Source organism: Rhinolophus sinicus, linkage group LG09 (assembly GCF_036562045.2).
Source record: "Rhinolophus sinicus isolate RSC01 linkage group LG09, ASM3656204v1, whole genome shotgun sequence".
Classification (NCBI taxonomy): Eukaryota; Metazoa; Chordata; class Mammalia; order Chiroptera; family Rhinolophidae; genus Rhinolophus; species Rhinolophus sinicus.
Genome location: NC_133758.1, coordinates 82,029,582 through 82,173,760, shown reverse-complemented (window position 1 = coordinate 82,173,760; position 144,179 = coordinate 82,029,582). Strand labels below are relative to the sequence as shown.

The following is a 144,179-nucleotide window of genomic DNA, read 5'->3' as shown; positions in this document are numbered from 1 at the left end:
ACTTACCCTAAATGCTCACTGAAGCTATTCTTGAATTTGGAATGGCCCCTTACTATCTTCTTTGCCCACTCAAATCCTACCTACCTTCCTTCTTTTCTGAATATTTGTATCTTCTCTAAACTACATACATCAACCCTAACTTATAAACTAACTTGGACATTGTGTTTCCTTTTCATGTTAATCACATATCACCATAGTATTTCCATGGAAATTTAACAAATGTAGAATAAATATAGATTAAGAAAAGCTCCATAACTTATTTTTTAGAGAAAGAAGACTGTCAAATAAAAAATAATAGATAACATCATCTATTAATTGGGAAGTTGGGAAGTACAGTTAGGAAGTGTAGAGAGAAACATAGGGAAGTGTTATGGATTAAATGTGTCCCTGAAAAATTTCTATGCTGAAATCCTAACCCCCTCAATATACCTCAAGATGTGATCTTATTTGGAGATGGGGTCTTTACAGAGGTAATCAAGTTACAAAGAGGTCATTGGGGTGCGCCTTAGTCCATGACTAGTTTCCTTATAAAAAGGGTAAATTTGGAAACAACTACACACCAAGTGAAGATGAAAACAGAAATTGGGGTGATGCTTCTAAAAGTCAAGAACTCCAAAGACTACAATTGACATGGAACAGGTTCTCCCTTAAAGCACTCAGACTCAACTCTGTGGTCAGAAGTAATCTCTGACTTCTAGCTTCCACAACTGTGAGACAAGGAATTTGGTCAAGTACTCAGTTTATGCTACTTTGTTATGGTAGCCTTAGCAAACTAATATAGGAAATAAGAGAAGAAGGTTCTGGATAAATCAAGTAGAGAGGTGTCACTTTAATAACTGTTAGGCAATCTTGATACTTTCAACATGGATGGTCCTTGAGGGCATTATTCTAAGTGTAGTTAGAGAAAGACAAATACTATATGATCTCACTTATACGTGGAATTTAAAAAAACAAAACAAAAAATCAAGCTCTCAGATACAGAGAATAGACTGGTGGTTGCCAGAGGTGAGTGAAATGGGTGAAGAGGTCAAAAGGTACAAACTTCCAGTTACAAAATAAATAAGTCATGGGGATGTAATAGACAGCATGGTGACTATAGTTAACAATATTGTATTGCATATTTGCTAGTTGCTAAGAGACTACATCTGAAAAGTCCACGTCATGAGAAAAAAATTGTTTTGCAACTGTATAGTGACGGGTATTAACTACACTTCCTGTGGTGATCATTTCACAGTGTATACAAATATCTAATCATTATGTTGTACACCTGAAGCTGATATAGTGTTAAATGCAATTATAGCTCAATTAAAAAAAATGTTAGAAATTCGTGATTTACTATAAAATAGGTAGGATGAAAGCACTTGTTTCAAATATTCTTTAATAAAGTTACTAGTGAAGGGGGGGGATTGTACAGAAAAATTGGCTTAGATAGGATAATCGAAGTTGTTTACTGTTAATTGCACTCAGGTCTCTGTCTTTACCATGCCTATTACCCATTCCTCCCACCACTGCTATTTTTAACTCAGCTTTTAAGGAGAAACCTGTATGTTAAATTTTTGATGAATGTATTACAAATTTCAAATTATGACATTAGTGGTTCTTTAAAACAGGTGATTTTTTTTTTTTTGGTTCATATTTTTATAGGAAAGGCCATGTGTGCTTATTATATTCTTCTTACAATTTCTCTTGATCCCAAAGTAGTACCAGATCATAGAAAGATTTGTTTTTGAAACAGAAGCTCAACTATTATATAGTACTCTTATTTCCATTCCCACCCCTATTAGGATTTGGTTGACCAGGGATTTATTTTCTCTGTCATTTAATCATGTTTCAAACCCATCCTAAATCACAAAAGTTTTTACTCAATGTCTGCTCTTGATTTAAAATATTTTTAATCTCCCCTAATTTGTAGCAAACCATATACAAATAAAACTAAAGTTAAATTTTAGCTTTATAATCATATCCTTTTTCTTAATATAAGAAAATTATACCATGGTCTTCTTAAAACCTTTTATGCAGAAATACCAATAATAATGTTTGATAATAAATAAGAACATGAAGGCATTGTTCAGAAGATATTAGATATATTTCAGAAAAATATACTGAAATATGTGCCATGAACAAAAAAAAGCTTTTGTCCTTCACTTTCAACTTTCAGTGTACTCTGATTTTCCAAAATAAATAGAAAATCACCTGCCATATATTGCTCCAAAATTAGTTATAATATAAACTGCATATCCTGTTCTTCAAATTCCAAGTATTTCAAAGGACATGATTCAGATAATAACATTGCTTTATCTAGCTTAGTATCTGGATACCTTAGATTTAAACTTCCATAAGGCAAAAGTTTTAAAATGATAAAATATTTCAGACTTTCAAAAAGGTTTTTAAAAAACCTCAACACCCACCACCCAATTTAGAATAAATGACCAGGAGGCAATATAGTGTGTGTTTAAAAGAGATAATATACTTCCCTGCAGCCCCGCGCGGAGTGCGTGCTCTCCGCCCTGCCCAAGGTTCAGCAGTCACCACCACCCTTCAGAATGGCCAACTTGGGACCTGCCTACACCCCAAGCCAGGAGGCGCAGCAGAAGATAGAATTTGAGGTAGACATGGAGCAAATCCTGATCCAGTGGCTCACCGCCCAGTGCCGCAGGGATGTGGGCTCGCCCCAGCCTGGGCGTGAGAACTTCCAGAACTGAGTCAAGGATGGCACGGTGCCGTGTGAGCTTATTAACGGACTGTATCGTGAGGGGCAGGCCCCACTGAAGAAGACCCAGGTCTCCACCATGGCCTTCAAGCAGATGGAGCAGGTCTCTGTTCCTACGAGCAGCTGAGCACTACAGTATCACCACCACCACCATCTTCCAGACTGTGAACCTGTGGGAAGGAAAGAGCATGGCCTGTGTGCAGTGGACAATAATGAACTTGGGTGGGCTGGCAGTAGCCTGGGATGATGGGCTTTTCTCTGGGGAATCCCAACGGGTTTCCTATGAACTCCAAGGAGAACCCTTGGAACCTCTTGGACATGCTGCAAGAGGGCAAGAACGTGATTGGGTTGCAGGCAGGCACCAACCGTGGGGCATCTCAGGGAGGCATGACTGACTGCAGGATGCCATGCCAGACCCTCTGATCCGCCCCAGATCTGCCCCTGGCCTCCCTTGAAGATATATATATATGTATATATAAAAATATACACCTTGGGTATATATACCTCCAATATGTGTGTGTGTGTGTATGTGTGTGTTTGTATACATATAAATATATATATATATATATATATATATATATATATATATATATATATATATATTTAACATAAAATTATACGTGAGGGTGCCAGAAAAAAATGTACACTTTTTAAGAAAGGAAAAAACTGTATTAAAATTGTAATAATATATACCGATAACAAAAGATGAATACAAGTCATGTGTATACATTTTTTTTTGGCACCCTGGTATGCCTTGCCTATAGCTGTGGCTTCAGGGACTTACTTTATAGGGAGGGGCCTGTGGCGGCTGCTACCCCTGCCACAGCTGGACTGGGCTCACCACACATTGGAGGTAGCCTGACCTGGCTTGGAAGCCCTCTTGGCTACTCATTTTCCATTCCCCTCGTTGCAGCTAAGGGGTAAAGGGGAGGGAGGGCTGCCAACTGTGGGCTGGGGATAGAAGCATCTGAGTTAACTGATTTAATAAAGAATCTCTTTTTGAAGAAAGGAGAAAAACAAAAGGAAGATACTATACTCATATGTACATTCAGTACAGTGGCCAGCATGAAAACATTACCATGTTAGACATTATGACTACCAGCACAAACTATGTACTTAAATTTTGGGGGTTTGTTTCAGTTTTCTATTTCATAGGAGATACAGATTTAAACCAAATTTAAGATACTCTTAAGGATTTAAAAACATCCACTAAATTCAATTCAAAATTTTGTCTTTAAGCAAAATACTGCCATATTTTTGAAATAATAGTGTCTTTTGTGTAAAGGTTACAATTTGTATTGTTGCTAATTTTCATTTCCTTCTTTAAGCTATATTTTCTAAGTACACTTATGCTGTTGCTTTGAAACTTATTTTTAATGTACCCTAATGATATTAAAAACTTCAAGATGGAACTTTTGCTGAGTTTTATACCTGAACTTTGCAAACCCTGAAACTACTTGTACAATACTTGGTGTGTTCATGTTCATTTTTGGCAGGAAAAAAATCTGTAGCTTTCACGCTCAAAAGAATCTCTGACTTCCATCCTCCCAATTAAAAGAAAACATAACTTTACAAGAAAACGAATCGGACCAAACCTGAAATAAAACTGTTGACCCGATTTTTCCCATTATGAAGGCAGACTTTTCCCCTGATTATATAATACATATTTACCACTTAAAACATTCATTTTACATAAAGTTCATCTACTATGACAAATAAGAATAATATGGATATATATCACAAAAAGAACAATATAATAGCTTTCTGAAATTTTTTTATTCATATGTGAAACCTTCACAGTACAGATCCAACTTCACAGTACGATATATTTAACTTGAGTGTCTGGCAGTATAAACTTGTAATTTATCATATAAATGAATCTGACATAGTAAGCTCTGCAAGAACTACTGGTAACTACTGGGACTTGGTAATGCATAGTGTATGGATATCCTGGCTACACAGTAAGGTATAAGCATTCCAAAAATTATGTATTTTGAAAGGTAAAAATAAGAGTGTTGTTTAAGGACATACAGCTAGCATCTGAGATTATATTAAAATATTTATTTCAAAATAAATCTTAAAGCTTTCAAAATTCATTTTTTTATAAAATAAAAAAGATAATCCAGATTTTTTCCTTTTGTTTGTAATTTATCATATAAATGAATCTGACATAGTAAGCTCTGCAAGAACTACTGGTAACTACTGGGACTTGGTAATGCATAGTGTATGGATATCCTGGCTACACAGTAAGGTATAAGCATTCCAAAAATTATGTATTTTGAAAGGTAAAAATAAGAGTGTTGTTTAAGGACATACAGCTAGCATCTGAGATTATATTAAAATATTTATTTCAAAATAAATCTTAAAGCTTTCAAAATTCATTTTTTTATAAAATAAAAAAGATAATCCAGATTTTTTCCTTTTGTTTAAAATAAAAATCAACCTCTAGAAAAATGTACATAGAGCATACTTTAGGTAACTAGAATATACAAATAATGGAACATTTTAGTGAGTTACATAAACTGATTCAGTTGCAGTGGAGTAGTAACCTGGCCATTACGGACAGAGCAAATAAGATGCAATTCCTCTTCACCCTCAGAACATATCTGTTATCCTTTGACACAAGATTATGGTGTCAGAGCTTCAGAAATTCACCTGATACAACTGTCCTCACATAAATAAACTTGTTTATATTTAGGAAATAATAGAAGTGAAAAAAGAAAAAGACACTGAAGCCATAAGTATAAAACATACCCAAAGTGAAACATGGTCACTATGATCAGTGCAGATGTTCAAATTCCAAATACTTCCCCCACTCTTATTCCTAGTCCCCTGCAGTTTCTGTTACTGAGTGTGAGATCCAAGAGGGCAGCAGGGCCTATCTGTTCTCTTCAGCACTGTACATGCAGCGTCCCGCAGTGCCTGGTACAGGGGAGAGACTGAGTAAGGAGGAAAAAAGAACTACAAAAAAGCCAGTGATCTGGGGACTGAGATGAGAGGTGGGAGTGGGGAAAAGAAAACAGAACAAATAAAAGTGAAATAATGCTTGTAAAAAGTCACAATGTCATATCAGAAGAAATTTAAGTAGAACAATACTTATATTATTTTTATGTAATACTTATAGCCATATGAAACGGTTTCACTAAGCCTTAAATTCCAAAGCAATTCCTAATAAAAGTAGCATTGAAGAAAACATTAAAATCTCATTAACTTGCTACTATTTTGTGGAAAAATAAACTTGGAAAAGTTTTATATAATAAATTCATTTGGGTAAAGAGATATATAAATAAAAAAATTCTGCAAGAACATAGGAAATTTAACTGGTTATGTCTGGGAAGGCCTGGAGGGTCTAATGCAGAATGATGGGAACATTCCTTTTTACTTTATATGCTTATGCACTGTTTAATTTTTTACAATGAACATGTATATTTTATAATAAAAATCTTTAAATGTCCAATCTGTAAGTATTTTTTAAATGTAGGCAGAAATTTAGAAATTATAGTCTCTTAAGAATATATTGATGATTGATAATATTGTTTAAAGTTTGTACTTCCTATTCTCTCTTAGTAAAACATGAAAGTAAACAATGAAACAGACTAGGACATAAGGAAAAGACATACGAGTACATCTGTCTGCTCCAAAGCAAGAAAAAATACTCTTAAGAAAAATTTCTAAAAGCTGAATTCACAAACATTTATTGGCTGATTTCTGTTAAATATTATCAATGATCTTTATTATCATTGAACACATGTTCTAATTTAGGGTTTTAAGATTTTCTAAAAATGAAAACTATTATATATTTAGTAGAAACAGGTACATGACAGACTCAAAAACAAATAAAACCCAGTTGCTCATTCTCATAATATTCTAGAAATCCTTTTATATTAAAAAAAAAAAAAAAAAAATGACTTCACTAGAGACATTGTAAGTACAGGCATATCAGATGACTTTATTACAGGTGGATTAGCCACAAAATTATAAACTGTCAGTTTTTGTTCTTAGTTACTCTTTACTGTTGATAAAAAGTTTAACTACAAAATACCTTAAAAAGATATGGTTCTCAAATGATGGCATATATATTAGAAGGTTAGTAATAACTAACATTCTAAAAAGTACATGTTTATGAAAAAGCTTTCAAATGAACACATATCACTATCATTTTTAATAAACTTAAATTCTGTCCATTCTGGAACTAGTAAGAGCATTCTTTGATTGTGGCTCACTGTAAGATACTGTATGGGAAACCTGTAAATTAAGCAACTGTTTCTTATGATATGCATCATTTTCCTGGTCGGCGTGTTCATCCAGCGATTTCCTTATACAGTTCTTTAATTCGTCAATTCCTTCTCTGGTAATCGCAGAGATGGGGATGATATGTTGGAACTCCATTGTCCGAGCTGGTATCATGTTATTTTCAAATAAATGCAGAAAATCTGAAACAAAGAACATAATACTATGCTGATTTTCATTGTCTTTGAAAGTAAGTCAAAACTATATTAGAAGTTTGATTTGTGAACCAAAGAACTAAAACCTTAGAATTTTTAATTCCCTTTTTTTCATCTCTCTCTAATAAGCTCTCAGAACCCTTGGTTTTTACTAGGGACAATAGTAAGGTTCTTGGCACGTGATAGCTGCTTAGTAAATATCTGTTGGTAAAGATATTTTAAACCAAATTAAGTATAAATAAAAGAATCACAGAAGATGATTTACTTACAGAAGCAATAAATTTTGCTTTTTTGGGTGGGGGACATTCGATAAAGTGAGGCAACACAGATTCTCTGAAAGAAACTTTCTATAAACACAACGTCATTTGGGATATTCTAGCTTGCCTCAGTACACAGGCGGCCTTTAACTGCCCTACAGTATAGGCTTATCATCACTGATGCTAGGAGCCATACTAAAATTGAAAAAGGTGTTGGGAAGAGTTTAAGGGGGGTGAAGGGGGGAGGTTATTTCAGATGAGTCTAGTCTATCACTCCATAGGGGCAGATAGCTGTTATATCACTTCTTCCTCTCCCTGCCAACAACGCAATGGGAGGAGGGATGGCATACTGATATGAACGGGAAAGGCTGAGCTGAAAGAGAGTGGACAAGCCAATCTGGAGTTTGGTTTGAGATTCCTATGCCCCCAAAAAAGTCCAGAGAGGCTAACTCAGAAATTATCACTGAGGGGACTACTATATTCTGTTTTATGATGGTTCAAAATAGCCACAGGTACCTTTCTGGTACTCCTTTGAAAATTCCCTTTTCTGCAAAACCAACCAGCAAACAGATCTAATGATCTCTCAAAGCAAATGAGATTGAGGAATAAAGTCTACTTACTAATTCCAGGGAATATTTATATCACAAAAGTAACTTATTAACTCAAGGACAACTCCAATATGTAAATTACACCGGGGACAGATTTTTGAGGGGAGAAAGAATCTTCTGGTGTTGTCTGCTAGTCCTAATAATAATAATTTATTTTCCCCAATTTTTATCCCAAAGAGCAATTGTTACTATTTAAAAACATGTTAACTACTTGCCAACCACCCTATTTTTCCTCATTTGTGAAGAGGTCCTCTACTAGACTCAGAAAAATGAAAGCATCCTCAGTGTAGGACAGAGAGTGTTCTACGAGTTCAATCTTCAAGACAGTGGAGCGTCCTTACTTTAAGTTCCTTGTACAAAGTGGTCCATTTAGGAACAGATTTCAAATAAAAAAAATTCTTTTGGACTAACAGCATCTATTTTTCTGTGTTACACACATACACAGATACACGTACTCAAGTTCCTCTTGGGAAATTAGTACTCTTCACCTATAAAGCTGGCATTGCAAAGATACATACCTCTTTAGAACTATTAGCTCCGTTTTTAAATTCACGGTGTGCTAGGGGAATGAAGTTCTAGAACTTGTGAAATACATTAATGTGTAAGACTTCACAGGTAAATGCTGACTTTTTCCTCTTCTGACCCAAATCCCATTAACTCTTTAAGAACCCAGTTTAAGTTTTACTTCTTCATGAAGACTAATCTTTAGAGTTCAAATTATCTTTCTCTTCTTTTGTCTCCTCTCACTTACCGTCTATACCACATATTCTGAAATTTGGTAAGTACTACATTACAATGTTATTTAAATATTTTATAAGGTATGTGTCCTTTCTTCAAACATACATTTTAAAAGAGTAACAAATTCTAGGTATTTATTAAATTGGCATTAAATGAATAAATGGGTTTACCTTTAGGATTCTGGAGTTGGTTCATCAATACACGGAATTTATCTTGGGCATCTGGCAAGTCCATTTTATTAACTGCCAGGAGTGCAGGTTTTGTCTGAACTTCCTCTTTGTACAACTCCAACTCCTTTAAATCAAGAGAAAAACCAAATAATTTTATTAAAATATCTATACAGAATACTTGTTTCATGTCTGTCTTTACCTTGCAGAGGCCTGGATAATCTAGAGTACATTCACATCTCTGAAATGCAGTAAATCCCAATAACCACAAAATTAACTAACAAAGGCAACTCAGAAAATGCTTAATGGTTAAGTCATGTGCTAATATATTTTGGCTCACATGACATCCTAGAGAAGGTTGTGATTTGTGCCGAGAGCCAAATACAAATATCTGGACTTCTATTAAGATAAAATTCAGAACTGACTAGGAGTAAATCTTCATGATCATAAATTAAGCAATAGTTTCTTTAGTTATGATACCAAAAGCACAATCAAAATACAAAATAGACAAAAAGGACTTCATTAAAATTTAAAACTCTGTGCTTCAAAAGATATGAAGAAAGTAAAAAGACAACTGATAGGAGAAAATATTTGTAAATCACATATCTGGGAAGGGACTTGTATCCAAAATATAACAAACTATTATAACTCAACAATAAAAATACAAATAACCCAATTGAAAAATGGGCAAAGACTGAATAAGCATTTCTCCAAAGACATACAAAACGGCTAATAAACACGTGAAAAGATGCTAAACATCATTAATCACTAGAGAAATGCAAATCAAAACCATAATGAAATACCACTTCACTCCTACTAGGATGGCTGAAATAAAAAAATAGACAATAATAAGTATTGACATTAATGTGGAAAAATTGGTACTCTCATAGATTGCAGGTAGAACTGTAAATGTTGAACTGGTGCAGCCACTTTGGAAAACGGGTTGGCAGTTACTCAAAATATTTAACATAGAGATTCCATATTATCTAGCAATTCCATTCCTAGGTATATACCCAAGAGAAATGAAAACATGTCCATAACAAAACATGCACACAACTGTTCTCAGCAGTATGACTCATAAGAGGAAAAAGTGACAAAGGAAATAGGATATACAAAGACCTGGAGGCAAGACACATCGTGTTGTGTTAGGGAGAAATCACCGGGCTGGATACAGAATGTAAGAGGGGCAGAGGGAAACAGAGATGGACGGCTAAGTAGGAGCCCAACCTTGCCAGACCTCATTAACCATGTTCAGGTTAGACTAATCTAACAGTAATGGGTCACCAGCAAAGTGTTTTAAGCAGGAAACAAACGTCACTGTGGTTCTTTTACAAAGATCACTCTAGCTGCCATGTAAAAAATTGACTGCAGAGAAGTGAGACTGGAAGCAGGGAGTCCAGAAAAGAGAAACTTAAAACATTCTAATGAGAAAGGTTGATGACTATAACAGTGTGGATGAAGAAAAGATTGATTTCCGAGATATTTAGTACATAAAACTGACAGTGCTTGATATAGGTGAGAAAGATAGAATCAAGACCACCACCCGGTTTCCGGCTTACACACTCAGTAAAGTTCTGGAGGAGGCTGGAAAGTTAAAAAAAAAAAAAAGTTCAGTTCAGTTTTATACATATTAAGTTTGAGAAGTCAATAAGACAGACAATCAAAGATGTCCAAGAGGCAGCTGGTCTAAAGCACAGTCAAAAGATATGGGTCTCAGATACAGATTTGGCAGTCATCAGTATATTTACTGTAACTGAATGCTACTTAAAGAACAAACAGAAAAGAGCATAAAATGTACACTGAGAAATAGTCTAAGAAGTAGAAATAAAAGTTCAAGCAAGATGAAGTTTGAGAAGTATGTAACAGAAATTTGGAATTAAGGAGGGTTTCAAAAGGAGCAGGTTAATATTGAAGAACTTGAGACAGTAAGTTTAGATAATTCTTTAACATCAAAGCTTCAAAAAGTAGAGGTGAAATATATATTTATTCTAGTTATTATGTCCTATTTCATACAGGCCTATGTACCTACATATTAGACCAGATGCAGAACACAGTAAAACAGAAATAGAAAACCTACTTTTGTAAGCAGTATTATGGTTTCAAAGGCAGTTCTGTATTGCGTTTGGGAAGAAAGCTGAAACCCAGAAATATCAACCTAAAAAAAAAAAAAAAAGGAAAAGAGACAGCCTTTAATAGAAAACTAGCTATACATTTCTATGTTTTGAAATACTGGATTCTTTGAAGCTAAAAATAATGTCTCAATTTATACTCTATTTGTAATTTAGTAATTCAAAATAAAAAAATTGAAATGGCAAGATAATTATAATTATTCTGATAAAAATCACAACCATTAATAAAATGAGGAACTAGTATAGATAAGACAATTTATACTAATATGGACAATCTCATATACAGTTGACCCTTGAACAATACGAAGGCTAGAGGCACCAGCCCTTACCCCACCCTGCACAGTTGAAAATCACGTATAACTTTTGATTCCCTCAAAACTTAACTACAGTCTGTCGGTATCCATGGGGTATGAGTTCCAGGACCCCTGCAAGGGCACCGAAACCTGTGGATGCTCAAGTTCCCTACATAAAATGGTATAAATCAATGCACACAGTCAGCCCTCTGCACCTGCAAACTCTTAACACCATGGATCGAAAACAGAACAGGTGTTTATTGAAAAATATTTGTATATAAGTGGACCCACACAGTTCAAACCCGTGTTGTTTGAGTCAGCTGTATAACTCAAGCATTATAAATGAATACAAATCTTTTATTTTTTTTGAATTATGCCAATGGATTATATGAAAATACACTGATACAGCATCACTGTAAGACCATACTTTACATTAGGGTTCTCTCTTGGTTCTCATTCTATGGGTTTTGACAAATGTATGACATGACCACCATTATAATGTCATACAGAATAGTTTCACTGCCCTAAAAATCTATTGTGTTCTGCCTATTCATCGCTTCCTTCCTCTAATCCTTGGCAAGCACTGATTTTTTGCTCTTTCTATAGTTTTGCCTTTTCCAGAACGTCATATAGTTGGAATCATACAGTATGTAGCCTTTTCTGGTTGGCTTCTTTCACTTAGTAATATGCATTTAAGGCTCTTCCGTGTCTTTTCATAATTTGTAGCGCATTTCTTTTTAGTGCTGAATAATATTCCATTTCCTGGATGTATCATAGTTTATCCATTCACCTACTGAAGGACATATTGGTTGCTTCCAAGTTTTGGCAATTAGGAACAAACATCTGTGGGCACGTTTTTGTGTGGGCGTAAGTTTTCAACTCATTTGGGTAAACACCAGAGGATGACTGCTGATCATATATTACATATTTTTAAAATTTTGTCTCTTTCCTTTTATATTTGTTTTTATTCTCTCTTAATCAAAAGATATGTAGTTCTTCCTTATCAAGAAAAAATAAATTTTAAGAGCTACCTAAGGTCAGAATCCCGTTCAAGTAAAAAAACACTTTCTTAAAGAGAAAATTAGAACAAAATGACTTCCATGAACTTGAGAAAAATATTTTTAGGAAGCTAAAATCAATCATCAAATATTGAAGTAAAATAGGGACTTGCAATGAGAACAGAGATTAGGGAGACAATGAAATTATGATGTTGTAATGACAAACCGGATTTATACTTTCAAAGAAGAAGAAGTTACATTCTTATACAATATTTTACCATGACAGTGTTCAGCAGAATTGATTAGATCAGTTTTACTTATCAAAAACAAAATTCTGGTACTTTTCCTCCCCCCATCATTACAGAAACAGTCAAATATTATAAAGCCCAAGCACCAAAAGCAAGTATTTTCACTTTTAACCAATTGTCTTTAAAAAAAAAATACCCACCTGTTTGAAATCATTATACATAATCTTTCCAAGTTCAGGCTTTAGTGTTGTAACTGAGAGAAAAAACAACAACAATAAATTAAGGTTAAAATAAAGGCTGGCACTCTCAACACTGTCCTAGCATTAAGTTTAAAATAAACAGTATCTCTCTTCTATTAACACTTTAATTAACACTATGTTCTCATCTGTTGAAATGGAAGGTACAATTATCTTTGCTATTTACAATATGCTTGGAAAAGGACAAATATTAATTATTATAATCTGCACAGGTCTAATCTACTAGTGGGTCTATAAGTGGGTCTACTACACTTTACGAAGTATGGGAAGGGGGCAGAATTTAGGTTTCTATCACTGGGTCTGTGGGAGAAATGTGTCTGGTGCTTTCTTAGTCAGTTATTCTCAAGCCTCACCAATCCTACACTAGCCTCCTTCCTATGACTTTTTGCTTTTCTTCCTCTTTCCTTCTAAGAGTTCCCTGTATTATAACAATAAATACTGGCCATGTAATGTATCGTAGTTAGTACAAAATTAACTCTATCAGAGTGTAATTTTAGAATGGTTTAATTTTATTCCAAGTTAATGTCATTCTGTACCTTTTTGTTTAATGATGGCAGAGATCCTATAATATTCATTCACTACTCTTAGTCTAAGCTTCCACTAGCTCTCATCTTGCTGCTGCAATAGCCCACTAACTGTTCTTCCAAGATCCATATATGTGCCACACCCATTCATTTTCTGTATTATATGCAGACACCTTTCTAAAGCAAATCTAATCATTTTATCCCTTTCTAAAAAGGCTATCCACTGCTCTTAAGACATAAAGATTGAATATGGCCTACATGGTCTGTTGATAGTCTTTACCTACATCTCGCCTCATTTTGATTTCCTTTCCCTTACCACATGTTCTCTAGACACACAAATCCACTCCCTGCCATCACAGAGCCTCTGTGTATATGCTATTTCCTCTGAAAGACCTTTCACGTCCACTACTTGTCACTCATTAACTCATATTTACTCTTCAAATTTCAACACTTCCACAAAAAGTCTAAAGCAGTCGCCTACACTCTTTTCATAGAATGGTATTATATTCCCTTGTATTCATTAGTGAGATTTGTGCCTTCCCCCACGAGTTTGTAAGCTCAATAAAAGTCAGAACAGTATCCGATTCTATTTACCAATCTTTGTAACTCCAGAATCTATTGTAGTTCCCAGAAAAACATAATTGCTAAATGAGTGAAAGAATTCATCTCTCCCTTCCTAGGATTTATCATTGTGCTTGATAAAGGCTAGGTATTCATAAAATCATAACTAAACTAAATAAATGATTAAGGAGCAGAAAAATAAATGCAACAAAGTGTCTAACAAGTACTAGAAACTTTGCTGAGGGCTATAGAGGTTTCAAAGATTAATGGGAAATGCATATATATTCCGCCAAGAGTTTTCAAATTACGGCTACCCTTAGAGTTGTCATTTTATTCATACTCAAAGAAAAATCAGTCTTTAAAAATTCACCACCACACATCAAAATACAAAATTAATTATACTTACATGCATAATCTGCAATCGCAGGTTTTGCATGAGAAATCTGACTTAGCAAAGAGGATTTTCCAGCATTTGGGAATCTGAAATGAGAAAATAAATTTATATATTACAATAGGTATCAGTACTATTACTATTTGGTTATCTATCTCTGAATTCCTAACATTTCAGGAAGCAGACGTCTTGAATATTTTTGGGATTGAAAGTAGAGTATAAATTTAAAATAATTTTGAAAAACTTGAACAAAATATACTTATGGAAAAGGTAAAGATAAATTTATGTTGGACACTGAAATGTTTCAGTATTGTGAATAAATAATTCAAATTATGTAAAAAAAACACTTGTAAAGCATAGAAAAACAAAAGGAAATGAACAAAAATACTTGTAATCCACTATCTCTAGTCAAAAACTGATAAAATACTACATTTATTGTTTTATGGATTTAAAAAAAAATTTTATATCGACATTTTCAAACATATACCAAAGCAGAAAGGAACAATAAATTCCATTTAGCCATCATCTAGCTTCAACAAATATTATTCTCAAAACTTTTTAAAAAGTTGTCTTGTTTGAATATGGATTCCAATAAGGTCTGCATTACAACTGGTTGATGTGTCTCTTAGATTTCTTTTGGTAAAGGTTACCCCTCCATCTTGTTTCCCCCTTTGTAATTTTACTTTTTTTTTTAAACTGGTCATTTGTCCTGTGGAGTTTCTTTACCACAGTCTGGAGTTTTCTGTTGACCCCCATGATGTCATTTAACGCTCTTTTGCCCTGGATTTTCTAAAAATTGGTAGTTAGATATAAAGCCTTGATCAGATTCAATTTTGATTTTTTTTTTTCTGAACGACTATCCATAATTGGTTGGCCTCTTGTTCAAACTGAATTATATAAGGTGAATAACTTTCAAGGGGATACTGTAATTTACCTGACTAAATTCCTATTGTTAGGCATTTAGGTTGTCTTCAATTTGTTTACTATTATAAATAATGTTGCAAAAATATGCTACAGCTAGAAAGACATAGGCATACACCAGCATTAACAGTCACCTCTGAATGGTGGGATTAATAGACAATTACCTTATTCTTCTGTAAATGAGCATTTATTGTCTAACTTTTTTCTAAAAATTTATAAACACTGAAGTGACTATCTTTGAATCTTTATACATACCTTTAATCTTTTTCTTGAGTTAAATTTCTAGATAAGGAATATGGATTAAAATATATGGTAGTTTCAAAGGCTTTCATTTTACTGCTACATTTCCTTAAGGCCCACAACGCATGAAAAAGAGTACAAGGAATGGGGGAGGAGGGTCACTTAAGAGATGATTTCTTAAATTTCATTCAGATATTTTCATTAAATTTATCCAACAAATGGAAATATGATTGGTGCAGCCATTGCTCATTATGGAAAACAGTATGGAGTTTCCTCAAAAAATTAAAAACAGAACTACCATATGATCCAGCAATTCCACTTCTGGGTATTTATCTGAAGAAAACAAAAACACTAACTTGAAAAGATATATGCACCCCCAAGTTCACTGCAGCATTATGTACAATAGCCGAAATATGGAAACAATCTAAGCGTCCATTGATGGATGGATGGATAAAGAAAACGTGGTATATACACATATAATATACAATATATATATGATATATGTGTGTCTATAACATATAACACACAATAAAATATTACTCAGCCATAAAAAAGAAATATTGCCATTTGTGACAATAAGGATGGACCTTGAGAGCACTGTGCTAAGTGAAATTAAGTCAGACAAAAAAAGACAAATGCTATACGAGCTCATATGTGGAATCTAAACAAACAAACAATCAAACTAAAAGATACAGAGAACATATTGGGGGTTGCCAGTGGTGGAGGATGTGGCAGTGGGCAAAATGGGTGAAGGGGGTCAAATGATACAATCTTCCAGTTATAAATAAGTCATGAAGCATATAATGTACAGCATTGTGATTATAGCAAATAATACTGTATAATAATACTATATTGTCTATTTGAAATTTGCCAAGAGAACAAATCTTAAAAGTTCTCATCACAAGGAAAGAGATTTGTCAACTATGCATGGTGATAGATGTTAATTAGACTTACTGTGGTGATTATGTCATAATACATACAAATATTGAATCATTATGTTGTACACTTGAAACTGATATGTTATATGCCAATTATATCTCAATAAAAAATTTTATCCAACAAATATTTACTGAGCGTTGACTTGTATCATACCCAACCAACCAACGGCTGGGCAATATCATAGGCACCAGATATACAGCAATCAATGAGACAAATGTGATCTCCCACCTTCACAGAGCTGTCATTCAAATTTGAGAAAGCTCTTCTTCCAAAACTCTTTCAAACTCATTTGAAATAATGGTGTAATATTTTGTAAATATTAATTTAGAATTCTATAAAAATCTGTAAGCTCTTCATGGAGCTCATTTAACAATTTTTCTCATTAAAAATATTTCTGTAGGAATTTAGAATAAAATTATGTGAGATGCCTTACTGATCTATTTCCCTTGGAAATACAATATTTTCTTATATCCTGTTATACCCAGGCTCTTGGAACTTTTTGGAAAGTAAATTGCAATCATTTTCGTCTATGATGACCACTGGTTGCACTTGCTTCTTTCTTTCCAAGATCCTTATGTTTTCATAATAGTGATTAAACACAGGAAAATGCAAGCAACTACGTATTTCCAAAAAGATAAAAGTACGAGAAGAAAAGGATGCTCATGGTTGAAGAACAGATACTTGAGATTTTTCTTGAAAAGTACCTAACGAAAATTTTAGAGGTTGAAATCCAACCTATGCAAAGATCAGATCTAACAACAGCGGTACACGTGTATTCATTATATGACACCTTTCTTGTAAGGTTCAGTTCACTCCTGAAACCAGCTAAAAGGCTATCTGCTTATACTGGTATTCACATTAGTAACTTTTGAAGAACAGTTGCCTAATTTAAAAGCACTAGGACACATGTTAAACATTGTGCTTAGGAATCATGATGCTTTAATTATTGACTATAATTTCAAGCCCACTTCCGAAAAGCTCAGCATTTCACTGTATGTAGTCTCCAATAAGTTGGCACTCCAGTGATGATGGTGAGAGCAGCTGCCCTTCTTTCACTGGGCATTCGTAAATCCAAGGTATGTGCTGTGCTGCAAATGCAATCTCTTACACACCAACAACATTTTAACGTGGGAACTATCTCCATCTACTATTAAAGATGAAAAAATAAAAACTTAGGGAGACTGTATAACATATCCAAGACCAAGATCTGAGATTCTAACCCAAATAGTCTCACTTGAGTCCCCGGCCCTTACCCCATCTTTACTACTCAGCTTTGCTAGGCTCTTCTTAGTCTATAAAGGTATCTCTATGGAACTTGAAACCATTTTTCTACCAAATGAGAAATTGAATGGCTGGATTTTCAGTCTTACCCACAAAATTCTATTAAACCCATAATGTCTGAAAAATATACAATATTACAGAAGCTATGACTCATAACCCTCATAACTATGTTTCATTGAAAAAATTAAATGCAAGTGACAAGCCTGAATGCCAGAATCACATCTTCCCTGTTACAGATTCAGCAAAATGGGGCTTCTGTGAACTCTAAGCCACTGCTGGTTAAGACCTGGAAAGAGGTGAGAGATTCAGACTGTCGAGTCTGGTAAAGAAGCAGTGAAATTGCTGGAGAGGAAGATGAAAAGAGCTTTAAAAAAAGCTCTAGGAAGATAAGGTATGGAATGGCAGTTTGGCACTCAGTTTGGCAACAGTTTTCCCTACCTTTTCCTTAGGCCTCCATTTGACTACTGTGTAATGCTGTAGGGGGACGAGGCAGAGAAAGAGAGGGAGGCAGAGGAGAAATGCAAAGTTGAAGTTTTCCCTTCCTTTACCTACTCTATCTTGCTATCTCCCTCGTCAGTTGGGTAACAACACTGCAAATCCCATAGCTAAATAGTCTGATGAAAGAGTGGAGGCTGGTGGAAAGGACAACATTGTAAGGTCTGCAGTGCTGATGGACAGATCCTAAGCAGAGTGTACAGGATAGGGAAACACCCTTTCCCCGAAAATAAGACCTGGCTGGACAATTAGCTCTAATGCGTCTCTTGGAGCAAAAATTAATATAAGACCCGGTATTGTATTGTATTGTATTTGTATTGTATTTGTATTGTATTTGTATTGTATTGTATTGTATTGTATTACATAAGATCCAGTATTATATTATATTATATTAATTATATTATACCTGGTCTTATATTATAGTAAAATAAGACCGGGTCTTATATTAATTTTTGCTCCAAAAGATGCATTAGAGCTGATTGTCTGGCTAGGTCTTATTTTGGGGGAAACACAGCAATTATAGCAAGATTCCACTTTGGTGTTCAATAGTGTAAAAGTCGGATAGTTGATAGTGTCGATACTGGCTTTTAGCCATCTGATTAATGACACTTTAGTACCTCTATTAAGACTTGTAAGACTATCTTAATTATTTTTTCCCTTCTTTTATTTACTTCCATACACTTTTTAAAATGTGGATTGTTCGGATTTCTCATTTTATTCCCTAATATTTGGTAATGTTCTTTTACCTTCTTATACTAGTACATTTGATTGATTTTTTCTTTCTTTATTCATTTTCTAACATTTCACTGGCCTATTATATTGCTATCATCTTTGACAAATGAATAGTAAATATGAAACTCTATGTTGGTACTGTGAAAATAACCACATTTAAGAGCATATTCTCAAAGTACAAACAATGCACATATTTCATAAACTAGAAACAATGCCAGTCCCAAATTACCACTTACATTTATTTCCTATGCATGAACTATCTCTCTGAAACTAAAAAAAAAAAATAAAGATATGAATGATACTTACCCCACTAGGCCTACATCAGCTATAAGTTTTAGATCAAGGTGAATTACTCGTTTCTGGCCTTTCAATGGTAAGAAATTTGTAAATAATTTACCACCAAGGCCTCCTTCAGCTACCAAAATTCTGTCTTTCTCTTTATTGAGTTCTCCTTAAAAAGAGAGATAAAGATACTTAGAGCCAAGATTAGTAAGTGGAGCTAATTAATCACTAATGACATTTTTCTTTCAGAAATATATGCCAGAAGTTTCTATTAAAAGCTTGACAGTGGAAAAGCACTTTTGTAAGCAGCTGAAAAGAGACTAGTTATATGTTTTAAAACCAAGTAAATACTCTTATATTTTTAAAACAATCTTAAATGTAGCAGTTAATTTTGAACAACCTTTACATAATGTTTTTAAAAGTTCTTTTATAAATTAGCAGCTAAAACAGGAATGTTTAGAAACAATTCTGACACTCAAGAGGTACTATTCCCCACAGCTCCTAAACAACTTAGAAAATGTGCATTTTTCACAACCTTAGACTATGCAGTATACTTACCTATAATTTTACCATTTTCATCAGTTACTGAAATACCCACAGGTACAGGAATTTCACAATCTTTTCCTTTGGAGCCTTTCAGTGCACTAACCCTACAAAAACATAAGCTAAGTTAAAACAAGCAAAACCCACTAAATTAAAGATTATATCTCAAGCAAATATAATGGTATACAAAGAAGACTAGCAACCAACTCATCCAATATAGATGATAAATGGTCAAATATTAGAGGAAAACTAAAACTTTCCCTACTTATTTATTTGCATTTTAGACTATTGTATCCCGATAACAATAATATTCAGTAATGATTTAAGTTACCAAGTTAACCACTAAAAGTCATTTCAACTAATAATGAACTAATATATTGCATACCTAAAATGAAAAAATCATTACAACACCAACTAGAAAAAAGTGAAAAATCCACTGAAGAACAAACTTTTAAAAAACTGACCTCAATTACAGCAGGCTCATCTGGCTACTCTCAAACTGCTCGTGAGAGAGTAAATTGGTACAAATTTGTAACAAGTAATTCCACTTCTGGGAATTTATCCTAAAACAAAATAACTGAACAGCCACATAAACTACCATATACCCATGGATGTGTGTTGCATTGGGACTATAACAGTAAAAAAATCTACAATTACCTATACAGATGAACGACAAAATAAATAATGCTATTTCCAGTACTATAATACTATGCAGCCAACCTGAATAATCTTGTCACGGAAAAAAAGTTAAGTAAAAAGAGGAGGTTGCAAAATATTGTCCTCTCGTTTTTATACCCCCAAATTATATACATATACACATAATTACGTTTGTGTAAATACACAGAAACGTCTTAGAAAAGTCAAGAGTTAATAGTGGTTATCTCCAAGTGGAAGAATTATAGGTGGTTGACCTTTTTTTTAATCATTTTATTCCTGATCTCCCTGATTATGTCCCAATTCCCATGCCCACACACGTAGGCTCTCATTCATAAGATATGTCACAGTTATAATTTTACATTTTTCATGTATTTGATTAATATCTGCTCTCCTATTAGATTATAGTAAGTTCTAGGAGGGCAGGGAACATATTAGTTTAGATCATCATTTTATCCTAGATATCTAGTACAGTGATTGGCACATAGTAGATAATTAACATTAGTTGAATGAATGAATTGGATTGACAGAAATGGATGAATTTGAAACATATGAAAGATTTAAATAAAGTACTTCTCTTACTGGGATTGTGTGTTGTAATTTTTAGAATGTAGAGGCAAGACTTTCCATTCTTTTTTGTTACCGCTGATGAAACTTCTACTAAAATATCATGTTATTAAAAACATTTACACTTTTATTTCAGAAGAACTTTGGATAGTTTTTTAAATAATTGAAATGGTATCTGATAATTTTCTTAGTTGAACAACCATAAACAAATTTACTGGGAGATATTTTCATGATGAACAAAAGCAGTCTGATTTTTAGTAGACGTGATTAGATATCTGAAATTAAAATCTTACTTAGTTACCTACATTTTGGAAGTGGTGCTTGAATCATGTCTTGAAGGGGGAATAGGACTTTGCCAAACAATCAGTGTAGGGAAGGATGTGTTGCCAAACTGAATACACACACACTGGATTAGGAGGGAACATAACAGCTATTTCTAGCATAACACTGGGACAAGTGGGGTGGCATGGTGTGAAATAAAGACATTGTAGTCCAGATCATGAAGAGTCAGATATGCTAAGTTAGGAAGCCTAAAGATTATCTTAGAGTGATGGGGAACATTGAAGGATTTTATATAGGCAAGTGACATCAATAAATTGGTGTTTTAGAAAATCAGTCTAGGAATAACCGGATAAAGAATGTATTGGAGGTGATGACTGAGACTGGAAACAGGAGACCAAATTGGAGAATACTGCAGTATTTCAGCAATGATGGTGGTCGGAATGAAAGGCTGGCATTCCTGCGTTTTCTGCATTCCAGCCACACGGGCCTTCCTTTAAAGTCTTATACTGGTATCTGTCTTCTATCATTGGGCCTTTGTTCATGTTACCTTTTCTGTTATGCTTTTTCCTCCCCTTCACCCTGGTTGGCTCCTGTAATCCTTCAGATTTAAGCCTCTGCATTCTAAAAGTTGCAACACACAATCTCAGTAAGAAAAATGTTCTATTTAAATCTTTCTTAACATTTACACGTTATATACCATCTTTAATATACCACTAATCTGAACACAGAATAAGGCTGGAATTATAGCAACTTTACTTTTCAAAAGAAATAATAAAATTATCAAAATTTTTACTTTAGGATGTAAACTGCTATCATGTCCTGCCTGTAACAGCAAAATAATAAAATAACATTCTGAACTAAAAACTTTGATTACTAAATTCTAACAAATAGAGGCTCCCAAATTTTGTCCTATAAAATGGTTTCAGTCGGACTATTCATAAAACAAAAATGCTCAAAAAGAATTTAAGGGGTTTCTCTAAGGATTCCTTTCCCGGCATATTTTGGGCAGGGTACTTTGTTGTTGCTGGGAGTGTTCCTCACTCTGCATTACAGGGTGTTCAACATCCCAGCCGCCATCTTTTGCTTATCAAACCCATCACCCAAAGAAGCGCCAAATTCCATCCTCTAGTACGGTGACAAATAAATATACCAAAACACCACCTTGAGAAGGAGAAAGAAAAAAGCAACATCAAGTCTAACCTTTACATCAACACCTCCTAAGGAATAACCGAATGAGAGAGGCCTGAGGAATCATAGCCTACATTTTGGTAGAAGCTTTAAGAATTTTTTTGTTTCTTTTCTTTATAATTAAAGAAACAATTTTCTCATATTTTGAGGTCAACACAGTATGTTCCACAAAAAATGTTTGTACATTAACTAAAAATAAAGGAAAGGTTTTGCTGTCATAGAAAGAAAACCAAAACGGAAGCAAAAGGAAAACATACAAGAAATGTATCAGTGAAACAGGCTTTAAATTTTCAGCACTTCATATGAGATGCTGGCAGAACTATTGGCGGTGGGGGGCGAGATTTGAGATTTCAGAAAGGATTCCTAAGGATTGTCAAAGATAACTTAAGGAGAAAACTGAGAATTCAGACTATTTTCTGTTTCTAAAGGGTAAGTGCAAAAGAATATAAACAGACATTGGGAGAAGAAAAGGATAAAGTTTAAAAGCTCCAAAAGATTCTTAGTACCTATCTTTTTACTGGAGTTGAGACAAACGTAGATTTTTGCTCAGTTAAAAATACAGGATTTACTTCGAATTATTAATTAAATTTTTATTTTTTAACTTTTTTCTTCCGGGAGGGATTAATTTTATAAAATCAAAGTCATTCAGTAAATACTTACCGACTGTTTGCTCCTTCTCCAGCCACAAACCGTTTCTTAGGGTATTTGTCTTTAAGTTGTTTTAAAGTCATTTTGTTATGGGCTACAACCCAGACGTCACCACCTTTTCCACCTTCTCCACCTAAACGAGGGTAACCCATTCCACCACTTCCTCCTCTGGTGAAGAGTCTTAAGTTATCGATGAAGTTTCCATACTTAAAGAGAGAGAGAGAACGTTTGTATACCAAATGTGCTTAGCAATTTAGAACACCTTTCTAGTTCTTTGTTGCCACTAAAACTCCTTTAAAAAAATCAATAATGGTTTCCTGTATGCCAAATATAGTCTTTTCTTAGTTCATCTGTCTGACCTCCTCTTCCCACTTAACTTTCTTAAGATCCTTTTTTCCCAATTATCAATTGTTGTCCCACCTATCCTCAGGGTCTCTGACATTGGCCCACATTTCAATCCAGACTCCCCTGGGTGATCTCAGCCTGTACCAGTAACTATTACCTAGATGAGATATTCTCCATGTCCAGTCTGTTGGACATCTCCACCAGGATGTAAACTTAATAGTCTAAAGTAACTACGAACAATATTGGTATTTAACTTATATTTGAAACCCTTCAAATATGTAACTTGTTTGTAGGCACTGAAAGGATAATAGTCACCTCAAATGAATATGAATATGACAAAACCAAACTTTTTCCTTGGTAAATTCTGTTCCTCCAATGTTCTCTCAAATAATGGAACCACAGTTTAATATTCACTGAGGCTACATATGGGAATCTTTTACTACACCTGCTTTTTTCCCCAAACCCTCTCTTTCCTTTCTGGTAAAAATTGCCCTAGTATCTTGACTATTTCATTAACTCCTAACTGGTCTTCCATTGTTTAGTCATTCCTTTCTCAACACATCCTTCATCTTGCTGTCTGAGCTATTTTTATAAAAATGGATCTGATCTCTAACCATGTTTCTCCCTTATTCAAATTGTTTTTTTGTGTTTGCTATTTAATAAAGGCTAAAATTCTCAGCACTATATTCAAAGCTCTTAACCTACCTTCCCAGTTTTGTTTCCATTCGTTCTATCCCTTATCTCCTTTTCCTCTTTTGCTCTGTACTACATGTTATATATTCATGTCTCCATGCTACTCTGGGCATGCTTTCCCTCTACTTATGTCATTCATTCTTTTCTATCATAAACCCACCTGAACGTCGTATTTACTGACGTCTTTCTTAATTCCTTTAATCAACACGTACCATCCACTTTGCTGGACTCTCAGCAACTTGATTGTATCTCTACTATTACACTTTTTGAAGTCTTATACTGTACCTAGTGTTTACGTCTGTATCCCTCACTAAATCAAGAGCTTCTTGCAGGTAAAGATCCTAAGTATTAACCTCGCAGACTATCAAGACTCCTTACAGAGTAATTTCTTAAATTCATAATCTTCACATCTTTAGTCATTTAGGATAGTTGTAAGTACCAAAAAACATCTGGAAACTTTTTGCAAAATACATATACTCCACTGATCATTCTGATATAACCTGGAGGAGGGGATGAGGACAGGTCAACCCAGCACAGTTAGCTCCCTTGGCGATTCTGATGTAGTCTAGATCAGAGATTGCGGTGGATGGGTTCACAGCAAAGATTCAAAGCACAGATACCCATTTAAGTATGTGAATGTACTCATGAAACAGTGTTGTAAGGGAACTGGGTGGAAGGGATATATAAAAAAAGAACTTGAGAGCTAGCCAGAGTACTTTTCTCTGAGGGTAAAGAATTTATGCTTTGGTTCTTCAAGGCTAGATCAGAAATGCACAACCTGTTAGTGTTGCCTTACAGCTGCCAAACCATTTGTTCCCCGGAGCTCTTCTCAGGATTTCACAATGGCGTGCCTCAGCAAACTGAGGCCCGATGAGGAGATATCAGAAAAGCTCCTCTGAGGGGAAGTCTCAGCAAACTGAGACCCCATGGAATTATATCGGTCCCTCCCCTTCAATGTATTCCTTTGAGATGTGCATGTGTGTGAAGGCAAAGTCCAAGCTGGAACACAATGGGAACTTTCGGAGACAGCCAGCAGGCTACTAACACACAGATCTTGAGATTAGCAATCTTTTACCTCTTTAGAAGTTTACCAATAAAAACTACGTGTTGGCCCGATTCAGGGTTCAATCCCTGAGGCCGTTCCCCTTGGCCCTGTGGTTTCCATTCTATTCATGGCTACTGTCTTTTCTTAGCCCTGCACTGCCCTTCTCCCTCACCACAACCCTGTCGTGCTGGATGCGACATGTTAGATTGGCTATTATCAACAAGATAAGTAATAACAAGTGTTGGAGAGGTTGTGGAGAAAAAGGAACCCTCATACACCGCTGGTGGGAATGTAAACTGGTACAGCCACTATGGAAAACAGTATGGAGGTGCCTCAAAAAGTTAAGAATAGAGTTACCATATGACTCATATGATCCTTCTTCTGGGTATCTACATGAAATTTTTGAAAACATTTGTTCGTAAAGATACACGTTCCCCTATGTTCATTGCAGCATTATTCACAGTGACCAAGACATGGAAACAATCGAAATGTCCTTCGATAGATGATTGGATAAAGAAGATGTGGTATATATACACAATGGAATACTACTCAGCCATAAGAAAAGATGAAATAGTGCCATTTGTGACAACATGGAACTTGACAATATCATGCTAAGCAAAATAAGTCAGATGGAAAAAGTCAAAAACCACTATGATTTCACTCATATGTAGGATATAAAACTGAAAACAACAAACAAACAAAAACTCACAGACAGACAACATATGATGGTTATCAGAGGGAAAGGGAGGTGGGGGGAGGTAGAAAAGCGTAAAGGGGGTCACATATATGGTAACAGAAGATTTGACTTTGGGTGGTGAGCACACAATGCAATAAACACATGATGTATTATAGAACTATACACTTGAAACATAACTTTATTAACCAATGTCACCCCAATACATTTAATAACATTTTTAAAAAAAATGGAATTAAAGGCCTTGAAAATAACAAATGATTAATAAATACATGATGATTTGCTGTTTTTACTATTTTAAAAAAAGATGCATCACATGTAAGTGAAGAGATAGATTCCACTTGGAAATGACATTGATTGGAAGTAAGTTTTCATGACAGGAATATTACAAAAGTAGCCTTTAATAACTTATCCACATACAAAAAAAATGCAGTAGTTTCTTTTTTGGTTGAAGGATTAGCTACCTCACATACTTAAGCACTACCCTTCATAAGTCTCTTTTCCTCACTTTCTGGAAAACAGAGGGTGGGATAAAGTATACTTTCACTCAGATATTACTAACCATGCCTTTCCTCCAATAAAAAGAAATCTATTCTTAGAGTTCCGTTCAATATGTGACATTTTTTAAACTGCTCTAGATTGATCAGATTCAGAGAGTTAGAACGCACACTTAAAGGAATAGCTCAATCTCCTCATTAGTAATGGCCAAACTATGATGCCCACAGGTTTCAAAAACATTACTAGCAAGTCTCCTAAAGAGGATTTTAATTTGAAGCAAACTTATTTTTTTTTTTACAAAAACGATTCTAAAACCAACACTGCACAAAAACTGACCTAATTTCTTGCAATAAAGCAAGCCTGTTACGTATTTTCGTTTACTGATGAAAAGCTCTTAGAAACAATGCACTCAAGGGAAAAACACTCTATGGATATTACTTAAAAGAAGGGAAATGCACTGTTTGAGCCAAAAGACAAAGCCAAAAAAAAAACCTAACCCCACGTGTACCGTATTGCGAGTCTAAACGGCAGGCAGGCACCCCAGCTCTTCATCCCACGTGCACACGAGTCCCCAGAAGAATCTCAGACCCTGTCCCCAAACAACCGTCCTAACCATGCCAAGCAGACACACCCTTCTCACCCCTCACAAACCAACCCCGACTCCAGGAGAGATGGAGAGAAAACTATGGTAGAATAAAAGCAGGAAAGACGACGCCAAAAAGCGGGGAGGAAGGGACGGAGCACCACCGCCCTCGGGCGGGGCGAGGGGCACCTTCAGCCGGAAAGGCACCAGTCACAGACCTTTCGGAATAACACGCAACTGCAGTGCACCATGCCTGCGACCCGCCAGAACTCACTCCTGCGGAAGGTGAACAAACTGAAGTTCCGCGCGGCCTTTTTACGTCACCGCGGGCCGCCGACTTTGAGTTCCGCCTTCACGGTCCCTCGGGAACAGCCGCATGCGCCGTAGGGTGCGCTCGCCTGGGGACTGGCGCATGCGCCCTGCGGTGCACCCTGCAGGAAGAAGGAAAGTGTTCTGTTTAGGGGAAAGCAGCTTAAAACTGAGGAAATGTCGAGAGGCACTGTGGCAAGGGACAGTTAGGTGTAGAGAGTGTGCCTCAGGAATTAACATTATGAATGGGAACATTTTGAACTAAGCTACCAGGGAGGAATTTTTGTGCTAATTGAGGAAATCATAAGGTGCCTGGGTCTCTTCTCCCTGTAAAACAGTGGGGGAGAAAAAGAACTCCAACAAACAAAACTGAATGCATGAAAGCCCCGGAAATTCAGCAGGAAAAGGAGTTAGAGAAAGCTGTTAGTTCATTGACGAGCTGAGTGATCTCTAGGAAAAGCTTCCAGGAGACAGTGAATGTAAAACTTGTGACAAATGTCAGGATCTGAGATCTGTAAGAATCACATTGCATTCAATGGGGAAGGAAACTTGCAACTGTTTGTCAGACAGTAGTTTTGGAGTCGGGTAGCTAAGGGTCTTGATCTAACTTCCCTCAACCTGGGCAGGATCAGCCTAGAATGATCCGCCCGTCCCACCTCCTCTCCCCAGCCTTCCTGCAGTGAACAGTGCACAGCCATGTTAGGTGGCCCTGCACTACACAGCCAGTCTTTCTGTCTTTCTTTACCACCAGGATTGTTAATATCTAGAATCCTTTGCACGTTTTTATCCCTCGCTTGCACCAGTGATTATTTGGAAATTAACGATGTGGAAACCATCCCTCTCTGTCTTGATTCCTTTGCAGCTACTGAACCTCCCTCTTCCCCACCAGTCAAAGCTGTAATTGAAACTTAACCTGTAATGATTAATTAATCAGGACATAAAGTTGTTACTATGTAGATGTTGACTCTTGGTAACATTTGCTGCCATTTGGATGATTGTTTTTACTAGGTCTTCTTCTTATGTCAGAATTGTGTTAAGCCCAATCTATTTATTTTCTAAGATTTCTTACTAGTGAATATAAGCCCAAATTGTTTTCTTTCCTATAATATATACATGGGGAGATGATAACAGTAAATAAAACACAAATGAGAAGTTGATATAAAAACATCTCAGAACACCGAGGAATATTACGTAGTATAAACAAAAGAGAAAGCGTAATATTTTTCTTGAACAAAATATGGTCAGAGCCTGAGTATTGATTACAGCTCTGGCTACCAGGGAACAAAAGAAACATGAAATTGGAAATTGATTCCTTTAAAATGTGTGGCTAAAATGAACATGAGGTGAAATGACCCAAGATATTATCCAGACCTGGTGCACAAGTCATTATTGGAAGAAAATACTACTACTTCTGCCATTGAGAGGACAGAATGCCTTCCCCATTTTTGCTCAGAAAATTAAAGTATAGGCCAACCATTAAACTCATGGCACTAAAGAAACTTGCATAGAAATGATAGTCCCAAATGAGCCAGCCATTGGCATAACTCAGAATTTGATTTCAAAAAACATTTAGTATAAACTAGAGTTATTCTAATTAAAAACATTTTTAAACAAGCATTTTATTTTGTAATAAATTTAAATTTACAGGCCTAAACCAGATGGGAAAGAAGGTGGTTAAATGTGTAAATAAATAAGCCTGTATAAGTGAATGTTAAAATTTCTTTTTATGAGATAATAACTGTACTCGAATTCTCAAGAAGTTTCCTATACAACAAATAAATGAAAGTACATCACTACATTTAGAACCATAAACATATTTCTACTGTTTTATATTATTCATCCCACTTCTCTTTACTAAATAGTTTACCTCGGCATTTGCTGAGATTAACTTTCTGTTACTCTTCAGCATCTCTAATTTTTGTTATGAATAGTATAGATTAGCAAGCAGTAATCATTACAGAGGATTTACTAGTACTTATTAACAAAATGCTTCCTCTCTGCATTTCCTCTTCCAAAGCCACCCAAAGACACAATATTGAAAGAGTAGTTTGTTTTTAGTGTTTGTAACCTCCCTCTTCTTCATCCCCCCTCTTCCTTGTAATCACTTCTTGCTACAGGTACTAGTAAGTACCTTTCTGCCTTCCTCTCACAGGGCCTGTCAAAACTGGATCTCAGGCATCAATTTGATATCTGCATTTTAAAAGCTGACATGACTTTGCCAGTGTGTTAATTCTCTCATAGCATTTACTTTTAGTTTTTATCTCTAATTGTGGAATGAAAAAAAGGAGCTAGCTTCCAGTAAAAGAATGTCAAGCATTAGTGTGGGAGATCCTTCAGTGCAGGAACCATGTGGAAACAGAGGTAGCTTCTTGGTATCCTTAATATAACAGGACACCACAGCTTACCTTGCTTCTATAAGATTCATTCTAACCTTAATTATTTTATTGATTATATAACCTAATTGCCATCAGGCTTCACCAGTTTTCATATACAAAGAAAAGACTATGACCCAAAGCTCTTGTTCACTGTAATCCTTTATCCACAATGATCTCCAGAGGTGTTTTCTTCCCCTTAAACAACAGATTTGATCATATCACTGTATTCAAGATCCCCTTATGGTCTCAGCATGACTGCTGTACTTCCAGCCATTATATCCATATTCCAGTTAGGGACATCGTTGAAGTTGCTTTCTTGGAAATTCTATTCTTATATCTTCTTGTCACCTCAATCTTGAAAAGATAACTTTTTTTAAAAAATGCTGGATATATTTCTATCTGCAACTATTTAGCTATCTACATCTTATCCTTTTTTATATTTCCTAACAGGCTCCAACTGGATCAGGCCTTAGACTTTGTATATACTCTTTGAATATTTGTTAGTTAATTAATTTATTCTTAAGAAAGACAATAGCTAGATTGCTAACGCTTATGACATATGAATCACCTGATATGCATAGAGTTATTCTCACTCATTAGCCTTAAAATCCCCAAAAGTAATGCCAAATATTCTTTTAGCTTCATGCTATTCAAAATATTGTACTCAGAGAACCATTATAAATGGGGGTCTTACACTTTACAATTAAATCAAGTTCTAGATAAAGGTAAGTGGATTGAATAAATGAAAGCTACATACCAGCTAAGCTATTCATGTCTCTATATTAAAATATAGCATTTTCAAAGTGATGGCCTCAGGCCATGTAATTGTTGTCCTGAAATAAGACCTATGTGAAGAAAAAAAAAAAAAAAGTAAATTTATCTTACTGCTTTTCTTCCTAAGGATTTATGGTTTGTTCATTCATTCAATAACAATTACTGGGTTCCTAATTTGTCTCACACACTCAGCTACATGCTAGAACACTGCCATCATTTTTAGAATTACTAAGCAAGAATAATTAAGCAGAATAGTTGTGTTAATGAAGGAAAGAAGCAAATTTTAATATTTCTCCTATCCAAGTACTAACCAGGACTAACCCTGCTTAGCTTCTGAGATTAGGCACATGGATGATATGTCCATAGATGAATTTTAATATTTCTGATACCTGAATTTATACTGAGTGGAGAAAACTTATTCCTATAAAACATGATTTTCCTTTGTTCTTAATGTATCCTGTTTTCAATTAGAAGGATATCATGAAAGGTTACTTTCTTAGAAATATTTATAGAATTCCTAAGAATTAGCTGAATCATGTTTTTAAGACCCCCATTTGTCAATCATTTGTGGTAGAGGAATAAAAATATTTTAAGGGGCTATTGCTATACTATGAGTCATTGATTGCTCTCTTTTTTTATACTTCTTTTAATCATCTGCAAGTTTAAGAATGGCAGTGGAATTATCAGAAAGGTCTTTGATAATGATGCTTCCTGCTTGTGCAAAACAAGAGTGTATATACAGCAAGAAAGTCGGCAATGTACTCAGGATCTCATTTACCTGACCCATTTCCTTTGTTGCTTGTTACTGATACTTCCTAAAGCAGTAACCATTTCCAGTAAAATAGAATTCTTAGATAATTTCAATAATAATTCAAAATAAAGAAATGAATGTTTATATTAGCATATTCATGTATATGTTAAATCTTTATTACTACCACATCATAAATCAGCTAGAACATTCTCTAGAAAGAGATATCAGCAGACCACAGTCATTATGCCTCACCACTGCAGGGGTAGACAGCATGCTCTTTTAGCAGAGTTCTTGGAGGCCCCTGTACATCCAAATGAGCGTGAGGAAAGGGATCAGGCATCCCTTACTTCCTGCCCATTGGAGATGGAGGACATGAGAGGTCTAAGAATTTTGAGATCATTTCCTCTAAAAATCTGAATTTGGGCTGGCATCTTACTTTAGTCTGAAACATCTATTTCATCTTGATCACAAACAGCTATAACTTGTCATTCAATATCCTGAGATATTCCCTTTTGGGAAATATGAAATTTGGGACTGAAACTGAATTTGACTAAAATATAAACACATATTTTCTATTCTTTTTTGTTTCTCTGCATGATCGCAAACTTTTGTCATGTCTCTTCTTAGTTAATTAATAATTTAGTTATGGGCAGTTGACGAAGGTGTTAATATGAATTTTTTTCTATTTACAACTTTTCTATTATAATAACTGATATTTATTTGGGGATGATATTTCCCACCTCTTTTATCCTTTATTTCTCCTTCTGAAATATAAAGGAAATAATAATACTTCAAGTAAACCTCTATGGGAGATTGGACTCATATGCCATTAATTTCAAATTTGGACTTCTCTTTACCTACTGTGTAAGTTGTCTCTCTAATAGTTAGGAATGATCACATCTCTTCATTAAGTAAATCATCTCTCACACGAAACTTCATCTTAGAAAAAATTCTCATTATTAGACTCTTGCCATATAAGACTTCCCATAGAAAATTCTCTTATAAATGAAAGATAGTTTCTTTCTATCACAGAAAATTTGTATCTTATTAGCTGATGAAACACTGTTTTTCTTAAAAGAAGATGAGATCTATGATGTATGGAAATTACAGTTCACAGAGGAGAAAAACCAATAACTACATCAATTTTGTATTGCTTCCTTCTGAGATACTAAAGTGTTGCAACAAGAAAGCAAGGATTTCTTATCAAACATTACTGAGAGGTTATGTATACAAGGCTGTAGCAGAATTAGGTAGTACACAAAATTGAGTAATCTTGGCCCATTTTTCTTTTATGTGGGAACATAGGAATCACCATTGAGTCAAAGCTATGATCCACTCAGCTCCACATTTTACTAATAACAGTGGCTCAAGGTTATAAAAAAATGCTATGCTAGTGCTACTCGTAATGTCTGAGAATTTCTGGTAGAATTGTTGGGTGGGTGGAACCAGAAAGTTGAGTTCATTGAATTATTTTGTCCCATCTCATTCTGTAGGTCTTAAATACATCCAACCTCACTTCATGTCTTTTTTAATAGGGCCACAATTGGGGTCAAGGTGAGTTACTGCCATCTTTTTCATGGCATGTTTGGTCACAAGCATGACTGTGGCAATGTAGTGCTGTGTCAGTTCAGTTGGAACTATTGTTTCCAGAATTTCCTTCCCTTCAGTTGTTTCAATCTAGAGTTGGCCATTAGAGAAATATGCATGGGATTTGGAAGGGAGAAGCAGCAGCCATTATTCTCAGAAGGTTGGTGCAGGGTCCCAGGCACTGCCTGTGTACTTCACATGCATGAGTGCATGTGTGAGTGAGTGAGTGAGTGTGTGTGTGTGCACACACGTGTGTGCATGCATGTGTTTGCAGTTATGACATTCTGGCTCATCTTGTTCACGTGGAGCAGCACCCAGGCCCACAATTTCTCTTGCTCCCATGAAATCTTCTCCTCCTGCTTTTACAGTTCTTGGGCCAGTAGCATGTGTAGCAAGATGGTCAAAGAAACCAACTTTTTCTGCAGGTGGCCTGTATCCTTGGGGTTTCATATAATGAGTGACCAACATAGGTTCCATTTTGTCTTTGTGGCAGGAAAATGTGTCATTGCTATGCCCAGCTGTCCAGCTTTTCTTCCTGACTCTCTGACTTGCTTACTTACAATGACTTCAGACCCACCACCATATGGAGAGGCAACAGCTCACCACAGACGTCTTCATAGATCTCTTTGTGGTCCTTCATTATTGTTGGCTTTTCTCTAATCCTCTAACTATTCACATTCAGACCTTTATTTCCTCAGCTCCCCTCACAATTGTGTAAGTTCAAATACCTGTAATAAATCCCTTATCCCATACTACTCATAATGTTCTGTTTCTCTGATTGAACCCTATCTGATGTAATGACTGTGTATTGAAAGGATTAAAGAGTTACCCTTACTTATACCTCATTTGGAGCACTCAAAAAACCCAACGAAAAGTAGTTCCTTGGAAATGTCAAAGAAAGAGAAGACGTGTGCTTATCCTGGCAGGAGAGGCCAGGAAGAGTACAGTATAGTCCACACCAAAGAATGCCAAAGAATCTTAAACACTGCAAGGAAATTAAAAGGGAATCCAGATGCCTACCATGTATTACATATACTTATATTCTCAGTGAAGTAACGTTAAAAAGAGACCTCACTCTCAAAATGTGTCCTTTTCTTTGCATATATTTAAAATTCTTTAATAACAATTCAATCTGCACTCTCTTCTCTACTTTCAAATAATCATAATCACCATGCTTTCTGTAACTGTTCCCTTCAAGAAGCTGGTCCATCATTATGGACCCTCAAACATTACTCTGGCATCTCCACCCTTAAGTTTTCCGTGGTGTCGCTTGGCCCTCCATAATCCCCAGTTAGTCATACTTTATTTTTATTGGCTGTGTTTTTGATGATGTCCAACCCATTTTGGGTCTCTTAAGTGGTATAGATAACCTCCCCAAAAACTAGATATAGGGAGCTGAATGTACTATGTTATTCTGTGATTCTAGCTAAAAATTAGCAATAAGGTATAGGTTTAAAAACTTATTTCCTCTAATCTCTAAAGGACTACACATCAAGTTGCCTTCTATCTCTGTACCCAACAGAGTTTAGAGGAACCCAGTAATCATACACAACAGTTCAAGAAAGCTTCTGTATATCCATTAATTTCAGAATGCACAGGTGGGTCTAGATCCCAGTCACCCCTAACAAAATCCTCCAAGATAAAGCACACTATTCTTATTAGTGTAATAGAGATACGTTTATTAGTTAATTGTGTAACGAAGTCATAATTACTAATTTTTGAACACTCATACTCTCTGTTCTCATTGGACATTCCACTACACTAAATAGAAAGGATTCTTTCTTTCTGGCCCCTTTGGGCTATCATTTGGTCTCCAAAATTCAAGTATAAGTGTAAACAAATAAAATAAAACAAATGAAACAAGAAAGGCTAGGTGGAGCTACATAATCAAAAGCTACAAGAGAAAGAAAGAGAGGAGGTAGAGAGGAAAAGGCATATCCAAAGCTGTCAGAGAAGTCAGAGAGCTCAGACTAGAGAAGAGTTAAAGAGTTTCTGGGAATAGCTATGGTGTTGGAGAATACAAAGAGGAATGATGATGGACTGTGAAGGTTTTAAAGATGTGCTGTTTATTAAGAAATCCCACTCCCCTCTCCCTTGGCATTTCCTGTCAGAAAGAAGATCTACAATACTATAAATCACTTTTTGGTCACTGAATGTGTATCTAGTCTGGGTCACGTTGAGTACCAGATGATCTAATTCAACCTGAATAAAGGTTGTATTCACATGTTAGTTTTCCTTTTGACTTTGCAGAACAGTCCCTTATGCTTGGCATATTTTTCTGTTGCTGGACCTTGTTGTTTGGTATTTTGCATTCTTCTTCCTTCTCTCTGTGGTTCCTGGTATACAGTCTTCTCTTGTTCCTATAGCATGGACTGACACAGAAGGTGTACAGCGAGAGCTGTATCTCTCAGAGTACAGAGCTTCACTTACCAGAATCCTGATTGGTGCATTCTGTTTTCAGCCCTTACAGTCCTAAACACATTTAGCAGCATGTATGGCTCTAGAAGATTATTTTATTCCTATACAATATTTGTATTTTCTTAGACATTTCCTCAGATAATCCCATCTACTTTTCATTAGCTTTCTCCTTTTTAATTCAAAGAATTATGTTTAAACTACTTTTCATAAATGGGTGATTTACTGCCCTAAATTTTGTACCCCATCATGCTGATAATCTAGATCTCCAGTCTTCATTAAATATGGACATAAATATTTACTTGATTCATAGTGAACCTACCATTGAGTTAAATTTTCCAGTAGAAAGGACATTTCATGATTGTGGTAAATTTGGAGATGGGGCACCAAAATCCTCCTTCAAGGAAGGACTTGTTGGCTCACCTGTTGGGAGTGGTGTCAACAAACAGCCTTTTAGCTGTAGGCCTTTCAAAGATTGTCTCAAATGCAAGATGTCATTTTGCCCAAGGTCACACCCTTCCAGGGTTGATCTTCCACTGACTAACAGAGCAGAGGATGTAGGGACTTACCAGTCTGACCCAATATGGCAAACTCTGATGGACCACTTCAGCTTTAGCATTCCCAGTGAGGTTCGCTGAGTACTTCATTGGAGATGAATCATAGCTCAGCTTCTCTCTCTGTCCAACCCTGCTTCTTCCCCTCCATTCTGCAGGTATCGATCCCAAGACACTCCCTAATAAACATTCTGCCCTCAAAATGCAATCACAGAACCTGCTTCCTGGAGAAGCCAGCACATGACAATGAATCTTTAAAACTCAAAAAACATTCTACTAGTTGAAAAAGAAAGTAAGGCCTAAAGTTTTCTCCAAAATCTAGAAATTATTGCTAACTTCTGAGTACAACTAGCGGTTAAAAGATTATTAATGCAGATCTTTGCTTTCAAAACATCTATTTACTTTTACATTATACTGAATATTTTTCTTATACATAACATTTTTTTTTCTTTAAAAATTAAGCATTATAATCCTGTCACTGTTTATAGGTTTTATGGTATAGGACACAAATTTACAAGAAAGTTAATTGCAAATATCTCATATATTTGCTTTTATGTTAGTAATAGTTTCATTGTAGCCCATAATAATTTAAATTTGCTAGTGATTTGGATGGAGCATTAAATGCATAATCTATGAGAAAAGCATAGATAAAATTTTTAAATGCTTTAATGTGAATGAAATGTTTTGAGGATTTATTTTATTTTTAAATCACTCTTTTTCTTATTGCAAAACAATACAGGTTCAAAATATTACAAAGAAAATAAAAACACCCTAAACTCTATCATCCAGTAAAGTAATTGTTTGTTTTTGTGTATATTATTTTAGCTTTTGAAATAAACATTCATATTAGATTGTCTGTTTGAGTATGTGTATGCTAATTTCACAGTTTTTAGATACTCAGTAAGACATATCTTTTAGGAACTTCTATTTTCAGCAGTGTTCTAGCAATGTCCTTAAAAAGTTGTAACATAACATTTCTTTTACAATATTTCATAATGTAAAATTTTAATTAACACTGATAGGTGTCACTCTACTTAATTCAAACTAGTGATATTTATTATGGTTAAGGAAATTGCCCAATAACTTCTATCTTATTGCAACAACTCAACTCTCATGGTGGCAAATCCCAATTCCAATAAATTCCTCATTAACAAGAAAACACCTTCTTATATTCAATTTTCTTAACCTACAAAATGAGAGCCATAAAGGAGCTCTGGCATGAGTTGCTCTTGTCAGACAAGGATAAACTCTAAGTGAAAGACGAGGAACAAATACCTGAAGGCCTGGGAGAACAACCAAAAGTAAGCAGATTCTGGGGGACAGCTAAGCCCAGGCTAAAAGAATTAATCTGATATTTGAGCTGCTGACCAAAAAATAGTCCAGTGAAGTTAATTGCATACTAAACCGAAACAACCAACTAAAGAAAAAAACCTCACATTGTTTGGGAGGATCCACGGTCTTTGTAAAATAACATTTACAATGTCAAGGATACAACCTAAAATTACTTAATAAACCAAGATACATGAAAATGTCACTCATTTTTGAGAAAAAAGACAAATAGAAATCAACCTGGAGATGCAACAGGTGTTGGAATTAGCAGACAAAGATTTAAAGCAATTAGTATAACCAAAAGAAAATATGTATATCATAAATGAAACACAGGAAAACGAGCAGAGAAATAGAAACTATAAAAAAGAAACTAATGGAAATTCCAGACAAAACCACATCAACTCAGAATTCTACATTCAGTGAAAATCATCTTCCAAGAATGAAGGTGAAATAAAATACATTTGCAGATAAAGAAAAAAAAATGTTGACAGTGGCTGTGCATTATAAGAAATGCTAAATAAGTTCTTCAGACTGAGGAATATTTATAATGTATAATGTACATTGTACTATGGGTTTATAATGTATGTAGATGTAATGCATTTGATAGCTACAGCAAAAAGGATGGGAAAGTGAGTAAATGGATTCATACGTTGCAAGATTTCTACATTTTACATGAATTGAGTCAATATTAACCCTAAGCAGCCTACGAAAAGTTAAGGATATCTATTGTGATCCTTAAAGAAACCACTAAAATAATAGTGAAAGAGTTAATATAATGAAGATCCTGGAATATATGATGTTTATACACTTTCTATGTTTTAGCTAAACTAAAGATAAATATAAACTAAACCTAAGATAAACTTTTATTTCTTGTTTTTCTTAAAAAATGACAACAAAATATTTTGTACTAATGGTCCTTTTTGGCCCGAGTAAGGATTAATAATTTTTTTCACCTTCTTTCTTGAACTTTTTATTTTTCTCCTGTTTCAGAGACAGTATTTTGTTCATTTTGTGTTCCTGAAAAAAAAAAAAAAAAAAGAAAATGCCTTCTTTCCTTTCAATTAGTCAGCAGTCAAGGAGTGCTTGTTTTCTCTGCAGGGTACTTATTTGTTTTGACTTCATTTCCTGCTCTCTTTCTCCCCAAGGTCATTGAATCACACTTTGATAAATAGATTGTTATTAAAGTTTACTAGAGGCAGTTACAATGGTGGATGCTTTAAATTGATGTCTTTCATTATAACGAGTCAGAAAGTCAATGAACTGAAAAATTATTCTTTTTGTAGATATTCAGCATTAGTCAGTCAACATGGTCCTGCTGTGTGTGGCATGCTCTTCTGAATCCCATGGGGTGTGATGATGGCAGTATTTCCTGGAGAAATATGCTGTATAAAGGAAAAATGGCACAAGTATGACAGAACTGCAACTAAGTGATTGGAAGGTAGGAAGCATGGGGGCAAATGAATAGGGCAATGATCTGACTAAACCAGGAAATCTTCACAGCAAACACTGGAGTTCTGAAAGCCTGTGGAAAGCTGACAAAAGTTACCAAGTGGAGGGAATATCATGGATATGAAGGAGAAATCAGCTAAAATTATTTATTTAGTGTCCATTTTATAATATGCCAGTCACTAGAAAAACATGAAATAGATAGTATTTTTGTAAACTAATAGGGAAGATCACATGTTCCCATGGAAAAAAACGACATGTGTAGTAGTACATGCCAAGTACAAATACAAAAAGATGCCAAGTAATGTAGTGAAAATGAACACCTAATTACAGAAGTAAGGCTTCATTAAGTGGAAGGGTCTTTGAAATGAGGTCAGGACCTAAAGTGACAGAGAGAAAGGGAGAATGTTTATGATATAACTCAGAGATGAAGTCTGGTTCTTGTCTTATTCCATCTGACTTATTTCACTTAGCCTGATAGTCTCAAGCTCCATCCATGTTGTCACAAATGGCAATATTTCATCATTTTTTAGGGCTGAGTAGTATTCCATTGTATATGAATGGAAGATGTACCACATCTTCTTTATCCAGTCAAGGACACTTAGATTGTTTCCATGTCTTAGCTATTGTGAATAGTGCTGCAATGAACATAGAGGTGCATATATCTTTATGAATAAGTGTTTTCAAGTTTTGGGGCTGGATACCCAGAAGAGGATTGCTGGGTCACATGATAGCTCTATTCTTAATTTTTTGAGGAACCTCCATACTGTTTTCCATAGTGGTTGTACCAATTTAAATTCTCACCACCAGTGTACAAGGGTTCCCTTTACTTCACATCTTCTTCAACGCTTGTTATTTCTTGTCTTATTGATGGTAGCCATTCTAACAGGTGTGAGGTGGTATCTCATTGTAGCAAAAAGGTGCAGCAGCGAAATTCAGAAGCACAGAGCACATTTATAAATAAATCACTATAATAAATTCATGTTGAAGTTTAGACTTACCCAGTTGGTCTAGTTAACCAACCCATCTAATTTACCATTATATCCAAAACAAACCCTATCCTAACTAAGCTAATATGTTTTCCAAGTCATGCATTATTTTTATTAAAATCATCTTAAAGAAACAATCAACAAAACAAAAACACCACCAACTGAATGGGAGAAGAGATGCAAACGATACCTCCAATAAGGGTATAATATCCAAAATGTATCAAGAACTCAGACAACTGACTACGATTTGAAAGTTTTTCTCTGGATAGAACAGCACGGTGTGGAGGCTGGGTGAGTAGAGGGAGCAGATAGTTTGGTTATGTAGACAGACTTTTGCTGTGATGGATCTTCTCAAGGAGAGAAAGGAAGAATCAAGAAGGGATAGAGAGAGTAAGACCCTGAGGTTTCAAGATCCCCTTCCCCCCCAGGTGGACAAGAGAGGCGGGAGCAGTGGCAGAGGCAGGGGTGCGGGACGTGATTGCCTGCGGGTCTCGGGGCTGGGTGAGGGCGGGGACTCGGGAGCGCGGCCACCCACTCTCTGCCCCCTCACTTTGTCACAAGAAAAGGAGCGCGGTTCCGGCTGCGGGGCTGACTCCAGAGCCCCCGGCGGCCGCCACGGAACCCACAGCGCCGCCCTCGTAAATCGAGCGCCTCCCAGCACAGAGCGCGGAGCCGCAGAGACCCTTCGGCTGGTCGAGCTCAGGTGCGCTCGCAGCGGGTGGCTGAGCGCTGCTTCCCGCCTTTCACCTGCCCCTGGGTGAGTTCGGTTGGGCTGGGAGGACCGGTGGTGGTCCGAGCCCTCCTGAGACCGCTCGTTCCTCCCGGACAGGAGCAGCCGGCGTTCCCCGAGAGAGCGCAACGCACGCAGGACACAGCTCCAGCACGCGCACCTCGGCCACCTACGAAAGGTACTCCATTCCCGCGCGGGCTTCCTCTTCTGTATCCAGGTGACCCGACCCGGGAAGAGGGCATTGGTTGGGGAACGTCACCTCAAAGTTACGGGGAAAAATATTCTCTCGTCCTACCCAGTCCCTCCCTTTTAGATCTCCATAAAGTGGCCGCTGTCAGTTTGGAGAATGTGCATAATTTTCGACGATATGAAACGACCTGAATAACCTAAATTTAAATTAGTTTTTTTGATTTGTCTATCCTAACTTTTCGGGGAAGGTGGCCGATGGCAGTCAGTATACGGGGAAGGAGGTGAGTCCCGTCTACTGGATCCGTCTTCACCACTCCACTTCCCTACCCAGGCTGTCAAGTTTGTGTCAGGGGCGTTTCCAATGCCAGCCTTAAATAGTAGCTCTGTGGCAATTCAAAGACAGTTTTATTCCTTGTCTTCCACCTCCGTGCTTTAGGCCGATTTACTGAGCGATCAGTAAAAGGGAAACCTGTGTAAAGAGCCATTAGAAAATCCAAGATTTTTCTGAATGTCATTGGCCGTGCACCATGTCATTCATATTAGCCGTTATCACCTTTATTGTCTTCGTGCATCTTCATGTTAATCTTCTCCTTCCAGCTCCTGAACCTAAGAGAAACCAGGGATCTGCTATACGTCAAAGCTTAACAAAAAATTTCACTGAATAAAACTGAAAGTATCAGTAACTTTGAAACTTAAAACGGTGCTTGAGCTCCAGCACCACTTGGGTTAATAGACTGGTAACATCTCAATTAAAAAAAAAACACCCAAAACAGAAAAACTTTGTCTCATGGTTACATAGATAATGGGCTGCATTTTGATCCACTTAATTGCAATGTGTTGTGGTAAGAGTCTTGGCCAGGGTGATAGGAGCCCTGAAAACATGCTGAGCCAAATCACTGAGAATTTTTCCAGCCTGTAAAGGGAGAAGGTTGGAGCACATGCTTTTTAAAGTTTCTTCCAGCTCTAAAGGTTTATGATGAAATGAATCTATTGCAGCCTCATAAACATGTGTTGGATTTCAGTAGCTGCTGAAGACTTTATTAGAATATTGGCAAACAAGTTGCAATTGTGATATCCTTTCAAAGGAAGGTCTGAGAGTCAGCAACTTCGAGGTAAACCAACACAATAGACAAATTTGGCTGGATCGTAAACAAATCCATATTATTTATAATTTTTTAGGTTTAAACAGATCATTGAGTAATTGAATCATTTTCTTTTTAAGTTAAAAATACATCCCCTCATTTTTTATTTATTTTTATTTTTTTTTTTCTGTATAGAATATGGGCTTTGCCAGAAGATGGTTCTGTCTACCACTGGGGTGCATGATGCTGATCAACCTGATCAATGCAGATTTTGAATTTCAAAAGGGAGTGCTTGCCAGCGTCAGCCCAGGGATGACAGAAGACATGGATCTCCAGTGCTGGAACACTTGCTCTTTGTCACTGATAGATCTCAAGGAACTCAAGATAGCACACAATGTGGATGCTTTCTGGAATTTCATGTTGTTTTTGCAAAAATCCCAGCGGCCTAGACATTATAAAGTCTTCTTAAGCATAGCTCAGGATTTCTGGGACATGTATGTAGACTGTTTGCTTTCAAGATCTCATGGAATGGGCAGAAGACAGGTGATGCTTCCCAAATATAATTTTCCACAGAGGATAACAGGAGGTAATTTAAATGTGTACTCAAGAGAATAGCAGTTTAGTTTTCTTAAAAATTCAGTATTTAATCCTCTTGATTTTTCAAGTTTATCCAACAAGCTAGCAAACTCGTCCTATTTTTTCCTAATATGATTGGCTTTGGTTGTAGTTTTTACTGAGTTCATGTTATTTAGAAAACACGGGAGCTCTGATGTACAAACTCTTGATTCCATGTGATCTTGGAATATAGTACATTTTGGTAAATCATTAAAATTATCTTACTTTTTCCCATGAATAGTTCATAAGAAAGCCATTTAACACTGTAATTATTTTTGTTGAGGAAATTTTTAAACATTGGATATGTATTTAGGCTTTTGAAATTAATTTTTTCAAAAGGTTTGTTTAATTGGACGGAATATTAAGAGACATTAAAATAAATATGAACAATTTCTCCTCTGTAACTTTATAGGACTGGATTTTACAAAATGTGAGTTTTACATTTAAGAGAACATGGAAAATATCTTAAGCAAGATGACACCAATCTGAAAGTTTAACTCTGTTGGCATTTATGAGATCAAATATTTCCTGTAGTATTTATCAAAATTGTTAATTCTTTAATATTGACGAAGGTTGTATTTTTGTTGATGTGTAATTTCCTTATGACTATTGAATGATCATTCCTGTCTTTTCAGGTAATTTGCTAAAAGTTATTTATTTAAAAGGCATCTTTTAAGCATCTTTATTTTAAAGAAAACACCACTTAAAATGCAACATATTTTTTAATACAACAGTCAGTGGTATAAAATTGTCACCAATTTTATAAGGTATCTTATACATAACGCTGACTTGAAAACTGTACCAAAACTAATGCCAGTATTGTTCTAAAAAGTTATATTTAATCTTGATGTAGTGTACTGTGTGGCTTCTGATATGTGCAATTCATCACTGAGCCATCTTATATATTAAAATATTTTTCTGTGCATTAATGACTACATTTTTTGTGTTCTCATTTTTATTGTCTTCATTTTTAAAAAGGAGTAACAAACAGAAAGGCAATAAGAAACTTAATTTTAGTAAAGTACAGTTTGATAGAATTTTTGTCTTTAGGTATTAGCTCAGTTTTTTATATTTCCTTTTTATAGCTCACATCTTATTCTAAAAAAGGATATGAAGCTTTAAAGAAATATACCAAACAATAAGGTAAGATGAAGTAGATGAGGAAATTGGGATGATGCGAAATAAAGACAAGAAATTAATAATATGCAGTTTTAGTTTAGATTAATAGTTTAAAATGCATGTCATAAAAACCTCTATCTTTGATAAAGGGTAGTTGTAAATTTGGTCTGAGTTTTCTGCTTCTCAGGGTGAAGAGACGGACTCGTGAGCAGTTTCAAGATTCACAATGCGAATAAGAAAAACCAAACTTGTTTGGGAGAAGCCCAGGTTTTCCTAGGACTAAAAGCCAATAGATATCAGTCCCTTAGGGTTTCATAATGTCTACCATGATGTACAGCTCTGTTTTCAACTATCCTGACAATGACACATTCCCTTTAATGCAGGCTGATGCCAGCACACCCAAACTCAATCAAATATAAACAATTTTAAAAGCAGCAAAAAAACCCCAAAAAACTGAAAATGTATGCAACTGTCTGATGATTTGACTTGATCCAAGGATAAACTTTGAATTAAAGGGGTGGTGGCTTACATTCTTTGAGTATGGACCCCTTTGAAATTCTGATGAAGCTATAGATCCTTTGCAAGGTGTTGTATTATATACACATCATTTTGTGTATAATTTCAGGGGAGTCCAAGAACCCGAGGTTAAGAATCTCCAATATTAAAGAATAATAGATTGCAGAGCTTTCAGGTATCTTTTATAAACATTATTTCATATAAACGAGTTTTATATACTAATTGGTTGCAGATAATATGAGGTTATAAGTCTAATAAATTCCTAGGCTGAAAATATTTTATCTTGCCAATTAATGATGGATCTCTAAGCTCAGAAAATCAACTGGTTGGAGGGCTTATGTTCTCTTATTAAAATGACCAGACAGATACCCAAGACACCTAATTCATTTCCAGTCATCATTTTTCTCAGAAAACAGCTCTTTTACAATCTGTGGGCAAATGATTGAAGCTCAAAAGTTCAATGCCATAAAGCAAGACTACATAATTTTATCTAAAAATTGTCCAACCAGTTGTCACCAATCATAGTTGTCAGAAAAGTTTTGTTGCATCACTATGAAGTTTTTAGTGTTAATATAATTAATTATTAGCCGTCCAAAATAGGTTAATTACAAATGATTCCCTAGTTCTCTTAATTGAATTTACATGCTACATCATTATTACAAATTAAAAATAAGGACATTTGCCAAAAATGGCATTCTGGTTTTAAAGCAGTGATTCTGAAGCCTTTTTGATGGTCCTTAGGTATCATGTTCTGTTAAAATTACCCCCTGCGCCCTGTTTTTGGCCCAAATCATGTAATTTGTATATAGAAAAAAATATTTTCTTTTTTTTGGAAGTTTCATAAGAGTTTATTTGAGCCAAATTGATGATGTCTCAGGAAGCAAGATCTCAAATGCTCCTAAAATATATTTTCATTCATTCATTCATTTATTCAACAAAAATTCATTGAGCTTGGGGATACAATGTTGAATAATCCAGATACAATTCTTGACTCACAGAGCTGTCCTTCCAGTAGGACAAAGGTGAAGTAAGAAATATAACTAACTCAAAAACGGTTTTATGATATTAAAACACAAGTTCAAAAAAACAGAAATGTTGGCCAAAATGGGGCTGAGTGGGGAATGATATGTGTGGAGAGCAGGATGTAAGCTGACAAGGTCCTTGCAGCCTGTGAGGTCATTCCAAGGGACGCCTCGCCTCAGCATCCTCCCCCAGAAAGAACAAGATAGCACAATCACAGCCGCAGACATACAAGCTTGCAAATACACATAACAGAAAGTTCTACTAATACTTGCTTAAACAGACAATTGTTCCAGACAGTATAAAAACCGTGTGAAAAATAAAAACTGTGCCACTGCTCTGCCATCCGTGGACAGTGGACCTCCTGATCCCACCTTTCCTGTCTCTGTGTTTTTCTTAATCTCCCACCCTTCCCCCTCAGGCCTAGCCCTCCTGTCTGTGCTGGACACGGCAATATGTATTCTCTTTTGCCATATTCAAAATCATTTGACTAGATCAGTCAAAAGATCATTAAAAACGAAACAAAAACCCCACTAATTCTTGACTCAATTATGGAAAAGATTCAATCAGTTTTATAGCTTTGGGTTTACGCTGATCTCATATCGCTTAACTCATAACCAATTATTTTCCAGAGAACTTAAGGTTGAGGAAAAACAGGCAGCAAAACATCTAATATTGTTCCAAAATATTTCTTCGTAAGGTCAAACAATGGACAATAATTGAGTATCTATGTCTAAAGTTCTTCTGCTCTTCCTATAAAATGTCTCTATTTTTATTTTTTTACTTTCAGCTTTTTTTTTAAGCATAGTTTTAGGTTTTCAGAAAAGTTGCAAGGATAGTGCAGAATTCTTGTATTCTTCTCACCCATTTTTTTCCCATCTTACATCAGTATGGTGTATTTGTCATAACTGATACATTATAAACTTAAACTTCACATTTTATTTGGATTTCACTAGTTCTTCTTTAATGTCCTTTTCTGTTCCAGGATCCCATCCAGGACACCATGTTACATTGAGTTGTCATGTCCCCTTAGCTCTAAGATGTTTTTGATGACCTTGACAATTTTGAATATTGGTCAGGTATACCACAGAATGTCCCTCAATTTTGGTTTCCTGATGCTTTTCTCATGGTTTGGCTGGGGTTATAGGTTTTTTGGATGAAGACTATAAAGGTAAAATACTATTCTCAACACTTTATGTCAAGTGTACATGCTATCAATGCAACTTAGCACTGGTGATGTTTAACCTTGGCTAAGGTAGTGTTTGCCAGGTTTCTCTACTGGAAAGTTACTTCTCCTTTTTCTATTCTGTATTCTTTGGAAGTGAGTCATTAAGCATAACCAACACTTAATGGAATGAGGAGTTATGTTCCAACACCTTGAGGAGGGAATACCTACAAAAATTATCTGGAATTCTTTGTATGGGAGATTTGTCTCCCCTCCCTCCTTCCCTTCCTATTCTTTCATCATTTATTCATATTAGTATGGACTTTTGGACACTTATTTACACTTTGGGTTATAATCCAAGACTACAGTTTATTTCGTTGCTCAAATTGTTCCAGCTTTGGCCATTGGGAGCTTTATAGGATGTTCCAGACGCATCTTGTGTATTTCTGCCCCATCCCTAGAATCAGCCATTTCTCTAAGGAGTCCTGGTTTCTTTTATTGGAGATTATTAAAAATCAAGATCTGAGCACTGGGTCTATCTATAGAATTTTAACCTGATAGTACCAGGCCAGTTTCTGGATGTCAGAGGCTGCTTTTCTTTTTCAGAACGCATCCTTGACATTTTCCTTGACTGTAAACTAAATACAAACAATTTTGAAACATGGTTGCTAATGAAATTAATGTAAGCTTAGGCTGTGCTGGCAGAAAGTGTGTGAAAATGAGAGGGACTAGTTTCATTACACTTTCCTCCATGGGTCCTGATACACCTGGAAATCCTTGTTTTGGGTCAGCTGGTCACAGTAGAGAGAAATACTACCAAACTATAGCATTTCAATAGGGTTTGGCCAGATTCATAGTCTGGAGGGATTAAATAAGAATGATTAAAGAAACTGGATATTTGACTTAAAAAGACTTAGGGTGAACATCATAGTTTTTTCCTGTGATGCAAAGTGTTATCTTCTGTTCCAGAAGGCAGACTGAGGACCAGATGAACCAAAGTTATTCACCTAATTATTCATTGGTTTTCATCCCACATAGGCAATCACTGGATGACAAGAATTTAACCATGGAATGAGCTCCCTCATGTGGTAAAGATGTCATTACTGAAGAGTGCTGAAGCCACTTGCATCTGTGCTCAGTCAACTCCATCATTTTGATTCTTTTGACTTTCTTTTCATTTAGTTTATTAGCAAGTTTCAGTTTGAGAGCTTGAAATTTTGTCTCAACTGACTCATGGAAGGAAATATACTGTCCACCTTCGTCAGGCTGGATACAAGGTCTGACAATTAAATTGCTTTGAAGGGTGGACTAGGCACTGGCATTGATGCATATCTTCCCAAGGGGAGTACTTAGGAGGTGACCATAGTGATATTCAGCAATGAGGTATGTAGCACTTTTTCTAGGACGGGTTTGCAAACTTAATTGCCTGGCCTCGTAGGCTAGCCACTATATCCCCTAGGGCTCAGGAGTGCTGTGGGAGGGAGCACAGGATGTGAGGAGAGACAGGGAAACCATTAGAGTTAGTGAGTCAGACAAGTGGAACGATTCACTCACTCCCTGCTGGGTGGCTGGAACTGTAATACGCAAACTTAGGTGCCAACTGTCTACCCAAGTGCAAGGGTCTGGATTAAGAACGTTACTGCCCTCCACCCATCTACATTTCTACAGCCCTTAGATGGCTGCTAGGTAATAATAACCTGCCCTGTTTCACTTTCCTCTTCCTGATGGATAAGATCTACATGGTAGGAGAAAGGTCCACAGACATCACAAGAGTATTTTGATCAAAGTCATTCCTAATCAATCTGGAGCTATCAAGTTGTATAATATTACATACAAAAACTGACATTCGACCACCTGATATCGATTCTATTTCTACATATGCTTTAATAATGTCAGAGTATTTATGCCTCATCATTTTAAAGGAAGTCGATCACTGTTCTGAGGTAAATACATTTGAACATGTCTGGGTTTAGCATTACCTGTATAGTATTTTGTTGGCTGAAACTTTCCTTTGAGCTCAGGAAAAGTCTGCCTTTGCAAAGCTCAAGGGAAAAGCTGCCAGGAGCTGAGGCCACCATCACTTATTCAATAACTAATTTACTGAGGAACTGGTTACAATAACGAATGAAATGTGGTTTTTCACCTTGTCCTCAGGGAGCTTAGAGACTGAGAAAGGAGCGTATAGTCTAGAAAATGGGGCAATGACTCATTGCTGTTAGCCATTGATACTTCATCTTGATTCTGTATCTGAGATGTACCTAAAGTGTATCTGGTGCTTTTTGTGTGGGCATCTCATCATTCCGTGTTTCTACCCACATCCATTCTAGTGTCTCAGTAACTTCTCTCTACACAGAATCTTTGTGCTCAGGACTTCCTGTGAAGACGAGGAACAAATTACGCCTTCTCACAGCTCGATCTCATTATGGCTGGTGGTAATCGAGAAAGGGATTCAGGAGAGGACAGAGCTCACTAATACGCTGATGCATATGAGCTACTCCTGCGGGCCACAAGGAATTGAATGGGCAGCTGGGCCAGGGTGAGAGGCCGCTGGCCAAAGGTGAACTGGCAACTCATTCTAATTAGAACATTAACAACAACAACAGCGGCAATTTCTCCCTCCACTGCAGGTGTTACTATCCTCAGACAAGGATAATGGAAAATTCCCAGCGGAATGTGAGTTGGAGGAGGAGAAGAAGGAAGAAGGAAGTAGAAGGTGGGCCTCATGGGAGAATGGACCCTCTTTTACCTGATAATGAAAGTGGATTCTATGCGTGCCTTCCCAACTCTGCATTCAGTAGGATCATGCTGGGAGCTTGGAATTGGTCATAGTGGAGGGCACAGGGTCAAACACTACAAATCAGGGCTTTTTCCTCTTAAAGAGCTAGTTGTTATACATTTAGCAGTACATGGCTGAGTGTGCCCTATGGGCCTAGAATCTAGACAAATTTCAGTACATTTTTCTGTCTAAGAACACAAGTTCTTTTCTCTCCCAGCTCTGGACATGAACTCAACTTTTGGTTTCCAGGGTGGAGGAGAGGATTGATGAGGATGGAGACAGGCTATGGAAACCTCATCAGGCCATAGAGGGAACAGATACTACCCCACATCCAGCATTAAGGCATCTATCTCCTATTCTTTGGCCAGATACCTCACTACGAAAGAAGGGAAAACACTTCCCCATTCTCCCTTTCCCTTCCCCATTAAAGAAGAGAAGTAGCATAGAGTTTGCTTTGCATATTTATATATTAAAATAAAACCGTCTGTATTTTTAATTTTTCATTGTTTAGTTCATGACTAACATTTGCTTTCTATCACAGAGATAACTTATTGTACTTTGACCAATGTATTTGTTGCTAATGTTTTTGCTGCCCAGTATTTATATAGACTCATGATAACTATCCATCCGCATGCCGTGGATGGTGCTCGCCTGCTTCTGGTTCCACGAGTAGGCAGTACTCAGATCTGGCCAACGTCATGGTGAATGGCTCAGGAATGGGCCTGCAGCCACTCAGGGATCCCAAGACGCAGAGGCAGTTGCAGGACTGCTGAGAGACAGGCTCGCACTCCTTTCTACCGGATATCTCCCAGAATTTTATCCAGGAGCTGCTAGGGAAGAAGGTCCTACTTACAGAGTTTCAGTCTCTAGATCCAGCAACGTTGGTAGTCTTAATTATTCCCAGGTTGATAGCTACAGAGGCTATAAAAGTTTTTTTTTTTTTTTTGGGGTGGTGGTGGTGGTGTTAAATCAGTTGGAGTAGTTCCTATGCAACCAAAATGGTCTTAACAGATACAATATGTTTTATAATTTCAGTTGAGAGAATTAGCAATCTTTTCAAAGAAATATATGCTTTTCTGATGCTATATGTTGATATTTTCAATAAATTATATGTGCTTGCTTTTATTTTTATAGCGTTTTATTCTAAAATATTTGCTTTACATTTGTATATAACAATTTATTTAACTAAAAAAACTATAAGCAGAATTTATCTCAAAAAAGTCTCTAGAGCATTTTATTTAGGAGCACTCTTCTTTGGCTCGTCCGCAGTTGTCACTGCTTTCACCCTTTGTAAGGCTCCTCCTCGAATAGGCAGTTTTTTAAGGGCAATGTCTGTCTCAGCCAGAGGTCCTCCTGTTAAACGGGCAGGAGTGCTTTCCAGTGTTACTACCTGACCAGAGGGCACCTAAAAAAACAAAAGGCAAATATCTAAGTGTCCACTTACAATGATTTTCAATAAGAGAAAAACCCATTCATCTTTCCGCTTCCTTTGGAAAAGACACAAAGTGTACATATAAGTAACTAGGAGGCAGCATGGCATGATGGAAACCTAAGGGCTTTGGAGCCAGGCAAATGGATTTGGATTCTCCTTCTACTGCTTCTCAGCTTCGCAGTCAGGGCCAAATTATGTCTAGAAGACGACACCAGGACACTGGAATGTGGCATGCATCTATTGCCAGCCAAAGGAGGCACTGCACATCTTTTGCCAAAGAGATGTAGAAATATATTCTGACCCGTGTTTGTGGCAGTTTCTTGGGCATCCTGGAGGGCTGGGTCTAGACCAAACCAGCACTGGGTGAGGGTGGAGGTACCTTGGAGAGCAATATACCTTAACTATGTGAAATTTGAACAGTGAAAATAAAAAATATGAAACAAAACCCCATGGAAAGAACATTTTGAGGGCTAAATTCAGTATCTGCTAAGAAAAGCTATGAAGAAAAAATATCTTACCGTTGTGTTTAGGCCTTTAATAGCTGTCTGGTGAAATATTGCATTTGGTGGTCGCCCATTGTATCTAGAGGATTCTATAGCTTTGTCCTGAAGTCTTTTTGCTTTCTGAAGATTTTTAAATTAGAAAATAATATTGCTATTCAAGCATTAACTGTGGTACTTACAATGAAGCATACAAGTTACATTTAATTGTGTCTGGCTTATTATTTGACTATTTATTAGTACTGGAATCTTCATTTACTCATTTAGGCTACGAATATAGTTATTATTAGCAAGTTATATCTTTTGTATATTGCAGAATATACCAGTCACATGAAAACATCACTGAGATTTCTAGAGGTACTGGTCATAGATGAATAAAGCAGGAATAAAGCAGGTCCTAAGGAAATCAGGTTCAATTTTTAATACTTAATTGAATAAGCTACTGAATTTACATCAGGTGATGATGTATGTTTTCAAAATATTTTGCACACATTAAATACTAATTCAGTACACTTAAATGTTTCAAGCACTCAGAATAATATAAATTACATAATTTGTTGCAGTTACATTCAAACTCAATATTTGAGCCACTAGAACAGGTGAAAGTCAAGGTAACCAATGACCTGCACGGAAGGGGATGATTTTCATTAACTATTCCTTTAAAATACAGGTAGTTATGAGAATATTTTTATAAATAAAGTTGTGAAGAACTTTCCATGAGAAGAGAGAGGCATGGTACTTTGAACAAGTGTGTTCTTAGCTTTGGTTTTGCTATCTTAAAATGATTCCACTATTTTCATGCATTAACATTTAACAATTTCCTATTTAGAGGAAGAATTGTTAATATAATGCTACATGATAGTGTATTCAAAGTATTAATGGAAAAATTGGGAAAAAGTAATGAGATTTTGAAAATCCGTGGCACTTCTCATATATTCAAAGTGAACAATTAGCATTATAAACTCTTTAGTTTCTAGCTTCTAGCTAAAGCAGCTTATCACATTCTCTGAAGGGTTTTTTATCCCAAAATCACATTGAAACTTTAATATAATGTTTCTTTTGGTGTTCCCGGAGGGGAAACATCTGTGGGGGAGAGAATAATATGGACAATTGTTTTCTCTGTCCTTCACTCTGCTTCTTACAGAACAGATCAATGAATATGAAGGCTAGCTAGCTATTATTTCCTTTATACAAACCAGAAAGACCTCCTTTGCTTCCCACTAATAAACCAAGTAAAACTCAGAGTAGCACCTTCTGTAATTGTGAAAATTCATAGTTTCAATTATCATTCTAAAGTGCATATAAAGATCTAATAATATTAGTATTCTACAGAAAGCTCAACAGAAAAAGATGGATGAACGTTTATTTCTGAAGAAGTCTGTCAAAGTTGGCTATTAGTTGTGGATATCTCAATATTTTTTAAAAATCCTACCTTTAAAGTTTTAGCATTTGATGTTCTAGCCAAGAAATTTTCCCATGACTTATTAGCCAATTCTCTTTGCTTGTGGGAGGCTTGGATCTGAAATGAGAAATGTAATTAAGAGTTTAGTTTCTATGAAAAGATACCAATGGGCATGAAAGCCCCTACTTTGAAGGAAGACCTACTTTTTGCCAAGGCAAAATTTAAGGCTGACTAGCAGAAGGATTAGAGTAATCATAATGTTCAACAACTTAAAAGGCAAAAGAATGAATAAGGAAAAAGAAATCCTTCCCTTATTATGTGTCTAAGGTTTGAACTACTTTCCATGAAATGTAATGTAAAACTGTTGTTATGAAAATATAAAAATACCAATAATCATTCTCAGCAAGACTGATTGTCTTCCATGATTATCACTTGTGAAGACGGATAACAATCCAGAACAAAATATGTAAGTGACCCAACAGCAAATTCATAAGAGAACATAAAGAGATTCCTGCTGCCACTGATAATAGTTTAAGCAAGATCATATTTGTAAAACTACTTCTAATTTATGACTGCAGCAAGACAAGCATTTTTCACTTTCTTTTTTTTTTGAGAGTGCTGTTTTTATGGTGATGCAATCTAGGGAGGTAACTAACAAACTGCGAAAACTATACTCAACAGGCTAGCCACTAAATACACATATATAGTCAGAGGATACACATGCCTTTGCTTGGGTAAAATATACTGTTGAGTTTAAATCATGAACCTAAGAGTATTTAATTAAACAACTGCTAAAAAAACAAGTGGGGTCAGAGCCATAACAAGTCAACAATAACCAACAAATTGGCAATAGCTAGTCCACACAGCAGACATTCTGCCGTCTAACAGAACTCACGAGGCAGCTCAACTTCCAACAGGGCTACCCCGCTTGAGAGCAAATCAACGCTTTAAATGGCAGCATCCATGCAATAAAAACTCTTAGCAAACAAAAGTTTCAAGCAGGGAGGTGCCTAAGTTGGAGCGGAATTCATAGGTGGATACAGACAGAGTCCCACGAGGCTGAAGCTATAAACATTTAATAGTCCATGTGAAAAGAGCAGGCAATAGAACACACTTTGGAAATCACCATAAAGGGCTTTAAATATTTCACTATAGTCATGAAGGACCAGCAAGCATAAATGGGGAATCTACATTATCTTTGTGTCTGTGGACAAGATAATTTAAATAGTCACTTAACCTATTTGATCAAAAGCTTCTGACGTGTCAGTTTCTCACCTGTGTAAAGCTTTAGGAAAATGGCTTATGTTTTCCTGACAGGTGTTTTCTGATTAGCTAAAGTCAGAGACCAGTTTATCCTAGATTTACAAAACGCTCACAGTACATGTTTTAGCCCTGAGGTGAGGATGGAGCTTATGGCTATGCTTCTGGTTGGCACACCAGTGAGGCCTTATCACAGTTAGGGATGAGGCCAACTTTATTAGCAAGGTTATAGCGATAGTCACAGAGACATGCTGATTGTCAGGATTTGCTGAATGTATACATTTAAATAGCCCACAATGTTTGGAACTCAGTTTGACATTTTGAAAAATGGGAGTGTCTCAATGTTTACCTTTTAAAAGATAGGCCCGTAGAAGTAAAATTATTATATAATGCCTCCAAACAGCATTGAATGTAGCAATCAAACATCAAGCTCTTAACTCCATGGTGTCTTTAAAAATTGTACAAAGACACTGAAAGTAACTATAAAACTAGAAAACAACTTAAGTGCTAAAACATTCACAAGTAAGACAAGTATATCCTACGGATAACTTCAACTAGTTTATACAATGAAATTATCATCTTGTGCCTCAGTGGTATCTGTGGCTTACTTTTGCATATACTTTTTGTTCATTTTGCACATCTTGGCGTGCTTGGCTTTCAATTATCTCGCTTTGCAGAGAAGCAACCATCTTCCCAATATTTTCTGACGCTGTTGTAATCGCTTCCAAAATATGTTTATCTGTAGTGACTGGTCTTAAGTTTTCTAATTTTATTTCTTCATATATTTCATTCCATATTTCTCCAATCTGTTATAACAAAGTTTAAGTTTAAAAAAGTGAAATTAACCAAAAATAAACGACTCAGTTTTAGCTAATACTTTATTTGGATTGTTGTTCCGAAGTTAACACCGATCAGCTTTTCCGAATTTACTTTTTAAGAATAGGTTAAGTGCATTGGGAACGATTTGGAGCACGAGTTACATTTGAGTATTCAGAGGTAATTTACCAAATGTTTCTCAATGATAAGATATTCATAGATGAGGCTCTATTACTTCAGTCTAGTTCACTGCCATCATCACTGCCCTCTGGTTTTTATAGTCAGTCTGTTTTTACAGCTGTAGAAACTGCTGCTTTCCTCTCATCCTCCTGAACTACTGAATGCTTTCCTTCTTAAAGCTCTGCATTGAAGGCTAGGTCAAGCTCAATTTATAGGACAATGAACATGGCAATTCCTGGGACTCTAGAACGCAGCCACCCTGAGAAATAAGGCCCTGCCCCTCCCCTTCTAGCTAAGGCAATAATTGAATCTCAAGTTCTTAACTCCATAGTTCTAATCATGCCGATAGCTCCATCTCATATTCTGGGTTGTCTGGAAATTAATGTGCTTGAGTATGTTTACATTTTGAGAAAAATTTATATATTCAGGAGAGGGATAAAATTTAGTCTTGTTTTTATTTGAAAATATAGAGGTTTATTCATTTACAACATTCGAATACAGAGTATACTAATATTAGTAGAAGAAAATGTTTACTTTCCTGAAACTTCAAACACATTTATTTAACAAGAATATAACCAGCAACATAAGCAACCTAACATCCTATCATTGATATTTGATCATTATGTAAAGTGATAATAAAATACGTAGTAATAATTTATTTTAATAAGCAATAATTAATTTAATTCTAGCTCCTAATTATTGATAAGGAGAAGAAATTATATTTTAAACATTATGTTAGGCTTCTGAATAGCTCTAGGTCAGTAACAACCACCTTTTTTAATAAACTAATAGTTGGATGAAATCTTATCCCATGGAAAACACACAATCGAGTGTATGTTTTTTGAATAGTATCAGATGGAAAGTAAAAACTACCCAGTACGTGAGCAATTGCTCACAACTGTGAAGGGATCTTTTATTTCCCAACTGGCTTTTTGCCATACTGGATTTTAATCACAAGTTTAAGAAGGTACTCACTTTAAAATCAAGATATCTATGTATGATACAGAGGGTGACAAAATCTTCAGCGGATAGGCCAGGTAAATTTTCAAAATCTAAACAAAGGTTACAAAGAGAGAATTACTTCAACAGGACAAGTGACTCCAAAACGCAGACATCTATCATAAAAATAAGTGCAAACAGTTCCCTTTGATTTCATTTTGATTTATGAAAAAGTTACTTCTGCCTTCTGACTTCTTCCTACTAACAAACCTCTGCCACGTCATCCTTATCTAGTTGTTAAACAGGAATACTTTCTGTACTGTGGTGAGACCATGACATTGTACTTTCAGAACCTGAATGGTGAGGACTTTTCCTTAATAAGAAGCAAGGATTTAAACCAACTCAGGCGATGCAGAATTTTAGTGTTTAAGCCCAGTCATCCAAAGTAACTGCCTTTAATCCTGCCTGCACACATGGAATTGCCATGGGAGACTTAAAATATAGTGATGTCTGGGCACCACACACCCTGCTTTAATTGATCAGGGGTGTGCCCTGGGCACTGGGTTAACAATGGAACCTGCATTTATCTGTATAGATGGACTTTTGTTCATCAAGTTTGAAAAATGGATTCCAAAGTAAAATCAACTCACATACTTAGCAAAACAGAGAAGCTCTTATGAATCTGATGAATAGCTTCTTACCTAGTTTGCCCAACACAGCATAAATTTTTGCTCTAATGTTCTCGGCAACATCCATAACTGCAATAGTTGGGCAGTTAGCAGGCAGTGGAATGATGTTTTGCTCTTCTTGAAAACTAGTAAATAGAGGTTTCTTTGTATCTAATCATTAGATATCATGAAAACAGAAAGGACAGATAAAAACTGTAGTAAATTAATATTTAATTTTGAGATTTTAGACTAGACATCATAAAATATATAACAGAGTAAAATAGTGCCTTGTAGGTAGATGGTTAGTTACTCTTTTGAAAACATAAGTAACCTGTGATTTCATCCCCATCCTGTGGCAAAACTTATAGCTTTTATTTTTATCATTTATGTAAAATATGAAAATGTCACATAATTACTTTTTAAAAAGTGAAACTCCTATGTAACTTTTCTATTTTTGAAATCCAGAAATTGAACAATGTCAGTTTAACAATGATGTAATCTCCTTTGCTTCTGGTTTCTATATATTAAGCTATAAATATAAAAACTATTTCATGACATTATAGATCAAAACTCAGAAATAAAAAAAATCAAAAGACAGAAATCATCAGAAGTTAAAGGGGAAGTATTTTCATTTAAAAATAGGTAATACTAACAGTTCAGATGAACCATAATAAGAATCTTAAGAGGTCTATAAAATGTAATGTAACATTGTAGAATAAATGAACTATAGATTCTGATATTGTAAACTTCATTAATTTAGATTCTAGTAATTGAAATTTATGAAACATTTGATTTATTTTTATTTAGAAAAGTTATTTCTTTCATATAAAAATTAAATTACAAAATACCATAGCTTTTCCAAGAGTGTTTTCAAGCACTCTATTTACATACCAAATTTTATTGGTAAATGAAATATTACTGAATCTATTTGTAAAAGCAGGTAACTTTTGGGAAATACTGATAGTTTTTTTTTCAAGCTAAAGAATACAACCAAAGGCTTCTGGTTAAGATGGCAGAGTAGGAAAATGCTGTGCTCGCCTCCTCCCATGACCACATCAAAATTATAACTAAATTACAGGACAACCATCACTGAAAATCGCCTGAAGTCTAGCTGAATAGAAGTCCTACAACTAAGGACATACAGAAGAAGCCACTGCAAGACTGGTAAAAGAGGTGGACATGGAATGGGCTTGTCCCACACACATGTGTGGTGTTAAAAATCAGGAAGGATAGCTTGGGTGCTGAGGTACCCCTGAGGAGCGAGGGATCCCAGCCCCACATCAGGTATCCCAGCCCAGGGCTCCAGTGCTGGGGAGACAAGTCCCCATAAATTCTGGTTGTGAAAACCAGTGGTGATTGTGCCTGAGTGAGGCTGGAGTCCCCGGTATTCCTTTTAAACGGCCCAAGCAGAGACTTACTCATTGATAGACTGACTTGCTCTGAGCTTCAGCGCTGGGGCAGCAGCTCAAAAGGCACTAGGGACACAGAAGGAGAAACTGAATTGACTGGCTTCAGAGTGAGGGCTGGAGGCGTGGCTTTCTCCCAGACAGAAGTCATTGTTCCTTTGTTAAGCCCTCCCCCTCCCAGCCTGTACATCCAGGCAGCCACCATACCTGAGTCTCTACCAACCTGGTTAATCCATTCACTGTGTCCTAGTGATTTCCTGAGACCCCACTGCATACAACTTGCGGGCCCACCTAAACTCCTTCCAGTTGCTTTTCCATACAAATGGCTCACCTTGGCTCATGTTGTGGACTTTCCTAAAATCTCTCAAAGGTTCACAAACCCCCAAAAAGTAGCCTCAGCATGTCCCATACCTTTTGCTAAACAGCTCCAATCCTGGCACAAGCACTAGCTGGCCTCAGTTTGCAACTTAGCCTCTCCCAGGCCCAGCAAAAGTGGCAACCATCTGCAGATCACTTTGTAGCTCATACCAAATGGCCCTGGGCAGGGCACAGGCAGCAGCTAACCTTGGTCTGTAGCAGAGTACCTCCCAAAAGGCTTCAGAACCAACACACCCAGTGGCCAGCTTCAGATCACTAGTCAACCACTTCTACAAATGACACACCCAAAGGGTACTCTGAGCAGGCACCAGAGCCCTGCTAAAGTGAATCCTGCTCTGTGGAGTCAGCCCCTGCACAACAGCTTTTCCACTAAAGTCATGGCCAGTCCTCACAACCAATCCACCTGAGGGTCATTCCCTCCCATTGATGTACCAATAGCAATCAAGGCTCAACTACAACAGGAAGGCACACACAACCCACAAAAAGGACATTCATGGAACACCCAGCTCAGGTGACCAGGGAGACTACACCATTGGGCCCCACAGGACACCTGCTACATAAGGCTACTCTACCAAGACCAAGAGCTATAGCAGGAATACCTAACACATAGAAACAAACATAGGGAGGTCGATAAAATGAAACCAAGAAACATGACCGAAATGAAAGAACAGGACAAACTCCAGAAAAAGTGCTAAAAAAAATGGAGACAAGCAATCTACCAGATGCAGAGTGCAAAACACTTGTTAGAAGGATGCTCAATGACCTCAATGAGAACTTCAACAAAGAGACAGAAAAAAAAAGGTGGAGATAGAGAACTAAAAAAAAGAACCAGTCAGAAATGAATACAATAACTGAAATGAAGACTACATTGGGGGAATGAACAGTAGATCAGATGAAGCAGAGGAGCAAATTAGCAATTTAGAACATAAGGTAGCAGAAAACACCCAAATAGAACAGTAAAAAAAAAAAAAAAAAGGATAGTTTAAGGGGCCTCTGCATGAAACGACATCAAGCATATCGACATTCACATCATAGGTGTAACAGAAGGAGAAGAGAGAGCAAGGAATTGAAAACCTATCTCAAAAAATGATAGAAAACCTCCCTAATCTGGAGAAGGCAACAGACATACAAGCGCAAGAAGAACAGAGTCCCAAACAACATGAACCCAAAGAGGCCCACACCAAGACACATCATAATTAAAATGTCAAAGACATTTTAATTGACTGAATCATTTTAATTGATTTAATTTAATTGTGAAAGACAAAGAATCTTAAAAACAGCAATTAGAAAAGCAATTAGTTACCTATAAGGGAGTTCCCATAAGACTGTCAGCTGATTTTGCAACAGAAACTTTGCAGGGCAGAGGGAATGGCACAAAATGTTCAAAGTGATAAAAAGCAAGGTCCTACAACCAAGATTACTGTACCCATAAAAGCTATTATTTAGAAAAGAAAAGATAAAGAGCTTCCCAGACATGAAAAAGCTAAAGGAGTTCGTCACCACCAAACCAGTGTTACAAGAAATGTTAAAGGAATTTTTAAATAATAAGAAATAAAAGATAAAAAATATGAATAATAAAATGGCAATAAATACATATCTATTGTTAAAGTACTCAACAATTACTTTATTTTTTTTCAAACTTTAATTAAAGTTTATTGGGGTGACAATTGTTAGTAAAGTTACATAGATTTCAGGTGTACAATTCTGTAATACATCATCTATATATCACAATGTGTGTTCACCACCAGAGTCAGTTCTCTTTCTATCACCATATATTGGATCCCCTTTACCCTCTCTACCACCCTCCTCCCCTCTTACCCTCTGGCAATCAACAATTACTTTAAATGTAAATGGATTAAATGCTCTAATCCAAAGACATAGGTTGGCTGAATGGATAAGAAAACAAGACCCTTATATATGCTGCCTACAAGAGACTCACTTCAGATTGAAAAAAGATAATTCATGAAAATGGGAAAAAAAAAAAAATCTGGGGTAGCAATACTTATACCAGACAAAACAGACTTTAAAACAATGGCTACAAGAATAAATAAAGAAAGACCCAATAATTCCACTTCTGGGTATTTATCTGAAGAAACCCAAAATGCTAATTCATGAAGACATATGAATCCATATGTTCACTGCAGCCATTATTTACAATTGTCAAGATATGGAAGCAACCTAAGTATCCATCAATCGGTGAATGGATAAAGATAATTCCACATGTATGCAGTGGAATATTCCACATGTATGCAGCGGAATATTACTCAGCCATAAAAAGGAAAGAAGAAATCTTGACACCCGCAACAACATGGATGGACCTAGAGGGCATTGTACTAAGTGGAGTAAATCAGATAGAGAAAGACACATACCATATGATTTCACTTATATGTGGAATCTAAAACACAAAATAAATGAACAAAACATAAACAAACTCACAGATACAGAGAACATTTTGACAGTTGCCAGATCAAAGGCGTTTGGGAGGATGATTGAAAAGGGGAAAGAAATTAAGAACTACAAATTGGTAATTACAAAATAGTTATGGGGATGTACAATACAGCAAAGGGAATATAGTTAATATTGTAATAACTATGTATGGTATCAGATGGGTACTAGATTTATCAGGGTGATCATAAGTTATATAAATGTCTAATCATATGTTGTACACTTGAAACTAATATAATATTGTATGTCAACTGTAATTGAAAAATAAAAAAAATATTTAAAAAATATAGTCAAACACCATTTTCTGAAATTTTCTATAAAAATATGAATCTGCTAATTTACTCAGTTTTCTTCTAATCATATAAAATTCATGATAGCAAGACCTGCAAACCCTGTGAAAAGAACTTTAAACAAGTGGGTGAAAGTCTTCATATTTTCCTAGTATCTTTTAAAGATCTCTTTTAAAAAATATGTATTTAAGTGCTTCTACTAACAATTATAAACACACTCACCAATTATCTTCCCATGTTTATCACGTTTTACTCCTAATTCTTTTTCTTCCTTTCTCCACAATTTTATTAAAAGACTAGCAGCTGTCTGGTCCTTCTTTCCTCGCCAAGCATTGATATGAGCCGCAGTTTTGGGATTATCACAAAATTCAACCATTATTCCAAGAATTAGATTACAGAATTTCTTTTGGTTCAACTTTTACAAGGAAACAGAAAAAGAAAAAAAAAGTTGTAATATATATAAAGAACTATTGCCTTAAAAAAAAAGGAGAAACATTTATATTAATCAGTGTTTCTTCTACATGATTGACATAAAATTCAAACTCTGATTAAGTATGATTTAAGATAATCTCCTGCTAAAATAGATTCTCATTTTAATGAATACATTTTCAAACATTAGGAGTTAAAAAGAATAAAAAGATTCAATGTGATTCTGATGTAGTCATAAACATACATCATGACCAAAAATGTAACTGATTTGGTTGACTAGGAAAAAGGGAGATTGTAAAAATCAGTAAAGATGTTCATCTTAAGTGGAGCAACATCAACTGTGTTATGCATAGGTCACTGTAATTATAGGGTCTTTCCAATTTACATGCCTTATTAAGGTTTGTAAAGACTCATACTACCTATAACCTCATTGTTACTAAGAGAATAACTGATGATAATTTCAAATGGCAGTCATATATCAAAATAAATCAAAATGAGTTGTAATTTTTGTATTTGGAAAATCAGCACCCATAAGAATATTTAAGAATTTAATAAAAATTATCAAGCCTATTTCCTTTGTTTTGGTACAACTAGTTTTCAGAAAACCAAAATAGTAGAGAGAAGTCTATCCAGAGCAATGTCCTCCACACGGTGAGGGCTTCTATTGGAAATATTTTTTGTTGATTAACTCTTATAGTATACAGCTAATAGAATATCGCAAAGGAAACAGGAAACCTGTTGTCTGAATTACAAACATTATCAGCTTCCTTTTTTTTATTAAATGAAAGGTAATAATATTACCTTCTTTAGAGAGTTATTATGATGTGTTAATATGTGACTGCCTGTCAGATAGGAAGCTCTCAATATTTAATCACTATTAGCAATTATTATCATTGCACACTCAATAAATACTTTAGTAGATTCTATTAAGCAGAACTCTCAATCAAATGAGTTTTCTGTTTTTATATTTCTCTTTCAAAAGAGGCAAATGTCCAAAGTTCTAGTTGGTATAAAAACTTCATTAAAGAATGCTTATAACTTATAATTAACTTGATTGGTTCAATATATATTAAGCACAATCTAATAATTGTACTCATAATAATAGAAAACACTTACATAGCAAAAATATGTGTCAGGAATTCTTCTAACCAATGCATGTAAGTGTGTGTGTGTGTGTGTGTGTGTGTGTGTATATATATATATATATATATATATATATATATATATATATATGCATGTGCACATGTGCGAACTCACACACATAATCACTCATCTAATCCTCGCAATAAGGCATGAGGTAGACACTGTTATCTCGGTTTTGAAGAAGTTGATAACAGAGATGTTCAATAACTTGTCCAAGTTAGATGGCTAACAAGTACTGGAGGCCTTTCAGACTGATTCCAGCCTCTGCTCACTATGCTATACAGCTCTGCGTACCCCCGTCTTCGTGCCTTTCCAGCAAAGAAACCCTAATGGTGAAGGAGAGTGAATACAGTGAGAAATGTCTTTGAAGTCGCCTGTATAATCTTAAGTATTAACTTAAATTTAAGTACTTAATATGTACAAGTTTAACTCCTTACTTCCAAATCTTTAAGAAAAAGCAAGATTCCAGGAAGTTGTACCAGATTAATTTTGTGGCTTTTGAGAACCCCAGACACAACACCATGTGCCTCTGGGCATACTTGTGCTCTTGTCGGAGAAACATGGTGAGCTGTTCATCATTCAGGATATAAGGAAAGCTACATATACAGCCTTCTGTATTAAGTTGAATTTCAGAACTTCGCAAGGGTTTCTGGTTATGACCCATTTCTGTTTATCAAGCTGGATTATTTTTATTATTGTTGCTATTATTAGTTACTTATTTTTTTTTGTTTGCAGTGTTTCATATGTAATGAGTCTGCTCTTTTCTCTCCAGTGTCAACTAATTTTCTTTCAGAAAGATCAAAGGACACAAATAACTTTAGCACTTTTGCTAAACCAAAGTAGGTTATTCCGTTAATAAAATCAAGAATGGTAGCAACCAGTGACATAGCTAGAACTCTCCGAGAATACCTTCCAAAGTTTTATTGAAATAAAATTACACTTTTTCTCCCATATCATCTAGACTATGGACTCACTTAAGACTGAGGACAGTCAGTAAGGGGTTACTCTGAGGACAAATGAGGGTCTTTGCCATTCTTCACAGCTGCAAGATGGCAAGTGTCTTTCCTTGAAGGATTCGTATGGATGCTCAATCCTGCTCATCCTGTCAAATGGTCCATGACACACTAGCTCTTCACATTAACTATAAACTACGCGATTCTTAAATAATGCTGATCTTTACTTGTTTGTCTAATGTGGCCCTTAACTTTTAATATTAACAGAAGAAGTAAGAAGTTATTAATAAATGATGAAGGGTTTTGATATAGCCTAGCACTTCACAAATTGTTTCTTTGAAGCTTGGTGGAAAAAAAACCCCATAAAAATTCTCTACTGTCATGTGTTTGGGAACACTGACCTATATAAACTGGCTTCTTCACTGGAGGAATTTTCAGAACTTTTAATATGCCAGTGCATATTATAAATCTCTAATAGGGATTTTGATAAAAATAAACATTTGAATGATTTAAGGGTACATTTGTATCACAGAATAATGTTCTGTGGTACTCAGTTTGGAAAGGGTTAATATAGACATTTATTTTTTGTTTTACAGTCGTTATAATCATACTTACTGCCAATAAATCCAAAAGGAGAAAAATGCCTTCTTTTTCAAGAAAGTAATCCTCTAAGGGATAACATCCCAAAATGCAGCACCTTAAATAAAAATGAAGTTATGCATTTAACAAAGATTTGTTGTTAAACTCGATTTGTGAGTTTATTCCTATCAAAATTTTTTTCAAAGAATTTTTCATTCCCTTAAATCAAGTAATTTTTTTTTACTTAAAAAATTGAACTTTAAGGAGACTTTGCCAGTGTAGTTTAAGTTCAACTATTTTAAACCAATATCAGTTAATTTTTTTATAACCGCCTAATTCTTTTTTGTAGATGCAATATTCTCCTTTGCTTTCATGACATTAATTATTCTTAAAGGTCTCCCCTAGTTACTCTAGTAACTGTTTCTTCAAGGTTTATCTCCGTGTCAGTATGGCTCAAACATTTGATGATTTTTAATTACTTCTTATCTTTGCTGTTGAGATTATTTGCTAAAGCGCCTGCTGCTTAGGCCTGTGCGACTCACATGGAGTGAGGGATTGAAGTTGCTGCTGGTGGTAGTGGTGGTGGTGGTGGTGGGAAATAGTAACAGAGGCTGATCTCCTCTATTTCTCCAGGCGTTGTACGCCTGCTGGGATCAATATCCTGTGTCCTTTTCCTATTTAACGTGATTATTACTTATTTATCAGTAATAAGTAATAATTTTGGTACTTATTTGACATAGCTTCCTCTTGAAAAAGAAAAAGACACTTGTTTCTGCTGCCTTGTTTGTTATGGTTGTGTGTAGTGGTGGTGGGTGGGGTGAGGTGCATAAAGGCCATGAGCTTGGCTCCTTCCACTCAGGTGGTTCCAGGTTTTACCACCTCTGGGTATGAACTGTGCTTATTTTGTTCCCACTTTTGAAGTAATACTCTCTGATGCCTATCATGGGCTGCCTTTTACCTCTTTCATTCATAACAATTACAATAAAAGAAAAAACAGAACATTCTCATTTGTTCAGAAATTAAACAATATACTTCTAAATCTCTCAAAGGTCAAAAAGAAAGTCACAATGAAAATTTGAAAATAATTTGAACTTAATGATAATAAAAATAGAACATATTAAAACTTGTGGGTTGGAGCTAAAACCATGATTAGAGGAGAATTTACAGCTTTAGATGGATCTATTAGAGCAAAAGAAAGGTTGAAACCTATGATCCTGTCATCCATCTCAAAAAACAGAAAAGGTAAAATTGAATCAAAGAAAAAGAACATAGACAATAATGAAATATATATAGATATTAGAATCACCAAAGCACAAAAATTAAATCACCAAAGCACAAAAATTGATTCTTTGGAAAAACCAATAATATTAATTCCTGGTGAAACCCATCCCCATCAAGGAAAAAAAAATAGAGAGATAATCAATAACTAATACCAGGAAAGAAAAAAAAATAGGCACCACTTTGTATACTAAAGACATTGAGGATACTCAAAGGATATCACAAACAGCTATATGACAGTAAATTTGAAAATTTAGGCAAGATAAATAAATTCTTAGGAAAATGCATCTTATCAGAACCTACACAAGAAGAAACAGAAAATCTTAACAGACATGTATATATATTAAAGAAATAAAATCTATTATTTCAGAATCTTTCTACAAAGTTGGCACAGACAACTTAATTGGTGAATTCCACTAATTATTTAAGAAAGACATAACAACGATCTTACACACACTCTTTCTATAGACTATAAAAGAAAGACTACTTCCTAACTTGTTTTATTATATCAATATAAACAAGATACTAGAACTTACCTCAGTTTAAGTTCCTGAGAAAAGGAAAAAGAACAAATGCCTGGTATCACCAATTAAACACTGAACTTATTACGTATCTGTTATTTCTACCTTATCTCTTATACAAAAGGATTTGAAGTTGTATTGTAATAAAAGACACAGATAAATAAAACCATCATCTATTAATTTTAATCTTAGTATAACTGTGATGTGTTAAATAAAGAAGGAATAAAACCTCAAGATATTTTCTGCACTAACCTCTGCATCAATATATTGGTAGATAGTACAGGTAGTACTAATAATACTCAGCTCTGGATTTTTTACTATGCTTAACGCAGTGCTTTAGTTAATAAGAAATGGCTGTTGAAACTTAAGATCAGGTTTTCATGTTATCACTATATTCCTCTTGTCTCTACAGTGAAAAACAAATGAACGAACAAATTAGATAACCGATTAGCCCCATTCCTATAGGAATGTATCCATCTGTATGAGAGCAGAGTATTCCAGCTCTCGATATAGTGAATTTGCAATGGGTGAAACTAGTTACTTGATCTTATGGGAAGTAGTATTCATTAGAGTTTCCCCACTCCCAACTTATTTAGATATATCTGGAATACAAAAATCTGCATATAATTAATATAGACAATTTGCTGAGTTTGGACATATGTATATACTTATGTTACTATCACCACAATCCAGGTAATAAAAACAACACCTCTAAAAGTTTTCCTGTGTCCTTGGTGTTTTTTGTTTGCTTTTGTAGTAAGAACACTTAACATGAGATTCACCCACCTGACAAATTGTTAAGTACACAATACCTTACTGTCAACTATAGGCACTGTTGTATAGTGGATCCATAAGCACTATGTTGTCTAACAAATCTCTGGAATTTACTAACAATTGTAACATTATACCCATTGAATAACACCTCATACCCCCTCACCCTATCACTCTACTATCTACATACCATTGTCCACTTCTATAATTTTGACTATTTTAGAGAAATCATGTATAAGGGATACCCTTCTGTGAATGACTTATTTTACTTAGCATAATGTCTTCCAGGTCCATCTGTTATTTCAAATGGTAGGATTTCCTTCTTTTTAAAGTCTGAGTAATATTCCATTGTATATATAGACATTACATTTTCTTTATCTGTTCATCTGCTGATGGACATTTGGGTTGTTTCCATATCTTGGCTATTGTGACGAATGCTGCTATGAACATAGTGCAGCTGATACTTCAAGATCCTGATTTCAATCATTTGGGGTAAATACCCAGAAGTGAGACTGCTGGTCATATGGAAGTTCTATTTTTAATTCTTTGAGGAACCTCCAAATTGGTTTTCCATAGTGGCTGCACCATTTTACATTCCCACCAACAGTGTACAAGGGTTCCCTTCTCACCACAACCTTGCCAACACTTGTATCTTGTCTTTTTCTGATAATAATCATCCCACCAGGTGTGAAGTGATAGCATATTATAGTTTTGATTTGCATTTCTCTGAAGATTAGTGGTTCCATATGAATTTTAGGATTGTATTTTCTATTTCTATAAAAAAATAGCTGAGGATTTTAATAGGGACTGCATTGAATCCATTGATAACTTTGGGTAGTATGGAAATTTAAACAATATTAATTTTTCCAATCCATGAGTAGAGGAAGTTTTTCCATTTATTTGTGTCTGCTTTTTACCTTTCATCAGTGTTTTATAGTTTTCAGTGTGTAAGTCTTTTACCTTCTTGGCTATGTTTATTCCTAAGTATTTTATTCTTTTTGGTGTCGTTGCAAATGTGATTGTTTTCTTAATTTCCTTTTCAGATAGTTCATTATTAATGTGTGGAAATGCAACTGATTTTTGTATGTTGATTTTGTAACCAGCAACTTTAAGGAGTTAATTTATTAGTTCTAACAGCGTTTTTGGAAGAGTGTTTAGGATTTTCTACATACAAGATCATGTCATCTGCAAACAGATAATTTTACTTCTTCCTTCTGATTTGGATGTTTTTTATACTAGGACGTATAGTGTGCTGAATAAAACTGGTGAGTGTGGGCAGCCCTGCTTTGTTACTCATCTTACAGGAAAAGCTTTTGGCTTTTCATCACTGAGTGTGATGTTAGCTGTAGGCTTTTCATACGTGGCCTTTACTTGTCAAAGTAAGTTCCTTCTCTACCTAATTTTGTTGAGAGTTTTTATCATAAAAGAATGCTGATTTTTTTCTAATGTTTTTTCTGCATCTATTGAGATGACGATGTGATATTTATTTCATTCAAGCACACTGATTGACTTGCATATATGGAACCATTCTTGACTCACAGGCATACATACCTTCCTAGGAATATTATGTTCACAAAGACCAGATGAAATAAGTAATATATCAGATTGAATTTCCAAAACAATGGCCTCTTCCTTGTCATTAGACTTGCTTATTGTATTTTTAAAGATTCCTGGTATGAAAAAAAATTTTTTAAATGTAAAGTTATTAGATACTGTATTTTTATTTTGATCAATTACTGTTTTGAAATCCCTTCTTAGAAAATTTCAGCTAGGGAAACAATTTTTTTTTTTAAATTAAATTTATTGGGGTGACAATTGTTAGTAAAATTACATAGATTTCAGGTGTACAATTCTGTATTACATCATCTATAAATCCCATTGTGTGTTCATCACCCAGAGTCAGTTCTCCTTCCATCACCATATATTTGATCCCCCTTACCCTCATCTCCCACCCCCACCCCCACCCCCTTACCCTCTGGCAACCACTAAACTATTGTCTGTGTCTATGAGTTTCTGTTTCTCATTTGTTTGTCTTGTTCTTTTGTTGTTTTAGGTTTATATACCACATATCAGTGAAATCACATGGTTCTCTGCTTTTCTGTCTGACTTATTTCGCTCAGCATTACACTCTCAAGATCCATCCATGTTGTCACAAATGTTCCTATATCATCTTTTCTTACTGCTGAATAGTATTCCATTGTGTATATATACCACAGCTTCTTTATCCATTCATCTATTGAAGGACACTTTGGTTGTTTCCATGTCTTGGCCACCGCAAACAAAGCTGCAATGAACATTGGAGCACACGTGTCTTTATCTCTAAATGTTTTCAGATTTTTGGGTAGATACCCAGGAGAGGGATTGCTGGGTCATATGGCAATTCTATTCGTAATTTTTGAGGAACCTCCACACTGCCTTCCATAACGGCTGCACCAGTCTGCATTCCCACCAACAGTGTATGAGGGTTCCTTTTTCTCCACAGCCTCTCCAACATTTGTTACTATTTGTCTTGTTGATGATAGCCATTCTGACTGGGGTGAGGTGATATCTCATTGTGGTTTTGATTTGCATTTCTCTGATGATTAGTGATGTTGAGCATTTTTTCATATGTCTATTTGCCATTTGTATGTCCTCTTTGGAGAAATGTCTCTTCAAGTCCTCTGCCCATTTTCAATTGGGTTGTTTGTTGTTTTGTTGTTGAGTTGCATGAGTTCCTTGTATATTCTGGATACTAGCTCCTTATCGGAGGCACTGTTTGCAAAAATCTTCTCCCATTCAGTTGGTGGCCTCTTTATTTTGTCAATGGTTTCTTTTGCTGTGCAGAAGCTTTTAAGTTTCATATAGTCCCATTCGTTTATTTTAGCTTTTACTTCCATTGCCTTTGGAGTCAAGTTCATAAAATGCTCTTTGAACCCAAGGTCCATAAGTTTAGTACCTATGTTTTCTTCTATGCAGTTTATTGTGTCAGGTCTTATGCTTAAGTCTTTGATCCATTTTGAATTAACTTTGGTACATGGTGACAAATAGCAGTCCAGTTTCATTCTTTTGCACGTGGCTATCCAATTCTCCCAGCACCATTTATTGAAGAGGCTGTCTTTGCTCCATTGTATGTTTTTAGCTTCTTTGTCAAAAATTATCTGTCCATATTTATGTGGTTTTATTTCTGGGTTCTCAATTCTATTCCATTGGTCTATGTGTCTGTTTTTCTGCCAATACCATGCTGTTTTGATTATTGTAGCCCTGTAGTACAAGCCAAAGTCAGGAAGTGTGATACCTCCATTATTGTTCTTTTTTCTTAAGATTGCTTTGGCTATTCGGGGTCTTTTGTGGTTCCAAACAAATCTGATGATTTTTTGTTCTATTTCTTTAAAATATGCCATTGGGATTTTGATGGGGATTGCATTGAATCTGTATATTGCTTTGGGTAATATGGCCATTTTAACTATGTTGATTCTTCCAATCCATGAGCACGGAATGTCTTTCCATTTCTTTGTGTCTTCTTCAATTTCTTTCAAAAAAGTCTTATAGTTTTCAGCATATAGGTCTTTCACATCCGTGGTTAAGTTTATTCCCAGGTATTTTATTCTTTTTGTTGCAATTGCAAAAGGAATTGTTTTTTGTATTTCTTTTTTGAGATTTCATTGTTAGTATATAGGAAGGCAATGGACTTTTGTGCGTTGATTTTGTAGCCAGCAACTTTACTGTATTCGTTGATTGTTTCTAATAGCTTTTTGGTGGAGTCTTTAGGGTTTTCTATATATAGCATCATGTCATCTGCAAAGAGTGATAATTTAACTTCTTCATTCCCAATTTGGATGCCTTTTATTTCTTTCTCTTGCCTGATTGCTCTGGCAAGGACTTCCAACACTATGTTGAAAAGCAGAGGTGATAGGGGACATCCCTGTCGTGTTCCTGAACGTAGAGCAAAGGGCTTCAGTTTTTCTCCATTAATTATGAGATTAGCAGAGGGCTTGTCATATATGGCCTTTATTATGTTAAGGTATTTTCCTTCTATACCCATTTTATTAAGTGTTTTAATCATAAATGGATGTTGTATCTTGTCAAATGCTTTTTCTGCATCAATTGATATAATCATATGATTTTTGTCCTTTATTTTGTTTATGTGATGTATCACATTGATGGATTTTTGTATGTTGAACCATCCTTGTGCCCCGGGGATGAACCCCACTTGGTCGTGATGAATAATCTTTTTAATGCATTGTTGTATTCGATTTGCTAGAATTTTATTTAGGATTTTTGCATCGGTATTCATCAGAGATATTGGTCTGTAGTTTTCTTTTGTTGTGCTGTCCTTACCAGGTTTTGGTATCAGGGTAATGTTGGCCTCATAAAATGAGTTAGGGAGTACTGTCTCTTCTTCAATTTTTTTGGAAGAGTTTGTGCAGAATTGGTATTAGATCCTCTTTGAAGGTTTGGTAGAATTCACTAGTGAAGCCATCTGGTCCCGGACTTTTGCTTTTGGGAAGGTTTTGGATGACTGATTCAATTTCGTTACTGGTGATCGGTCTGTTTAGATTTTCCAGTTCTTCATGGTTCAGCCTTGAAGGCTATATGTTTCTAAGAACTTGTCCATTTCTTCTAGGTTGTTGAATTTGGTGGCATATAGTCCTTCATAGTATTCTTGGATGATCCTTTGTATTTCTGTGGTGTCCGTGATAACTTCCCTTTTACGCTTTCTGATTTTGTTAATCAGTGTCTTCTCTTTTATCTTAGTAAGTCTAGCCAAGGGTTTGTCAATTTTGTTAATCTTTTCAAAGAACCAGCTCTTTGTCACATTAATTTTTTCTATTGTCTTTTGTTCTCTATTTCATTTAGTTCTGCTCTAATTTTTGTTATTTCCTTTCTTCTGCTGACCTTGGGTTTTACTTGTTCTTCTTTTTCTAGTTCTTTAAGGTGTAACATGAGGTTATTTATTTGGGAGTTTTCTTGTTTCTTGAGATAGGCCTGTAATGAGATAAATTTCCTCTTAAAACTGCTTTCGCTGCATCCCAAAAATTTTGGTAGGATGTATTTTCATTGTCATTTGTTTCTATGTATCTTTTGATCTCTCCTCTAATTTCTTCTTTGACCCAGTCCTTCTTTAAAAGTATGTTGTTTAATCTCCATGTATTTGTGTTTTTCCCGCTTTCTTTTTACAGTTGATATCCAATTTCAAAGCCTTGTGATCAGAGAATATGCATGGTATGATTTCAATCTTCTTAAATTTGTTGAGACTGATTTTATGTCCCAATATATGGTCTATCCTTGAGAATGTTCCATGTACACTAGAAAAGAATGTATAGTCTGATGTTTTAGGATGAAGTGCTCTATAAATGTCAATTATGTCCATTTCATCTAATGTGTCATTTAGGGCTACTATTTCGTTATTTATTTTCTGTTTGGATGATCTATCCATAGCTGTCAATGATGTATTTAAGTCCCCTAGTATAATTGTGTTTTGGTCAATTTCTCCCTTTAGTTCTGTTAGTAGTTGCTTGGTGTATTTCGGTGCTCCCTGATTGGGGGCATAAATATTGATGACTGTTATGTCTTCTTGTTGTACAGTCCCCTTCACCATTATGAAATGTCCATCTTTGTCTCTTGTTATCTTTTTCACCTTGAAGTCTGTTTCATTCGATATCATTATGGCTACACCTCATTTTCTCTGGGTACCATTTGCTTGGAGTGTCAATTTCCACCCTTTCACTTTGAGTCTATGCTTGTCCTTGTAGCTGAGATGTGTCTCTTGGAGACAGCATATGGTTGGGTTTAGTTTTTTGATCCAATCTGCTACTCTTGCCTTTTTTTGGTGAGTTCAGTCCATTTACATTTAGGGTGATTATTGATATGTGAGGATTTCCTGTCATTCTATCTTTAGTTTTCTGGTAAGGCTGTGTCTCCATTGTTTCTTTGCCTTTTTGTTGTTGTCTATTATTTCTGTGTGGTGGTATTCTATGATGTTTACCTCTGTTTCTTCTTTTATTTCAGTATATATTTCAGTTCTGGATTTTTTTGAGTGGTTACCCTTAAGTTTATGTAAAAGAAAGTTTGATATTTAGAGTATTCCATTATCTTCAGCACGCTTACTTTCTCCATTCCCATATTCCGGTTCAGGCCTTTACTCTCCCCCTTTTTGAGTTTTGGTTGCCACAAATTGTCCCTGTTGATGGTGGTCGAATAGCCTCCTTTAGTATTTCTTGTAGTGCAGGTCGTGTATTAGAAAATTTAGGGAAACAATTTTAAAAGTGTCTATTTTCATTGCATAGTTGCCCAGAAGCTGCAGACAGATGATGATAGATGGATTCTTTGAACTCTTAATAAATCAGTAGCCTCATCTATATAGAAGTTCTAGTACAGAATTAACGTTGTGTCATTAAGAGGCCCTAACAACCTGGTACTTTGCTCAGTAAACAAAACCATTTAAAAATATGCAGTTTCATGAGGCAGAAATGAGTGCCTTTGTAAATATACAACCCCAATGCCTGATCATAGCTTGCCTCATCTCTTCTCCTCATGGCTAATTGGGTCAATTTTAATTCAAGGTGGAAGACCTCCATAGGTATGTTTTCTGTTCTTGTTACTTCTTTCTGCATCCTCTCCTTGTGTCTATATGAAAGTGTCCTCAACAATTTTAGGTAGCAGTATTCCCATGTCCTTTAAAATCTGTCCCTTGTTTCTAATCAAAATTTTAAAAGACATGAAAATAGCCACTTACGCTGATGGAATGATATTTACAATAAGATTTTGCCTCAAAAAGGAATTTTCCTTTAGGCTTTAAATGAGGAACGAAAGTCATTTTCCTCTGCTAAAGAGGTCACTGGCATTAGCGGAAGGTGTGGAGCTATTTTCCAAAATAGAAGGACCATGGAAATCAAAGGCTATCTTCACAGGTGGCCCTGAAGGGATGATTATTGGTTCTGTGAGGATGAAATACAGGTGGGGGATCAGACCTAGGGAGGCCAGCTGAGCAGGCTGGAGACCCAGTGCAGGGGCAGGCCACGGACGGAGGGACCTCCATGGCTTTATCAGGAACACCTTATAGGTAACCCAGCTGTCTGCCCACAGGTCTGCTTCTCCTTTCTAGATGATCTCATTCTCCTTTCTACCTGGGTACAGGCACATCACTTTCCCATGTTATGTTACCATTGAATTATTTTCTTTATAATTCACTATCCTTTAATTAACTCCCTCCCTTTACCCTCTCCTTGTTCTATTCTAAATCATCCGATATATTTTTTCCAGATTCCTCTAAAACAGCATTATACACATAACTCCCCTGATCAAAACTATGAGTGGTTCCCCATACCTAAAGAGGATAGAATTAAAACTATTATCTGCCACTCAAAACTCTTTCTGGGTTGGCCCCTAACTAGACAGATAATAAACCTTATCTCACAGTATCTGTCTTCATGAAACTCTGACTCCACTTAAGCTAGCTCTGAACACATCATCATGTATATTTTAGCACCATGTCTCTGTTCAGGCTGTCCCTTTTCCCCCCTCTTGAAAGTAGCCTGCCATTCCAACTCAGTAAAGGTTCCTGTTCAGATTGCCTCGACTTGAAAACTTCCCAAATCTTTTCGTTTCTATGGTGTTTATTCTGTGACTCGTTAGGTGCCTTACTGATGGAGCATGGTAACGCACGCTAGCTTCTATGATATACGTCTTTTCTTTTGTTCTCATTAAGGGCAAGGTCGCCAGTGTCCGCTCTGTGCGTGTTTGTAATCCAAGTGCCTATACGGAAGGTGTATAAACACGTACATTTACAATGCAGTTATATTTGTTGAGCATATTACTACTGCAGAGCCCTCTGTTAGATTCAATAAGAACTCACATGATAAAGATCAACTTCTTTCAAGTTAAAGGGAGAAGGTGCTAAGAAAAGAACCCTTGCTATTTGTTTTCCCATTTCCCTGCCCCACTTCCCACCCAGGTAAGGTTAAGACTTCTTCTCGGACATATGGGAACTGTATTTCCTGACTCCATCCAGTTAGGCTAGGGGTCTTAGGACTGAGTTCTGTACCATGGAATGTGCACACAAGTGAGAAAATCTACTTTCAGGTTTGGTCATCCTAAGCAAACTCATCAAGGAAGTGAATATTTCTGCCCGGCCCCCTTTTCGATATCCTTATTTTGCTTACTAGTATTATTATTAGAGAGCACCACTCCATTCCACTAATGAGAGAAGAGTAGGCACTTCAATTTAATAGGCAGAAGAGTTTCTGAGGAGGCATTTGTAATTAATTGACATCCAGCAAATTATGTCACTTACTCAGGAGGCAAACACTGAATATGAATATGACTGAAATAGCTCTTACTTTTCAAACAGAAAAGGTTAGGGCTGGAGGACTATTTATTTTTTACTTAACAAAAGGTAAAAAGCTTTTGTGTGGGTTTCTGAATTTTACACTGACCTCACATGTGATGTATTTTGGGGATAAAGTGACTTAGCATAGTTGATTCTAAGTTGAAAATCAAGGATCTCCTGGTATTTCATGTTAGAAAAGAAGCTCCAGTGTACATTTCTGTATGTACCATTGTATCAGTGTTCTGGTACATCAGATGCACTGATAAATGTAATATTATCCTCTTTTAAAATGACTCCAAAAGGCTTGGCCAGAAAGTGGTGATCTTATTATTAGAAGAATGAAACAAACAATAGCCCATTAAAAAAAAAATAGCCCTAATAAAATAGTACCTGAATTGAGAAAACAAATGTGTAAGGGATGAGTTTCAGTAAAGAAACTGATTTCTAGCAACAATATGAAACAAAAATCAAGAAAATATTTAGGAGTGTCTCAGCTATAAAAACAAAATAAATTTGTAGAAAACATTGCAAACAAAACTTCTAACTTATATATAGTCTACTTCCATCAGTACCAAACATGCTATGTTTACCTATCAGTTGCTGAATTGCTCTCTTTTCACAAAGGTCCGCATTTACAGTCTCATCCTCAAGGGAGACCATGGCTCTCAGGAGCCTTAAGGTGTAACGCATATGGGCGAGCTTGTTGCCACGGCCGCCTGTACCATGAAAACTGTTACCGTGAATAAAGAAGGAATCTGTAAAGAAACAGTAATAATTTACTTTCATCAAGAAACTTAAAACATTTCAAATGATAAAACTGAATATATCAGACATCTTATATCTAACTATAAGTTGTTTTTTAGAGAAATATTATTCCTTCCCCTTCCTCCTTTTATTTCCAGAATAGAAATACGTGCTTTTACATATTCTTCAAATGTATCATATTGTATGTATCTTTTGTAACTTGCTTCTGTTACTCAACATTGTTTTCCAAATTATTCACATTGTCAAAAGTAGATCTAGATTGTTCATTTTAATTGTTTTTGGCATTCGTCTTAGAAATAAATCACAGTTTTGCCATTCACTAGTACAAACTGCTACAACGAACATTCTGGTTTATGTCTTTTCATTCCCACTGAAAAGAGTTTTGCCATGTGACACCATGTGAAACGAGTTTTGCCATGTGAATCATACAGGTTATACCCATATTGAATTTTATTGAAGTTGCCAAATTGTTTCCCAAAGTGGTTATATGGATATAATGTGTAAGACTAATAGAGTCTTCCCAATCTGTTGAATGCGAAATGGTAGTTCATTGTTATCTTAATTTGCATTTCTGATTACCAGTGCGGTTGAAAATCTATTAAAGTCTTTTAGAAAACTGAGATTTTTCTCTGTCACTTGGCAGTCTCTCTGTTTACTTCTCTACAGAGTTATTTCCTTTTTGATATGTAGGAGTTATGAACCTGGATTCTAATCCTTTATCAGTCACAGGGGTAGTAAATGTCTTCTCTCAATTTGTAGATTTATATTTTACTCAGATTTTGTCATAGAGACATTTCTAAGTTTTACAGTAGTTAAATGCATCAGTCTTCTCCTGTATAGTTTAAGCTCTTCTGATTTTTAAAAATCTTTTCTTACCCTGTTATCATAAAGATATTTTCCCATGTTTTCTTCTAATAATTTTACAATTTAACTTTTCATATTTAAGGCTTTAATTCATTTTGTAACTGATTTTTTTTAAACAAGGTGAAAGGATCTAATTTTATTTTTTCCCCTGGAGGACCAACTGCCCCAGCACCATCCTTCCCTCATTGACTGGCAATATCATCTCTGATAAGGCCAGACTCCCATACATTCCATTTCATTGGTCTATTCCTGGCCTCGTACCACACAGTTTTAATTACTATAGCTTCATGGTAGTAGGTCTTGAAAAATAGCAAGGCAAGTCCTCCTTTTTTCTTTATAAGGTTGTTTTAGAAGTAGCTCTATGTTTAAAGCTAAAAAAAAAAAAAGTTCAAAATACTGTTCTGAGTGTTGTGTATTGGTTAAAAATGTGGGTCCTGGAGCTAGACTGCCTGCATTAAATCCTGGCTCTGCCACTCATTGTTTGGCTGGGAACAAGTTTTTTAATTTCTCTTATTGATTTCTACCCATCTGATAATCAAGGATAACAATAGTACCTATAACTCCTAGATCTGTTGTGTGGACTAAATGAGTTAATACTTGTAAGGTGGTTAAGACCTACCACATAGTAGGTACTCAGTAACTGTTAGCTATCAGTCTTCCTCTTATTAGGCAGCCTTTTGTCTTTTGCTTATAGTCTTTGGTAAACATAAATAGTACGATAATGATACTATCTTCTGTAAACATGAATGATATAAAGGATAGGAGAATTGTTTTATTTAGTGTGGAGTAATTTAACAAGACTAAATTTAGTAACTCAGCATATTAGAAATTAGAGAAAAAAATAAGCTATCATTTTTTCCTCTCTCATGGATACATGAGTGATATTCCTGATCGAATGAAAATGCACAATATAAAATTATTTCTAGAGCAAAATACTATCAGAAAAGAATGCAGTATCTTCTTTTTATATTTTTTAAAAAGATGTATTTCTTATTTCTTTTATAAGAATTATGAGAATTGAAATAAAATATTCAACAAATTGGGATGCTGGTAATTTGGTAGACTACGTGTGGCATCATTACTTCTGATGTGAGATGTGGATTTTAAGCCCCATGAAGGTAGATTTTATTTATTTTGAACATAAATGTATCTTTAGCTGCTAAAACAGTATCTGGTACCTATGGCACATTCGACAAATATTTGTTGAATGAATAATTAAAATATTGCCAGGACTTAGTATAATTGTTGGATAGGCCTAATTATACAAAACTTTATGGCAGATTGTATGTATCATTTTTTTTTCTTTACTGAGAGGTGTGCATCAGCTATAGTTATGACGTTTACTGTCTGATTTTAAATGAAATTTCAGATCTTTTTTTCTTAAAACATGTGAATAACATCAAAATCAGAGGAAGACAGATTTATGTTTTACTCTTTGCTTTAATTTTAAAAATATTTTTCTATGCATATTTTGAAAATTCAATTAAAATATATAGTTTGAATTTTTTATTAAATTCATTGGGATGACATTGGTTAATAAAATTATATAGATTTCAAGTGTATAATTCTACAATATATCATCTATATATATTGCATTGTGTGCTCACCACCCAAAGTCAAATCTCCTTCCCCATATATTAGATTAGAATTTTGACAGGAATCTTGAAAGACCACTCACCTTCGCTCTCACACCATTTTAGAAATGCCAGGATTCGAGCATTTCCCTGGCACAACATATAGTCTTCTATTAATAAAGGAGCCACTGATGACAAAGTGGCAATTGCATGCAGTTGTAATTCTTCATACTGTGCTGCGGACCATTCAATTATTTTGTGTTTCTCAGGCTTTTTAACATAGGTAAACAAAGCCAAAACAACTCTGCCATCAATTAGTAGCTATGAGAAAGGGCAGGCAGTATTTTGTTAAAAATCTAAGAAAATAAGATAAAACATTTCCAATTTGATATTTTATTGATCATTTCAAAATATTTCCTTCCTAAAGATCTCAACCTATGTGAACACCCAAAAAAGATAAAAACAACTTAATAATAACAACAGTTGGCTATGATCCCCTCTTTCTGTGATATGTACTCTGTAGCTGACAATAAATAATATAAAGTAAGCATTATTTTTTTAAAATCTATGCTGCTTATATATGTAGTTTAATTCCTCCTTATCATAAAACCACAGGAATAGAAAATTTGGGGCAAATAAACTGCTGGTATTTCTCTCTTCTCTCCTTTTTTTTATTTTAAAGGAAACATTTCACAGACTCAAATGTGTACTATAAAAATCAGTTTTGTCTGAAGTAATGACTATGGCTAATTTTTAAGCACACACAACAGGACTTATACAAATATTCTGTCCAATGAATGCCAGTCAGATCACGAGTCATATTTAATTACATGCCTAGAATTTTAAAATTATATTAAATTCATGATTTCAATAAAAATAAAAAAGGATGCATAGCTATTATGTGACAATCAGTTATTAATATTGTAGCCAATGCTGATTGATGCATACTTGTGGTTCACAAGATAGAAACACACCATGTGCTAAATTCTATTCAATTTTCTTTTCATTTGGCATTATTCTATAAAGACTTATTCACAATAATATCTATGAATTTTTCTCGGGTTTCTACCAGTCCACATGAAAAGAACACAAGATTTAAGATTGAGAAAACAAGAATGACAAGTAGTTCTAGCATTACGGTAAATAGTAAGTGGATAACATTTTTGAAAAAGTCTATAAACTGCAAATAACAGTACACATGTTCATTATCACTACTATGACCGAGCCACTAATATATTTAACACAAAAAAATTAGTTGATTCCACTGCTTGCAGTGGAAGCTTTAAGAAGCTTGCCATAGTGTTTGTGCCATTTAATTGTTTCAATTTAAACTGGTAAACTATAGTGTAAAAGTTATTTATTATCTTTATATGTATCATGTTAATAGTTATATAATATTCTATTATAACAAGAAACCGTATTTTATTGAATACTTTCTATTTGGCATTCCAGAAAATACACTGAGGTCGTATAGAGTATTTATTTTTGATATAAATGATAGTTATAACTGTAAAGACAATTTTTCTTTTTCTGAGCATTTTTTAATTATGTATTCCTCAAGGCGGCATTACCAAGAAAATCTGAGCTCTTTTAATTCTCATAATAATTCCATGAAGTAGGTATTAGACCCATTTTGAGGTTGAGATACCTGGGATTTAGAGAAACTAAACAGCCTACCCTAACTAAAGCCTTAACCACTATGTTATGTCACCTTTATGTTATCATTAATAATATTGATAAAATGAATTCCCAGTTCTTCTTCATGGTAATCCCTTGGAGCTTGAAAGTGTTTTAGGACTAAAACGAAATTTCACTGAATGCAGCAAATAACTAAACTAATGAAACTGTTAGTAGGACATTTTTTCTATCACTTTATAGTTTACAAAGCCTGCATCTAAATCTCACAATAGCCCTGTGAGCAGGGCAGAAGTATTAGAACTCTCCTTTTACATTAGGAAGAACTGCGCCTTAGAAAGTTGAGGTAATTTTGCCAAGGCCACAGAGCTAGTAGGTGATAAGACAGAAGTGAAATTTTAGTCTATAGTTCTTCAAATTACATCATGCTGTTATATAGGATATTAAGTATTAAGATAAATGGAGAAAAAGCAGGTTCATAAGGGTTTGAGATTGGCGGCACAGAGGTTAGCATTCATTCCTCCAGCAGAATCAACACTTGATTCTATGGTCAGAGATAGACTATTTGGCTGGATGGGCCTATATGGATCTTCTTTCATTTTATGTTCTCTTACTGAGAAGATTTAAATATGTAAATAAATCTCAAGGGTTCTCCTGCTTTTCTTTGGTTTATGGTTTAAATTTAGGTAAGTTCATTATTTACAGATAAGCAAAGGAAATTTTGAAAACAGTAAAATTCTGGCCAACGAGAGTTTGTTACTTTCTCTGGTAAATCATTTACAGTCATGACTTTTAAAATGTTATACTACAAAGTGAATTGATTTTAATTTTTGTTTTGATTACTCTTTACCTGTACAGTAGGTAAATCTTTACATAAGATCACGATTATATTGAATAGCAACTTCTTCAACTCAAAATCTTCATAGGAATTAGAAAGCTTAAGACCTTTTACCAAAGGATTTTGACTTTTTACTGTAAGGGGACAAAAAAGAAAGAAAGAGTAAAATAAAAGCTAATATGATGTATTAAGATTTATCGAGATAATTATAGATTGAAAATTTTATGATTTTACCTTCATTAAAGGTTGCAAATAGTATCAAATCCCTGGTAAAGCCACATTCCTAATATACACACACAAAACAAACAGAAGGATAAATTAATTAATGGAAATTAAGTTACAGATGCCCATATTTACCTAACATATGACTATCAGATTTCTCTTGTCATTCATTTGATTAACAAAGCACTAATAATAGGAAGGGATGAAAGCAAGAAAATAAAAGCATATAGCCAGATCAATTTTTAATTTATTAAACATTAAAATTATTTGTGTAGGTTCTAAGAAATAGTTTACATTATTCAAGAATAAGATGCTGTTTAAAATTTGGTTAAGAATGCAAAATGTATTGAGTACAAGTTACGTATGTAACTCATTATTTATACCTTCAAACAACAAGTAAGGGAAGAAAATAGTTATTTTCAACAGCTTTTCTTCTTAAACAACCACGCTCCCCATCCCAACCCCAACCACTCTCAGGATGTCAACGGTTTGGTCAAGCAATGATGAAACAGTTCCTACTAAATATGAAAAGCCCTGAAGAATGGCCAGAACTGCAAACATTTCAGTATGACAGAACTCATTCCTGACAGAGATGTCCTAATTGGACTTTATACATTAGGAAGAGCTGATAGGGGCAAACTCTGGGCTTTTGAGTTTGCAGCTTTATATACCTTCTACTTTAGGATCAATACGTTTTTTTTTTGTTTGTTTGTTTGTTTTTTAAGTGAGGATGTTATTTCTTTGACACATTCATGGTATTCACTTGAATGTTTGCAAGGATGCCAATAAGAACTTACTGACCTACCAGGGCTTCCAGAGAAACATACAGGTCCACCTACACATTGCAGCCTTGACAAGGAAGCTATTAGGATTGTTTCCCCATTTGCACAGGGTGAGGAATGACAATTAAGTTCGAGAACTCATCCTAGAAAAAGCACTACATACCATGTTTCCCCCAAAATAAGACTGGGTCTTATATTAATTTTTGCTCCAAAAGATGCATTAGGGCTTATGTTCAGGGGATGTCATCCTGAAAAATCATGCTAGGGCTTATTTTCTGGTTAGGTCTTCTTTTCGGGAAAACATGGTACCTCTCTGCTGAATGTCACTACGGTCACTTCAAAGTACTCCCCTTGGGAAGGTATGCACAGATGCCATTGCCTAGTCCACCCTTCAAAGCAATTTTGGAACTCTTTCTGTAATGGCTATCAGAGCTGTCATCATATTACCCTTGATGTCCTGAATGTCATCAAAATGTCTGCCTTTCAATATTTCCTTTATCTTCGGTTAGAGAAAAAAGTCACTGGGGCCCAGATCAAGTGAGTAGGGAGGGTGTTCCAACACAGTGATTTGTTTACTGGTTAAAAACTCCCTCACAGACAGTGCCGTGTGAGCTGGTGCATTGTTGTGATGCAAGAGCCATGAATTGTTGGTGAAAAGTTCAGGCCATTTTCGTCTAACTTTTTCACTTCCAAATAGTGAACTTGGTTAACTGTTTGTACAATTGGTACAAATCCATAATGAATAATCCCTCTGATAGCAAAAAAGGTTAGCAACATTGTTGCAACAAGTTCGCAAACTTAATTGTCAGACCTCGTATGCATCCTGTGAGTGTTCTCTTATGTTGGGATCACTCGACGTCCATTAACGTGGGGCTGTGGCCTTCACTGCCAAATTTCCTTTAAGTGCAACTTAGAAAGTATGTGGCTGACATGTGAATATTATTGCCAAAAATCCCTACTTTGGGATGTCAATCATTCAATGATTTTTACATTATAAAATATGGGGTAGCTAAGCTTCTGATATGGCTCAGTGCTCCTATTATTATAGAAATCTTCCTGCAGGTAACAATGAAAAATTCTGAACAAAATATAAAAACACCTGTCTGCGACCAAAACCAAGCAGGTACTGGAGGGGAGTCAGGCCTTTGAGGAGGGAAATGGCACCACATGAGTTTTCCTTTTTCTTAAAATGGCTTTTAGAATGAGGCCAGGCTCTAGCCTGCACCTCATGGGGATGCTAAAACTCAGGGTAAACCTGGCTTGAGGAACCAGAGGACAGAGGCAATCATGGGGCAACCACCGCTACTGGAAAGTGAAGGGAGGAATCCCATAAAGGAGGGGGGCCAGAGAAAGGGAACCTCAATTTCTGTGTATAAACTTCCCAAGTCTCTGGCTGATGCCTGAACCACAGTAGGGCAGGGAATACTCAAGCATCCCATGTAAGGCTAAAAGAATCGAACCGAGATTTGAGCTGCCATCCATCATCGGGATGAGGCTAGCCAAACTACATGCCTATTAATACGAAAAAAATAAATACTTTTCAGAGGAATACACCAGAATTCACCATCAAGATGCTCATAAGGAATGGAAAGACAGGGACTCTCAGCAGAAAAATAGAAACTATAAAAAGGAACCAAAAGGAAATTCTAAAACTGAAAAATATAACAGCTGAAATAAAAATGTATTAGACGGGATTAACAGCAAATGAAGATGACAGGAGAAAAGTCAGTGAATTTAAATATATAGACCAACACAAATTATCCAATCTGAAGAACAGAGAGAAAAAAGATTGAAAAAAGTGAATAGAGCCTCACAAACTTGTGAAACAATATCAAAAAGTTGAACATACATGTAATCAGAGTTCCAAAAGGAGAGAATCGGGCTGAAAAAATATACTTGAAGAATGTGACTAAAAATTCTCCAAATTTAGTAAAAGACCTAAATTGACATATTCAGGAAGTTCTAGGAACTTCAAGCAGGATAAATACAAAGAAAATCACATCTTGGAACATCATAGTAAAACTGCTAAAAACCAAAGACAGAGTGAAAAATCTTTGAAAACCATCAGAAAACAAAATGAGACATTTTACACGGGAGAAGAACAATTTGAAACAACAAATACTTCTTATCAGAAACAATGGAGGCCAAAGGACAGTGGAGCAATATCTTTAAAGTGCTAAAAGAGAAAAATTGCAACCTAGAATTCTATATTCTGTGAACACAGGTTTCTAAGAATTAAAATGAACTAAAGATCTTTTCAGATAAAAGAAAGGAGGAGAATCTGTTGCCAGCATCCAGCCTATCTGCACCACAAGAAATGGTACAGGAAGCAGTCAGGTGAAACAGAAATGATCATCAGATAGAAACTCATATCATCAGGAAGGAAAGAAATGCATCATAAATGGTAAATATGTGGGTAAATTATAAAATATGAGGAAGGGCCTCAAGTTTCCAAAGATGATGGAAAGAAGAATTGGCAGAGTGAGGACACCGGTTGACCATCATGACATTACAACTTAACTGAACGTTACAACCAAGTACATATTACAACACAGTCTAGTTCTCCCTCCCCTCACTCGTACTCAATTAAAATTAATACCATTTACTCATACTTACAATCATTGGTGCTTCAGGATTTTGAGCTATAATTGTAGTGATCACTAATATATCATTTCTAAGCTGACGATCATAATGACTAAAGCCTCTCATAAACAGATTTTTAAATACTTCCTTCAAAGCCCTAGAAAGGAAAACCGTATTTTTAGAACCACAATTTTTTTATAGGACGACCACTTAGGTATCTGTCAACAAAATTTTCCGTTTTATATTATACTAGTCATTTCAAAGTATTTCTCATCTTTCCTGTATTTCCAAATCTGCCTCTAACTCACTGTAGTGGACTATCCAGGTAGTAAGAAGCCATCAACCCAATCCATGCATGATGGTCAAAATGCTCTAAAATAAAGACTCGATCACATCATTTTCCTTTCTGAAACTACTCAAAGGCTTTTTGTTGTTCTTAGGATAAAGTCCTACTGTGTTACCAAGGCTTATCAGGCCTTCCATGGTACTTACAGTTCCTGCTAACATCCTCAGCTTCATCTCGCACTATTCTACCCTGTACTCTCTGCTCTCACCACAGCGAAATGCTTTCAGTTTTTTGATTTTGCTGAATTCTGTTTTCACTTCTGTTCCCCCGTCCAGGATGCTGTCCACATGCAAAACTCTTCTGTGTTGCCAGTTCCTACTTATCATTCAGGTGCCAGGTTAGGGTTCATCAGGAAGCATTTATTAACTCTCCAAGTCTGGGTCAGCTTCCCTGCACAATGCCGCTGTACTTCCTAGGACCCACTTGTCCTTGTGATAACAGCACCCTTAGTTTTATGCAGGCTTCACTCTTTCCCCACTTTTGGTCTTGTGAACTGCCTTTGCTTCCTTTTCGCCAGAGCTGTCCTTCTCTCTGTCACAAGTAATTCACTCTGGAATGGGAGTATGGCCAACACCAGAATGCCCAGGGCCAATGGGGACTCGATGGGAAGAATTTTCTTTGCACTTTCAGAAGAGCAAGTTTTCTCTGCTTGATTTGGGCTTGTGAGGTTGTGAACTCAGACTTCCTAGGTCTCACCATGTGGACCTTGTGAAGAAAACCAACACAGTGGAAGACAGTAAGGAAGGATGAAAAGGGCCCAGTCCCGAAATTTGCTGAGCCTTGAATACATGAAACCAGTTTTATTCATAACTTGGTAGTTACATTAGCCCATAAATTTCCTCTACGGCTTAAATCAGTTGCGTTAGGTGTTCAGTCACTTGCAAGCAAAAACGTACTGATTCACCTTCTTCTGGAAAACATGTAACACCTTGCGATAGTCTCTTTTGTGACCTTTAGTACGCTCCCTTTTTGTTGCCTACTTACTTGTCCACCTCTCCTACCGTAATGCAAATTTCACGAGAGCAAAGATCATGTCTGTATTGTTTTCAATTGTCTTTCTATGGTGGAGGACTGAACTTGAGCAGATAAGAATTCCTTGATGAGTAAATGAAAAAGTAACTAAAGCCTGACTCATATTATTTCTAATGCTTGTTGCAGTACCTAGAAGACAATAAGTATTCAAAAAATTGATTTACTGAAGGAACAAAGGAAATAGACTTTGAAATGTCTAATTTTACTTTACACATATTCAAAAACATACTTTAGTCTTGTTAACAAGCTACTTTAAAAGCCTTCCACCTATGAAAAAACGGCTTGTAGTTTTGGAGATGCATTTATACCATGGCACCAAAAAGATGTCCTGAAACTGAGCCACTATATGAATCAAAAGCCTAACTGCACACGAATTCAAACAAACATGTTAGTTATGTCACTGACCATCACCTCAAGGTTAAAAAATATTCCTATCTAACCACATATACTTACAGCAAACATTCCAAGCTACTAAGCTGTTGTATGATTTCTTGTTTGGAAGATTTTTCCAATAGGTTCCAAAGTATTTCTGATGAACGAAACAGAAGCTGTCCAGAGGGATCTGGATCAGTGAGGTGAGCACAGAGCCCACTGGCGGCTTGTGCTTTCATCATCAAAGTACAGTTCACGTCTGCAAATAAATTGAAAAATTATTTGTTATGTTGCCCAGTCTTGACATCATCATTAGATAGAAACAAAAGTAGCTGAGAATAAAGTATTCAAAGTTAAGAATATACTAACCAGAAGTGGAGAGATGTTGTAGAGCTTTAAGTACCCAGAGTTTCTCAACAAGTTGATTTTCAAGCCAGGCCAGCGACTGGACCATACTGGTTGCCAATCCTCCGACTTCAGCCATTTGAATCTTATAGGATGAGCTGGCTGGCTGGTAACCTAACAACAATTAGTTGACACATATGTATAGTTATCTCACACAGTAAGTCACCTACATTACAACAAAGGAATGAGTAATTTATTATTAAACAACAGCAACAAAACTTTTTACCAGTGTATGACATTTTAAAATGGTTTCGCACAGGGATCGGCAAACTTTTTCTATAAAAGGCCAGGTAGTATTTTAGGTCCGGCAGGTGGTAAGGTTTCCATTTCACATACTCAACTCTGTGACCATAGCATGAAAGCAGGTGTAAACAATATAAAAATAAATGGGCATGGCTGTGTTCCAATACAACTTTATTGACAGAGGGCCAATTTTGGCCAGGGGTTTGCGGATCCCTGCTGTAGCATTTGAAATAGGTCCACAAATTTGGGGGCACATCTTAAATCCTAAAAAGGAACAATATTTCTTATTTGTCAGTCGCTATGCCTTTCCATAAAGGAAAATGGCACAATTACAAATACTGAATGTTTTCACTATTCAAGTCTACACGTTACTTCAGTGCTTCCAAGGGAATGTGACGTTGGCAATGAAGGAAAGAGGTAAAAACGTAGTGCTGTTCTGACAAATGCTTGTGAATGTCATGGCATTTTAGGGACGTTTGATTCTTGGTGACATGTCTTATAAGAATATGCTTCTGTCTTAGCTTTTATGAGAAACACTACCTCTCCTTTTGATACGGTTGAAAGGCACCTATCCAACGACATTTAACAAGAGAGATTAAGTGAACATCAGAGGGTACTTGTTTACCTAAGATGTAGCCATTTTCTTTCAGTGATCTCACCTATTACATGACTCCCTGACTTCTTGACTTTTGAGACTAACTAGATTATTTAACATTGTCATAGTTCTGGGATGTCTGTCAGTTTGTCTTATCTTTCTGAATCTGAGCTCTGGCCCTGGACAAGGCCCTATCCCTTCCTGTGATGGGTTCTCTATGGTATGCTCCAGCTCCTCACTTTAGACTTTTAAGAAGTATAAAGAGGAAAATGAAAATTGCCTGTAATTTCGCTATCCAGACATAACAATATTAACATTTTGGTGTATTTCTTGCTGATATTTTAATGTATGCGTAGAACTTTAACAAGACACTACATACATGCAGAGTTTTACACTCTGCAGGAGTCACTAAACATTTTATTGTAAGCTTTTTCCCATTCTGTAAAACATTTCCCCAAAACATGATTTTGTTTGCATAATAGTCTATCATAGGGATGGCCCAAAATGCCTACTTAAATTTACTGTATCTTTTCCTGTTGAGTTTACATTTCTGTGGAAGGAGAGAGTAATATTAAGGCTTATGGACTTGATTCCTAGCTCCAGGGCTACGTCTCTTACAATTGCTCTACTGAGGACTTTTCAGTTGAGTTCCCAGATGTCCAACCATGCCCATCACTTGAAACCAACTGTATGATAGTTAGTGAGAGACTGATAAAATTAAGGTCAAGCTCACTTCTCCGCCCCTTCACTCCTCTGTCATATCTCATACATCATTTGTCTCTTTTTCTGTCTTAAAGAAGGGTGCCTGTATCTTACCAAGGTTAACCCTAAGCTTGCACTCTTAATTCCATCTTCTCATGCATTCTTTGGGAATTTCACCTTCCCATTTCCCACTTACTAGCTTCTTGTTCCTCTACTTACACACATTATTTTTTCCCTATCCTAAAAACAAATTAAAAACAACAAAACCTAAATATCTTTCTTTGATCTTGCTACCAGTTGAACTGTTCTCCATCTTTCTTCTTTTTCTTCACTACCTGATTTTAAAACACAAGTCTGCATTGACTGCCTCTAGTCCCTCGTTCCCACTGCCTCCACTCCCACAATCCTCTCATTCTTCAATCCTGCATCTGCCCTCACCATTTTATGGCAATAATCTGCCAAAAGTTAACCACAACTTTCCAGATACCACATTCTGCAATTACAGAGGCCTCTGCAGTATTTGCTGTTGAGACCATGTCTTCCTTCATCAAACATTTCATTCATGGCACACAAGACACAGCAATCTTTAGGTTTTCTTTCTCCTCTTAGACTCGCTCTTCACTGCCAATTTCTTTGGATCATTTTTTCCCAAACCTCAATATGGGCACTTTCTATGTCCCTCTTGGTCCCTTGCTTTTCTGGTAAACTCAACCATTCTGATGGCCTCAATTTTCATCTGTTTGGAGGAATTCCAAATCTGCATCACCAGCCTCTGCTTTTAGTATCTAACGTCTCCTGTCTACCAACACTTCCACCTGTATAACTCATCCATAGTTTAAGTTTGACATTTAATAGTCTCACTTATTTTCTTTACTTTGGATGTCTTCCTATTTTTCCCTAATGCATAAGTAATCTTTCTTTTCTACCACAGAGTCTTATTACCATCTATGTTAAGGAACATATAACTTAAAAATATTATTTATATTATCACTCTCTTCTTAGATTATAAATTATAGAAACTATGACGGTAGGAAGTATGTCCTAAATGACTTTATATCTTTCACAGTACAAGTGCCCTCTGCCTTGATTGTCACCCATTTCAGTGTGATTCATTTTTATCATTATATATTAAGATGCTTTAGCTGTAACATGCAGAACTGATTTCCCAAACATGATAGAGAATGTTATTATTAGGAATGTAACATTTAATTGGGTGGGACAGATATTATAAATAATTATAAAATGTTAGAAAATAATAAATAATATTATCAACATTATGAAATAACATTAACTAATGATAATAATTATAATTAAACTAACTTGGGTATGACTTTAAAATTAAATCATAAATATTTAGCATGAGAATAAAAATTCATACAAATCTAAAATTAAAATATGTAAAATTTTTTGTCTAAAAATGACCAAAGAGCTTGAAACTACAAAACAAAATCATCAAACAACCTGCTTTTGTTATGTTACATTTACGATCCCACTCTGTCTTCCCAAGTTCAAAGATAAATAAGACAGAATAGTCTGTTTTATAAAGACTTAAGTTATTACTGAAAGACCATTAAAATCTTCACCTGCAATATGCTTCTTTGGTGGTTCTGCATGATAAAAGTCAACAATACACTTACAAATTTGTATCCTCAGTTCAGAACTTGGTACTTTCATTAAGTCACCTGCCAGAAAGACAAAGGAATACTATTTAATAACACTGTCAGAAATTTATTTGCAAATTTAAGCATAAAGTGATAGAAAAGAATAGTGATTAGAAGCATAAATGCTAGAACCAGACTGTCTAATATTAAATCCTGGCTCTGTCACTTACTATCTGCATAAACTTGTGTCTTAGTTACCTGGTCTATAAAACAAGTATAACAAGTTACTGCATTGAAGATTGTTGTGAGGATTAAATGAGTTACTATGAGAAAAGGACAGAGAACAGTGTCTGGCAAATAATAAGTTATTATTACTATTTTGGCAAGATGTGAGTGAGCAGCATTTTCCTCCCTAACCAGAGAATGTAATTTGTTGCCTGTAATAAAGCATCCTTCGCTTGGAGAAGGTCCAAGTGAGCTCTGCTCTTCAATTTGCTGATGAACTGGAAAACAGTGCATTTCTTGGCAGTTTTTGTCCTACAGGTAATATTTTTAGGTTCAAGTTCTTTGGGTGGGGATGACCATGGATAGAGTGGGTTCCTTTTCAGTCATTTCTCAATGACTTCTGAACTGGCTTCAGGAGATATTTCCAACTGGATTGCTTTTGCTCTGGTGAAGTCCTACAAGTATATCCTCAAAGGAATCTGAAAATGATCTGTGAAATTCTAGAACTAATCCATTCCCTCTGGGAGACCGAGGACAAGTAGAGTCAGTAGTGTTACCTTTAGGATTGACTCAGCTCTCAGAGGGAAAAGGGAGGACTCAGGTGTTCCCTGAAGACTTGAGTTTTGCATTATGTCTTATGCAATATTCATCTCTGGGAGTGATCAGTGAACGCGGACGCAGGTGGACAGAGGAGGGAGCACATAGGAAAGCCTCATCCTTATTTGAGAACAATCTATCTGCAAAAGACACCAGTACACAAAAGGGCAGGTTCAAGGTTATTTTCTCAATTTTAATTTTTGGGGGCATTCCTCTGAAGTTGAAAAATCATGTTTTGAAAAAATTTAGGGAACAATAACAACTAAACTTTTCCAACAAGACTAACCAAACATTAAAGTTTAGAGGCAATCCTAAGGTTTCTCATCTGCTTCTCCAGCCTTTTAGTTCTCAGTCTCCTGTTTTATAATCTCAGGGCAGAGTGCCAACTTCTTTACTCACACATTTCTGGAATCCTGCTCTGGAGTCAGAAATATCTATCATTTAGAAAAATAAGTAATATAATTTATTAGTACTTAGTAGAAATTGGAAGTTATTAATAAAGAATAAATAGTCTTTGTTCAACACTTTGTACTACCTATTGTTATTTTAGTTTAAGCTCATGTTTCCAGCAATGAAAAAATTAGGGACAGAGCAGCAGTATTTGCAGTCAGTAATCAGTGAAGGGATTTCATTTTAAACTGAGTGTTCACACCGGCCTCAAGTGAGACAGTAACATGTTCTGCAGGCAGGCAGTCATTTAGCAAACAGCAGACTGACACAGAAAGAAGCGGGCTGTGTATGTATCATACAAATGTCTGCCAACACTCTCGGAGGCAACGTTTTAAAATAACAGGAGCAACAGAGGAATTTTTAAAATGTTACTAACCAAACCTACGCTTTTAATCTGTCAATACTGCCACGTCCTCTTTTGGGTTGGCTTCCCTTTGTAAATTTCCACTGATGACAGAGATTCACAGAATTCAATGTCCCATTTGTTTTTGAAATATTTTGAAAATACTTTATTTTAGCCTGCCTGCTTCTTAAGGTCACCTTGCCTAACTCCCCATATTTATTCTAATTTCCTCGACACCTTTACCTACTCTAGGCCACAAATTTTCCCCAAAGAATCTACAATTGAGGACTATTGAGAAACTTATTTAGATATAAAAGGGTTAGTGTCTATGTTAAAAACGAAGAGTGTTTTTTACTTATTCCACGTGAGTCTCTAACATCTTTCAGTATGGCATATAATGCTGGGAACATAAGTATTCCGTAAATACTTTTTTTATTTGTCAGGCCAATTGTGCATCTTTTATTTCTCTTATATGAACGAAAAACCAAATTAATAAGTAGAAATTTAACGTAGGATTTGTTTTGGGAACATGCTGTCATGTCTCAAGGGCAGATTCAAGGCACTAGTGTCTGATCTCATTCCCTAGGAAATGATTATTTTCTTTCTGTAGAAAATTAAGCAATAACTGAAATACAAACACCTGCTGTTTTAAATTTCCTCATATTTTTGAATACAAAACATAGGCACCTTCATCTTTCTGTATATTATGCTAAAGTTCTTAATGTTCTGCCATTTTATGAGTTTATTTAAAATGTTAGATGTATTTATTGAACACTTCGCTCTCAATGATTCTGAAAATTATTAGAGTTCAAAGTTGAAAACATTTTGTGATTACGGAAAGGGACAAATACGTCTAAATAACACAAACTGAGTAACATCAAGACAAATAAGCATACAAAAGTATCTACCAGTCCCTATACTTAAGAAACACAGAATCTTGTTGGTATCACGAAACACCCGAGTGGAAAACAATACAAAAATTATCACCAAGCACACTATGATTAATTCCCAGCCAGAAAACAAGAAAAGAGCCTAGATTTGGAGGAGAACTCCTAGTGAAACTTAGTGAAAGAGAGATTTCTTTCTTGTCGGTAGCACCTGTTACACCCCTCTATCTTAAGGAAATCGTAACTTACCCAGAAGTGCGATTGAGTTAGCAGTATCTTCAGCATATGTTATTTCATCCGATACCTTTTTTTTCAAAAACGGCAAGCTTCAGTAAGAATGAAGAATGTACGAGTTATGTTTAATGAAGTCCTTAATTGAAGCATCATTTGCAAAGTAGGGGAAAATATCCTTTCTAACGAATAAAATGAGAATAATATGCTATACTTTAGTCCTAGGAATTGGTAACTAGCAAAAAAAAATTTGCGTCTCCAACTGACCAAAAAGAAAATAAAGTGAATAAAAACAAAGAGAGACGGACATAAAAGGCAAGGGTTAAAAAGGCCATCTTGGAATACAACATAAATAAAAAACTTAAAAATTGATTCTCTTTCTCTCTGAGGGCAAAATAATAAAGGATTATAGCTATACTTTTACCAAAATTAGGACAACATTAGATAGTCTGATACAAATCACAGATCTAGGCTTACCATAATTTAAAAGCTGTTCAAGGCCTTTATCTGAAGTTTTTGAAACTCTAGTTAATAGATCAATGGTCTATTTGTTCTTAAAGGTCAGTGACATTTCCTTATTAACTGGATCAGTTACTGTCCACAAAAATAACAGATATACTTTTTGAGACACTAAGGAATCCAAGTTAACAAACATTAATTGTATTATAATTGCATTTCACAGCCTCTATAACCAAAGTGATTTGAAAATACTTTATTTATAAATCATAAAAGACAAGGCACTCGAACCTAGGTCATTAGTTTAAATGTCAAAGGAGACATAAAAGTTATTTCTTAAATACAAAACATAAACTATTTTGGTATTTCTTGAGTTCAAAATTTGAACCTCTTGCATTATTTATTTAAAAGTATAGTATATCCTATTATAGGACTTTCAATTAATGTTTTTCAAGAAAAATTAACCAAGTGGTTGAAAAATGGCATTTGGAACTATCTCACTTGTGGATAGGCCAGCTATGAAAAGGACAATTTTATAAATGCCACAGAGGTTTGTTTCTAGTGTTAGGATTTATCATTTGAATCAAATAACTTATCACTTGTTATTCAGCGCATTGTTAAACCTCTAATCTGAAGAACTCTAAAACTAGTTCTATTTGTCCTCAAACTTTTTTGTTTTCTACCAAACAACCTAAAAGATAAAGCATCAGAAGAATTTTCTACCAAAAAAGGTTATGGAAAAAAAAAAAAAAAGCATTTTATTTCTGATGCAGTGAGAAAAGCATACTAGTCAGAGGCCAAAAAAGAAAGGCTTTATTTTATTTTTTAATTTTCAATGCTTTTATCTCCCAAAAATGTCTTGAAAAGAGAATCAAGTGAGGGTGAGGTCTGGAGAAATGCAAGACAAAAGCAGAAATTAAGAGAGTAGAAAAAAAAGAAATATAATAATATAAATAATTATGAAATACAAGGGAAAGTGAAGAGTATTGAAAAGATCTGTCATATTCTGCAGTGACACATTTAGTCACAGCTTTCAGAGAGAACCAGTTTTTGGTGGAGCTCTGTGGGAGCATTGATGTTCATAGCAATGCTTATGAACCTGGGGTCCTACGACTTGCACAGCCTCAAATTTGAAAATGCTTTAACATGCATAATCTCACATCAGTATTAATAATAACAACTTCCAATTAGTACATTAAATTTCCTTGAAAGCACCTGAACAATAATTTCTTTATTTTTCATGGTCATTATTAAACAGTAAGGCATGGTAAAGGCATTCAATAAATTATCTTTGACTATTTTGTTCAGATGTCAAAAAAAATTAAAGTAGTTACAAAATTTTAAATATTATTGCTGCTAAATCTAAATGTCAGAGTTAAAACCTACAGTCTTGCTAATATTTGCATATTAAAAGAAAAACACTAATTAAAAAGCTAACTTGGTAGAAAGGTTTAGAAGATTAAATTGTCAGAAAAGCTTATTCCTGCTTTAAGGAATTTCTTCTACTATATTATATTGAAAACTAAAAACAGATTATTAATATATATCTTGATTAGCCACTATGTGGCAGCAAGGAAGCAAAAGGTATTCCTAGTTCCCCAAAATGGTTGGAGAAACAATAGTACAGAGGGTGGGACATATTACTTTTTAAATTCTGACCTCTAATTAACATTAAAACATATACATAAAAAATAATTTGACATTCTTAATTCACATTCATATTTGGAAAATGAAATAAAACATGACACAGACTCTAATGTATCTTTAAGTTAAATTTTCTAAAGATAGAGAAAGAAACTAGCCTGAAAGTAATAAGGCTACATCAAGGAGTCTCTAAAAATATGACAATTTCTTGGTTTCATTTCACATTCATTGTTCACGTGAGAGCAACTTATTATGAGAACATATTTTAATGTACTTACAGTTTAATCTCTCGTGGCTACAATCCCAGACTACAAAATTTATGACCTTCACAACACCAACTGCTAGAATCAAGTGATCAAGTGTTTTGTTGAGTGCTGTACCATTTTGCTACACCATAATGCATAATATCTTTGCAATACAAAATAAAACATTAAAAATACTGCATGCCAATGTAAAATAAAGTTAAAGAAAAACAACTTACCTACATACTTTTAGGATATTATGTACAGATTCTATAAAATGGGGCTGGTGCTCAATTTTTCCTGCACACAGATTCAGAATTTTAAATATCTGTGCTAAATCCCTTAGGGGCTTTAATATTTTCAGTTAAGAAAGAAAAGTAAAATTAATGTTTTTATTAACATATTCTTTATAGCACATCTGCCAAGAAAGTCTATAGAATTCCTATTTTGTTAAATGGGGTTGACACTATTTTAATTATAATAATTTTGAAGTCTAAAGAGGAAAACTTAGGACCATATTTTTTTAAGGAATATTATTCACTTTTGTCTCAGTAAACTTTTATTTAAAATATTTTTTTCTCCTCTCTTAACTTCTCCTCGTCTTTAGAATTTGACTACCAACTACTACGCCACAGAGTCAGTTGATCAATCACTTACTATTGGCTATGAGTAATAACACATTGAAAAAAATTAACTTGATGGCTCAATTATATCCTTCATCCCCACCCACCCACATGAAACATTAACTGGTTTGGAATGAGCAACCCAAACCTATATTACTTTTCTGCATTACTTTATTAATATTACTCAGATTCATTTTCTTGTTTTTAAGGTTTAAATAGGTTGAGCTTTTATTTCATTTAAAACTAGTATGAAAGCAAAATGTACCATCTCTAGATCTTCCGGTAAAAGCACCTTTTATTTCATCTATTCAAAAAACCCAATTGGGACATAAACAAATCTCATAATTTTGTTTTACAGCTAAGGGAACATGGAAGTTGTGAGAATTGGAGATATTAGAAATACAAACTTCTGTTAACTTCCTAGAGAAGTGACCAAGATACTTCTCTAATTTATCTTTGCTTTAAGTTTTATAACCTCTAAAACCAGCCTACTAAAGGCACTCAGAATTAGAGCTATTTGCCACCCACTCTCTAACCTGAAGAAGAGAAAAAATGATAGTTAAGATAGGAAAATAAATCATTTGCTAGTAGACTTTCTGGGCTACCAGTAAATAGTGCTTAAAATCCACAAGCTATCGGGTAACTGACCCAACAAATCCATATAAAGCTAGGCTCAACCATGGAAAGAAAAGAAGTAAAATTAGAAGCACATTTCCTTGAATGGGAGGCTTAAGACATTTTGAAATACTGGAACAAGCTAATATTAGAGACTGGTACCTTCTTTAGATCAGGTCGGACAACCGTCAGAGATTGTTTAGATCACTCCTACTGCACGTGTGGTCCATGGACCACTGCCGGTTCCGGACTTGTATGTTACCGGTCTGTGGCAAGATGACTACAAAAAGTGAGAGTTTCCTGGGACCATTTTATTGCATTTTACAATAGCATATATATGCAAGGACTGAAACAATGACAACAATTGGCACCCAACAACAAACTGATTAGTAAGCACAGATAGTTTTGAGACGCACTAGTTTCCATATATTCTGATTGGCGTGACATAAGAGTATTCACTGGGGGGTAGTAGCTTATATTTCTGTAATGTTTTGCAGATTATCAAGCACTTGCACGTACGTGACCTCATCTAGTTTTGCTAACTACTGCATGAGGTGCTGTTATCCCTGTTTCATAAGGGCGGGGAAGTTAAGAAATTTACCAACAGTGCAAATACTCAAGTAAATTGACCGAAACAAGACTTTGACGTGGCCCTCCCAACTACAACTACTGTCTCTCTGAATCTATAGAAACTGACATTATCTGCACAGAGTTAACTACATTATACTGTTCTCTTCCATTTTATATTTTCTGATAAACAAAAAAATACAATTTTATAAAAAACACAAAATGTTATTTTCTGTGGTAGACAGAATAATGGTCTGCCCAAAGATGTCCACATCCTATGTCCAGAACTTGTGAATATGTTTCCTTACATGGCAAAGGGACAGACATTACAGTGGTTAAGTTAAAAACCGAGATGGGAAAGTCATCCTAGATTATCCAGTTAGGACCCAATGTAATCATAGGGTCCTTATAAGGGAAAGAGAGCAGGAGAGGTGATGAGAGGCGCAGAGCTAAGAGTGATGCTACTTCAAAGGAAGGCGCCCTGAGCCTAAAGAATACAGGTGGCCTCTAGAAGCGGGGAGAAGCAAAGAAATGGATTTTCCCTGCTAACACCTTGACTTTAGTAACTCAGTGAGACTTATTTTGAACTTCTGATCTCCAGAACTATAAGACAAAAAAATTATGTTGTTTTAAGGCACTAAGTTTGCGGTAATTTGTTACAACAGCAATAGGAAACTAATACATTTTCTAATAAAAACCTCCCATTTCAGGATGAATGAAACAAACATACACACATATATATATATATATATAAAGGATACAAGTCCATTCTGATAATATTGCATCAGTTTTTTGACAGATTTAAGTTGTTTGTCTTCTAAGTCACCCTAAAACAAATGATCTATTTTAGTTCTTTTGTGCTATTAAAACTGTTGAGATTTTAAAATTTCTACTATAAAAAGAAAGTAGACACATCAAAATTATTAAGAAATTCTTAAATTACTGTGTTATAGTATAAGGATTATAAAATGTTTCCTGAAACAGTGAAGGTAAGAATAAACTACCATTTAATTTTGATTAAGAAATTGAGAATTAAAATTAGGTTAATATAAGAGCAGTATTTGTTTCCAGAAATAATATTAAGAATACCCAAAGTATGTTGAGTATTTTTCTATGCCATGCACCATTTAGGCACTATACACACCTATCAATCTTCAAAACAGCCATATTAGGAACGTACTATTATTATTCCTCTTTCCAGAATAGGAAACTCAAGCTGAAACACTAATCTGTCTAAAATCACCGATAATAAGTGATGGTATCATGAGTCACATTTGGCAATCTGACTCCAGAAACTGTATTTTAACCTTTAAAATACGCCCAGAGTACTGGCATAAGCCAACATCTTCAGCCAATTAAAACAAAATAAAACTCTACAGTGATGTGTTTTCATGACTGAATCAGGTCTGTCCTTTTAATCTTAAATTGCCTGTAAGAAGCCGTGGCTTTTTCTATACTTCTTCCCCCAACACACTTTTTTTTTTTTTTCCCATCCTTATTTAACAACTAGTAGGAATTATATGTAGTTGGGTTTTCTTTTTTAAAAAATGCAGATATATTCACAACAAAAAATAACTTTCACAACAAACATAGCCAGTAAAAGATAAATTATTCCTATAGAGTCATTCTTTTTATTGGTTTTTCTTCTTTCTATGTAAAAACGTAGAGACTGAAAAATGTTAAAACGATGACTACATTTTTGTGCCTATTAATCACAGGACATTGTTCTATTCTGATTAGCTCTACCATGGTCAGCCCATTTTCCACTTACTAAAAGTACGCCATCTTCCTCCTGTAGTAATTTCATAGTGTGTGCTGGCTTTTAGGCATTCAGTCAATTCTGGGGTAGTGTCAGGAAAGTGTGGTGTGTGAGCAGGTATGCATATGCATTTTTTAACCTTTTCCCAATGCCTGAAATCTCAATTTTGAGTATTGTATCTAAAATAATTTTATTTCCATTACATTCTATGTAAGATTTTTCTCAAAATAAATTACCTCTGAATATGTATGAGTGTGTGTGTGTGTGTGTGTGTGTACATATCTTGATTCCATATCAGAAAAATTTAAGTAGTACATCATGAAACATTTTTTCTACCTTGTTCCCCACATCCTACTTGGTAACAAGCAAATACAGAAGCTAGATGAGTCTTTTTCTGCTCTTATGATTTCTTCTTTTTACTTCCACCATCGATTTGTCCACCCCATGAAACCTAACCTGTTCTCCTTCTCCAGCCTCCCTACCAGGTTAAATACATTCATACTAAATTTAAACAGTCCTTGAATATAAGACATATACTATTTGAAATATTTTCAACAACAGGAAAGAAATGAGACTTATATTTGGGGAAATACATGTTACCTTTCAGGGAAATCACGGTTTATAAGTGATAGAGCAGAGAAAATGTCTCTCAAAGCTTACTTTATCAGTCTCTTCAAGGAGTTTGATGACACGATTTAGGTCCATGGGCTTTAAAGAACCCTATAAAACAAACAACTCTTAGTATTCTATATTATGAGAATCAAGAAATCACATCAAACACACTATTTTTATATTATCCCTTGGTAACTTTAAAAATATTATGACAAAAAGATGGGGGAGAATAAAAACAGATGAGACATTATAGGTGTAAATAAATTTTGGAGTTAAAAAACAACAAACTTCTTGAATTCTAGTATTGTCTTTTAATCCTAATGTCTTTAAATTTCACTAGTCCCAAAAGGCCCAAGAGAGCATCTGGAATAACAATAACAGTTCCATGGTTTGGAAAATAAAATTATCTCATTTATATTCTATATCTCATGCATATATACTACACTGAATTTGCCTATGCAGATACACATAAGACTAGCTTCTAAACTACAGGTAGGAAATTGCCTTCCTGAATTAGGTATCCCCTCTTCAGTTGGTACCAGCACTCTTACAGTCATCCACATTAGCAAACAGGAAACTCCAAGTCCTACAGATTTTATATCTTTAGTATTTTTTGAGCCCATTCAGTTCTCATCTCTCACTCAATTGTGAAGATTTCCTGCTGTTCCCCCTGGCTCTACTCTTGTACCTTGCAACGTCGTCTTCTACCCTATGGTCAGAGTAATAAAACTCAAATCTGAACGTAACTCGTCTGAATCATTCAATGAATCTCCACCAAATGCCTCTCATTCCCTCCTTTATTTCCATTTATGTTGTTACAATTCTATTCCTCTCCTTGGTTAACCCCCACAGGTCAGTCCTTCAAGACATAGCTCAGGAGTCATCTCCCCAAGGGATGAAAAAGGACAGAACAAATGTCCCCCCTCCATGCTCCATAGCACCCTAAGTGCATATCCATCGCAACTCTCATCACATTGTTCTAAAATGGTTTATGTGCGTGTTTATTCCCCACCACACCCTGCCCCAAAGTTCACTTGAGGGCAAAGGCTTTTGTTTTCTGGCACCCACAGCACCAAACACAGCACCTGGCATAGTGGGGAAGGAAATAGGTGGTACTATTGTCCAAAGTTTAAGAATTTATGGTGATACAGAAATTTTTAAATTCTAAATGCAGTTCTGGCTATATTTATCTTGGGGATTCATGCTTTGTTGCACGGCATTTTCTTTTTAATTCAAATGTTATATCAAAATTGCTTACTCCTATTATATGAGTTAAGCTATCCCAATCTCCTTTGTTTCCTTCCTTCCTCCTTGGGGGCCTGCTTTCGTGCTTACTTCTACTTTAAAATAACTGTTTGGAAAGATGATGTAATGATGCTATAAAAGGGAGAAAAATCCTTCTTATTTCTATTATCTAAATACACCTATTTATATTTTTACATATTATTTTCTGGTTTTATATATTTTTATGTATTATTTTCTGGTTCTGTTTACATGTATAAATACTTTATATAATTTCACTTAGCGTTAACATCATTGTATTTTCTGATCTTTAAATCTATGATACATACATTTCCCTATTTTTACATAGTCATTATTCCATTGACTCTTAAATCTAGAATTTCCTTCCCTTTCACAATTACAAACTCGTATATTCTGACCTTAAAAAGTCTTGCAAAACAGAACACAGAAGTGGGGCTGAGGCATTTTAGGGATGGCAGAGACCTTGGATATCATTTGTACAGTGGTTCTGAGGCTAAAAATCACTTCAATGAGTTTTTCAAGAGTCCCAGGCTCCATACTGGGGATTGAGTAGATCTGTAGTATGTACTGTACAGTGTTTTTAAAAAGCTGAGATGACTGTGATGGTCACTCAGGTTTGGGGAACACTCATCTAGGACAGGCTGGTTTTACAGTGACGAGGAGAAAACTCTGAGATGTCCTAAATTAATTGCAGCAGGCCAGAGTGTGGAAGGAAAAGAGATGTTAATTAGCTAACAACTGCAGGGCAAACCCAACAAAAGACTTACATTCCTGGATGGATGCTGGGACTCTGAACTAACTTCCTGGTGGCTGTTTCCATGATTAAAGAGAACAATCCGGTGCCACTGACCACCAGTGGCCTCCCTTCTTGCTTACTTTGCTTTACGCATGAACTTTCCGGACTGTTGCCCACAACCAATCTAAAGGAATAAACACTTCTCCCTTACGGACTGTGCACCTATCCCAGAACTAGCCCTGCTTCACCTTCTCCCACCCCCTTTATCAATGTAAATTCTTTCAACACAACTTACGTCTTTCGTCGCCCTACTCGATGTACAAAACGGTCCACCCACTCTGGGATGGTGGACTCCTTGCTGTCAGCGAGCTGTGGTTTACATTTCCTGCCCCAGGACCTGGTCCTTTCCTCGTGAGCATATGGTTCAATAAGCCCTTTCTTTTAGAAAAGCTTTCGGCCCTGAACGCTTTTTTGATTGATAATAGAAAAGGGAACGGGTCTAGAGAGGTTAAGTGATTTGGCCAGTGTAATCATACATACGTATTAAGTAAAGTAAGCAATAAAGAGATTCTGGGGAATCGCGAAAGAAAGAGGGGTGGGATTCAGGGAGAAAGGAAGATGACAACGTGGTATTTATGGAAAATAGATTGGGAAAAGGAAAAGGAGCAAACCAAAGGCCTGACTAGAGGAGGAAAGATTAATCCAGTACTGACTGAGACACTGTGGTGACAAGAAAGGACAGCAAGTAGTTCTTGCAGAGCCCCACTTGGTACCCCTTGGTTTTTTACCACCTCATCTGACCTGGTGAGGGGAGAGCTGGAATTTTGTTTTATTGTTATTGTTTACTTTGTTTTATAATCTGAATTGTATTAAAATACCTCCTGCAGCTTTCCAGGAATTAGTTGTTATGAAACTCTGTAACACTGTTCACACCACACTGTAGCCATAATACACTAGCATTGCTACTCAGAGTGGGAAGTGGGGTCCTCTATCCAGTCACAGTGGCGTCACTTGGAATTCTGGTAGAAAAGCAGAATCCAGGGTTCCCCCACAGACCTACAAAATTGGAAACTGCATTTTAATAAAACCCTCAGGTGCTACAAATGCACATTAAAATTTGAGAAGCACCGCTCTAAAGGGTTTCTGAGTCTTTAGAATGACAGGAACAACATTAACCTAAATAGAAGACAAATGAAGGTAAACAGTTTGTTGTTTCAACCCTATGATGGAGCTGGCTTAAAGAATTGAGGTAGAATCCACACTCACTTTTAGTGGCTAGGGTATATACTGTGTCTCAAGTGTAGGCAGAGGAGGAGGTTGCAAACGTGGAATGGTTTGAAAGGACTGAAAACATTTAGAGTTCCACCAGTCTTTCCTCTACTGGCTTGAGGCAGTAGGGGTTTAAAAAGTTACCATTTTAATGATGGCAAAGAGGACTAGACCCCACTCTGAGTAATGAAACTGAGTAAGGCTAAGTTAACTTTTCAAGGCCTTAGGGTCCTCATTTGTAAAATCAATAACAAATAAAACCTAGCAAGGCTGTGATCATTTCTCTCGGCTCTGAAGTTTTTATTCTATTGCATTTCTTTTGGTAGATACTGCCTTTTTCTTTAATACTTTATAAAATATCAATACTCATGAAGTAGATAAACAAACAAAAAACCTTTCACAGCTTAAAGTCTTTCTAAAAGAAAGGATTTATTGAGCCATAAGCTAGCCAAAATAAATAAATAAATAAATAAATAAATAAATAAATAAATAAATAAATAAATAAAAGGAAAAACAAAGGACCAGGTCCTGGGGCATGCCGTTTAAACCAGCAGCAGCAGGGCTAGGTAGGAAAGACAAACCTGTCCACCATCTGGAGTTGAGGAGAGCTTTTAGACATTATGTTTTGTGGAAGAAAGATGTAACTTTTTTGGAAAGAATTTACATTGGCTACAGATAAGGGGAGCAGGGAAAGAGTGAAGTAGGGGCAGTTCTATAAGAAGTGCACAATCTCTATGAAATATTTACTACATTTGATTGGTAGCAACAATTGTGAAAGTTCATGTACATATGCAGGAAGCGGTGGGTCTAGCGGTCAGCTAATAAGACACCCAGAGGTGGATTCATAGCTCCAACACACATTTTTTTGTTAATTGGCCCACAGCTACTAACTGGTTAACTACTCTTGCCTTTTCCTCTCACTAGCCAGGCCTGATGTAATTTAATGCAGGATATCTCAGAATTTTTCTCTTGTCATTATTAACAAGGTAGGAACTTTAATGAATACAAATTGATTTCTTCCTGGGAGAGAATCCTAGGTCATGGAAGGAGAGGTGGCAATGAAAGAAAAGGAAAAAAGCATGAAAGGAAAAAGGGAAAGAAGAAAATACACATATAAACAGGTATACTTGTTTTGCTTTACTTGATATGTTGTGGACCATTTTGGCCATGGCCTATTAAAAGTATTTCCTCTTTTTTCTTGTTCTTTTTTTTTTCAACCCATGCTTGCTTGCCTCATATTCCCTTGCCACGCCCACCCTTTTTTTTACACCAAGTAAAGGAAGAATGAATGAGAGCCATAAGATACAAAATTCACCTGCTTCCCAGATTTGCCCGGTTCCTGGGAGAACAGCAGAAGTCTTGCGACCTTTGCAGCCAGCCCTGAGAGTGGAGGGCTGCTGTTCCTCAAAGTTCTTCTTCTCCCAACCCGGGCTGGAATATTTCCACAAAACTGTTTAGGTCAATTCCTCTTGCTTCTACTCATGCAAAAGTGCTGTTGCTCCGCAGATAATGTAAATATCTGACCATCCCCAGAGAGCTCAACCCTCTTCCGGCTGTAGAAGAGGTCCCCAGCCAACTAACCAGCCACTCCCAAGGAACTGTCCAAGGTTCCAGGATGTGGACCCAGAAGACCGGGTTCCTGACGCAGCCTGAGACTTGTGAAGTCTCCACAGGAATTCCCATAGCGGCCCCACACCATTAGTGTGAGGAGGCAGGGCTGGATTCCTCCATAGAATTCACGTTTTAGGGCTTGATCGTGGCTCTCAAAGGAGGAGCAATGGGACCATAACATGAAACAAACGACTTGGAGCTTCTAAACACCCCGCCACAAATGGAAATCCAAGCCAGGGCTCCGAAGTGAAATATTTCCACAGACCAACTTGAAAGAATCAATTTTGTATTCACAACAAAAGTAAACTGAAAACCAAATACGAGCACAATACAAGAAATCAAATCTATTCTCTGCCAGTTCTCTCTGACCCTCTCCACAATCAGCTTCCAATTTTATATAAAAAACGATTCTTAATTTCTAATTTTAACAGCATTTTTCCTTCCCTCCCGGTCCAGGTTTTGATAGCAAATTTCAACACCGGAGAAATTTCTGCCTCTGTCAAGAACATCCCTTGACAAAAGGGATCTAACATACAAAAGCACAGTGCAAATAAAGTGGTCCAATTCCTGTCTTCGCTAAGAACGTCTCCTTCCCCAGGCCCCTCGTAGTCACGCTTTTCGAAGACGAGCAGCAAAAGCCTCGCCAGCTCCGTTAGTTTAGTAGGACGCCCTGCGAGGACGTCGCGGCTCAAATCTCCAGGCAGGTTGGTTGACGACAGTCAGCCCTGCTTGCAGGCGGCGCAGTTCTCGGAGGGATCGGCGTTGGGCTCGGAACCTCGGTCCCGCGGGCTCCCGGTGTTTCCACTTGGGCCATTTCGGCCCTCGCCGCCCCTGGCCTGACCGCAACCTACCCCCTCACTCCACACCCTCCAAAGCACACCCACCTGCCCCTACCTGAGCGTCCTCGTCCTCCGTCACCACCCGGACCACCGGGATTTGTCGAGGGCTGCTGGACTTAGTCCTGCCGCCGGGTTCCTGGGCCGGGGCGGTCGCCTCCTGTGCAGACATGACTGCGGCGGCCGAGTGAGGGGTGGGGGTCCTGGGTCCTACAGTGTCCGCAGCTGCGGGACCCAAAGAAGCTCTGCCACGGAGAAGGGAAGGCCCCCCTGGGAGCCGCGAGAGTCAAAGACAGGCCCCGGGGGTCCTGCCGTGGCCTCGGCCACCCGGTCCCCACTCTCAGCGCGCCGCCGCAGCCCACCCGCCGCGATCCGCCGCCGCCGGCCCGCCGGTTGCTAACACAAGCCAGGCCGTTGCTAGGGGCGGGGCCACAGGCGGCGAAAGCGCCGCCTCCTCTGGATGCCCGGGGAGGCAAACTACCCCCAGCACTCATCTGCACCTCCACGCGTGGGGTGGCCGGGTCGGCTTCCGCCGCTTAGGGAGGCGAGGGAAGACCTCGGTACGTACCAGGGCAATGTGACCTCAGCGCCATGTGTGTCTGTTTTGGTAGTTTGTGCGGGGCCTTCTTAAAACGGATGTGAGTGGGTGGAGGGGTGAGGTTTGTAGGATGTTTGAGTGATGGATGACGGACGGATAGTGTTGGAAGCGGGGGCAGTCACACCCCAGAGAAGTGACCACTGTCATCTGCATTTCCCAGTCTACTACCTCTTCTGTACTTGAGTGGCCCTGCTGGTTAAGTAAACAAACAAGGCATTTTACACAATGTTAGAAGGCTTTGGAATCAAATCCTTGAATCTAAAGCAAGATAAGCCCTGGAAGACCTCTCCCTGTCCCCCCTTTTCTCATCTGTGAAATAGGATTGCTGTGAGAGGATCCAATAAGATGATAGTTTTGTACAGTGGTGCTTGACACATAATAAGCAACCTATATAAATGGTCAAGTTTATCATTATCTTTACTATCGTTGTGTTATCTATTCACTGTGTCCTGAGTCATAATACAAGAAGGGTGAAGACTTGAAGGAAAGCTTTTCGTGATAATCATCAGTATAACTCAGTCACTCCAAAAACCATGGCTGTGAAAACTTGTTTAAGAATCCTTATTTAAGAAACCTTTAGGTTTAACCTAAAGAAAGGTTTAACCTAAAGATTTACCCTTTCCTTTGTTTTAACCTCCAGAAATTAAAGATTTAAATGTGAGTTCTTGTATCTTCTATAAAATTTATAGACTAAAAAATTACACATAACAAACTCCATGAAAATAAATTTCACTTCGCTTCTCAGGGTTTCTCTCCTCCTTTGTAGAATAAGCAAGTTGATCAGTGATTTCTAAGATTCTGTAACCAGTTCAAACACTGAATGACACCAGTTTTGTTTCTTCAAATGAAAAGAAATGGAAAAACTAGATATGGCCTGGCAGCACTTAATGTAAATCATAGCCAAAGACACCAAGAGTCTTTGAAAGAGCACTGGAGCATTTCCAGTCTCTATTTCCTAACTTCAATTCATTCTTCCACTTTCCTCATTCTCAGTCCTCTGAAACTGCTCTGACTGAGGGCAGTTTGCAGACACTTTCCTGTCCTCATCCTTGCTGTACTTGTCTGTAGTATTTTACGCTGTTGACTACTCTTCCCTTCTTGAAACTCCCTTGCTTGGGCTGCAGCATTCTTTTTTTTTTCTTTTTCTTTACAGTTACCCATTGGTATTTGTAGAATGCCTCTCAGGCCTTACACCTAGTGTTGGGTTCAGTAGGTCTCAGGTTACAATCACCCAGGGAGAGTGCAAAGGGTGTGTCAAGTGTATTATTAACAAGACCTTAATTGCTGCTGCACATACTGAGTACACCTCATCAAAACGAAACTGAAACCACTTGGAAAAAGACAATGGAATCCTGTGAGACTGGCACCTGAAACCAAGATGGTGGAGGAGAGTTGACAACTGGATGATTTGCTCATCTTTTCTGCGCATCCTGGCATCTCAAGATGAGGAAAACCAAATAGGAGGGATTGCAAAGGAAAATCTTCCACTTAAAACAGTTTGCCTAGGAGATACCAACTGACACTTGTGTTTCAGCACAACACGTTGAAGCTGATAAGGTTTCATAAACCTCAGTGACTCTGCAAAGTCAGACTCTCCTCACTTGACTTAACTGAAGACACTTTCCTGAATGAACAATAGGATTTTTATTTTATTTTAACCAATGTGCATACAGACCTATCCCTTAATTCTGCCCTATATCCAGAGTACCAATTTCCAATGCTTAATTAGCAAAACTCCCGTGAGTTCCCCCTTCCTAGCACTTAAAAACCCTTGACCTTTTTCCTGTTTAAAATAGGTAGGATTTAGGTTTAAACATTAGTCGTGGATGCTTCTTAATATAGATTTTTTGAAGGCTGTAAGTTAAGAGCACAGGAGACATTTTTATGAGACTCTATCATAGGACGATATAAGGGTAAAATGAGCAACTATTGAAATGGTAAATTATTTCAACAAAAAGTTAAATTCATAGTAATGCATGAGAAATGAATTATACATAGAAAACAAAAATGCTTCAATCTGATAGCAAGTCTGCAGAATTTAACATTTCTGTTAGTTACAAATTGCAATTTCTTTTAAAAAAGCAGCTGTAAACTTGAAGATTAACTAAGTTTTAAAAAATTTTTAAAGTAACAAAGTTAAATGTTTTTAACATAAATAAATGTAATATTAAGAAATATTGTTCTTCTGATTTTTTTTCCTGATACTTTACACACTTGCCTAATTAGCAATGCTTAGTAAAATTATAATTATTCATTACCGTGAATTAGGAACATTTCTAATAAGTATTTTAGATTACATACAAATTTGGTAGTCTCTAAACTCACGCCAGAGATTCTAAATGTTCAAGCAAAGGTTATTCCTTTCTGAGTCAGAGTAATTCATTTTAAACAGAATTTTTACAGAATTTATGAAATGTCATTAGAGCATAATCTTAGTAGGTTAGCTTTAGGGGAATTACGTAACAGAAGAAATACATTTAAAGCTGGACTTTAATCTACCTTAGTGTTTTAAAAATTATTTCAGGTCGATTGTTACAGAAACAAAGCCTAAAAAAGGAACAAAATTACCTCTTTCTGAGAGAATCACTAATGCAAATTTGGGAGTAATAACTACATGGAACTGAAAACAAAGCAAAATAACAGCCATCCCTGAAGTCAACCATTCTAATACAAAGTGTACTACTAATCCAAAATGCAAGTGATTTTTAATTAGGAAGCTGGAGGAGGTATTCATGTTTAGTGGAGAACCTAAATAAATGGTAATAAATGAAATGAATTTATAAAGAGTGTCTTTTTACCTGATCAAAGCTTCAGTTCCATGACACGGGAATAGTTCCGTGAAATGAAAATGTTCTCAAGCTTTTAGAACTAATAACTATTTACTGTGTTTACATGTTGGGAGGTTATAGTGAAGTACCTCCAGGATAGAACTGTCTTTATTGTGGAGCAGGATTAACCAGACAAGTTTTTTCCAATGACATTAATTATTCCAGTTCTATAACTAATTTGACTTGTTCTAATTCCACGGACCCTGTATTAGTTTGCTAGTGCTGCCAGAACAAATACCACAGACTGGGTGGTATTTTATTTCCTCACAGCCTGGAGGTTACAAATCCAAGATCAAGGTGTCCAAGATTGGCTTCATTCTGAAGCTCTTCTCCTTGGCTTATAGATGCCTCCCGTCTCCCTTTGTCTTCCCTCTATAACTTAATCTCCTTTTCTTATAAGGATGCCAGCCATACTGGATTATGACCTCATTTTACCCATGAACCATATGGCCTCATTTTGTAATTAAGGCCCTATCTCCAAATATAGTCAGTCGGAGATACTGGGGGTCAACCTGTGAATTTTAGGGGGATACAATTCAGCCCATAACAGATTCCAACATCCTTTGAGTTATCATTTGAATTCTTAGAACAGATTCAAGAATAGAATATGCTTAGTCAAGGCAATACGGATATTCTTGCCTACAGGACATTGATATTTCTCACAGTAGTGATAAATTACTAATCTGATTTAAGAATCATTCTGTACATTTGATCAATGTGAATCTGTCCCTGGGAGATGTATTCACTACCAGGGCTCCCAACCAATCTGGATTTTGTCAAAATCATCATTTATTTCACGTTTCATTTTCCATTTGAAGAATCCACTACCCAAACTACTGTGCTAGCCTAGGTTCCCTAAAGACTGCCACAAACAAACAACAACAAACATTCACCTGCTGCCACTTTCTTGGAGTGAGGGGGGCACTGTCTCCGGGAAGCAGAAGTTAGAAAAAGATGAAAGTCAGGCAGGCAGTGGAGGAGGAAGCACAAATACAGGTGTTACTGAGCTGGCTATAGCATTGGAATAAGTGCAGTTAATTCCTCTGTCTTTTAGGATATTTTCATGGAAGCCTTATTGCACTGAATTATTGTACTTTGGAACAGCCCATCTGGGGGAAAGGGAGAATTTATCCACCAGTTCCCTCTGCTGCATCTCTTTGGTCAAAGTTCCCCACTTAAGTAGGGTTGCCACATTTAGCAAATATATAAATAAATAAATAGCCAATCCTATGCAATATTAGTAACAGAATTACACTAAAAAGTTACTCATCTGCAATTCAAATTTAACTGGGTGTTTGTCCTGTATTTTACCTGGCAACTCTACTCTAAGGACATTAACACCCATGCATGACCAGGCAGCGTCAGGGGAAGCCAGAATACTGCATAGGCATCAAGGTTAGTTCTCCTCCTCAATACAGCTGTGTGGCAGGTGTAGTGATGGTGGCAGTGCAGCAGTGACTCCAGGGTGGCTCCAGGTTATTGGCCATGAGGCAGGGTGGAAATGGAGGCAGTGATGGGGAGGGGTGTGGGCAGGAGGATGGCCGGCGTAGCCAAATGGATGTGGGAGATAAATAACATAATTTACTATAAAAATGAATTAACATTCATTATAATATCTTGCTAGTATCTGTCAGACCATACTGCAGTAGGCACTGGGAGTATAGTAGTGAATTAGAAAGAGTTCCTGCTATCAGGAAGCTTACAGAATACAGCAGGAATATTGTGTTGAGTTCTCCGTTAAAGAAACTTCATAAATGCTAGTGAAATGAAATAATTTTAAGAATACCAACTCCATGAGAGTTGGATATTTTTTAAATAACTACTTTGGCAAAAACAAACAAACTAAACTTCCCCCCTCCCAAGCCCCAAAACTATTATGTGTATTGCTTTTTGGATGCTTCTAAAAAGAAACAGAAAAATATTAGATAGCCTCCATTAAATATTGGAATTATTATTCAGTAAGGAAGAAAAATCCGCTTGTATACAACATTACAAAAAAGAAGGTAAAACACATTAAATCGTATTTTTATTTAGGAGTTTATAAGGCAGATCTATGAGAATGATATAAAAACATGGCATGTAATTTGATAGCGATATTTTGGATATTACAGAGTTTTCACAAATACTTATTACACAGTTATAAAGAAGACAATGTTTTCTAAGAAGATACAAAATATCTAATCAAAGATCAAGGCAAGAAAATGAGTATGATAAATTAACAATGGAAAATCAATTCTAATGTGAATTGCAGAATAGCCTTTAAAAACTTTTAAAGGTAAGAATTATTGCAGTCTACTTCATTCAAACAATGTTAAACGGTATCATGACAAAAAAACAACAACAACTAAAGGCCAGAATGGATTGATTTTTGACTTCACATAAAGAAACCCAAATTTACAATGGCTTAAATACAGGAAAAGGCAGTCCAAGTAGTGAAGCAGTCAAGATCTTTTTAGTCCCTAACGTGCTTCCCTTGGGTGTAGCCTTGATCCTGAGGGCTCCTGTCATATCCATACTTGCAGCAGCAAGATGGAAGAATAAGATAAAGAACACATGCTGCTTTCCTTTGAAGAGACTTCCAGGAAGTCACTCATTTGCTCCCCCTACATCTCACTGGCCAACACTCAGTCACATGGGAACACCTAACTGCAAGGGCAACTGAGGAATTGGATGGGCAGCAGCTTTCAAAGAACAGTCCCTGTTCAGGTTGGATATCTAAAAAGCTATGAAAGACCATTAAAGAAAATCTTTAGAGAATACTTCCTAGAAGTTGGCATTTTGGAAATCAGACAAAAGCACGTGGTTTGGTGATTGAATTTAGCCTATCTAGCCACTGGATGTATCCATATAGTCTGCCCTAATTTTGGATGACTTCACGGTGGACAGCCAATGATTTGAAAAGCTAAAGATCTCAGTATGTACACGTGTTAGGCTGAACTAAACATTTTTGGTATCATATGGAGATAATTTCTGAATATTACCCCTTTATAACTTTTTGCATTAAAAAATTGAAGAACCTATTCATTCCTGTAAAATCCACTATTGAAAAGTAAGAACAGACTGTGTTTCCACTAAAATGATTACAGTTCCATTTAGAGCACTTACATATACTGAATACATACTGGAACTTGTTTTACTGACTTACTGTCATATGAACAATTGAAGATAGTACATCTCCTTTTCTTGATGACACATCACAAATACTAATCTTAACACTAGACAGGTGTATGTTTTACAATGTATATCACTGTTTTAAGTCATGACAAAATAAGTTCAACACAACATTTTAGGCTGAGTAAATACTTATTTCAAAACCGATTTTATAGACTGATACAGGTTCTTCATAAATAAATAATGAATTACATTTATGGTACTTTATTTAAAATATCACCTAAGAAACCTTAATTTCACAAATAAACATTTTTTGGGGGAACTCTATACAGAATTTATTATGAAATAGTTTAATGGTAAAAAGCAATGTAAAAGAATCATATTACATAAGAGATAAACAATACAAAAAATTGAATATGATATATTCTTGAAGCCCTTTTACACAAATAATTTTCATAATTTTACTGTGAATATACCTTATGTTACTATTACCAAATTAATTTTGAAAGTAAAATTACTTAATCAAGTCAGGATTATGCCAATTTATAAGAAAATAATCAGGTAGTTTAACACTGGAGTTTATTAGCCAATCCTTTATGTAGTACAAAATAATCATCTCCAATAAATACTTATAAATATAATTTATTCATACTTTAAAATATTTTAAAATTTAAATAAAAATGTCTAAATGTAGGCAATCTTGGCTAAATTTCCATATATGCTTTGAAAAATATACGTTAGCATGAATACATTTATATTTAAACATGATTTTAAAAATTATTAATAGAGGAGACAAATCTGCACACAAAAAAGCTAAGTAGCATGATTCAGTCCACGATTATTTTCTTCTCAGGAAAAACTTACTTGATTTTTTTGCATAGGTTTAAGACTGGGTATATTTTCTACATTCTTATAATATTCCCAGGGGCACTTCTCAAAATACAGATTAGGAAACAAATCCATGTTACTTTAAAATCCCCTCCACTTTCTCACATCTAACAAAAACAATTCAATCCTACTTCTGAGGCCAGGATAATAACTTAAAAGAAAATGATTATGAATAACAGTGATGAAGAAAAATAATGAGGTAGGAAATAGTAAAATAAAGCAATTAAAACTCAAATAAATAAAGCAATTAAAAGTCAATATTTTTGCATTTTTAGAAAGACTTAAACATTTAGAATTATAATGAATATATTACATTTATTCTAAAACTTCAAAATTAATTTCATCTTTGTAAAGGAGAAAAGGAGATATCATTTGAAACAACAGTTACACCTTATATACATTTTCATAAAAACACTTTTCTCGTATTTTCAAAGGCCCCATTTATCTGTCATAGTGATAATTTTACTTATTGGTTATTTTATATATACATGCAACAATATACTTCAATAGTGATCTAACTTAAAAACATTTCATTGTATTTTTACATTAAATGGTGAACCTATGGTCTTAAGACAGTGAAACTTAAGGAATAAGAAAGTATTGACAATATGCTGTTGATTTCACTAGTCCACTACAATAGTTTATAGGTATTTACCTTTAAAAGTTATCACCCAACTGAATTTCTACTAAGAACTAAGTGATTATCAAGAGGGGAAGAATATAAATAAAGAAAATGGAGAGCTAGAGCTATTAAAAAATAGCAGATATTAAAATCCACCAAGAAAATAACAGCAGAGACTCATGAGTGACTTACCAAAGTGACATAATGCCAAGGTAGTGAGAGCCATTGGTGGGAAACATAGCCTCCATTAAGAAAAAGTCCTTGTACTTTTGGCAGCTGGATTCAGTATACCTCAGTGGGTAAGTTTAGAATTGTTATAATTTCAGGAAGAGGAATATGTATCACTATCTATCTGCATTTTTATTTTATTTTATTTTAACAAGAAAAGAGCAAATGGAAAAAAAATGTAGGGCATTCTAACCAAAGTTTGAATAAAATGCAATTTTAATGTGGAATGTCAGCACTGAAAAATTTTATGAATAATTTGTGTGATTCTATCTCTAGAGTAGATTTATAATGAACCACTTACTCTACTATCCATCCTGCTTGCAAATTGCTCCCTAATGAATGGTTGAGCAGGCAGGAGGACTTCTCAAGAAGAGAAAAGTTGATGACCAACTCTACAGGGACTTTTTAAGATTCTGCAGGACCTCAGCCATTCATTAAAAGGGGGGTGGGGGGGTGGGGGGTGGGAGATGAGGGTAAGAGAGATCGACTATATAGTGATGGAAGGAGAACTGACTCTGGGTGATGAACACACAATGGGATTTATAGATGATGTAATACAGAATTGTACACCTGAAATCTATGTAATTTTACTAACAATTGTCACCCCAATAAATTTAATAAAAAACAAGAAAAAAGAAAAAAAAAAAAAAAAGAAAAAACTGCTATGGTCCTCTCTCTGCTGGAGTCCCTTACTGCATAGAGAGCCTTGCCTCGGGGTCTCCAGGGTCATGTCCCAGGTAAGATCCCCTCCCCCAAGGATAAGTGTGGATTATCCCACAAGAATAATAAATATATGATTGTAATATTTTCATACATCTTTTGGTACCCACAACTCACTGTAAAGGATGGCAATGCCTTTATACAAAAGAGGAAGCCTCTAGACTGGCATCCTGAATGTAATGCGGGGGATGGGTCAGGGGCCATACAGACTAGTGGTTAAAACCACAGCCTCTGAAATATGACTGCCCAGACTTGAATGCTGGCTCTGCCACTTACTAACTCCATGAGCTTGGGCAAATTACCTAACTTTTCTATCCTTCAGTTTTTCTCACATGTAAAATGAGGATAATTACTACCTCTGTCACGGAGTTGTTTTAAGTATTAAATGGGATAATACAAGTAAAGCGCTGAGAACAGTACCTGGCATGTTATACTCCCTCAATGAACTTCTATAAAATCCTATACCATAGAGAGTAGTGACTGGCTAAGGTGCAACAATAAAGATCAGTTGACAAACAACTACCTGTGTGTAAATGTAACACTTTCCCTCTGACCAGAAACCATTATAAGATTCCCAGGATTGGCACTATATTAGAAAAATCAATCTCAGAGGCCAGGTGTTACTGGCTTCTCCTTGACAATATATTAATATGCAAATGGCACTGCTCTGTAATAAGAGAAAGAAGAAAATCTTTCATGAGGTACGCATTATCAGTATGTATTTCCTGTCTCCACGCATTTTAAATACAATTTTGGGTTCAATTTGTCTTTTTAATTTGTGTTTGTTCACATAATCACATTGGTTTTTACAATTAATTACATTCTTCAAATCCTATCTTAGGAGAGAAATATAGGAATGTTACTATGCACCCTTAGCTAGATGCTAATGTCATGTGTCCTTTCTTAAAACTAATGTACAATTATGCATTTCTGTTTCTTATACTGGATAACAGTGAAAAACCTTACTTAAGCTTCAGAAAAAAAAAAGTTATCTATTGAATTATATTAAAACTTAAAATTCTCCTGGTTTGCAAAATTTTCTCAACATCATACTGTATCTACATTATTAACTATAAATATTTTTGCCTGATTGTGGAATGGAATTTGTTAAAATAACACTAGTATTACAGTTGTGCAAAACAAAACAAACCATACCTAAATTTCAATAATAAGTTAACTACAAAAATTCATATTGGCAAAATAGGACATTTGCGAAAAATAATTAGAAGAAAATTCTACCAGTAATTTGGCTGAGGTCACATTGAACAGGGTTCAGCCCACAGCAATCTGACAATGCACTGGCAACTGAACATAGCAGAGGTCAAAGCTAATGGCATGAGTAAGACCTTGATATGGCATCAGCGAGCACCACTTACCATAACATCACATCACTGTAACCCTCTCTGGTGAGAGGTGAGGAACTGCTCCTCCAATACCTTCTTCTAGAAATTGGCTCTTTTCCCAGCCTTTTTTAATTCTCTTTAGCTTTCGGCTTATACATGGCAGAAGTAAAATGCTCTTACCCAGAATTACAATTGAGGGCAAAACAAGAGCAAGAACAAAGTTTGGTGGTGTATAAAACCTGTAATACTCTTCTTCAAAAGCTCGTTTCCATCCATAAATTAAAACATGGAAAGTGCTTATGAGCAGAGCGACATAGCCAAGTGTAGACTTGGGGCAGGACAGGAAGGAAAAAGAAAGAATAAGAAACAAATTATTCAAACTCATAAATTAACCCATCCAGCTATACAATGCATATGTTTTGATAAAATGATTTTATCTTAACTTACCGAGCTACTCTTTGTTCTCTACTGAATTAAACAATTTAAACATTTTCACATATATATATTTATATATTTATATGCACTTTATTTTACACAAATAAGGCCATACTGCATATCATTTAATATTCTAATTATTTCACTGATACATATTATATCAAGAACTTTTTCCTCGTGTCATTAAATGTGAAAACATGACTTTAATGCTGTATAATAGTCCATTGACTGGATATAATTTATTTAACTGTTCTTTTTTGTTGATCATTTACTCTGCTTCCAATTTTCCTCAACTATAAATAATGTCACTTTAAGCCCTTTTCTACATTTTATTTTATTTCCTTAGAACTGATTTGTAATTATGAGATTGCTCGTTGAAACATCTGGCTTTTCCTTAAGTGTGTTAATAAAAATTGCTAAGCTTCTTTTTAAAGGTTATCTACATTTCTGCCAGCTGTGCATATTAAAAAAAAGTGTGTGTGTACACATATGTACATACATATATATGTATACTCATATATATATATATATATATAGTAAAATTAAATGTTGAGGAACATTCTCTTAAATGTATACAGACATACTAACATACTAGTTGAAGATATATATAAAAATCTTATATATTAATATGTAATATAAATAATATTTCAAACATGTGGCTTTATTCATTATATTAAATGAGGTTATCAAGAGCACTTCAGTTAAGCAATTATAGGTCACAATCTGATAGGTCAGCATTCTGGGTTCCCTAAATTATTATGTTCAACTGCTTACTTTGAGAAAGGGTCTTTTACATAAAATGTAGTATTACGTCCATATAATGATCTAACGTCTAACCTCACTGGGAACAGATCAAATCTCTAGCAGAAAATTGTTGCTTGCAAGTACTCATCTAAATTTATAATGATAATTTGCACTGTCTAGCACCTTTATCAGAGGGCCTTCTATTTCTTTTCAGGTGTGACCAAACTAGTAGTTGGGAAATTATTCACATTTTCTTTCCTTCAAAAAGGAAAAATGAATTTCGACAAGGGATCTACCCTTAATCTGAATGAGATTTTTAGATGACTTAAAAACAAAAAGCTCAAGCGAACGAACAAAACCTCCCAAATTTAGTGGGCTACCAAAAACAATTGTTCCCACATTGTGCTGTAAACCACTTGGGTACAGCTAATACTGATTTTGTGATAATATAGATAGGGTCTAAGTTTGAGTTATACATTTATTAAATGTGCAAAGTTATTAAATAATGATTACTGGTGGTGAATATTTAACTTATTAAAGAATAATGGTGTTTTGAAACCCTTTTATAGACAAGCATATACATATGTATATAATTTATATGCTAACAAGATTCATAAGCCTGGTTGCTTGTCATAATCCATTAACCTCGTTACCTAGTGTTCCACTGCTTGTGTTCTTTCTTTTAAAATATTCAGAATGACCTTCTCTCCACTTGAATTCGAATTAACGAGTTTTTCTGGACAGATAAAGATGACTCAAAATACAAAATAATTCTTCATTCATTTGGCTAATAATACACTGACTTTTGGCATTAAACTTGATCTAAGCTCACTTATCCCCATTTTAATTTTTTTTTTTTTAAATCACCTTTCCCCATAGCAAGGCAGGCAATGCTATCAAAGCCTTCCAGTAGAATCCTGTACTGGCCTTTCACTTATTAAACCAGACTGGTCCTAAGCTAGCCTCCAAGGATATGTGTTCTCCAAGCTAGATACATAAATGCACCCCCCAAAGGCACTCCTTTTAATAAGAAGCATATTTAAAATGAAAATCTTGACACTTAATCTCTATGCAGCCCATTCCTTCACCAAACAAAATCCCACATACCTGAATAAAACTGAATTCCCTCCAGTTTAAAGCATTGCTCACTGAAGGGATGGAGGTGACAGCCAGTAGGGAAAGTAAGCCAAGGCTCATTATGCCAAAGGAGATATACATTTCAATTCTCCAAACTTCTTCTTCATTCCAAGAGTTTTCAATGTTTGCATGAACCTAACAGAGCAAATGCAAATTTCTTTTATTTGGTAGAACATTAAGTAATTCAGCACAGAGTTCACGCTTGGCATAAGAATACACCACATATGGACATATGTAATTTGTATTAATTCAATTTAACAAACAGTTAAGGAGAACCTACTACTGGATGGCATTGTTTCAGGTGTGGGGGAAAGAGAAAGGAGAATTAAACAAAAAGAGGACTAAGATTCTCTCCTTCCTTGCATACATATGAGAATGGTGGGTAGACCTGTCATCACATTTGTAATAGATCACGGTTACAGGGACTCTGGAGTCCTAAGACCATGAAATGATGAGTGGTTGGTTCCTGGGTGACACAACAGAAGTACTGGCAGTTAGACTTAATTTTGAGGTACTTTTACAAGTTGGTTTAAACTTCATTGAATACTTTGGGTGCATTCTGGCCTTAGTTCAACTTAGAATCTAGGAAGGGAATTTCTAAACTACTTCTGTATCTTCCTCTCTCACATGAAGATTTATATGTTCATTTATCTTTCTTCTTACCTTCTTTTCCCCAGAAACCTGAGGTTTCCCTGAGGACAAAGCCCTACTGAAGTTAAAACAAAGAAAAGCTAGTTCTTAGCCATTAGGTCCCTGGAGCAATTATACCAACATGCTGAAAAAAGCCAGAGAGTTCCTCTGTGGAAAAAGGCTCTTCCTATCTTGTGTGATGTCTATACAACCATACCTCGGTATACCCGGAAGTTACAACCTGGATCTACCTGCCCTCCCAGTTCGTTCCTTCATTCCACAAAAATGCTTTCTGAGTGTCTACTATGTGCCAGGCACAGTTCTAGGCATTAGGCATATATCAGTGAACAAAATGGACAAAGATCCTTCCTCTCTTAAACTTACTGAGGAAAGAGTGAAAATAGGGAATATATAAAATGGAGTCATTTTAATCAAGCTGCCAAAGTTATCAACATTATGAAGGTTGAGGCATGAGGAAAGACTCCATTCTTGTTCTAACTAGCCTGGGAACTTAAAACTTTTTTGAACTTTCCAGCACTGTGTCAATGTCTGGATACACAACCGGACCTCCAGGTAACCCTCTAATTATCCCTTGAAGGACTCACTTATCCAGGCCACCTTGTTACCCTCTGAAGGTCTCATGTATACATCTACCTGATAACCATTATGGAGACCCCTGGGACCTGACCAGCCTTCCTGGCACCCATCTTCCAGGCCACCTGGTATCCAGCATCCTGACTGCCTGACATCTGACTAAACCTTCCTGGATTAATGCTAGGACTAAGAATGCAGGACTGATAATTCTCAAGATTGTACTTTTGACTATAAGAACTTTGAACTTGTCTTTCTGCCTTGGAACACTTCTGGCTTTTTGTCTAGCTGTGTTCCCAGTTTGCAGACTCCAAGGCCCTTGAATCAATCTCTATGATCTATTTCTAGCAAAGTCTCCAGACTCTTTTTGAGTTTGTTCAACATTACGTTCTGATGAGAGAAGGCAGACAACAGTAACTATAATAAACAAGGAAAACATAAAGGATGTTAGAAGGTGGTAGATTGCTATCGACAAAAGAGAAAGAGCAGAGTATGTAGGAGAGCCTGGGAGCACCAGGGTTGAGTAGGAAGTAGGCAGAATGTAAAATGGTGTCCAACGCAGACCTCATTGAGGAGGTTATTTCTGAGCGAATTAGGAGGGTGAATTTCTGAGGACTTGAAGGAGGATCAAAGCTGGTCTAGCAGATAGCAAAGCCTTAGTATTCATTTAAGAGAAGTGGTATTTTTTTGGGAAAGAGTGGCTTAAGAACATTAATGTGTTCATTTTTTTCTTTTCATATTATTTTAGGTTGAAATTGTAGAAACAGGCATAAGTACTAGATGCTACATACTTGGACCATGATGCCTTAGTTCCTTATAAAAAGAAAAAAGCCTTTTCACATTTGTTTTGGTGCAGTGTCCTAAGCTTTCATAAAAAAAAAGCTACATCAAAGAGCTTCAATGACAACATTCAAGTCACACTTGCTGAATTGGAATTATTGAGGAAATCATAGCCTACTCCATCATCAAGCTCCTTTCATGAAGCTTTCCTTGAGATTTTCTTGAGCTAAGTGCTAGAAACCCTTCACTTGAGGAACTAGTATCTTTACTGCTTTTTGATAACAAAAAAAGTGTACGTCTTCTCATCTTGACTTCCTACTCTGTTTTATATTTTCATTGGTTCTAATTGTATTGTATACATTTACTAAGAATTACCTTAACATTTTTGTGGAACACAGCCACTTACAAAACATTAAAATAGTGACATGTTCAGTACTGAACGCAACGATTGCAATCGTAACATTTAAGAAAAAACCCCAACACTTTATTTCTCTACTTTTATTCTGCAAACAAAGGGATGGTTGCACGTTTTACAAACCTAAATGATTTTGAATTAGCCGCATAATTCTTATGCCCAAACATTGTTTAAAAAATACTTTCCCTGCCCAAATATACCAAAATTTCTATTATGATATGTAAAATTGTACTGTTTTTAATCTTATGTTTTACAAATTACATTAAGCATCAGATAAATAACAAGCATGTTCCATACCTGCTGATAAGCCATGTTGAGAAACAAGTATCTCTCTGACCTTCTCATTGGTAAGCAGAGGCTGTAGGCAACGTGCACCGAAGCGAAGAAAAAACTTAGTAATCCAAGCTGTTTTCTACACTGTAACCATGTCTCCAGCCAAGGTGGAAATCTCCTATACTTGGTGCCGTAATACAGTTGATAAGCAGCTGCCAGGAGACCTGCCAGGTATACCAGGGACAACAAAGTAATGGCAACTATGGGCAGGGTTTTATTCACAATCTCAATAGGAATCTTGTAAAAGTCACTCTGCTGGTTTCTAGCATATGGATGTATCACGTCTCTGACAAAGGAATAAAGGAAGAAAAACATGGCCAGGCTTATGGCTACCACCACTGGCCCTCTCCAGAGAGTAAACAGTCGCAGGGGTAAATTTTCGATCTCCCTGGCTGATGATAATGATCCCAAGTCAACAGGAATGAAATTCAACTGCCGGGCAAGTTCAACAACCTGTTGTCGAGCTTGAATATTGTTGCTGCAGATATAAACCTGTAGCAAAAACAAAAGACGCATCATTACTATTGTTGTTTATAAAAATGGTAATGATCCCACACTCCACTTAATCTGTGGAGCATCACTAGGGCGACCTTGAGTGATGCAAAAAGTTAAAGAGATAAAGCATGTATTACACAATTTATTAATAGATTAAAATAGTGTCATAGAAAACAAAGCGCTAGCTACCTGTGATGACATGAAAATAAAATGCAGAAGAATCTACTAGAACCTGAGGTCAGGAAATCTTCAGTGGAAGGGAGGCAGGAGGAGAGAAAGGTTTCTAGATCGCAGGTTTCTGGTTCAGTGGTACTTGCAATTTCAGGTCTTCCTTTCACTGGGGGGTTTGGTGGAGTCTGAGCTGCAGACCGTGCCTCTCCACGCTCCAGCTCTCTCTCTCCCTCAGGGAGCAGGGCAGGGCTGGTCGTCCAGGCAGTCCTGAACAGCATTTATTTCTGGGACTGCAGTGATTCTGCCTAGTAGAGTGATTGCAAGCACTGACCTTTACAGATATTCAGCAAGAGAAAAGGTGGGCATGGACTCAGGATGAATGAATTTGCAATTAAAACCTCTAAATGATGTCATAATGCTGTACTATTTATAAAATTTATCTTTTGGCTAGGAAACCAATTTACCAAATATCGCTGAAAACCCGCAAGTACATTATTTCATTGGTCAGAATAGTATTATAAGGCGTGGTTAATTTAAAAAGTAAATCAACAGCCATTTTCTAAGACTAAGGTGTTGGCTCTGTAGGAACTCTAATGACCTGGTAGGTGGCAGTGAGGGTGGGCTTTCGAGCTACCAAAACCTTAGATATAGTACTGCAGGTGAGAATTCAACAAATATTTATTGAGCACCAAATTCATTGCTGGAGTAAGCCACTATTACTTATGGGTAGGTCATCTCACTTTGGGCTAGAAAAATATTGCTATAAAGTCTTTGAGAGGTATTTGGGGAAAACAAATTCCTAAATATATCCCCAAAGATGTTAATATAAGGGCTCTGGAAACAGACCACACTGAAAATATTTGCATGCTAAACCTATTTACATTATGCTGACAATGTAAAGCTCTTTGGATTATTAATTTTACCTAGTATTAGCCAGATGAATGACCAAGTTTATACTATTTTACAAATGTTCGTGAACTTTTAAAATGGAGTGGGGAAGAATACCTACATACCAAAGAAATAAGGAAAAGTGTTCTAAATTAATTTATTATAGTTGTAACAGTGGTGAAGTAAACTCTTTTATTCATTGGGGAAAAAAACCCTATAAATTATAAATAAAATTTTATAATAAACCTAAAAGTAGAAACCAAACATTCATAATAAGGACGTGAAGACTATGGGATACAAATGCAGCTATTTCTGTAGCTCACTTTGAATTTAATCACTGTTCCACGAATTTGTTGTTGTTGTTAAACAATTAAAATTATCACAGATAATTAAATTTAGATTAAATTTAGGGATTAAATTTAATCACAAAGGATTAAATTTAGATTTATCCTGAATTTATTTGGTCTATATCCATCACTAAACTTTAGAGGATATGCAAAAGGAATAAAAAAAAATCAGACATAGCCTCTAGGAAATTTGGAAAGTATATATATTTTTTACTAGTCTTCCAAATTAACGACATGAAAGTGAATGGTTATTATTATTCTGATATGCTACATACAAAGATATAATGCTTCAATTTGTTTTCTAAGGCATTTAATCAACTTTCTTTATGGATAAAAATAATAAAAGTATCTTATCATCATGCTTAATTATAATGCATAACCACACCTTTAAAAGATATTTAAGGGGCACTATTCTGTATGTTTACCTATAAAAGTTCTCGTTCCACAAAGCCTTTGATGGAGCTCCCCATCTGTTTTATTCTCACGTTGAACTAGATAGAACCCTTAAACCAGAACAGAACCTAAGAAATCCGATCTGCCTCTACCCTCTCCACACAGATTAAAACCTACACTTAAGATAAAACAAACTGGACTATTTTCAATTCTATGAATAATCTAAGTAAAATAAAAAGGTACTTCTAAAGCATTCTTTTTGAGGGTCAGACTACGTAGTATTTCATACAAAGATAGAATACAAATAGCTGCAAGAAAAGAAGAGAGAAGAAGAAAAAGAGGGAAGAAGAAAGATTGGGAGGGAAAGAGGGAAAGAAAAAAGACACGTTTGCTACTGTTTCTATTACTGAGGAAGCAAAGAGAGACACAGTGGCCTGCGTCCCATTATTCATCAGCCAACCTGGCCTTTTCTTGAATTAGCTGCTTATGGCAGGAAAGTCCAACTTATTTTTTCAACTTTCCACATTATTTTGAGAATAGAAAAAAGTGCCCTTAACTTTCAAGTGCTCATACATACTTTTCAGAATGATAATCATTGTGGATGTTTGTAAGAATTTGGTTTTTAAATGTATATTTGTTTACTTACATACAAAATACCAAATAAATAAGAATAAAGTTTACAAATACACACCTGCCGGCTGGCATCCTTAGGTCCTAACTGAAGTGCCCAAGCTGAGACAACATTAAATCCTTTGACAATCAGGGAATCCGGGAATAAGGAAGCCAGATATTCAGCATTGGACTCTGGGTATTGGTTTATCCTCATGTTATTGCTCACATCAATCAGGACTTTACCCACCAGCAGATGTCTCAGGTCCCAGAGGGAGGTGTAGTGTTCTCTATGTATAGCAACAAAAATTATATTTGTTTTCGTCAGTGCGTCTTCATGGTGAGTGACATCTACCACATGAGGAAAAAATTCGGAAGCAAACTTAGGATTTCGACTCCCTATGACCACATGATAGCCACATCTAATAAGTCGAATGGTCAGAGATTTGGCAAAATCCCCACTTCCGATGACACCGACAGTGACCTTCCTTGCATCTTTGATACCATTTATGCCATTAGGCAAAAAAGTTTCGCTAAGACTCTTAGGGCTCCCCAACATAGAGATGGATGCCATGATGTGGACTCTTCGAAGATCACCAGGGATATCCTAGGGGAGAGAAAACAAAAGGTTCATCTGTTACCTATTTTTAAACACTGATACATTTCTAGACATTACAACAATGTCCCTTGTTTTTAGAGGTAAAAATATTTTTTAAATTTTTTTTATTGGGGAATATTGGGAACAGTGTGTTTCTCCAGTACCCATCAGCTCCAAGTCATTGTCCTTCAATTTAGTTATGGAGGGCACAGTTCAGCTCCAAGTCCAGTTGCCATTTTCAATCTTAATTGCAGGGAGTGCAGCCCAGCCCACCATCCCATGTGGGAATCAAACCAGCAACCATGCAGTTCAGAGCTCGCGCTCTAACCAACTGAGCCATCTGCCCACCCCTAGAGGTAAAATATTTCGACAAGCTATGTAACCTAGAACACAGCCAGACACAATCTGTAAGCTAAAACAGGATCTCGAAATAGAAAAATGAACTGTCACAAAGTTGATGTGTGAAAGTGGGGCTTCTCATATTTTAATGTGTACACGAATCACCGAGAATCTTGTTAAAACTTAGATTCTGATTCAGTAGTTCTGGAGTGAGGCGCAAGATTCTGCATTTCTAATAAGGTGACACTGTTGGTCTGCGGACCCCCCTTTGAGCAGCAAGGCATTAGAGCACAAAACAAAGAGACTGATGTTTTCACTGAGAACTTTTTAAAAAACATAGTTCTAACAAGTCTGATTACCCAGGTTCTCAGCAGATCAGAGGCAGCAAATTGGAAATGCTGTTAGAGATAAAAAGGACTGTGATAGGACGGGATAGCACGCAGGACAACAGAAGACAGAAAAACCACAAAGAACTGCTTACATCCAAACTATCTAGAGTCACTTGAAGGTGGAGTCTACAAACTACCCTGTAGCGCATGACTTTATTATTAAATGAGAGTAAGATAAATCAACTACTAAAAAACATGAACCCTGGCACTTAATATCGCCAGAAAAATAGGCATCAAAATATAGTAAAGGATTAATTAAATATCATTGGCTTCCATCATTCACCCTACATCCTATAACTTGTCACTAAGAAAGACAGTTTCCCCTGGGAAAAGTGTGTTAGTTAAGGCATTTTATGGCCTTAAATGACACAATACTTATGAAATCTTTTTCTTCTCCTCTTATTCATTGGTGGACTAGAATATGATGCAGTTATTCTTTCTGGAAAAATCTGTCAAATTTTATTTAAGTGACTAATGTCTGAAATGTTCGTAATAACTTCCTCAAGACTACCAGTCCAAGTGCCATGAATCAGTGTCACTATTGGGTCTGAATGAAAAATACTCTCCCATTCCCTCGCTGCTGCACAACTTCTTTTATGCTAACACCAGATGTGGAACACTTCAGAGGATATAATGGATTTTACAGGAACAGTTAGAATGTTTCAAAAACATGTTTTTAGGGATTTTACTAAATGAAAGTTGAAACTACCAGAGCCAGGAAAATTCATTTTTTTACCCTAGAAATGGATCACATTCAATGACTCCAAAAAAATCAGTAAATTAATCTTAAGAAAGACAATAAAATATTACCTAATACTCATGGTAGCACATTCTGGTGCCAGCTTTGTTTGTGCTTTTTATATGAACTGACTGAATCCCCACCACCCCTGTGAGATTGGTGCTGATATTGTCCATTTTGAAGATTAATTAATTTGTCCAAGGTCATGAGAGAGAAAGCGAGGGAGCCAGGATTAGAATCCAGGCAGTCTAGCTAAGGCATGTATCATCTGGGTGCATGTAAGGAATGTAAGGAAACGCTTTTTCTTTGGATACGGGAGGGCGAAGGGAGAAGGGTAAGAGTGCGCTTATATTAGTATATTCGCCTTCTTTGGCCGTGTCACTGCGCCTAAGCATTATCTAGTGATGGTAATGCCTGACTCAGATCCTAGGGAAGGAGAAAACTATTTTTGAATCTATTATGCATGCTTCATTTCACATTTTTCAAGATAGAAGGGGTGGTAATTATCTGCTTTCCCTTGATTGATTCCAGGTACCCAGAAGGCCAGGAGGGATTCAGAGGCACCAGGGTAGTACCAAACCATCAACATCCTCTAGGAGAAATCATGGGCTATCTTGGGATTCAGGAGCAGTTAAAGGAACCAGAAGCAATTAAATTGCTCATTTCCTTTGACGACAATTCAAGGTGAACTGATCGCCTTACCCCTAATCATTTATGTTTTCTAAGGGTGGAAGGGTTACTACACGCACACACAGGAACCCAAGTGTCCTGTAGCTCAGTCTCAAGTTCCTCTGAGTAGAGACTGCAGCATCTCCTAAAAAATAGGAATTGCAAAAAATCTTTAAATCTAAGAAATTATGATGATCGAGGCCTTTTCAAACTAAAAACGAAACAAAAGCAAAACAATAACAGTTACCTGCTTATTTTACAAAGCAAGTGCAAATCCCTTCAGTAAATCAGAATGTGAACTGGCAAAAATACATTGGGATCTAATAACATCACCCATGGGCCCCTGTTACACCATGTATTTTATACATATTTATGGATGACTCTGTTCTAACAAGTTTGGGCCTTATTCACATTATATTTCTAATGGCAAGTTCTAACTGAACCCTTTAATATTGTGACTGTGGCTACTAATAAAAGTGGGCCTAATAATTGAGGCTCTTCATTATAGTTTTAAGGAATGTAAAAGCATCCATAAGAGAGAGGGAAAAAAAACCTTTAAAGGATCTGATGGCTTATTTGTGTATTGTTGAAAGCATGTAATACTACGATGTGCGTGTTGCTACATCACAGTTCACAATGTTTTCATATATAATATTATCTTATTTAATTCTCAAATGGTTGTGGAATATATCTTATTCCCATCTTAAAGACGAGAAAACAGGTTTGGGAAATTTAGCAATTTGCTTAAGACAATGCAGTTTGTAGCGACTCAACCAAGATTCAAATGTGAGTCTTCCCACCTCTGCTCATTTTAAAACTGCAGTTCAAACATTATATGGGGAATCTTAAAACTGTTTACATCTCTAAACATCAGCCATAACTATATTCTCTAAAAGCAATACTAACTTTAAATACTGTGTTTCCCCTGAAAATAAGACCTAGCCAGACAATCAACTCTAATGCATCTTTTGGAGCAAAAATTAATATAAGACCCGGTCTTATTTTACTATAAGACCCAGTCTTATGTAATATAATATAATATAATACCCGGTCTTATATTAATTTTTGCTCCAAAAGACGCATTAGAACTTATTGTCCAGGTAGGTCTTATTTTTGGGGAAACAGGGTAGTTACCATATGAATCTCAGCTTAGGAAAATTTTAGGTAAATCCAAAGCTATATGCTTAGGAATTCCAGGTACAAAAGAGATAAAATATTGAAATAATTCCAATTTTTAGATCAAAACCAACCAGAGAGATAAATTTATTAATAGTGCAAAATAAAACATGAATGGTTGCTAGGTAACTCTTGGGAAACCCTGGATAGCAACCCATTTGTCTTCCGGGGTCTCTGCTGACCCCCTGAAGGTGTGTTTGCTTATAGAAGGAGGGAAGAAGAAAGGGCCAAGATGTGTGTCGGTATCCTGTGGAACTTATCATATACAGACCTAAGAGCAACCCATCCCCACAAGCTATGGCTAGCTATCTGGTGCTGACACACTGGAGCAAAAGCTCATCAATCAATTTATAATTTGCTAAGCTACCTTTTGGATCACTTGGTTAACAGCTGAGCTGAACTTAACACTTGTGATAACCATAAAAAACAGGTTATAAAAATGAATAATGTCAATATCTGAATGAGGTTTACCTAGTATTTAAAAAAAAGAATACTAAACACCTTACATTGTAAATTTCCACTGACAAAGACTGAAGCAACTATAATCTAAGGACAGATCTACCCTGCTGTGACCCAGCATGAATCTATCAAGGCCAGTGTGTGCTTTGCACATTAGAGATAAAGGACAAAGAAGGATGGTGCTTACACTCAAGGAATTTACACTCTAGTTAGGAAGAGACAAGATGTACTTAGAATAGAAAGCAGACAAAACCTCACACCAGCATATAATTAAGAAATATATTGTACCATGTTTTCTAGAGCATCCTCTAGAAAACCAGGGAGAATAAATACCACATGGTGTTCCCTTACCTCAAGTCATTCATATACATAAAATTGTATTTACAAAATAATCTCTGAATTACACAGAACTTTTTCAAGCCAGGTTGATGATAGAGCACTATAGGTTCATTCTGGCTTAAAACTATAAGGACTCAAAGTTAAGTTTGGTTTGCTCAGCATCATTAATCACCAGGGAAATGCAGAACAACAATGAGATACCACCTCACTCCTGTCAGAATGGCTCTCATCAATAAATCAACATACAAGTGTTGGCAAGGATGTGGAGAAAAGGAATCCATTGTTCACTGTTGGTGGGAATGTAAACTGGCGCAGTCACTATGGAAAAAAATATGGAGGTTCTTCAAAAAAGTAAAAACAGAACTACCGTATGATGCAGTTATTCCACTTTTGGGTATTTATCTGAAGAAAACAAAAATATTAACTCGAAAAGACATATGAGTATGCACTCCTATGTTCATTATAATATTATTTACAATAGCCAAGATATGGAAACAACCTAAGTGTTCATCAATAGATGAATGGATAAAAAAGATGTGGTGTATATATACAATGGAATATTACTCAGCCATAAAAAAGAATGAAATCTTGCCATCTGCAACAACATGGATGGACATGGAGGGTATTACGCTAAGTGAAATAAGTCAGACAGAAAGACAATACTGTATGATTTCACTTACATGGGGAATCTAAAAAAAACAGAAACAGACTGATGAATATAGAGAACAAACGGGTGGTTGCCAGAGGGACAAGGTGAAGGGGATTAAGGTGTAAAAAACTTCCAATTATAAAATAAATAAGCCATAGGGATGTAATGAACAGCATAGAGAATCAAGTCGATAATACTGTGATAACTTTGTATGGTGACAGAAGGTAACTAGACTTATTGTGGTGATTGCTTTATAATGTATATCAATATTGAATCATGAAGTTGTACACCTGAAACTAATACAATATTGTAAGTCAATTGTACTTCAATTTAAAAAAAATGTTAAGTACATGGAAACAGTAGAGAGTTTTTCATAAACCTATTCAACTTAAAGGATTGTCCTTCACTCTGAGAATATGTCTTTCCTACATTTTTGGGTCCAAGTGTCCTTTCTTCATAAAAGGATAGTGATAATAGTTGTTTGAGTTGGCAGTCCTATAAAGATCCCCTCCCTCCTTTTTATTTTACTGTAAAACCTGTAAGCTTGAGGAGCACGGACTTAGCAGACATTAGGAAGCCTTCTATATGAAAGTGCTCCTTTCTAGAGAGGGCAGAAAAGCTCCCTACAGCTGGTGATGTCTGCTGAATACACAGGTGAATACATTCTGGAAATGAAATATCAAATACCCCAATCTAATTTTCTGTGAGTGGTGATTTTTACATCATGACCTCTGGGTTGCACAAAGATAACCTAATTTCTTTTGGTATTTAAATAAACAAATTTATACCTGTGACAATACAGAATTTCTTTGAGGGAAAAGATGGATTTTTTTTTTTTCAGGTTTTTATTTTTTGGAAGACGTTTTTAAGTCCTTTAGAAAACCCCAGAAGCAAAGCTACCATTCTGTTTGACAAATCAGACTGTGATTTCCAAAGCGGCAGTGATCCAGGTGTGGTCCCTGCACCAGCAGCCTCAGCATCCCCTGGGAACATGTTAGACATGTCAATTTTCAGGCCCTGCCCCAGACCTCCTAAATCAGAAATCCTGGGATGGAGCCCAGCAATCTGTATTTTAAGAACCCTTAGGTGATCTTGATGAGAGTGAAAGTTTGAGAATAACTGCCCTAATGTAATGCAGTGCAACTACTATTCGCTGTTAATTTGAATATTAAAATCCACTTAAGTTAAATGATTACATTCTTTCCTTTAGCTGAAACTCTTGGGTAATTGGTACGCATCCTCATTTGAAAATCCTTTTCCAAAAATTACGAAATAGCAATTTTATTAAACCTATGTAGATTTATTCTTTGAAATTCTGTTTATATTGCAATTGTAAATGATTTATTAATTGTTCATACTCAGATATGAGTGTCTTTTGCTGTTCACGTTTTATAGAACCAACCAAAAAATGTTCAGAAAAGAAATATAATAGCCTTATAGCTAAAGCTTCACTAACTCTAAGCCTCCCAGACTATGCAACCAGAATTTTAATGAGACAAATTTAAAATAAGCAGTCATTTCCATGATATTTCCTAGGCTCATGTAGTCAATATATATGTTCATATGGGTATGATTTTATGACATTTCTAGACCCTAAGTCACCAAAACAAAACATCATATATTTATTATTTTGCAATACTAGGGCAGGAAAGAATTTAATTCATGTCAGAAAGATTTTCGACAAAAAAAGCTTTCTGATTAAATTTAGGTTAGTTTACAAATTCAATTTCAAAAAATTCATTTCCCAAGGACTTCAGTTAACAAAAGTTTAGAATCCTCATCAATATATTAAAGCAACAACCCCCTAATAGTTCCCCGCCCATTTTTCTTCTATGTATCAGACAGAGGAGAATGCTATATGCATCCCTCCATCCACCTCACCAGTGTAGCCATGTGCCTTGTGCATACCTGGGCTTTAGTAACAATGCAAGTTAACATGATGACCAATGGGTATGTCTAAAAGGAAGACATAGCAGTAGCGGGTCACAGCATGGCTGAAATAATTTCCCCATCTGATAACCTTGCTGCAAATGGTATTTTGAGATAAGGATACCTATGTTTATTGGCTAGCAAATATAACTTTTCCTGTGTTGCATAACTCACTTATAAATAAATAATCTTCTCTGAAAGGCCTCACATTCTAGCTTCTATGTAAACCCATTTCCCTGATTTCAATGCAATACCATAAAACAGGTTATAAATGGCCCACTGGGTGCTATTAATTTTAGGGATCTCTGGTGATTGAAATCAATTTGGAAATCAGCCCACAGCCCAAGATCATAATGATAGTCATCCATCCATCCACCCATCCATCCACCCCTAACCATTCGCCTATCCAATATCTTATCGAACCCCATCCACCAGGCATTTGGCTAGGTGCTGACACTCCAAGGATACAAAACGGCACTGGCTTCCCGGCTATCTCATCAGTATTGTAAAGTCATGAATGTTGAAGTATATACAGCAACTAAAAAAAGCTTTATCGAGGTGTAATTTACATATCATAAAATTTACCCACTTTAAGTGTATAAATTAATAATTTTCAGTAAATTTACAGTTAAGCAACCATCACCACAATCCAATTTTAGAACATTTCCATCAGCAGTACCAAATTTTAACAAAATTGAACAAGAGTAAATGCCTCTTTAAAAAAAAAAAAATTCTGCCTCCCTCAATGTTCTGAAAGCCCCACTGGCTTTCATTCACACAGCAGAGTGTGACCCGAGGTTTGCTGACTTTGCTTGATGCTATGACAAGAATAGAGGGTCCCACCATTTGGCTAAGCAGAGAGGCCGAATTGCAGTCTCAGAGCCGCTTCTTCCCACAAGGGGGAACGACTACTATAACAGTGGTTTTCAACTCCAGCTGCACACTGGACTGTAAAACCCACTGATACCTAATCACCACCCCACCACCCAGATTTTTATGTAGTGGTCCAGGGTTCAACCTGGGCATCAAGTTTTATTTTCAGCGATCATCTGATGTTTTAATATGCAGCCAAGATTGAAAACACCTCTACTAAGAGATTCAGGATTCAACCTAATGCTTATTTTGGTATTTGGAGATTCCAGATGTGGCTTTTTGATCCTCAATTATGCTCATGTTTACATTGTTGTTTGTAATAATGAAAAACAACACTAGTGAGAGAGTAACAGTTGCCCTTGAACACAGGAAGCTCAAGGATTTGCATGCAGTCCTTTCCCCTTTCCCACTGGGGCAGGAAGCGTATCAGAAGGTCCACTCACTATTTTGCAATTTCCTTTCTTAGTTTTCTGGAAGGGCAGTGTCATTCCTTAAAATGTGTCATCCCAACACACAGCATACTTTCTTCCTGTTGTTTCCATAAGATTCGAAATTCAGAATGTTCCAGGGCTGATCTCTCTTTCTTCTGTCTGACAAAGGGCTCCTCTCCTCAGTTCTCCAGGCATAGGTTTTGCTGACATGAGCAGATCAGAGTTTCTAAGTGGGCTGACTTGTTCTAGAATCATGCCTATCAAGCTTCAGTGTGAATATTGTCACCTAGGGATCTTGTTAAAATGCACATTGTGAATCTCTAGGTCTGGATGGAGTGAAGCTCAAGATTCTGCATTTCCCCCAAGCTCCCAGGGGATGCCTGTGGTCATGGTCCATGGGCCACACTTTGATTAGCAAGGTCCTAGAGTCCCTCCACTTTTGATTTGATGTTACTTATGGGTCATACAGAAGAAACAATTGAGACGACTATGGCACTGATAGAAAGTTTTGTTTATATGGTGTTGAGATTAAAGGACAGGCCTAGGCTTCTGAAATCAACTTGTTTTTGAGTGCATTTCCTTTGTTAAATGGAAAACAAAGAGGTTGTACTTGACTCCTGCAGTCCTTTCCAACAATGAAATTCCTTTGTTTCCAAGTCTTAAAGTTATATGATAATGGTAATATCACTATCTTATATTTAACACTGTGACACTTCAACTTTATGAGCTCAGTCTAAAAGTGTGATTTAAGTAGCACATGGGCTCCTTGAAATATCAAGGTCACAGTTTTCTTCAATGGACATTTGACTTGCTGTATGCGTTTAATACTTGAAGTATATTATCAAGATATGATAATTTTATTACATTCAGCTATATAGACTCCTAAGATTTTCAGCTTAGAAGGTTTTTATTGACTTTCCTCTGGCTGAATGGCAGCTGTCATCCTATGTAAATTTATAAAAATAGAACCTAATTTATTTCACATATAAACATCTAGGGAATTAATTAATGGATGATAGTAACCCTGAAAGGGCTGTTCTCAGACATCTTGATGACATTCAAAACCTGCTGATTTACATATGTTATCAAGAAAATGTAATCCTCCATGGCCATGAGATGGGGTAGGTGGATTTTTGACTTTGCAAGGCCACATCTGAAACTTTTTTTGTCTTTCCTACAAACACCCAGTTCCTTTGAGGTTCATGGCACCTCATAATACCCTTTTCCCATACTCACTGCTGTTATCTACTGACTTTTAGTTTATTCTTTATCACTGGTGACTTGGGCCCCCCAATTAGTATCTAGTTTTCCTCGCTACCCTAAGCATTGTCATCCTTCTCCAGTACTACACCATTCACGTGGATGAACCATTCAACCTCACGGCCTCTTGCTTCCTTCACTTACTCATCAAAGTCCATGAATCTTTGCCTCCACCCCACCTCAGTCACTCACTTTCTGATATGTCCAAACACTATCTCCTAGCCTTCTAATAATCTTAGTCAAATATTCACACTGATAATTCTAGACAGAAGAAATCTGATTCATTGAACTGACTATTTTCTCACTCTCCATTGATCTCCTACTGGTTTCACGTTATCCATCCTAGATTCCATAGTATGTATTATGTTTATCATCCCTTGTTTAAAAAGATTGACTCTTGTTGTGGATTAAATGTTTGTGTCCCCACCCCTCACCTCCCCCCACCCCTGGCTCCCAGTTCATTCGTTGAACTATTCCCAATGTGAAGGTATTAGGAGGTGTGGACTTTGGGAGATTAGGTCATGAGGGTAGAAACCTGATGAATGGGATTAGTGGCTTTATAAAACAGGTCTTGGAGAGCTCTCTCCCCCTTCTGCCATGTGAGGACACAGCAAGAAGATGGCAGTCTATGAACCAGAAAGTGGGCCCCCATAAGACACCGAATCTGCCAGTGCCTTGATGTTTAACTTCCAGCCTCCAGAACTGTGAGAAAGAAATATTTGTTATTTAAGCCACCGAGTTTATGGTATTCTATTATAGCAGTCTGAACGAACTAGAACAGCTTTCTTGCTCTCTATCACATCCACTTGACAAAACTCTAGGCCTAGAAGAAAGGATACCTGGGTATTCATTTTCTGTATCCCAGTTGGTCAAGGCTGCCGAAGAAAATCAGACAACTGAGCTCATTAGTGTCACCTTAAGTTCATGATCACCAGCTTCACCCATCAAACAGTGTGTCCACGTCTATCCTGGAGACCACCCCCGTTCTTTTCCCAAGGGGCAGTAATTATGATCTCCTCAGAGACATCTCAAACTTAACAGGTTCAAAATGGAACTTTTTTTTTTTCCACCCAGACCTGTTCCCATTCATCCAGGTTTTCTCATCTCAGTAAATGGTACCATTACCCACCAGCTGCTCAAGTCAAAAATCTGGGATTCATTCTCTAGTCCTTGCTTTCCCTTCCCCTTGGCATAACATCCAACACCAACTCCTGTTCTCCAAAATATTTCTTAAATCCCTCTCCACTGACACCAGCTTAATCCAAGTCTCTATCATCTCCCACCTAAACTGCAAACATTTTCCCTCTACTTTCTCCTTTGCCTCTTTCCAAATCATTCTCCACACAGCAGCTAAGATCATTTTAAAGATGAGCTAACACAAATCAGATGATGTCTCTCCCCTCGTTAAAACTCAATGGCTGGGATGGTCAGATGGCTCAGTTAGTTAGACCAAGTGCTCTGGGCAACAGGGCTGCTGGTTCAATTCCCACATGGGCCAGCGAGCTGCGCCCTCCGCAACTAGCATGAAGTCAATGAGCTGCCGCTCAGCTCCCGGGTGGCCAGAAGGCTCAGTTAGTTGGAGCCTGGGCTCTCAACCCTAAGGTTGCCAGTTTGACTCCCTCAAAGCCCTCATTGAGCTCGGTAGCCCTTGCACACCTCTCCAATCTCATCCTATACGACTGTTACTCCCTACGATCCAGCCACAGCATCCTTTAGGAAAGGCCAATCTCTTTCCCATCTTGGGAATTTTGCACGTGTAGTGAATCAGTAGAATGATTCACTCCAGTTTTGTTCTGTTTTCCTTTCAGGCCTTGTTAAGTTTCCTTTGTAATTATCTTATGTAATTGTTTCTTTACTCATTACTATTTCTTCCACCAGACAAAAAGCTTCTTGAGGGCAGAACCAGGTTTGTCTCGTCCATCACTGCCTCCACGTAGGAAATAAGAATGTGATAAATATTCTTTGTTGTTGAATGCATCTAAAAATGTCAGGACCAAGAGAGATCTAAGAGGCCTCTAGGTCAGACCCCTCTTTCTGCTGATCAAGACATGTGGACCCAAAGGGGATAAGTGGTATGTCAATGTCATAGTTCTGTCAATGTCATGGTTACTGACTGAGCACAGAATAAATGCATTTCCTCAAGTCCTGATTATGTTCTGCAGTCTTAGTCTTTCAAACTTTTGGTGTGCTTTCTTTCTCACCTTTCTAACTCATTTATGATACTTTCTTTAAATATTTGTTTGCCTTCATCTGTGCTTTTTCAGCATTAAAATGTAATTATGCTCATTCACTACAAGTACATTTTCCCTGTTACCAGTACTATAAAAAGTGACTTCAATACAGCTTTTCACTTCATTTCTGTACAATTAGCTCAGTTGATTATTACTGATAGTTTCATTCCCACACCTCCCAAAAAACTGACTAGCTAAGAGAAAGAAACTGCGAACTGTTTTCTAAATACTCTGCAAAATATCTAGGATGGGTATTTTTCTTTTGTAAATAGATTTTAATCTATGAAACAACAGAAGTAGAGACAGAGTAAAAAATATATATAGCCTTAGAGGAAAAAACAAAACAAAACAGAGGCAATCAACACGATGAAGAAATAATAAAGGTGGAAAAAGTGTGTATGGGGTGGGATGGGGGAAGTGGTTTGGAAAGAGAACTAAAAAGGTGCCCAGTAGTGGGGCTGTTAACTGGACTATAACCAAATGAAAGCCATGAGAGTGGGGGAGCTCAAATTCTATTTCTCCCAATTTCATCCATAGCTGTGAGAGATAATTAGCCATGGCCTGTATTAAGTTTTTCCATCTAAAAAATGAACTGCCTGAGGAGTAAAAACTGACACCAATTCTTCTCCAAAAAGTGGGGAAGATAATAAATGGAAATCTCTCGACAAAAATTCTCTTTATCTCTCTGCCCTATTTTAACAGCAAGATTTTTAGGGCATATTTTTCAACAAGTTTTGGCTGAGGCTGAAGACAGGATTCAAAGGTAATTTAGGACATTCAAAGACGAGGCCAATTACTTCTAACACATAATGGCCTAAACACATCACTGTCACATAATTGGGTAGTAAACAAAATGACCACTAGAAATACTTTCCTGTCCCAGTGCTGTCTGATCTTCAATGAAATGCGCTGCACCAAGCCTAAAAGTGGTAGGTAGACTATCAGGGAAATAACCTTTCCCTCTGGGGCACATCCTACCTGGGACGATGTCTTTCCTGGCCTCTGCTCTCCAGGGCCCAATCTCAGGACTATCTGGGAGCTCTAGAAAGACCGGGGGCGGGGGGGGGGGGGGGGGGAGGAAAACGGAATCGGTGGAAGAGACACCTTTCCCCACCGTTCCCACTCCCCACCTCAAGGTGCCAGGAGATCAGGAACCCCGCCAGCTCAGGGCGGACGCCCTCAGAGGGCGCGGAATCCCAGGAGGATGCGTGCAGCGCGTGGCGCCGCCAGCATCTTGACCCTCAACTATGCCGCGGACACCTCGTTTCGCGTCCTTTTCTGACCACTCACCTCCGCGCCCTCCACGCCGGGCAGAGGCCAGCCTGGCAGCCCCCCGGGAGCGGCGTCAACTCCCCAGGGGCCCGCCCGGGCTCCAGGGCCTAGGGACTGCGCCTCGGCTCCGCGGATGCAGGGTGGCTGCCGTGGAGGTCGCGCTCCGGCTGCTCCTCCGCCTCCCCAGGCTGGATCGCGTAGAGCTGGCGAGGAGGCGGAGGGAGGGAGGCGCGCGGAGGCCGGCCTCGCGGTGACGCGCCGCTCGGGCTACGCGGAGGAGGGCGCTGAGCCAGGAGCCCGCCCGCGGAGAGCCGGCTGGAGGGCCAGGCGGGCGAGGTGGGAGAGGCGTGGAGCGCAGGGAGGAGTCGCGGAGTTCGTAGGGGTCAGGTGAAGGCGTGGGGAAGAGTCCGGGAGGACGCGGAGAGCCAAGGGGGGCGGGCAGTGCAGCCAGCAGTCCCGGCTGCGCGGCTCCAGTTTTCCAGTTTTGAGCTCCCCCCTAACTGGGAGCAGCTGAGTATCTGCCCCTCCCCGGAGCCCGCCTGCGGGGCTCCCCGAGGATTGCTTTTGAAACAACTCTAGAAAAATCAAGCCCACTTTTGTACTCACTACTTTTGTGCTTGTGGTCGCCTTTCCTCTCTAGATTGCTTTATATTAGCTCCCCACCCCCATTCCCTTTTCCCCACTCTCAGTTCCTGTCAAGTCTCCAAGAAACTGCGCTGTTTCTCTTGTTCGTGATCTGTCTCTCACCTCCACTCACTCAAACCATCTTTTGGCAGGACTGTTTTTGGAATAAGATGTTTAGCAATGTCCTTTCGCGAACCACATTTTAAAATTCACTCGGATAGGGGGACCCTCAAAACTGGCAGACTGGAGCTCAGTCTGTTGACTTTGACCCTTCACTCTAGCTGGTGCCACGGGAGCTTTCGTGTTAGGAAAAGAGGGTTAAGCCTGGAGGTAGGAGACCTGTGTTCCTGGGAAGACCTCTTCAACTCTCTGGGGCCACGATGGCCTTGAGTGTTCAGGGAATTTCTGAGCTGAAAGGGCACCTTTGGCTAAGGGAGTCTGTGAAATTTCTCCCTGCAGATTACCAAGTAGTCAGGTATCTTTTATCTCTTGTGTAGAAGGTGTCAGTAGAAGAAGCAAGATATCTTTATTCTCAGATATAAAATCAATTTACTGATATTTCTCAAATTCGCGGATTTTTTCGCATGCATTAGTGAATTCCCATTTCAGCAAATTAAGTTTAAAAGTTATCTCTCCCGGTGGTTTATTAACCAGGGGAAAAGCCGAGAAGGGGGTCTTGGATCGATCATTGGACACTGCACTTTCCCCTCTGAAGTCCATACACAGATTAACCTTTGAAATGCTGCTTTGGAAATACATCCTTTGTTTGACTTGACATGTGGTGCCTCCTCCACCGCCAAATATTATTAAGGTTTAAAGTTTAGGCATAAGCTAAGCTTTTAGTGGTGTGTTAGGGTATGGAGCATTGGCAGCTGATAAAATTCTTCCCATGTGGTAACTGGAAAAAATTAATAAGTTTTTTTATATCAATTTTTATTATTTCATTTTAACATGATTCTCAAATAATGCAGTTAGCGTTTTTTTCTACCAGTTTTGAAGGACAATTGGAGGGCATTCATGAATCTTAGCAGTTAATGAAAGTGTGTAGTTTTAAAAAGACAATAGTATTATATATTATAACTTTCACAGAGGATTATTACAAGATATACCATTTTCTAACTATCCTAGAACTGTAAATTATGTATAAAACATGTAGGCACACCACATATTTTAAATATTTTAAAAAGTTGCCTTAACATTGACTCTGACGATCCAAAAAAATAAAATAGTAATATGTGAAATTACTTATCCTAAAAGAAAATCAATGAGTCAATAATTTGCAATTTCCAGACAGAATATCTGCTTAAGCATACTTTAATTATTAAAATAAGAAAATATTCTTGGTAGAAAATCTTGTAATGAAATGTGTTCCAAAAAATTGTTGGTATTGATGCAAAGCACAATTTCTTTCAGCTCGTTTAACGCTAACTACAATTTTTACTACTGTTTTTTTGCTTGGAGTTTCAGAGTGTAAAAATGATTTCGCAAGTTTGTTCCAGGTCATGACGTGCTCTCTGAGAAATCTCCTCAGTTCCATGAAGCAGTAATTGATTCCACTGAAGTGCAGCAATAGTTTATTAAATGGATCTCTAGTGGCCTAAAGGTGTTAACACAATTTCTTCTTTGAAATTATTCTACAATTGAATAAGTTGAGAGTGGTTGTTCCCAAAGTATGTAACTTCAAGCACTAGTCCCTCCAGATTCGCCTCCAGTAATTCATACACTATAAAATATTGATTGAGCTCCGCTACAGGCCCCTAGCTGGGGCAGTAGGAACAATGGTGGAGAACCCAGATGCACTTACCTATCCCGATAGAATGTATCGTTTGGTTGGGAAGATATACTAGGAAACAAACACAAATACGATTTACACAAATTTGTGTACACAAGTAAAATAAGTGTAAGTCATATGAAAATAGACTTTGAGATAAATAATAGAGATTATTTTAGAGATTTTTTTTAGAGATTCACAATGCATATTAATACATTAAAGGCTCTGAGAATTTCTACAGTAAAGACATTTACTTAGCTTATTCCAAATAATCCCAAATTTGTTTTGAGCACTGAAACTTGGTAAGCAATGCTTATTAATAAAATAGAACCATTTTTGTAAAACACTGCTTTTTTAAAACCAAAGAATCCAATAAACATAAAATTTCATTAACATTACCTCACATTTATTTGTCAATATGCATTCATATATTTTAATAGATTTATAAATATACATATAATCTGTTTGAAATAAGTTTTGTCTGAAGAAAAACATGGTATAGAAATACTTATAAATACATTCATGTATTTTAATATATAAGAATAAATATATTTTTATAGATTTTTGTCTGGACAAAATGACAGAAACATTTATAAATCTATTAAAGTATATGAACATACATTTGTATGAAACATATTTTGTAGTTAACATTTTTCATTAACATGTTTTCATATATTACCATGGCCCAGATGTGTATAATTCTTAATGGATATATATATATATATATATATATATATATATATATATATATACATATATATATGTATATATATATATATTCCATAATATTGGTATAGAATAGTTTTCTTAACCCTAAACTTTAGGAAAATACATTTTCTGATTCTTGTACTGTAACTAAAATTGCTTTAACTTCTTTGAACAAATTACTCTTTGGGGTAATAAGTGGAGGAAATATTTCTGATATCAGTTCACTATCAAACATTTAAACTGTATATTTAAAAATGATCTTAAAATTTTCAGTATAAACAGATTTGATTATGGATTTTATGGATGACGATCTTTAAACTCAGTACAGCTATGTAATTTCAAAGCCCACATTTTTTTGTACTTATCATTGCATTGGTGCCTACCAGTATCACCCTGTCAAACCTTAATAAGGGAACTCTTACAACTGAAAAATAAAAAGAACCTAATTATAAAATGGTCAAAGGATTTGAATACATATTTCTCCAATGAAGATATGCAATTGATCAATCTCTATTTCATAATTTCATATCATTTCATCATCTGTTTGATGCCTGGTCTAAGATGTAGTTTCTGGGAAAAATGAACACATCTCCAACATTACAAATCCTGTTGTTAATACTCGACAAATGAAACCAGCTTTCAGAAACAAAACCCAACTGCTATTTCAATAAACATAAATGTTTCACCCTTATGACTGTAAAGGGATCAGAGAGGATTAGGAATGGAAAAGATATTAAACAGGAGTCGATTTTAATCTCTATTTTATTATTTTTTAAATTACATTTAACTTAGTTCATTTAATAAGCATTGCTCACAAAGCTTCAGTGCTCAAAATCAATTTGGGAATTTATTGGGAATAGGTTAAGTAAATGTCTTTACTTAGAAATTCTCAGCGCCTTTAATCTATTAAGTAAAATTAAAATGTTCTTTAAAATGTTAACATTTTATGATTCCAAATCCAAATATCTCTGAAAGAGAGTGCCATTTATTCTTGTACAAAAGTTATAGGAATTGATCACAGTGCTTATAACTAACAAAGTGCTTTATTTTATTTTATTTTTTAAAAGATTTTATTGGGGAAGGGGAACAGGACTTTATTGGGGAACAGTGTGTACTTCCGGGACTTTTTTCAAGTCAAGTTGTTATCCTTTCAGTCTTAGTTGTGGAGGGCGCAGCTCAGCTCCAGGTCCAGTTGTCATTGTTAGTTGCAGGGGGCGCAGCCCACCATCCCTTGGGGGAGTCAAACTGGCAGCCTTGTGGTTGACAGGGGCGCTCCAACCAACTCAGCCATCTGGCCACCCGGGGAGCTGAGTGGCGGCTCATTGACTTCATTCTAGTTGCGGAGGGCACAGCTCACTGGCCCATGTAGGAATCGAACCGGCAGGTCCACTGCCCCGTGTTCGCGTTCTAACCAACTGATCCACCCGTCTGCCCCCAAAGTGTTTTAAATACTGAATTCCATACAATACATCAAAATACGTTCTATTTAGGTCAATGTGTTAAAACATAAAAGTCACCTGATAAAGAAAATTAGAAAAAGCAGAAATGAATAATTGTCAGATTTCTAGTGGGGAAGGACTTTCTAAGTTTGAGCAGATGGAAGCAATCCCAAAGATAAAGATTTATATTTTGACTAAATAAAATGTAAAGTTCTGTATGTTTTTTAAAAACATAGTAAAGGAAAATGTTTGCTTTAAATTTAACAAAATATTTATGTCTTAAATATTTCAAATAGGTCTCACAAATTCAGAAGAGAAACAAAAGTTTAGGCTTCAATAAATGGGCAAAACTATTTAATGAACACTTTAATAAAGAGGAAATAAAACTATTTAATAAACAGAGACACTGAGAAAGATACCATCTATAGGCATTCTATATAATCCCTTTATTCTTTTCCTGTTTATTAATTCTTAGCAATCAAGTATTTCCACCTTTAAACAAATCACCAAAGATTTCACCTATTTAAAATTTGCAGTGAATCTTTGTCAAGGCAAAAAGTAAAATGTCGACCATTTTATAAATGCCAAGGACATTTTTCCTGTTCTTATTTTTATTATGCAATTATATAATAAAGCAATTTCCATACTTTCCAATATTCAATTTATATACTGGGCCTTATTATCTTAATGCCTAGATTATTTTACAGCAGTAAACTTACCCATTTTATGAGCATCATTAATTTTTGAGGCCATATTTCCAGAATTATGTCATTTAGTTAAGAAGGTCCATGTTTTATTTTCTTTCCTTTTTTCAAGATTTTTATTAAAAAATATGCTAACACACAACATTATATCATTTTTTCAGGTGTACACCATAGTTGTTCAACATTTATATGCCTAAAGAAGTAATCACCATAAGTCCAGTAACCATCTGACACCGTACTATGCTATAACAATATTATTGACTATATTCTTTATGCTGTATATCACATCTCCAAAACTTGTTTGTTTTATACCTGGAAATTTGGACCTCTTATTACCCTTCACCTTTTCCACTTTTAAAAAAATTTTCTACTATAGATGACATTCAAAATTATTTTATATTAATTTCAGGTGAATAGCATAGTGGTTAGACATAGACATCATTTAAGAAATGATCCCCCATCTATAGTGTCCCCACTGGGCACTATAGATAGTTATTACCATATCATTGACTATATTCCCTATGCTTTACTTTACATGCGCATGACAATTTTGTAACTACCAATTTGTACTTCTTAATCCCTTCCCCTTTTTCACCCACCCCCTCAACACTTCTCCCATCTGGCAACCATCAAAATGTTCTTTGTATCTATGAGTGTGTTTCTGTTTTGTTTGTTTGTTTATTTTGTTCTTTAGAGTCCCCATATAAGTGAAATTACATTGCATTTGTCTTTCTCTGCCTGACATACTCCACTCCACACAATACCCTCCAGGTCCATCCATGCCGCCTCAGATGGCAAGAACCCACTCCCTTCCCAGGCCAAGTAATATTCCACTGTATATATATACCACCTACTCTATATCCATTCATCTATCAATGGACACCCAGATTGCCTCCGCATCTTGGCTATTGTAAATAATGCTGCAATGAACATGTGGATGCACACATCCCCTTGGAGTAGCGTTTTGGGTATCTTCAGATAAATACTCAGAAGTGGGATTACTAGGTCCTTCTGTGTTTCTTGTTATAGTCTTTGTTTTGAGTCTATTATGTCTGGTATAAGTATTGCTACTTCAGATTTTTTCCATTTCCATTTTCATGCAACGTCTTTTTCCATCCCTTAACTTACAGTCAGTGTGTGTCTTTCAATCTGAAGTGAGTTTCATGTAGGCAGCATACGTATGGGTTTTGTTTTCTTGTCCACTCAGCCACCCTATGTTTTTGATCAGAGCATTTAATCCATTTACAGTGAAACTATTGTTGAGAGATATGTAGTTATTGACATTTTATTATTCACATTTTTGGTAATTTTTTTTTGTCTTAAAGAAGTCTCTATAACTCCCTTGTAATTCTGGTTTGGTGGTGAACTCCTTTAGCTTCCTCTTGTCTGTGAAGCTCTTTATCTATCCTTGGATTTTAAATGATAGCCTTGCTGGGTAAGATAGTCTTGGTTGTAGATCCTTGCTTTTCATCACTTTGAATATTTGTTGCCAATCCCTTCTGGCCTGCCAAGTTTCTGTAGAGAAATCAGCTGACAGTTTCATGGGAGCTCCCTTGTAGGTAACTAACTGCTTTTCTCTTGCTGCCTTTAGGATTCTCTTTTTGTCTTTAACCTTTGGCATTGTAATTATGATGTGTCTTGGTGTGGGTCTGTTTGGGTTCATCTTGTTTGGGACTCTCTGCACTTCCTGGGCTTATATGTCTATTTCCTTTTCCAGGTTAGGAAAATTTCCAGTCATTATTTCTTCAAATAGGTTCTCTATCCCTTACTTTCTCTCTTCTCCTTCTGGTACCACTATGATGTGAATGTTGTTATGCTTGCTGTTGTCCCAGAGGTCTCTTAAACTATCCTCATTTTTTTTGGATTCTTTTTTTCTTTGCTGTTCTGATTGTTTTCTCCTGCCTTGTCTTCCAAGTTGCTGATTCAATCCTGTGCTTCATCTAGTCTGCTGGTGACTCCCTCTAGTGCATTCTTCATTTCAATATTGTATTCTTCACTTCTGACTAGTTATTTTTTTACGGTTTCTATGTCTTTTTGTATGCTTGCTATCTCTTTGTTGAAATTCTCCCTTGAGAAGTTCCTTGAGCATTCTTATAACCAGCTGTTTTGAACTCTGTCTCTGGTAGGTTGCTTGCCTCCATTTTGTTCAGTTCTTCTTCTGGAGTTTTCTTCTGTTCTTTCATTTGGGATGTATTTCTTTTTTTCCTCATTTTGGCTGCCTCTCTGTGTTTATATGTATTAGGTAGTTCTGCTATGTCTCCCAGTCGTGCCTGGTGGCTTTATGTAGTAGTGGTCCTGTGGGGCCCAGTAGCACAGTCTCCCTGTTCACCTGAGCCAGGTGTTCCAGGAGTGTCCCTTGTGTGGGTTGTGTGTGCCCTCCTGTTATAGTTGATCCTTGATTGCTGTTGGCACATCAGTGGGTGGTACTGACCCTCAGGCTGACTGGCTGTGGGCTTTGGCTACATCCACAGCTTATGGGCTGCTGTGTGTCTCCACATGGCTTCTTCTTTATATCCTTAGTTATAAAACTTCTGCTCACCTAGACTTCGGATGGTTCTCCAGGTTGATTGTTCTATAGTTTACTTGTAATTTTGAGGTATTCAGAGGAAGAGGCAAGCACAGCAGTTTTCTACTCCACCATCTTGGAGCTCTCCTCCTCCTCTTCCTCCTCCTTTTCCTCCTTCTCTTTTTCCTTCTTCTCCTTCTCCTTTTCCTTCTTTTTCTCCTCCTTTTTCTCCTCCTCCTCCTCCTCTTTCTCCTTCTCCTTTTTCTTTTCTTCTTCCTCTTCTTCTCTGTCTCTACCCTCAGCATGAGCTTTAACTTTCTGATGCTATTAACATGCCAGCACCTAGCAGTAAAACTCTTCTAAGTTGTTGCATCTACAGTGCTATAACTAGTTAAAAGTTTGATATAACTATGTCAAAAGTATCTGTAAGTCGGTTTTGAATGAAGTCCTCACTAAAAATAAAGTGAGTTTTAGAGCAAAGATTTTTAATATCCCTTTAATATCACAACAGCTTTTAAATGTTTACTTCTAATTTTCCGTCTTACCAAGTTTCCAGTTATATTTTACATATTTGAAATTTCTAAGAAATATTGCTAAAAAATGAATATGGATTGTTTTATAATCAGGAAAAAATGCTAAATGTGAATGAAAGTGTTGAGTAATTTCAGTTATATAATATTGTTACTTTTTATGGTCCAACCACTATGATGTTTGAATTCTATATTTCCTACTCCAAATGCTGATGTTGAGCTTTGTTGATTCCTTTCTAAGCTGTCTGTGATTTTTATTAAAAATGATGCCATTTTTAACTATCTACCTTTTTCTTCAAAAATTGTTTTAATGATTTA

General features: G+C 36.2%; 4 protein-coding genes and 1 pseudogene across 5 annotated transcripts; 2 read left to right on the top strand and 3 right to left on the bottom strand.

The window, feature by feature from the left end:
• Window positions 1–2,327: 2,327 nt before the first annotated feature.
• On the top strand, window positions 2,328–3,133 carry LOC109437100 (transgelin-2; annotated as a pseudogene).
• A 3,506-nt stretch (window positions 3,134–6,639) lies between these two features.
• GTPBP10 (GTP binding protein 10) lies at window positions 6,640–27,360 on the bottom strand. 2 transcript variants are annotated; one of them, XM_074340702.1, is made up of 9 exons: window positions 27,231–27,360; window positions 23,111–23,304; window positions 19,775–19,866; window positions 19,241–19,385; window positions 14,342–14,415; window positions 12,794–12,846; window positions 11,003–11,080; window positions 8,929–9,052; window positions 6,640–7,143 (listed from the first exon to the last, which is right to left on the bottom strand). In XM_074340702.1, exons 2-9 carry the CDS (start codon window positions 23,248–23,250, stop codon window positions 6,881–6,883), a joined length of 969 nt encoding a protein of 322 aa, XP_074196803.1. In that variant the 5' UTR covers window positions 23,251–23,304; window positions 27,231–27,360; the 3' UTR covers window positions 6,640–6,880. The 2 variants fall into 2 exon arrangements, with proteins under 2 accessions (XP_074196803.1, XP_074196802.1); XM_074340701.1 differs by having other exon boundaries at window positions 27,175–27,315.
• A 12,616-nt stretch (window positions 27,361–39,976) lies between these two features.
• Window positions 39,977–43,014, top strand: FAM237B (family with sequence similarity 237 member B). Its single transcript, XM_074339766.1, has 3 exons — window positions 39,977–40,242; window positions 40,315–40,393; window positions 41,682–43,014. The coding sequence occupies exon 3, from the start codon at window positions 41,685–41,687 to the stop codon at window positions 42,099–42,101; it is 417 nt and encodes a 138-aa protein (XP_074195867.1). The 5' UTR covers window positions 39,977–40,242; window positions 40,315–40,393; window positions 41,682–41,684; the 3' UTR covers window positions 42,102–43,014.
• Window positions 43,015–49,823: 6,809 nt separating this feature from the next.
• On the bottom strand, window positions 49,824–104,300 carry CFAP69 (cilia and flagella associated protein 69). The gene is made up of 24 exons (XM_074339750.1): window positions 103,979–104,300; window positions 98,254–98,313; window positions 96,596–96,661; window positions 94,269–94,378; window positions 91,706–91,782; window positions 88,937–89,035; window positions 85,778–85,927; window positions 85,490–85,667; window positions 83,692–83,815; window positions 80,306–80,354; window positions 80,084–80,205; window positions 77,703–77,919; window positions 74,986–75,150; window positions 67,588–67,757; window positions 65,332–65,345; window positions 64,060–64,191; window positions 63,554–63,635; window positions 60,636–60,828; window positions 55,928–56,065; window positions 55,263–55,339; window positions 53,900–54,097; window positions 52,062–52,148; window positions 50,648–50,752; window positions 49,824–50,102 (listed from the first exon to the last, which is right to left on the bottom strand). Exons 1-24 carry the CDS (start codon window positions 104,090–104,092, stop codon window positions 49,932–49,934), a joined length of 2,898 nt encoding a protein of 965 aa, XP_074195851.1. The 5' UTR covers window positions 104,093–104,300; the 3' UTR covers window positions 49,824–49,931.
• Window positions 104,301–113,683: 9,383 nt separating this feature from the next.
• Window positions 113,684–135,841, bottom strand: STEAP2 (STEAP2 metalloreductase). Its single transcript, XM_019716438.2, has 5 exons — window positions 135,598–135,841; window positions 122,309–122,833; window positions 119,288–119,815; window positions 116,545–116,709; window positions 113,684–114,586 (listed from the first exon to the last, which is right to left on the bottom strand). The coding sequence occupies exons 2-5, from the start codon at window positions 122,798–122,800 to the stop codon at window positions 114,299–114,301; spliced, it is 1,473 nt and encodes a 490-aa protein (XP_019571997.1). The 5' UTR covers window positions 122,801–122,833; window positions 135,598–135,841; the 3' UTR covers window positions 113,684–114,298.
• Between the last annotated feature and the right edge of the window lie 8,338 nt (window positions 135,842–144,179).

Excerpts from the sequence above, each read along its gene's own strand:
- GTPBP10 (XM_074340701.1), bottom strand. The coding sequence starts at position 27,207 with ATGGTGCACTGCAGTTGCGTGTTATTCCGAAAG. Across the intron at positions 14,416-19,240 it reads GCTGATGTAGGCCTAGTGGG|ATTCCCAAATGCTGGAAAAT; the intron begins GTAAGTATCATT and ends TTCTCATTTCAG. Across the intron at positions 11,081-12,793 it reads TGTATAATGATTTCAAACAG|GTTGATATTTCTGGGTTTCA; the intron begins GTGGGTATTTTT and ends TTTTTTTTTTAG.
- FAM237B (XM_074339766.1), top strand. The coding sequence starts at position 41,685 with ATGGGCTTTGCCAGAAGATGGTTCTGTCTACCACTGGGGTGCATGATG.
- CFAP69 (XM_074339750.1), bottom strand. The coding sequence starts at position 104,092 with ATGTCTGCACAGGAGGCGACCGCCCCGGCCCAGGAACCCGGCGGCAGG. Across the intron at positions 85,928-88,936 it reads ACCAAAGAAGCATATTGCAG|GTTACCAGCCAGCCAGCTCA; the intron begins GTGAAGATTTTA and ends AATTGTTGTTAG. Across the intron at positions 77,920-80,083 it reads AAGATTTACCTACTGTACAG|CTACTAATTGATGGCAGAGT; the intron begins GTAAAGAGTAAT and ends CCTTTCTCATAG.
- STEAP2 (XM_019716438.2), bottom strand. The coding sequence starts at position 122,800 with ATGGCATCCATCTCTATGTTGGGGAGCCCTAAGAGTCTTAGCGAAACT. Across the intron at positions 119,816-122,308 it reads CTAAGGATGCCAGCCGGCAG|GTTTATATCTGCAGCAACAA; the intron begins GTGTGTATTTGT and ends TTTTTGCTACAG. Across the intron at positions 116,710-119,287 it reads TCAACATGGCTTATCAGCAG|GTTCATGCAAACATTGAAAA; the intron begins GTATGGAACATG and ends TTGCTCTGTTAG.